At 42.0% G+C, this 144,179-nt stretch overlaps 6 protein-coding genes across 7 annotated transcripts; 2 read left to right on the top strand and 4 right to left on the bottom strand.

Moving 5' to 3' along the window:
* Positions 1–2,394: 2,394 nt before the first annotated feature.
* On the bottom strand, positions 2,395–5,052 carry gpr18 (G protein-coupled receptor 18). The gene is made up of 3 exons (XM_034110654.2): positions 4,924–5,052; positions 3,998–4,049; positions 2,395–3,746 (listed from the first exon to the last, which is right to left on the bottom strand). The coding sequence occupies exon 3, from the start codon at positions 3,737–3,739 to the stop codon at positions 2,732–2,734; it is 1,008 nt and encodes a 335-aa protein (XP_033966545.1). The 5' UTR covers positions 3,740–3,746; positions 3,998–4,049; positions 4,924–5,052; the 3' UTR covers positions 2,395–2,731.
* A 10,438-nt stretch (positions 5,053–15,490) lies between these two features.
* gpr183a (G protein-coupled receptor 183a) lies at positions 15,491–19,438 on the bottom strand. Its single transcript, XM_034110683.1, has 2 exons — positions 19,262–19,438; positions 15,491–17,585 (listed from the first exon to the last, which is right to left on the bottom strand). The coding sequence occupies exon 2, from the start codon at positions 17,560–17,562 to the stop codon at positions 16,426–16,428; it is 1,137 nt and encodes a 378-aa protein (XP_033966574.1). The 5' UTR covers positions 17,563–17,585; positions 19,262–19,438; the 3' UTR covers positions 15,491–16,425.
* A 5,333-nt stretch (positions 19,439–24,771) lies between these two features.
* LOC117466927 (G-protein coupled receptor 183) lies at positions 24,772–27,054 on the bottom strand. 2 transcript variants are annotated; one of them, XM_034110439.1, is made up of 4 exons: positions 27,024–27,054; positions 26,561–26,914; positions 25,527–26,041; positions 24,772–25,451 (listed from the first exon to the last, which is right to left on the bottom strand). In XM_034110439.1, the coding sequence occupies exons 2-4, from the start codon at positions 26,907–26,909 to the stop codon at positions 25,287–25,289; spliced, it is 1,029 nt and encodes a 342-aa protein (XP_033966330.1). In that variant the 5' UTR covers positions 26,910–26,914; positions 27,024–27,054; the 3' UTR covers positions 24,772–25,286. The 2 variants fall into 2 exon arrangements, with proteins under 2 accessions (XP_033966330.1, XP_033966329.1); XM_034110438.1 differs by lacking the exon at positions 27,024–27,054 and having other exon boundaries at positions 26,561–26,921.
* Positions 27,055–54,776: 27,722 nt separating this feature from the next.
* Positions 54,777–113,387, top strand: clybl (citrate lyase beta like). The gene is made up of 8 exons (XM_034110433.2): positions 54,777–54,862; positions 89,624–89,834; positions 100,677–100,865; positions 105,499–105,600; positions 106,674–106,767; positions 106,858–107,025; positions 111,498–111,622; positions 113,102–113,387. The coding sequence occupies exons 1-8, from the start codon at positions 54,819–54,821 to the stop codon at positions 113,195–113,197; spliced, it is 1,029 nt and encodes a 342-aa protein (XP_033966324.1). The 5' UTR covers positions 54,777–54,818; the 3' UTR covers positions 113,198–113,387.
* Positions 113,388–127,338: 13,951 nt separating this feature from the next.
* zic5 (zic family member 5 (odd-paired homolog, Drosophila)) lies at positions 127,339–131,572 on the bottom strand. Its single transcript, XM_034109371.2, has 2 exons — positions 130,380–131,572; positions 127,339–129,066 (listed from the first exon to the last, which is right to left on the bottom strand). Exons 1-2 carry the CDS (start codon positions 131,422–131,424, stop codon positions 128,630–128,632), a joined length of 1,482 nt encoding a protein of 493 aa, XP_033965262.1. The 5' UTR covers positions 131,425–131,572; the 3' UTR covers positions 127,339–128,629.
* A 4,644-nt stretch (positions 131,573–136,216) lies between these two features.
* On the top strand, positions 136,217–140,109 carry zic2a (zic family member 2 (odd-paired homolog, Drosophila), a). Its single transcript, XM_034109364.2, has 3 exons — positions 136,217–137,645; positions 138,766–138,929; positions 139,104–140,109. Exons 1-3 carry the CDS (start codon positions 136,673–136,675, stop codon positions 139,302–139,304), a joined length of 1,338 nt encoding a protein of 445 aa, XP_033965255.1. The 5' UTR covers positions 136,217–136,672; the 3' UTR covers positions 139,305–140,109.
* The last annotated feature ends 4,070 nt before the right edge of the window (positions 140,110–144,179 follow it).

Raw genomic sequence — 144,179 nt, 5'->3', positions numbered from 1 at the left:
ATATATACAATATTACCTGCATTTCCATTCTTTCAAAACAGTATTTACGCATAGCTCCTGGCAAAGTGCAGAATTACCCCTGGTGAAGGCAGTTGGCACTGATGTACCATTTTTCTTTTTTTATATTCACAGGGGTCATTTGTCTGAAATCTGCTTCCACATTCAATTGCATTGAACCAAAACAAACTTGTAAGACACAAACTCTTGTGCAACACTTTAATTGTAACAAAGATAAGTAATTAAACCAAGCGCTCTATAGAAAAACAAATACAGCAACACTGTCTCTGATCATCATTTGATGGTGTGCTGACACGCAAACTCTATTAAGCTGTCTTCAAATATGCAAAAATGATATGATTTTACAATGATTACATATTCACTTCCCCAGCTGGCTGGCTCCAAGCGTCTCCATTTGTCATCGACTATTGTGTCCAATTATATGATTAGCTTTGAACACTCCAGCACTTCGAGAGCTCTCGTGTGTTCTGCCGCGCAGAGTGATTCACAAACAAAGTCATTACAACATGTATTCACACATATCAAATAACAAAACAGATGGCCACTGCGCTCGCCGCCTGATTTGTTTTCCACACGAGTGGTAGAAGAAAAAAAAAGTATATTGTGCGAGCTGTGTTTAATGCTGACTGTTTTTATTCCCAAAGAAGAGCAGCTGGCTGTCGCGCTGTTAGATCAGCTCCTATGAAAGACAATCTTGTTTTCATTAATTTCTCTACAACAAAGGCACTTGTTGGGAAGATTTAGAATTACAGCGGGTAAAGCTTCCGGATAATTCATCACAGGGACTTGACAGGAAACTTAATTGTTTTAAATGCCAGTTGCTGTGAGCAGCGTGACTGGTTTTCCTTTGATGTCTAACAGGTGGGACAGATAGACGACCCTCTGATGTTTCATTTGACCTTTGACCTCTTGGTTATAAATTCACTTGTAGTCCACCGGCCAATAAATCTATCATCATGTGATGAACTGCAGTTCCCAGAATTCCATGTGAGATGGAAATCTTGTAACCTGCCTCCTCTTGTTAAGCACAGTGTAAATCTAGTCCATCTTTATCCCACTGTACAAACCAACCGAGGACCACATGGACTCTGAGTGCGGTTTTTTCGCTTACCACCGTATTATATTTACTTACCTAAATTAAACGGGGCTTGAAAAAGTAAACACAATCTCAATTTGACAGTATATCACAATGTATTTAGTTTGTTGGCAATCGATCAGCAATACACTACTATGCTATGGTACATGTGGTCACACCGCAGGACGCCCAGACTGTCTAATTGTATGAGACACTACATAGTTACTCAGCCACACTGACTCACTGTCTAATCCAGTTAGGGCTGTGCTGGTGTGACACACACACTAACTAGATTATTCTAACAATTGGCAACACCAAATCAATTATTTGCTGTTTGTGCAGGACACCTATCAAACCATCTTACTCAAGATGAGTGTTTCCTTCATTTAAATGATACAGTCTTTCCATAGAGATACACACATTTAGTATCTTTTAAAATCCTCACTTTTCCGTCATTTTAGGTATACATCGTGGACACAATGCATGTTCTACATCGTTTTGCTTACAGCAGAGACCTGACATAAAGACCCTACTGTATGTGCAGAAAATATGTTCTCTTTTTAAGGTTAAGGTTGCTTTAAATCTGCTAAATAGCCTAGCTGACATCTCGTGAGGATGTTACTGTAAATGCACTTCAAGTGGCTGAATCATTTAACATCTAATCAATACGATCCCTATTGCACCATAAACACACTTTAGTCTGACTCCCGGTTGAGGAAGCTGTCACGAGTTAACAACTTCTCTTCTGATGAAGAGGAATGGTTATTTTATAAAGCCAATTGAGATTTTAAAAAATACAGACACAAAACAGTTCAAGTTCAAAGATATCTTTACAAGTATAAATAACTCTATAGCAGAGAATCAAGAACCTTACACTTTTCAATTTAAAAGTAAAGAAAGCAGTGTTTCCTTCTCTTTCAGGCAGATAGGGTCTAGCTGTGCCATGCTGCCCTCACCTGGTCGATATATTAACAGCATCTTCCAGGACGATTGTGGTTTGTGTTAAAACGATGTCTTGTATCAAATGGTAACTCAGACTCCACAAATATGAAACAATGAAGTGACACTGGTTAAGAAAACGTATTTGAATGCAGCATTGATGGTTATATTTAAACCACGATGCAACACTGAGAGGCAACGTTCCAAAAATGGTGCAGCCACCACAAACAAAAAGCAGCAACCTTTAGCAACCCACTATTGTTTCCTGTTAGTTTCCCCCCGTGGAGGCAGTCAGGTCATTCATAGTTCTTGATTCACATGGCTGAGAATAGTTGATGCAAAATAACAACCAAACACTGTGATACTGTGGGCTATGTTTTAATGATTATGAGCTTTATTTTCACCTGCATGTATAACACCTGAGCCACAGACACTCGTGCTTTGTCTGCCAGAGCAAAGACTCACAAAAAAAAACGTCTCATGGGTGAGTCAATCAGCTCTGAACACAGATGTTTTTTGCCACAACAGCAGCACTCGCTCCCATACTGTGAGTGTAAATTACACTTTGGAAATTAATTGCAAGTTCTGATCCTCTCGATAATGAACTATGTACAGATTGAAGCATTCAGTGTTACATTGCGCCGAAGCAAGCACAGTAGATAACAGTTTGTTTTTTGACATGAAAGTGCGATGCTCTCGTCAAATCATTGCGCTGGTCAAGTTGCTCATTGATCGGATGCTGCCCGTGTGCCTGCTTTTCCGTCTCACACTCCGCAGATAGTTCCTGTACAGAATCACGCTGATCACCCTGTCCTGGAACTGCTTGGAGACAATGTAGAACAAAATGATGTCTAACACTGTGCTCATGTTCATCAGGAATGTGGTGAAGACAGCCCATGTGCTAAACCCGCCATCTTGGCCCGTCCCCACTAAACGGAGCACCAAACACACATGGAAGGGCACAAAGCACACCAACACTTGGACAATGAGTGTGATGATAATCCGGATTGACTTCTGCTTGACTTTAGGTTTGAGTTTAGAGGTGCGGCCGTGCTTCAGATTATCCACAATGACAATATAGCAGACAATCATTATACATATGGGAACCAGGAAGAAGAACAGGAGTCGTACGAAGTTGACGGGGTTGTCGCGCCGCATGTAGATGATGTCTTGCATTTTGATGCAGGTGGTGTAGTTGGAGACGCTGTCTGGATCGTCCTCGGAGAAGATCAGGGGGATGGTGCTGCCCAGAGTCATGAGCCACACCCCAAGACTCCCCACCACGGCCTTTGGGATGTTCCTCAGCTCTTTGCTGTGCTTCGGCTGAATAATGGCCATGTAGCGGTCAGAACTGATCAGAGCAAAGAGCCACAGAGCCATGCAGGGGTAGAAGATGGTCAGAGCGGCACTGATTCTGCAGAAAACGTCTCCAAAGGGCCAATAGTCGTAATAGTGGTAGACTATTCTGAAGGGTAGCAGCAGGATGAAGGTGAGGTCCACCAGCGCCACGTTTATCATGTAGACAGTGACGGAGGTCTTCTTCTTGGTGGTGAGAGAAAACACCCATAAAGCAGTGATATTCACTGTGAATCCTATGATGAAGACGATGCAGTAGAAGACCAGGCCTGCCACGCGGTACTCCACCGGTCCCTGCTCCGGCCGAACAGACTCCACGGACATGTTGGAGGAGTTTAGATCCAGCTCCATCCTGAAACTTGCACAAAACAGCAATAAATTGGTGTTTATTTCTATTGAGTAATCCATTCATCATATTCTTTTGCTCTTTAAAGCCAATTTGTTTTCATGATTGGAGCTGAAGTCCTGTTAATTCACTTCTGTTGAAAGGTCATGTGCTTCTAGCGAGGTCTTCAGGAGGTAAAAGTGATATATTGGCTATACGTGGTGTCTTTACATAAAGTAATACACCTAGTTTAAAAGATCAGAGGGGCAAATAGTGCAACTTACTTTTGAACATATTGTAGAAGTTATCCCTCACAAGTCCACTTGAGTTGGAAATCTATGAAAAAAACAACCAATAAAAAATAAAACACAAATTCCATAAAAGAGTGATTTCCCTTTCAACATGAGTACAGGGAAACAATCTATATAAGAGAAAAAACGATGTTTCCGGAAGAAACTCTGCAGGTGAGTTAGCCAGAGGCGGCTTCTGTGCAGATCTGGGTTTTACAGCTTGTAGAACCTGCTGCTTGATCATTTAAATACTTATTTTTAGAAGCTGTACAGCTGCATTTTGAAAGAGAGAGGAAGAGAAACAGACCCTGTATGTCTAGATGTGTGGTTAATTAAAAAGTATATGAATAAACTAACACATAAACCAAATAAATATGTGAATACACAAGAATGGAGTAACTGCTATACATTATTGTGTTTTACACAACATGATGCTTGATAATTTAAATACGTATTTATTAAAAGCTGAGCAGCCGAACTGCGAGAGAGAGGAAGAGAAACAGACCGTGTATGTCTAGATGTGTGGTTAATAAAAAAATGAATAGAGAAACAAATATTTAAAAGCCAATAAATAACGAAATACACATTATACTGTATAAAGAATTGATTTACTATAATCTGTGTTCAGGGGAAGAAAGTGAAAGTAAATACTGTTTCTTGATTTAAAATGTGTACAGTTAACCATTGTTTACTATACCTTATTATCTATCTGCGAATTGTGTGATATCATTTTAAATAAGGAAACAATTCTTATTAAGACATGAATAAAACGAATAGAGTAATTCAAATACGTTTGTCCCTTTACTCAGCACCAAAGCACTCACACACACAAACAGAAAGTGACTGTCAAACATGTGTGTCCATTTTAAAGGTCAAACAGATCAGGTAGCCTTGCCTGAACAATAAAAGACTGCACTTACCGCAGAAATCACACAAACATCTTGACAAGCTTGCGCCAACAGGTTTATGAAGCGGCACAGCGATTTATCTGAGCACTCAGCCAAAACAGGGAAGTGAATGCTTTCTCAAAGGGTAATGTGATGGAAATGGTGGCGAGACTGAGCACAGTGTAAAGCCCCCATCACTTCCTGTGTGCTGTAGTTTCTGTACTTTAGATTCCTTTACAGTATCTGCGTAGTTGGAACACGAAGGGCTACAGCTTTCCACAGTCTGCAATTACACCCCCTTAAAGAAAATGATGTGCCATTAGAAGTGGGAGTGTGTTTGGCAGGCAGAGAGATGGCAGATTTAGGGCGAGTTATTGATTGGAAAAGTGGGGTCTGTCACAGCACATTAGTTCTCAGGGGAGTAATCCACAGCAGGTTGCTGTGAGAAGCATCTGCTGCTGGAGAGAAGTAATTAAAAACAGGATGTTGAGGCAGTTGCCATATAAACAGGAAATAAGACGGTGGTAATAGACACTTCACGCTGATGCTGTGAGATGGTTTTACACCACCTCGACTTAATGGATGCAAAGCGCATACCTAAGGTGAAAAGCTCAAGGTCAGTCTGGACCTGGATTGAATACAGATTCATGTGTGTGATTAATGTGTGTGTGAGCTGGTAACAACTATGAATTAGGACATTTGGCTCAAAGAACGTTGTGCAATGAAAACTTCTTCCCCTTATCTCCTAACTGGTACTTTCCATTCTTGTATGAAACAAAAAGTAAATCACACAATCCCACGACTTAGATCATTTCCTCCTTCGTTTCATTTGACTGCCCTACGCTTTCCTTCCACAAAAGGTTATATCGATTTGTTACACATTTTATTTGAATGATGCAGTTTGTTGCTGAACTTCTTTCCACATCCACTACATTATTTTTGATAATATGAAATCTGCTCATTCAGCCTAATTCCTATTCGCTGGAAATAATGATCTATCGGCTTGTCCTCTCGATGTGTCTTAACAATCTCATAGCAGATGGTACTTTGTGTTCATTGCAATATGTTGTTATGACAACAGTCTGTGTGATGTTTTCCTCTCTTTGATATTTGTCATCTGGTTGCCTCTGTAAACCGTACATTATAAATCATTGGTCTTTATTACTCACCTTTTGCACAGTACATACATTAATACGTGCATTTGTCTTACAGGAATCTATCTTCACTTTTGTTGTACTTCCCCTAAATCATTTTATTACTCTGCCATTCTTGTTTATCAAACAAACAAAGATGAACCCTTGTTACACCTGTCAATATTTGGATTTGGTATAAGGTGCCTGTGAGTTCCTGTTCAACTTCCCTAGCTGTCACTGCTTTACCCTGATTCACACTGTCCTCTAGAGGCCAACACAAATCACTACACAATTGTCAGACTTCAGGGTTTTGCGTGTCTGTGCCTAATCATTGATTGTGTCTAAAAAGAATCTGTTTTTCACACAACTAAAATAAACTTCTATAATATAACGTATTAGATAATATTTCAATTGTAGCAATCATCCAGAAGGGGATTTAGCAGAATCCAAATTCGTACTTGACATTTAAAAATCACTTTTCAGTTTTATAGTCTGAAATATTTAAATGTTATCCTATCACATTTTTGTTTTCCTGTTACAGTATGTCTCCTTTTCAACAACAATACCAATCTTGTCTTTTTCTATCTGTCCATGACTGAGTTGCTAAGGGAAGTTTAAGACTCTTTAAGACATTTTTTCAAAAGATAACAAAATACTTTTCCTTCAAGAATAGTATGTGTGTGATATAGCATTTCTACAACAAATGTTTAAGTAAGAAATACTTCTACATCTTCTCCCTCAGAATTGACTCTGTAAATATTGTTAATGTGGGAGAAACTTCTGTGTAGCAATGCAGTGGGAGTCACCGACTCAGGAAGGAGACACGGGGAGAGTTGGAGCTTTGATGTCAAACACTGATGGTTTATTTAGGAGCTTCGGCCGGAGGATTCACAAAACAAGTCCAAGAGTCAGAGGTTCTGACTTCACGGTAGAGTTGCCATGTCAATTCTGAAGAACTCTACCCCAGACCCGTGTATTTAGCTAGTTCAGAGAGAATAATCAACATTGTGCATAACAAGATAGAATTATAACACCTCTATCAGCTGACACCAGCAGGCAGGAACAGGGAGACAAAACACTGAGAGCACAGCAGCCAAGGTTACAGGTGCGTGTGCTCAGTCAGGACAGAATGAACTGATACACTGGGTCAAAGTTATGGGCCTTGGAAAATATTTCCCCAACAGTTAATAAAAAAATGGACACAAGACATCTCCTATTTCCCTGAAAAGTCAATTCTCAATATATGTTCGCTGAAAGCTAGTTTCACACATCACATTTACGTAAGATACATACAGTAATAATCAACTATTAAAGCATCTTAATGTATTTTTTAAGGTGAGCAGAGAAATTTCCCCTGCCGTCAAACTGAGAGAAGTACAAATCTGAAAAAGTGAATTTTAAGAGAGGAAGGACTTTACTAAGTTAAAATAAATGCAGAGTGGTATCAAAACTTCACTTCACAATCTTTACCTGATTTTCTGGCGATGTTTCAGATCTTTAGATACATTTAATTGTGTAACTGTAAATGATCTGATACTTCCAGCCCATCCCTTTAATCCTCGAAAGAATTCAGGCGATAGAAGAAAAGGGAGCCATGAAGCAGATGGCAATTATATGTGTGAAATACAGTGTTCATTGCAAGTGGATAGACTATCAGCAAGGGACACATTTCTGTAAAGTAAAATGAAGAAATGTGTATTAAAGCCTATATTTTTGTTTAGCTGCTCCTGGAATTGAGAACTACATTTGAGTAAAAACCCTCTTGTCATGACATTGTTATGAAAGAAAATCGACATTAGGACGAATTATTTAAATTTCAACTTTTACAAACACGAAGTACTGTATTCTATTTAGTTCATTATAAACACATTTGGATCAGTGATTTTGTTGGAGCCTTGGCAGTGACTGATGCGACTGATGCAGTTGTACCGTCAACATGATGAAATGCACTTTTCTCCAGTGCTCCTTGTTTTGTCACCTGTGATTTGTTTCCGTGCCATCTGCTGTCGAGGCCTTCCGAAAGCACCACACGTGATCACACATGAAGACATGAAGGTTGTGATGAATAAAGTTTCTATTTCGAATTGAGTGTGATCATCCACGAAAGTAATCTTTAAAATTAAATAGCTAAGACTAACCTCTTCCAAATTACTAATTTAACATACAAAGTATTAAAAGCATCAATATAATTCAACCATATAGAACTATATAATCTATTCAGGCAAAATCTAAGAATAATAACTATATGCACCCACATCTAAAGACAGAGGGAAACAAATATGAATCAGAAAGTAGATTGTAGGTAGAAACACTTACACATACTGTATCTCTAAGTGTTATATACACAGTACACAGTGGCAGCTGGTGGAAAATATTGTTGGTGGGGCTGTTGATATAGTGAGTAAAACAATTTTTTTTGGGAGAAATTACCCCTTAAATTAGGACTTCTGTTGATGTAATGGCGCGTTTCCATTGCAGCGCGGAGCTCGCTTTAAGCTTGCCGAGCCGTGCGGGGCCCGTTTTTGGTTGCATTTCCACTTGGCCTAGTACTGGCTGGCGTGTCCTAATTAACAGTGGTTCTAGGGCCAGGAACAACCAGGCTGAGTCGGGCTGAGTATGCTAAACTAGAGAGAGAATCGCTGGCAAGGGGGCTACAACTACAACAAGATGAACATATTTTACCGTGATTTAATTGTAATACACGTTTCAAAATGATGCCGAATTAACAACATACTGGTACCGGTTAGTAAAAACCATGAATTAACGCTTTGACAAGTCTGCAGACAGACGGCAGGCGAAAAACCCTTTTAAAATGCGTGTTTTCTAAATGGAGCTTGGAGTTATATATGCTCCGACCGTCCACACTCACAACAACGGCCTATACAGACATAAATAAACCAGCGTCTGTATTCTCTATGACACAGACAGTCTGTGGTTTGTACTTGTTTAACTTTTGTCTGTTTCTGAACAGATCGTATCTGTCCCCGGCTGTTTGAAGAGCAAGCATGGGAAAAAAAAGACAGCATTTACCTGTTTGCATCCAGCTAGCCATGCCTTTCTGGTGTACCAGCTACGTGAGAAGCCTCGTTGATACGTTTTGTCTTTTTCACGAGCTTGCTGCGATATATACAAATCGGGTTGGTCCGGTCCAAGGTCTTTAAGTATCAATTTATCTCCCAAACTTCTCCTTTTGAAAGGATTGGAGAGTAGCTCTTGCACGGAATTGGGTGCGGACCGAGGTCCAGCGACTCTACCTGCACATGAAGCCATTCTCATCCAACTACTGTGTCACCTTGGTCACTCACGAGTCTAAAAAACAACTCACGTCAACGCACGTAAGCAACGTGGGCGCCAACGTGAGCCAAAATATTTGACGGCGCTGATTGGCTGAAATTATGTTTCGGCAGCACAGTTTACTATTGAGACTTTTGCAACGTGCTGGTTGCTGCTGTTTGGCTCGGGGGCTCCTTGCACGGCGCCCGGTAATGATAAACTAATGCCACGGGCAAGGCCAGGCAGGAAACATGTGACTTAGACTTTAGACATCGTAACACAATTTTAAACGAGATTTTATTGTAGATTATACATTTTACTGATACCAATTGTATGATATTTACTTTGTTCATTAAAAATAAAAATATAAAATATATATATTTTTTAAATATTATTTTTTTTAATATATATTTTTTAATTTAATATTTTTTTTAATATATATTTTTGTATGTGGGAAGAGGTGGGGCGGCGCCCCTAGCGCCCCTATGGGCCGGCCGCCACTGACAGTACATTGACACAACTTATTAAGCACCCTATAAACTGTTGGTACACAGTGTCGAATGTGGAGTGGAGTGAGCGGAAGGAGGAACCTATTGCGGTGAGCACGTTGCAACTTCCGGTTGTTGTTGTTTTCATCTCCGGGTATCCCGTGTGCCTGTTCTGTTGCTGATAGCTTATTAACTTAAACTTAATCGATCGTTTTAAAACTCTTGATCACGGCAACTGCCTGACGTTGTAATCACACGTTACTACAGCTTAAGCACTCACAACTCTCCTTCTCTTAGCGACTGTAACTCCACAGTTGCCTACACTCTTTTCGGGTTTGCTAACGGTAGCTACTTTAGCTTGATAGCTAGCCATGGCTCTTTCCCCACCTTCTGGTGCTATTTCCTGCTCTTCCTGTCTCATGTTTGGTTACTTCCCGGCCTCCCTTACTGGTAAGGATACATGTGTTAAATGTAGTATAGTTGTTAGGTTGGAGGCGGGAATCATAGCCATAGAAGCCCGGCTCCGCATCTTAGAAAGTAACTCAGTTAAAGTAAAGCCCATGTTAGCATGTGCGGACCGGCAAAATGTAGCTCCTCTTAGCCGTCCCCCGGCAACTCCCGAGCAGCAGGGAGGCTGGGTGACTGTTCAGAAGGGGCATAACGCGAAACCCGCAGGTCCCCACCAACCCGTTCACGTATCTAACAGATATTCCCCACTCAGCGAGACACCCGCTGAGAAGCCAACTCTGGTTATTGGTAGCTCTATTATGAGACACGTGAATTTAGAGACCGAAGCCTCCACAGTCACATGCATTCCGGGGGCCAGAGCGGGCGACGTTGAGGCGCATCTTAAACTGCTGGCTAAAGATAAACGTAAATACAGTAGGATTGTTATTCACGTCGGTGGTAATGATGTTCGTTTACGCCAATCAGAATGCACAAAACTTAATGTGGAGTCGGTGTGTAGTTATGCTAAAACAATGTCTGACACCGTAATCTTCTCTGGTCCCCTCCCCAATCTGATCAATGATGACATGTATAGCCGCATGTCATCATTTCAGCGCTGGTTGTCTTGGTGGTGCCCAGCAAACAATGTGGGCTTCGTAAATAATTGGACAGCCTTCTGGGGAAAACCTGGTCTGATTAAGAGAGACGGCATTCACCCTACTTTGAAAGGTGCAGATCTCATTTCGGCAAACATTTCAGGGCTTTGTGGACGTGGACGCCATGACAAACTGGAGTTGAGACCAGGAGGCAGAGTCGCAGTCTTACACGCTTCTCTGCGCTCTCTCCTAGGCAGTCACCCATAGGAATCCCGAACCCAATAAAATACCCAATATTAGCGGTGTGTGTGTCTGCCCAAGGACAATTTAAGGTAAAACCTAATAGAGGTGTCATACATAATAACCTAATAAAAGTAAATGTAACAACTACTACAGTGCAACAAAACAGGAAGATTAAATGTGGTCTCTTAAACATAAGATCTCTAGCATCTAAAGCAATATTGGTAAATGATTTAATATCAGATTATAATATTGATATATGCTGTCTCACTGAAACTTGGTTGAGACATGAAGAATATGTCAGCATAAATGAGGCCACTCCACCCAGCCATGTCAACACTCATATTGCTCGAGGCACGGGCCGAGGAGGTGGAGTTGCAGCAATCTTTGACTCAAGTTTACTTATCAATACTAAACCAAAATGTAATTATACCTCTTTTGAAAGCCTCGTTTTTAGTCTTACGCATCCGACCTGGAAAACTTTGCAGCCAATCTTATTTGTTACAGTGTATCGTGCACCAGGTCCTTATTCAGAATTCTTATCAGAATTCTCTGAGTTTTTATCAACTTTGGTTCTTAAAACAGACAAAGTAATTATCGTAGGTGACTTTAATATTCATGTTGACGATGATAAAAATAGCCTTACTGTTGCATTTAACTCTATATTAGATTCTGTTGGTTTCTGTCAGAGTGTAAATAAACCAACCCACTGTTATAATCACACTCTCGACCTTGTTCTGACTTATGGTATTGAAATTGAGCAACTATTAGTCGAACCGCATAATCCTGCTTTATCCGACCATTTCTTAGTAACTTTTGAAGTACTGTTACTAGACTACAAAGCATTAGTCAAAAGCTCTTGCAGCAGAAACCTATCTGTTAGTGCTATAGCCACATTTAAGGAAGAGATTCAACCAATACTTAACTCGATAGCATGTCTGCATGTAGGGGAGGAAACTTATACAAAATGTACACCACCCCAAATTGATCATGTTGTTGATAGTGCTATAGATGCGCTGCGAATAAAATTAGATTCTGTTGCTCCTTTGAAAAAGAAGAAAATAAAACAACATAGATTAGCTCCATGGCATAATGCCGAAACCCGCAAAATAAAGCAAAAGTCTAGACAACTTGAAAGGATATGGCGTTCCACTAAACTTGAAGAATCTCGTTTAATTTGGCATATTACTCTCAATGAATATAAGAAAGCACTGCGTAAAGCGAGAGCAGCCTACTACTCTTCATTAATAGATGAGAATAAGAATAATGCAAGATTTCTTTTCAGCACTGTAGCCAGGCTGACAGAGAGCCACAGCTCGATTGAGCCTTCTATTCCCTTAGCACTCAGTAGTAATGATTTTATGTGCTTTTTTAACGATAAAATTGTTACTCTTAGAAACAAAATTAATGACCTCTTGCCTTCGACCAGTATAGTGTTATCAACAGCTCCCGGAATCGTAAGTTCTAATATTACACTAGATAGTAAACTAGCATGCTTTTCAGCCATTAACCTTGAACAATTACATTCAATGATTCTCTCTTCTAAACCATCAACGTGTATGTTAGACCCAATTCCAACTAAGCTGTTGAAGGAAGTTTTTCCATTAATTAGCACTTCTTTATTAAATATTATGAATATGTCTTTATTATCAGGCTATGTTCCACAATCATTCAAAGTAGCAGTGATAAAACCGCTTCTTAAAAAGCACAACCTCGATCCAGAGGTTTTAGCCAACTATAGACCTATTTCTAATCTTCCGTTCCTCTCAAAAATTCTTGAGAAAGCGGTCGCAAAACAGTTGTGTGATTACTTAAAAAACAATGATTTATTTGAAGATTTTCAGTCTGGCTTTAGAACACATCATAGCACAGAGACAGCTCTGGTTAAAGTCACAAATGATATTCTAATAGCCTCAGACAAGGGACTTGTCTCTATTCTTGTTTTGCTCGATCTTAGTGCTGCATTTGATACTATCGACCATGATATCCTATTGCAAAGACTAGAGCACTTAGTTGGCATACAGGGAACTGCTTTAGGCTGGTTTAGGTCCTATATATCTGAACGCTCTCAGTTTGTACGTGTTAACGATGAATCTTCCACGCAAACCAAAGTTAGCCATGGAGTGCCACAGGGCTCAGTGCTCGGACCTATTTTGTTCACATTATATATGCTTCCGTTAGGCAATATTATAAGGAATCATTCTGTAAACTTTCATTGTTATGCGGATGATACTCAACTATATTTATCAATCAAGCCTGATGAAATTAATCATCTAAATAAAATTCAAGACTGCCTTAAGGACTTAAAAACGTGGATGACCTTAAACGTTTTGATGTTAAACACGACCAAAACTGAAGTTATTGTACTTGGCCCGAAGAATCTACGAAACAAATTATCTAAAGACATACTAACTATGGATGGCATTCATTTGGCCTCCAGTGAGACTGTAAGGAATCTTGGTGTTATATTTGATCAGGATTTATCCTTTAACGCCCACATAAAATCAATTTCAAGGACCGCCTACTTCCATCTACGTAACATTGCAAAAATCAGGCATATCTTGCCTCAAAACGATGCAGAGAAACTAGTCCATGCATTTGTTACTTCTAGGCTGGATTATTGTAACTCTTTATTATCAGGGAGTACCAAGAAGTCAATCAAGTCGCTTCAGCTGATTCAAAATGCTGCGGCTCGTGTACTAACCAGCGTTAGGAAAAGGGACCACATTACTCCTGTTCTGGCTGCCTTACACTGGCTCCCTATAGAACACAGGATAGAATTTAAAATTCTTCTTCTCGCCTACAAAGCCCTTAATGGGCAGGCGCCATCTTACCTTAAAGAACTCATTATACCCTACTGTCCTACTAGGGCATTGCGTTCCAAGAATGCAGGGTTGTTGGTTGTTCCTAGAATCTTTAAAAGTACAATGGGAGCCAGAGCCTTTTCTTATCAAGCTCCACATTTGTGGAATCAGCTTCCAGTTTGTGTTCGGGCGGCAGACACCCTATCCGTTTTTAAGAGTGCGCTTAAGACCTTCCTTTTTGATAAAGCTTATAGTTAGGGCTGATTAGATTCAGCCCCTAGTTTTGCTGATATAGGCTTAGTTTGTCGGGGGACATCTTACTTCTTCCTTCTCTCTGTCTATACCCGTGTACTCTCATGTTCCGATTAACCCAGCTTCCCCAAATGTCTTTCTTTTTGGTGTCTATATACGCTGGGATCCGGAGTCATGGATGATCCTGCGGTCCTGTGTCCTGGATCGCGAGCGCTGGATCTTGAGTCGTGGCTGTGGTCCTGGATCATAGGTCCTGGATGGATATCCTCGTGGATTCATCTTCCTATTATACACCATAGTTATACACACATGCATTTCCAAACATTTGGACTACCTATGTTGCAAATGTATTATCTTTTCAATTTACACACGGCATCTATTGCACGTCTGTCCGTCCTGGGAGAGGGATCCCTCCTCTGTTGCTCTCCCTGAGGTTTCTCCCATTTTTCCCTTTAAACTGGGTTTTCTTTGGAAGTTTTTCCTTGTACGATGTGAGGGTCTAAGGACAGAGGGTGTCGTATTGTCATACTGATATTCTGTACACACTGTGAAGACCACTGAGACAAATGTAACATTTGTGATATTGGGCTATATAAATAAACATTGATTGATTGATTGATTGGTACTGTAATTACGTTGCTATGCTACACCAACACGCTTTTTCTGCATGAATTCATACTCTTATTCATTGGCTGACTGAAGTGCATTATTTATATCTCATGAATCATGATACACTTCAGTAACAGTACAGGAAGCAGTGTAGCCTTTGCATAATGTTTAAGTAATGTAGTTGGGGTGTTGAAACAACTTGTAACATATAATTTGTGCTTCAATAAAACCATTACCACATACTGCTGTCAACAACAAACCAACTGTTTTAGTATCCTAACCTGAACCATAGATGTGTGCCATCAACATGGTCTACCGCCTAATCTTAACAGCAGATTGCCCATACTATAGTTGCCCAGTTGTATTGAAGAGAGAAATAAGCAATTGTTGTCGAAAAATGTTGGCAGAAACATCCTATCTCAGGTTGTCTTTGGACAATTACTTTGTTTCTACTGCTTATAGGCTTTGCATAGCATAGTAGGTTTCAAACAAGAGTTTGTATGACTTAAAGTTAGACATATAAGTTATCTTTTTAACTCACAGCCGCCATGGTAAACAAATGTTAATAGAGTATTGGGAACAGTCAATGTTTCACTATTAGCATGTTGATTTGGTCTTCTTAAGCAATGATATGAAAACATATTTCGTCCTATACACGTAAGACAGGAGTTACATCAGATCAAACAAAGACAAGCAGGTTCCTTCTTAACAAAGTGCAGCTGATTGTAAACAATGCTGGATTGAGAATACAGAAAAAATGGCTTTGCAAATGTTTAATGAGGAATGAAATGCACTCAAAACATTTGTTAGACCTAAATGAAACACACATTGCAGGGAATACACTGGAAGTAAACACATCTTCTGTAGAAGCAAAACCTCACAGGGCACCTTTGAATTAAATGACAATATATACTACACACACTTGTACAACTATGGTCATGTTAAAACTGAAAAATATGTGGTGCACATGTACATGTACATTCCTTTGCAAGACATTTGCACAATGTATCATTTCCTGAAACATTACAATAGTTTGCAGAAATGAAGCTTGAGGCAAATAACCTGAGATTTTGATTTCATTTGGGAATGAAAACTACTTCTACCTTTACATCTCAGTTCATTAAAGTAACACAATGAGGATGTGATCAGACGTGAGGTCACTTTCCGGTTGCAAATATGACTTTCTTTTCTTTCAAAAAGTAATTTTCAGATGAGTATCCTGCTTTACTCTTCACATACCGTACATGAGGCTAGCTTTGACAACATTTTTCAGTCAATAGACATTTGAATAAGGCTATGACTGTATCGGATCGACTGTCCACTTCCAACATGTTCTTCCTCATGAACGCCCAGTCTACGGGCAGGAGAGAAGCATGCTTAATTAAATATTTCCTTCGCTGCAGTTTGTTATCTTTGCTTTTCTGATAAATTCACAAATACAGGAAGTGATGAATTTCCGTTCAAAAAATGTTGATTCATTTGGTCCATGTTCCTTTATAAACCTTTTCTGATGGACACAAGTCTCATCCAAAAGAGCTTTGTTTTGTAGGGTTCCAGGTGCTAAGTATAGCTGCTTGGAGTCCCTGAAGGCAGTCCATTTCAATGTTCAAACTCTATTAGACTGGTTCGGATTAAAGCAGGCCCATGCGTAAACAGTCCTTTCATCTTGAGTAACTGGTGCCAGTTTTCTCATTTACTCTTCCCGGCGGAATCTCCTCTCTGTGAGTCTTTCACTGGTTGAACCTACTATAGAGCTGTTGAGTGGGATCTTGTTGCCATCAACAATGTCCTTGGAGGAGCCTTCAGGCGACGTCCTCACTGCACTGGAGAAGGACATGCTGACCTGAAGCCTCAGCAGCTTACGAAGTTTCCTCTTGTAGCCCTTACAGGCAAAGAAGTAGATAAACGGATCTAAACAGCAGTTGAGGTTCATCAGACACACAGTGATGTGCAGCGATATCTGAAAGGCTGTGAGATCGGCACAATCAGGGCTAGACACTAGTTTGCGGATCATGTACTGCAGGATGTCGATGTGGTAGGGGCTGTAACAAATAATAAACACTACGGAAACGCAGCAGATCACACCAATGGCCTTTTGGCTCCGGCCAGACTTTCCCGTCAAATGGTTGGACTTGGCTGAAAAGTGGAGTTTGGAGCACAACACAGAGTAACATATGAGAATGGTCGACACAGGCAGGACAAAACCAAGGAAGACAGCACCAAGCAGGATAGTTGCGATGTGGTCGACCTTCTCAAAGTTGGGGTATTCCATACAGGTGATGAAGCCTTCAGGTTCTTTGTTGGTCATAGGCATGCCCACCAGGGGGAGGGTCTGTGCCAGGACCAGCAGCCACACCCCAACACAGATGTAGCGCACATTACTGACCTTCCTGAGTCGTGCGAAACGCAGAGGCAGGACCACAGCGATGAACCGGTCCACACTGAGACAGGTCATGAAGTTGACCCCGGCGTAGGTGTTGATGTAGAAGATGATTCCGGAGATCTTGCACAGCGCCTCGCCCAAAGGCCAGTGGAAGCCCATGGCGTAGTAGATAATCCTCAAAGGCAGAGAGAGGGTAAAGAGGATGTCCGAGACGACCAGGTTGAAGGAGTACAGGGTGGTGGAGTTGATCTTCTTCAAATTGGGACGGATGACATGCAGGGCGAGGCAGTTACCAAGCAGCCCCACGACAAACACAATGAAATAGAAAAGAGGCATGAGGACCCTGGCGTAGTCCCGGTGGGCGTAGAGGGTGTTGCAGGTCGTTTTATTAGAGTCATTGTTGGTGGTTGAGACCGTAAATATCACCGGGGCAGCTGTAGAACCCATCTTGATATTTAAGGAACCAGTAACTGCAAACAGAGAAATTCAAAATGTTAAGACAGGTTTTTATTTCCCTTTCTTTTCCTATTTTACAGTAAATGTGTATTAAGAGGAAACAAAGTCAGAAGTGAAAAAGCACTGATACACTGCGTATATGCCTTGGTTGAAATTCAACTCTTGCTTAATAAACAATAGCAAGACTTTCCTTTCAAAAGGGATGAAACATATAATACTTCATATTAATTACAATAGTTTTCTTTAAACTTGGCACTTTTTGGCAGTTTAATTATAGAAAATGTAAAGAAAAACATAACCTGTAAATGTCTGCCTCTAATAATAAATATCTGTTTTGTTATGGAATTTTGATGACTTCATCATATATTAAGGCTTTAATGAAGAAATAATGACTGCACGGATAAAATGACTTCCTTTTACCAATATCTAACGGTTTAGGTTGCAAACAGTTTCATTGAACTTCTTTGAGTTTCCTGTGAAATAGAAATGTTTACTTTCTGCGGTGTGTAATGCCACCTTGTGGTTATTTTGGAGCAAAGCCCAGCAGACACCACACTTCACTTTTGCCTCAGTTTTACTAACCATGAATTTGCACAATCAAGCCTTCACATTTCTTAAAACAAAAGTTGAAAGTTCAAATAAGACATCGTCTGTTCTAGTTTTGATGATCAACTGATGCTGTAAAGCACTTTTTTTAAACGTATTGATGAATTTAGCAATGATTGGGCAATATGTTTGCAGTTTAACATACCATAGGAAGACAGAGCATGAAAGAGAACATTCTGGGTACATTTCCATCCTGTTTACGCATGAAGAAGGCAAGAAAGGGTTCAGACAAACAGTAACTGTCCTTGTCTTACAAATTAGCCCATTCAGCCAGTCATGCGTGTAATTGACTCACAGGACATAGCTGGGGGTTTGTCATGCCTTGTGTAGCTAAAAGTGACATGAAGGAAGTCTGGGAACAATACCACAACTTAACTGTGATTACTGAATACAGCTGCAGCACTCGCACTTACACTCCAAAAACACAAAAACAAAAAAGGGTGTTGAAAGATGGGCTTGTCTATCAGGAAGTCAGCTCCCCAGGGTGCTCTGCCTGAGAATGGAAGGCATTTTGGAAAGTCATATTGTTGGAGCCAAAATGATAACCCGTTCAGACTGTGGCTATCTGCTCGAGCACATGGTGCGAGACACTCGTTTCCTGGCGTATTAACTAAAGTCATAGGGTATTGCGGAAACATTTTTTTTTTGCAAAATGCCTTTCATATAAAATGTATCTATGTTTTGAAGTTTTACAAATCAATCAGTGTTTTATGTCATGAATATACTTTTTTACACCTGAACTTTTGTGAATGTGGTTCACTTCTAACTGTTGGTGTTGTGACTGTGTTTGATTGCGGTATTTTGAACAGTAAATGTGCCTCATAGAAGACCACAGTTTCTCATAATTCAATATTTATTATATTTAAATGATAGAGGACATCGTTTATACATTGATTTGTAATTAGATTTAAGACTTTCGCACATGTTTTTGTGGAATTACACCACATTTCAACAACATCAATTACAAGCTAAACTGCAAACTGATACAGTTATGTGTGTAAATTACACACATTTTGAATGTTAGTTTAAGTTACCATGAATGATTCAACTTGACCCTAAGGAAAGTTTGAAAAAGTAAACTTACCTCACAGATTGAATATATTTCACGGCAGGTATGATGAAGTCACATTGATCCAGAAGACACCCAATAATTATAAGGACTGTCCTGACAACACTACAACCGATCTGTCCTAAATGAGAGCGGCATGACACACAGAAATCAAGATCCGTATCTGCTGCCAGTAACCATAGTGACAAAATATCCTGTTGTAGCTCTCTCTCTCTCTCTCTCTCTCTCTCTCTCTCTCTCTCTCTCTCTCTCTCTCTCTCTCTGTGTCTCTCTCTCTCTGCCAATGTGTGTGTGCCTCTCTTACTTTTGCAAAACCTTTTCTCAGTACACACTTTTGAAACAACAACAGTGTGCTCTCAAAATGACATGTGACTACAAACATCCTTAAGGACAGAAACCATTGGTCGATGTGATTGCTCTTATATCCCATAATCGAAGTCGTTTTAAATTGCCAGTTTTTAATGTTTTATAATAGTTTCTTTTATTTTCATATTGACTGGATAATGTGCCATTTCATTTGTGTTTTACCACCGCTGTATTCGTCTGACTGTTTTGTTTTGTGTTCATGTGTTGTAACTCTCTCTCTCTCTCTCTCTGCCAATGTGTGTGTGCCTCTCTTACTTTTGCAAAACTTCTTCCCAGTACACACTTTGGAAACAACAACAGTGTGCTCTCAAAATGACATGTGACACTACAATGAGGTGTTTTTAGTTTCATATTGGTCTTTGTGATTGATTAAGCTGTGGAGTTTGTGCCATCTGTGGCCTATTTTATGAAAGTACCCATCATCCAATCTGTTAATCGCTTGGAGGATGTGGCTTCTCAGATCTGATCGTCAGAGTTGTTTTTGTAAGACACTTTGCTTTTTGATAGAAAGAGCAATTCTCTGTGATAACATTTCAAATGTAGAATCTTTCTCACGTAAATGTGTGACAGCGAAATGAAGAACTTCCCCTTATGTCTAGACGCACCTTTCTTTGTTTTGATGTTGTTTAGCTCAGAATGACTTTCAGAAAAGAAGACCTACGACTCGTATTGCGTCAAATAATAGTTTCTTTTGAAAATTGTAAAATAATTGAAGAAATGCTTTCAAGTAAAAGTGTCATGTATCAGGACTGATTGCAGGTGTGAGGAGATCTTCCTGCTCAGAATCACCAGGGACTTCCTGTGGTGAAAGCACATCGATGCCTCAGAGTCAGAAAGCCTCAGCAAACAAGCAAAGACTTTTGTAGGAGGAGGTGTAGGAGTAAGAGCACACGATCGAAACACAAATATGCTTTTGAGTGAGAGATCATAGACCATTTCAAATGTTAGATGTGGTCAAGCTGAAAAGAAGTGAAGAGAATAAGCAATTTATAATAAAATATGTTATTTAGTGTAACTCTGCCCTAAAAGAAGCCTAAGCGCTCACTTGAATCACACTTGTGGTTTCACATCTTTGAATTACACCCGCCCTTCTGTGTACCGCTCTCTACCATTGCACAGCTGTTTTATTCAACCACGGATTTGCTCTATTATGTCACATGCCTTTTGCTTTGTACTTTATATCACCTGCACAGAAAAAGTACTAGTGCAAAATACAAAAAAGCTAAACTAGTTTTGGTTTGACTTCTATATGGGGTATGTAAATAATTAAGCTCATAGTTAAATGCTGCTGGATAGCGTATATCCAGAGATGTTTTACTTAATTAAAAGTAGAAGTGCCAGAGTGTAGGTAGACTATGTTAAAAATAAAAGTTGTAAAATAATTGAAGACAGGCTTTCAACCAAGAAGTCCTACAAAGTCCTACAATCAAATGTTACTCAAGTAAAAGTACAAAAGTATTAGCATCAAACTTTAAGTCCCAAAAGTAAAATGACTCATTATTCGGATTGGCCCATTTCAGAATAATGTATTATATATTTAGACTATAAATATTGACGCGTTAGTGTGTTTATCAAAGCTGGTAAAGATGCAGCTAGTTTTCATTTCTTTGTATACTTAAGGGTAGCTTGTTAATTTACTCCAGGCGTAACTAAAGTCTAATTTAAGTGTTGTTTATATTTCACATCATTAATCCAAATCTGAAAGCTATTACATGATGTAGTGGAGTAACAGTACACGAGCTACCTCTGAATTGTAGTGGAGTAGAAGATTAAAAAAGTTGAAATACTCAAGTAAGTCCCTTAAAGGTGTACTTAAGTACAGTACTTGAGTAAATCTACTTAGTGACTTTACACTACTGCCCATCTACAAGAATCTTATTCAGTTCGTATTGACCACAACCTTCCTTTGTTCAAAACAAGTCCGGCGGCGAGGCAGAGGAAACAGTTAAACTTCCTCATGGCCCAGCCTTGTGGGTCTGACTCACCGGGCATCAGACGGCCGTGCACACCCGTCGCTGACAGACAACGCACACCATGCTCCGCCGTGGCTATTAATAGAGAACAATGGAACTGAATCCCAGAAGAAAAGCCACTTTTACAGTGGTTTTTACAAGTTAACTGTTAGTTTATTTATTAGGACCTTACTTTCAAATGGAGACATGAAGCAATGATTTGGGCCATGATTAAATGCAGAAAAACGTAGTTCAGAAAAGGTCAGACTGGCATTTGATAAGAATCAGTGTTGTGAACATCCTGCGCACAATTAAGGAAGTTTTCAGACAGACACTTCTAAAAGGATTTCCTATGAAGCTGTATCTGTCGAAATAAACCGTTATCTCTCATGGATGCTCCCATTTATATGTTGCTCTGCAGGGGTTTATACAGGAGAAGGATGTCATGTTATCGTTAAAGCATTCCCCTATCGTAATGTTTCTTTTTTCTGTGTGTTAACAGATTATTTTATATAATGTTACAGCCATGTTAGATCGCTGTGTGATACTGTTTGGCCAGAGTGAATACATCTCAGAAATGCCTTTGTTCTGTGCTATCAAGATAACAATACGTGTATTTAACAGCTAACAATCTAAATTGAAGACTCCACACCTAAAAAGATTATGAGTAATAGTACCCTTTAATGTTTTAAAATAGCACATGTCTAACTGTTTAAAGACTACTGTGTTCACACTGCACCATTGCTTGTATACATGGGGCACACTTGCATTCATTCTGATGATGTTGAAGTGTGTACGGTGTGATAGAACGCCTCTCCGCTGTTGTTCAACACGTGGTTGAGATGAGATTGCATCATGTTTCTACAGGAAACTGCTTTTGCTGTTCTTTTTCATCAGGAAAAAAAAATGACATGGCCAACTGATGACATTTCACATCACTAGTGTGATATTTTATTCATAATATTTAAATGTACCAGTCAATGAATCCTAAAACATATATTTGTTGGTTGTTTTCACCCCTCAAAGTTAGTTACATCTTTAACACATCTACTGGAGTGCTTCTGCAATTTTCTTTTTCTTTGTTTATATAATACTGTTTGTATTTGACTGTGTTTTCACTTCTGCAACAAAGGTTGTTCAACATTTTGACCAATGCATGTGGCAATGGTAAAGCATGTGTGTGCAACATATAGAAAGGTCAAAGTTAATAGGACAGTGACACATTTTGTGGTGTTGGCTCTACTACTCTACTTTGTTTTGACCACCCAAAACACCTTCAAAAGTATTTAAAATGTAGAGTACATTAGCCCTATGGACACAGTTTAATAGGAAATCACATGTGCTGTAGTAGAGTTCTAAAAACGCTTTTAAAAACGTCTGTATCTGAATTATAGGCGTCATGTGACTGCAGTGACCTTTCCACTGTGGATCAGTTACAAACAGAGCCTGTTACAGCAGAGGACGTGTTGTAATGCTCATGTTGTGGCTTTATACTTTGCGTACTCAAGAGGCCATTACTTCTGCTGTGCCACAAGAACTTGTTCAAAACAGTTTATCAAATCAAAAATGTCTTTGAAAATTCAGAAAAACTGCAATTTTGAAGAGCATATTTCTTTGAGTTGATGAAAAATGCCACATGTCCAAAATTGTCCACACAACACAAAACTGTTAAAGTCATTTTCTAAAACAAGGCCCTTCTTCTTGGACTAATGCTGCTCTCTTCTGGCAGGGAAAGAGTACTGCAGATGTTGAGGTTCAGCTTATAAACAGTGGGTTTAAGGAGCAGTGGGTCTAGGTCAAAGGTTTACACTTGTCCTCTGAGTACTGTGGATTTAATTCAGTAAATCACACCAATGTATTTACTACTCTTTACATTGTTGCAGACATTTTTGTAATCCTAATTGACGTTATTTGACTGCTACCCGGCTTCAAATGCAGTTAAACACATTACATTCAAACAGATTCTACAGAATACAAGTCTAAGGCTATCATCTGAAATAAAATGCGACTATAAATCAAAACGACAGCACCAAACAAATAGCAAAACAGAATCACTTTTCTTAGAGGTCTTACTTTCAAGCAGGTTTACTATATGATGGGGTAGGGTGTGTGGTCCAATTGAACATCTTTAATGTGAAATATTGCACTGTCCCAAATTAAAAACATTATTCCTACCTTTCTGGTTTGGCGATCAGGTGTAAATCAGGTTTAAGTACTAGTAATACTGTAGAGCAATGAAAGAAGTAGTTTGTAAATCATTTGCAAAACATTTTTTGAACCACAGATAATCTCTTGAACTGAAGGTTAGTGTGCATTTGTGAAAACCCAACCCCACGTCAAACCTTGTACGATTGCTTCTGCTTTTTCGCTCTTTATCTATCCATAAAAAACAAAACAAAAGTGGTAATAAAACTACAGTATGACGTTTTAATCACTGCTAATGTCTGGCTTAGTTCCTACTGATTCATTACAGCGTTTCTGGAATATTAAATACAACAACAACAAAAAACTGCTCTATCCTATACGTTGACATTAACAACATGAAATTAGTAAATGCAATACAGGGGTCACTTTCTCCCAGTGGTGACACCTTTCTTTTCTAATGCACATTTGATCTCTTACTGACTTAATATCTGACTTTCAGAGACTCCTAATGAATGTTTTGTATATCTTGTTGTGTTTTACAACAATAATGAAACACATCAGGAATCATTCAAACTAGTTGAACAATCCCTCTTGAGGATACTTGTGCACATTGCTGTCTATGCAAAACCATAGGGCAGCTTTTCCAAAAACACAGGAAATGTTAAAGGTTATATTTAAATACGGCACTGCACTCTAAACAAGCAGCGTGCACCTGCTCAAATGTGTAAGACACACACACACACACACAGTTTGTGGGACCCAGCTGTAATGTAAAGGGGAGGGGGAGTCATGTGAGGGGGAGCAGGAAAGGTGGGTGAGGAAGTGGTGACAAGTTTATCTACGCACTCCCACACAAAACTCAGATGTGGGTATGTGGGATAAAGAGAGATATGCGACATGTTCTCATTTTGGCCTAACCAAAATGCTTGCATATCATATACTATGGAGAATATGTGAAACACACTTTGATCGCACACATCACAGTTTCACAATTTTCATCATTCCAACCAATCACACACACTACTAGATTATATTGTTTTTTTTTATTTTTTTTGCCACATGACTTGGTCCATTTCTCCCTACATGAAGGAAGTGAGAGTTTCCGTTGTGCTATATTAATCACCACAAAAGGTTTTCTGCAGAGATGAGTAAAAGGCATAGCTTATTTGTCTAGTTTACGACATTTCTTTCACGCTGTACACATACATAATCAGAAAAAGTACACAACAAATACATGTTTACATTACTAATACTGAAGGGCACACACATATTAAGAAGAAAGGCAATGATAAACATGAGATATCATCATGTTATAAAAATAATATGTATAAAGAACACATAATTTAATGCAGTTGTCTCAAATATACATGACTGTGATCAGCCCTTTAACAATTCAGAAGGGTTAACAAGTATTTGTTTTCACTGCAAACTGTATTTCTTCTGCATTATATCGCACCTTTACTCCACATGCACAATAACCCACATAAAGACTTGTTAGTCAAAGTGAGAGACTAAAATAGGCTCATCTAAACTAGGTCTTCTCTGTGGCTCTGGTTGTATGCCTCCTGTGGTTTCTCTCAGGTGTTACTACTGCTGTTCTCAGCTGTCATTTTGGTGGAGGCACCGGAAGTATACAGATAGTCCTTAAACAGGCTTAGCACTCGCTTCTTGTAGGACTTAATGGCAAAGAAGTAGATGATTGGGTCCAAACAGCAGTTGAAGTTCATGAGCGAAACTGTGATCTGCAGGGAGAAGATGGATTATGAAAAGGAACATTGATATTTGAATTCAAACGAACTAACAACCACAGTTCCTACCTGTAAGGACACCTTAAAGGCCCTCAGCTCCTCGCAGGTCGCCTGGTGGTGTATCTTTCGAGACATGAACTGCATAACGTTGAGGTGGTAAGGGCTGAAGCATATGATGAAGGTGAGGAGGATGAGGAGGATAATGGTGTTGGCCCTGTGATTCCTCTTCGATCGACTGGTTACAGAGTTGTGCTTTGCTGCAGCTCGTAGCTTCAGGTTGATCTTAGCGTAGCAGGCCATGATGATGATGAGGGGACAGCAGAAGGAAATGGTGCAGGCCAGGATCAGGAGGTACGGGGTGAAGCGGGAGCCCTCGAAGTTGAAGTACTCCATACAGGTTTGTCTTCCTTGGTGCTCACGAAGCATACTGCGGAACATCAGAGGAGCTACTTCCAGGAACACCAGAGCCCAGACCAGACAGGAGACCCTGCGAACAACCTTCACACTCCGCAGACACGGCAGCCGCTGGGGGTGCACCATGGCCAGGTATCGATCCAGACTGATGCAGGTCATGAAGCCAATACCTGGTGGAAAACAATGGATGTAAAATACAGTTGCAAAACACATGCTGACAGAGCGGCAAAACAAAGGAACACTTTCACAGATTATAAACAAGGGTGGAGATCATGTATTTGGGTCAAATAATGTATTTTATTTTATTTACTTGCGCTATTATCTGTTTTATTGTGTTGCACTGTTGGAGGAGTCTGTGAGCTAAGATTTTCATTGTCATAACTACACTGTAGATATGCACAAATGACAATAAAAGCCTTGAATCTTGGAATGGGTCACTCACTCACATTTTGATACTTTTAGTCAACAATATCTTTATACTTCATATTCTTGGAGTGTATGAGGGTTGGAAGCCAGCATAATTGGCCTCTTGAGACTGTTTTCTTGAAAATACACATTTTTCACACAGAAAGTTTAGAATAATAAAGTTATCTGAACCTGAACATAATGTTATGGTTGCATACATGTACATATGTAAAATCATACTAATGTATATAGTGGTGTATTGTCAACAGAAGCACTAATATTACCTGCATACGTATTTGCGAAGAAGAGTAGTGTGGTCAGTCTGCAGAGAAGGTCACCGAAGGGCCAGTCAAAATGGCGGATGTAGTAAATAATTCTACCGGGCAGCGCCAGTGTGAACAGGGTGTCAGATAGTGCAAGGTTGACCAGATAGATTGACGTAGAGTTAAACTTCTGCTTCCTCTGGCAGATCACGTAGAGAACCAAGCTGTTGCCACACGCACTGACAATGAAAACCACAGAGTAGAAAATAGGGAAGAGGACCACAGCAGCTCTCTGGTAGATGAAAACATCGCAGCTGCTCTCGTTTGGAGAGTTTTCGGCCGAGTTCAGGGTGATATTTCCAACTGCCATCTTACCTGTCATTTTGAGAAAAGAATAAATTATTATAGGCCGAAAAACAAGATGCATTAGCAGAGGAAAGCAATACCACTGAGCTATAGATGAAAATCAGCATTGTATACTTACAACAAGAGATAGGGTTCCAAACTTGTGCTGTTTTTACTCCTAAGTGTTGTGGTTATGAATTGAGCTTCAAGACTTTATATACCTTTTGAAAATGTTCAATGCGTGTTCAAATCCCACCTCTTCTTTCTGACATCACATGTCTTTATACAAAAAGTTGCTCATCCTGAACCCCAGCAGTAAGTTGATGCACTGCATAGTAGACTAGCTGTTCATTGATAAATATACCCTTCAGTTGTTAAAGCACGTAGCACTGCAGGTTAACTAAATAAATAGAATACAATATCAGAAAATGCAGTTTGCATACAGTATCTCAAAGAACAGTATGTATTATTGTGTCTTCCTATGCATGTCTTCATGCCATTTTATTGTTTTCATTATTTATTCTTAACAATTTAACACATTTACACACATTAGATTTTAGTATCAAATCAAAATAAAGTTTAAACGAGGCATTCACTTATCTAAACTATCTTCATGTAGCCTACATGATGACATTTAATGTTTAGCATATAATACTGTTTCATCTAAGCCAGGGGTGGGGAACCTCCGGCCTCGAGGTAATTTATAAACACAAGCAATTAAAAAAAAAAAAAAAGTCTAGACCACAATTGAATTAAACACGCGACTGCCTGTTTTTCCTGGCCAAGGACAGGTTCCATGAACACAACACCATATCTCTGACTACCACGGCGCCCCAACGCGATCCGGAGCCACCAGGATGACTGACAGACGTTCTCCCCAGGAGAGGGAGAATGAGACACTACGGTGGAAAGGCGTAGAGCAGCTTTCTTGGCCATGGCATCCACCCCCAAGGGCAGGTCGTCGCTCAGAGCCATGGAGAACCACAGGGCACAGTGGCTGTTGCGCCGAGTGGCGAACAGATCCACCTCTGCTCTCCCGAACTGGGCCCAGACCTGCTTCACCACCTCCAGGTGAAGCACCCACTCGCCTGCAGGGGGCCGCCCCTCGACATGAGGTCGGCCCCCCTGTTCTCCAGTCCCGGGATGTGGAGGGCTCCCAGAGATAACGCCATCTCTGAAGCCCACAACCCCAGTTCCTCCGCTGTGGTCAACAAGGCGGCGGAGCGGACTCCGCCCTGCCTGTTGATGTAGGCCTATGCCACTGTGGTGCTGTTGTCGCTTTTGCACCAGGGCCTGAATCTCTGCCGAGAGGAAACCCATATCCTCCTGGGATGATAGATTTAACTCTCGCATGCCTTTGAATGACCAGATGTCTCCCCTGAATTAGGGGCTTGAAATGCTGGAGGTCCAACACTACTGGGAGGTTGCTGTGCCGTGTTTCTGCAGTAGGGTCTGGCTCATTTCGTGGCATCTGCAGGCAGTGGCAAGTTCTTCCGGCATATGCCACAGAGGCCGCTACTCTGTGGTAGCTGTGGCAAGTACTTCCGGCATATGCCACAGGTGCCACAATTTGCCGAGGCATCTGCCGCTGCTCAACGGGAGTTGCCACAATATGCCAGAGTAAGAGAACGTTTACGGTAGCTGCCACTCACCTTCCGTGGCAAATGCTGCTATTTAAACCCGTATTTATCGTGTAAAATGTCGCTGTTTTGGCATGACTTTATCGAACTGATCTGTACACAGGACTGATGATCTGTACACAGGGTTGGGTTGTAACGGAATACATGTAACGGCGTTACGTAATCAGAATACAAATACCAAGTAGCCTAACTGTATTCAGCTCGCGTTACATTTGAAAAACAACTAATCCGAATACAGTTACTTTCGTAACCTGAATTGAATACATTTTGGAATACTTATTGGAATTATTGGTGGAAACGTTTCCTCACAAAATGTATCCTAATATTCATTACCGGCAGAACTGTGTGCACAGCGCAGCAGCATGTCTGTGAGGCCCCCGCACGCAGATTTAAATATTGAAAGTTAGAAACGGAGATGGTTCGATAAAACATGCAAGATAACGTTTATGTAGCATTTCTTTATTGTCGAAATGATGACATTTCATAACTGGATCAAATCAAAGTGAATGGCCTGCTGCTGCTGAAGGCATGGGGCAAATATAAGTCCTTTGCCTAATGGAAATATATCAAGGACCTCCTTCATACTCCTTCATACTAACCTTAGCATCTCACTAGCAGTGGCAACTGCAATCAGTTACAGCTGCCCTAAGTCTAACACCAGTGTACAAGTTGCTGTGTCCATACAGATATTTATTTGTTAATTATTTGTCTTTACTAATCATATACCTGGTTTATTGTAGCAAGCAGTGGAAACTCCCCTCAAGAAGCGACAATTGCCAAGGGCGTTGCAACCCTCACTCGCCAATATTTCATCATAAATATAGCACGTTTGTTTATTTTAGCAAACCATGCTTCAAGTAAAATTGAATAGAAATGATGAAAATCTTTTTGAAAAATAGAGATCGCACATCAGTCCTGTGTACAGATCAGTTCGATAAAGTCATGCCTAAACAGCGACATTTTACACGATAAATACGGGTTTAAATAGCTGCATTTTCCACGGAAGGTGAGTGGCAGCTACAGTAAACCTTCTCTTACTCTGGCATCTTGTGGCAACTCCCGTTGAGCAGCGGCAGATGCCTCGGCAAGTTGTGGCATCTGTGGCATATGCCGGAAGGACTTGCCACAGCTACCACAGAGTAGCGGCCTCTGTGGCATATGCCGGAAGGACTTGCCACTGCCTGCAGATGCCACGAAATGCGCTTGCTGTCTCTCTGTTTCTGTTAGAGACCAGCGCCCACCTATAGCCCTCTTCAGGCAGGTCCCTCCCCATCCTGTTCTCCGTGAACACTGTGATGTAGGAGGTCACCTGTCCCAGTGGAGTCCCCCTCCGGAGGTGATCCGGGGACCCCCGGAACCGGAGGTTGTCCTCCACCGAGGGGGGGATGGTCACCAGACGTCGTTTGTGCCTCTTGGGATCTAAACGCAGGCTGGAGAACCACCTCTGCCACAACGTGAGCAGCCGCATGAGACCAGAGTCTGCATGACAGTTAAAGCTGTCACTGTTGCCCCCTGTCGCAGCCTGCGAACCACCCGAAGCAGGGACGCACGTCTGCTCCCTGACATGGTGGCACACAGCCACCATGTCATAATAATTAGGTGTAGGATCAATTGTGTGCAAAACATTGCCTGTTCCCTGGACCTGGCCATGACTATGAGGTCGCCCAGGTAAAAGAAAACTCTCATGCCATGGACGCGCAGCGGCTGGAGCGCAGTGGCCACACATTTGCTGAACGTGCGAGTGGATAGGGAGTAGCCGAACGGTAATCTGTTGTACTCGTAGGCTATCCCCTGGAAGGCAACACGCAGATACTTTCTGTGATCTCTGGAGCAATTTCCACATGAAAGTACGTGTCTTTCAGGTCGATGGTGGTGAACCAATCGCCCAATTTCCTGCAGGAAATGTGGCGATTCAGGTTGCGGAGATCTAGAATAGGTCTGAATTCCCCTGTCTTCCTGAGAACCAGGAAGTGCATATAAAGACCCTTTTCTCTGTGCTGAGGGTGCACAACGGACACCGACTGTTTTTGCACCAGGGCCTGAATCTCTGCAGAGAGGAAACCCATCTCCTCCTGGGATGATAGATTTACCTCTCGCATGCCTTTGAAAGGAGGTGGGATGCTGCAAAACTGGAGTGAATAACCCCGTTTCAGCGTCCTGTCCATCCACTTTGTTACACACAGCTGAGTTCCCATTCCAAATAACATTGTGTTAGGGGACAAGCCCTCAGCTGCGGGGCCCCAGCTATGAAGCGGTGGTACTCCCTGGTGACCCGTTCCGCCGCGAAACTCCCCGTGAAGGGAAGTTCTACCCATGGTGGGTCGACACAGAAAGGGCCGCTGTTTTATTGAGGTCCCTGAACGCACCGCCGCGCGCTCTTGTGTGAGCGTGCGCTCCGTCATAATGTCTCCTTTACCACCACGGTAAACTGCATTAATCGGAGTCTTTACTCTAGGCGTAGTGTGTTCCCTGACAGTAATACGCCGGCCATAATGCCCCTGTACCCGCATAGCGCTTTGATAGCACTTCATGCGGTTTATCACTCGCATCTGCGCATGCCCTCTACCTACCTCCTCTACAGGAGCTATAACTGGGGCAGCGAGTGGGCAATTTCCTCCTGGCAGCCGGACCCGAAAGTACCGGACAACGAAGCGTCCTCGTGGTCGTCCTCCTCCGGGAACGCGGCCCCCTGGCCCCTCGGGAGGGTGAACATGAATGGCACCTCGTCATCCTGTTCCCCCATCTCCACTGCACCACCTCGAGGTCCTGATCCTTCGGCTCCTCCTGCGGGCCGAACCTCAACCGAAATTGATCCCCGCGATGTCGGCGGCTTAGCTGAGGGATCATTCAGCAGGCGTTGCAGGCCGGCGACGGGTTTAGGCCGTCTTCGGCGTGGTCCGGCCCCAGGCACTGGAAGCACAGGCAGTGCGGATCAGCCCCCGCGATCAGGCCAGGGCATGTCGGGCAGGTCCGGTGCACCTTTCTCTTTCTCTTTTTACGGGCCCTTCTCACTTCGGTTAAATGGATTCCTTGCGTCCCTCACTTGCGTCGTTTCCCTGCGACTAGTCCCTCCCACCAGGGAAGCATGGAGGGACGAAAGGAAACCACAAGAAGCAGGGAAATGAGTTGTAAGAGCAATAGGACGTCCTTTCCTCCGGAGCGTCACGTGAAGCGACGTCCGTTTGTGATGACGCTGCACAGCTGATCGTCTGACAGCAGCTCTGTCCCCGTTATTTTCACACACACCTGCCTCTGTTAGTACACATTCACTGACACAAACATTTGTATCATCTGTTGTAGACCCAAATACATTAAATAAAATAAGAACTCATTCTCAAAAAAGATAAACGCCATTCTTAAAATGTATTGACGAAAAAAGCGATCATGAAAATGTTTCCAATAATTGAAGAAAATGATTTTTGACCACTTTGTTGTTCAGATATATCACATATTTGTAACTAAATGATACATTAATTGAAACAAAACACAGTATAAACTGAGGAGTGACTCCCGTGAGGTTCATGTATTTTCACTCCGCTGGGAAACTGCTCTCATGTCAAGAAGCATGAGATCAGCACTGGATCGTCGAATCAGATAGCGATACACAGTAAGGGGGCGGGGAGAGTGTCTGAGGATTTCATCGAAGGATGGTCTGGTGGTTCCTCGGTTATATCTCCTCTATTGTCGATCCTCGGTCTTCCGGCAAAAATAAGGCCATTGGGACGCTACTCAAGATGGCGCAGACAAATTAACTTCCGGTGAGACCGAGACCGAGGAGCAAGGAAATGAAAAATAAGAGAAGTGAGAAGGGCCCTGAGTCTCTTGCTCAGTGTTTCAGGCGAGGCCTCGTTTTATACGGTGAGATGCGCGGGCATTCAGGTAGGCCCACCCCGGGGCCGGCTACGTCTATAGAAATCTCTGTAGGTGAATGCTTGCATGATAAGGTAGTACCCATAGCGTCCAGTAGCGGGTGGAGCCTGTGAGAGATATAACCTCAGCTCAGTGAGGTAGAGGCACACCTTGATCATTATAGTTATATAAAAACAAGAGAATAAATGAAAAACTGGTATAAAATACTATAAAGTAAAAAAAAAGTGTACAGTATTAATAAACAAGAATACAGTTTAAAAGGGGAGTGATTTTTAGGAAATCTGTTTACAGTTCTGTTTCATATGGGTGTTGAGAGATGTATCAATAGATCTCACAGATTGATGCTTTTAACTTCAATATTAAAAATGTTGGTCCTTGTGCCTTTTACACACTCTCTCCAAAGCATAACGTAAAAACTTTGAAAATAAAACAGAAAGATATCTGGATTAAGAGGTTGATTTTTCTTTGCACAGCAGGAAAGAAAGGTGAAATTAATGGGCTGTGATTTTAGTTTTTTTTTAGCAGAGGTTGAGTTCAATAATTTGTACGGCCCTCGAAGGATGTTGTAAAAATTGAAATGGCCCTTGAGAGGAAAAAGGTTCCCCACCCCTGATCTAAGCCATTAGTCACAATGTAAAAAAGCGCTCTTCATGATATCTTTCACACAAACATGCGTTTGTGACTTAGAGGACATTAGAGGACACAAACAATAACTATAGGTTACTTACGTAACCCCAGTCCTCAAAGTAACATGAAGTGAGATGTCTCACTATGGGATGCGCCTCATCGCGGAGCAAACAGAAGCATCAATCTCATTACGCCAATCCTGATTGGCCGGTGATTCTTGACGTCAACGTCAGGGGAAATCACCCCCTATAAGTAGCCTGCGCCACGACGCATGCGTCATTCAAAATAAGCACCTCTTCTCGCTTCACCATAGCAAGGAGGGCCGTCTGGTGAGACATCTCACTTCATGTCACTCTGAGTCTGGGGTTACGTAAGTAACCTATAGTTCTCATTCATAACACTCCGTTCGATGTCTCACTATGGGATATTGTAGCTCCCGTATTGCCAGACGAGCTTATCTCGAAGATCACCGATCAACCAGAATTTAACAGGTGGATTCCCGACTCAACAAGGTGCCCAGCACTGCTCGGGCCACGCTTGGAGCGGAGACGTCCAGCCTGTAAAAGCGGACAAAAGTGAGCGGCGAAGACCAGCTTGCCGCTGCACAGATATCCTGGATGGAAACACCCTTGAACAAAGCCCAGGATGTAGCCAGGCCCCGAGTCGAGTGAGCCCGCAGACCCGAAGGTGCTTGCAGATTCTGACTCGTATAGGCCAAAGCAATCGCCTCCACGATCCAGTGGGATAGTCGTTGCTTAGTAACAGGCTTACCCTTGTGAGGTTTAGCCCAGGACACGAAGAGTTGGTCATTAAGACGAAGCTCTTTTGATCTGTCCATATTTGTAAAGCCCGGACTGGACACAATAGATCCTGCTGCTGCTCCCCGGAGGAAACCAGCTGCGGAGGAAATGCCTCAATGTCAATCGGGGTACACGAACCAACCACCTTTGGTGTAAAGGCAGGGTTGGGTTTCAACAACACTCTCGTTTGCCCTGGGGCGAACTGAGTGCATGAGGGATGTACAGACAGTGCATGGATATCACTGACCCGTTTAGCGGATGCCAGGGCCAGTGACAGCACTGTCTTGAGTGACAGATGTTTCATGTCAGCTCCTTCCAGGGGTTCAAATGGGGTCATTTTGAGCCCATTTAAAATCACTGCCAGGTCCCATAAGGGCACCAGCGACCTGGAGACAGGGAGGAGCCTGCGAGTTCCCTTCATAAAACGGCAAACCAAAGGATGTTGGCTAGCCGTCTTACCCTCAAAGCCCACATGGCATGCAGCAATAGCAGCCAGGTACACCTTGATCGTGGAAAAAGCTCTGTGTTTATCGATCAAGTCCTGTAGGAATGATAAAATCACCCCGACAGGACATTGAAAAGAGATGTGTCCTTCTTGAAGGCACCACTCCTCAAACACCCTCCACTTACAGTCGTAAAGAGACCTGGTGGAGGAAGCTCTCGCACTCTGAATAGTGTTTATCACCTTCTGAGGGAGTCCCACTGTATTCAGATTGTACCACTCACGGGTCAGGCCCATAGTGCTCTGGGCGTGGGTGAAGGATCGCCCCCCCGCCTGAGACAATCTGTCCCTGCGTGGTGGGGGCTGCCAGGCTGCCCGCACAACAGCTGATATATCCCCGCCAGCCCGTATATTGCGGGCTAGGGTGGAAACATCAGAGTAAGTGTGTGGCGTTGCTCTTTCACTCTGGCCGGAGTTAAGGGGAACAGAACCAGGGGTGGGAACGTGTACAGAGGACCCGGAGGTCAATCGTGTACGAGTGCGTCCCCGCCTAACAGTGCGTTTAAATCGTGCATTAAAGAGAACAGCTGTCATTGAGCATTTTCTCCTTTTGCGAACAGACTTAACGCGGCTCCGCCGTAACGCACCCACAGCGGACTCTCGATCCTTGGATGAGGAGTCCAGTCTGCATAGAGTGGTGCACCCTTTGACAGTAATTCTGTCCCTAGGTGCATAACTCTCGGTACCTGTGTCGTTCTCAGAGAGAGGAGACGTCTGCCGCTCCAAGGGATCAGTTTGTGTGCCAATGTGTGTGACTGGAGACAACGCAATCTCCCCTGGCGGTTCCTACACGATATTGTGTTGTCTATCCTCACGGGGACATGGTGTCCTCTGAGAGAAGGCAGGAAGCATTTTTGGGTGGGGAACACCGCTAAAAGCTCCGGGTAATTTACGCGTGCCCGCTGGAAGTCTAGAGACCTCTCACCGGGCGACCTTCGTAAGTCCCCTGTCAGCCCGTCTGATCTGCGTCCGTGGTGACCACCTTCCGTGAAAGGACTGCACCCGTAGGCGCGTTCCGCACTGGAAAAGTCGGGTGTAGTGCCACTACGCATTTCATAATCACCAAAACTCTCCGTAAGCCGTGGCGTTCGGGGTTTAGTTTTATTATGAGGCCCATGTTGAGCGGGTGCTTTACGAGGACATTTTCCTCCGTAATCTGACTCCGCTCGGTGGGCATTATAGATAAAACCCTTCTTTCTAGGAGAGAGAGAACCTTTCTCTCCAGAATATGGGTTGACTCTCTCTGGGTTTGTGAAAACAGATAAATTATAACTGTTTTGAGAAGCCCAGGCAGACATCGTGAGTATCTCCTGCTGTATGCTCCTTACGGAGCGTCCACACTACAGCTCCAAAAATAGCTTGGAGCTGGGCGTGTCTGGAGCTTGGGGATTTTATTCAAGCAACACGACCAACAACCAATCACATGAATCTCCCGCCCCCGACATACAAAGCAAAAACCCCCGGGGATTTTATGCGAGCAATATATATATAGGCAAGGCAAGGCAAGTTTATTTATATAGCACTTTTCAACGCAATGTAATTCAAAGTGCTTTACAAAAAAAATGAAAGACATTAAGCATTAAAAAAGAAAAGCTAATAAAATAAACATTAAGGAAAAATACATGGATAAAAGTTACAGTGCAGTCTAAAATATGAATAGTTCAATTAAACATTACAAGAAAAAGTACATGGATAAAAGTTACAGTGCAGTTTAAGATATGAATAGTTCAATTAAAAGCAGCGACAAAAAGAAAAGTCTTCAGCCTGGATTTAAAAGTAGTCAGAGTTGCAGCGGACCTGCAGGTTTCTGGGAGTTTGTTCCAGATATTTGGAGCATAATAACTGAACGCTGCTTTACCATGTTTAGTTCTGACTCTGGGGACAGAAAGCTGACCAGTCCCTGAAGACCTGAGAGATCTGGATGGTTCATAGTTTAGCAGGAGGTCAGTAATGTATTTTGGGCCTAAACCATTCAGTGCTTTATAAACCAGCAGCAATATTTTGAAATCTATTCTTTGACACACAGGAAGCCAGTGTAAAGACTTCAGAACAGGAGTGATGTGATCCACTTTCTTAGTGTTAGTGAGGACTCCCTAAACAGGCGAAAACCTACCAGTTTCCCCCACTGTCTCTGCCACCTCCCTCCATGCCTGGTTCCTCCGGTTTGTATCCTGGTAGGTGAAGAGGGTCTGGTCATACAAAACCGGGTGATTCGCTACGGCGATAGTTAGTTTCTCCTCCGACTTTTTTGGAAATATAGAAATGAACGGCGGGATATCTCTCCCAGCTTAGACGCGGTTTGATTGGCTACGGCTTCAGCTGTCAGATTTTGGGAAACGGGATTTGATTGGCTGGCGCTGGCTACTCCGGCGTCTCAGGCGACAGAAGTTGAACATTGTTCAACTTCTGTCGCCTGAGACGCCTGAGACGCCTCCCTCTGCTACCCACAATTCAGTTCGGCGAAAAAGCGCGGCTACGTGACGTCACCCCATTGAAAGTGAATGGGCAGATTGGAGCAGATTGGAGCAGATTGGAGCTTTCGACGCTGTCGACGCTGTAGTGTAGACGGGCCGTTACGCAGCGTCCACACTACAGCTCCAAAAATAGCTTGGAGCTGGGCGTGTCTGGAGCTTGGGGATTTTATTCAAGCAACACGACCAACAACCAATCACATGAATCTCCCGCCCCCGACATACAAAGCAAAAACCCCCGGGGATTTTATGCGAGCAATATATATATAAACTCCCCAAACAGGCGAAAACCTACCAGTTCCCCCCACTGCCTCTGCCACCTCCCTCCATGCTGGTTCCTCCGGTTTGTGTCCCGGTAGGTGAAGAGGGTCTGGTCATACAAAACCGGGTGATTGCTACGGTGATAGTTAGTTTCTCCTCCGACTTTTTTTGAAATATAGAAATGAACGGCGGGATATCTCTCCCAGCTTAGACGCGGTTTGATTGGCTGGCGCTTCAGCTGTCAGATTTTGGGAAACGGGATTTGATTGGCTGGCGCTGGCTACTCCGGCGTCCAGGCGACCAGAAGTTGAACATTGTTCAACTTCTGGTCGCCTGGGTCGCCTGAGACGCCTCGCTCTGCTACCCACAATTCAGTTCGGCGAAAAAGCGCGGCTACGTGACGTCACCCCATTGAAAGTGAATGGGCAGCTTGGAGCTGCTTGGAGCTTTCGACGCTGTAGTGTAGACGGGCCGTTAGAGCCAGCTGGGATGTCACTCTTATGGCTCCGACCGGCACTGCGCATGTGCGTGACGGAGGTGCCTTTACAGCTCCAGCCGATACTGCGCATGTGTGTGCTGGTGGTGCCCTCACGGCTCCAGTCGGCACTGCGCCTGCGCGTGCCGGTGGTGCCCTTAACACTAGAACCGCCAGAGGTCGCTGTATACCTATATCCGCCAACGGGTAAAGTTTACCCGCTATTGATTTCCAAGGTACAATGTACCATACAGAACGGTGAGTTTTGATCGCACAGGGATGACATGTATACCAATATAATCTGTGGACTCTCAGCTTTTCATATTATGTGACCCGCTCTATCAAAATCAGTCGGAAGTCGCAACGGCTCATTTCAGAGTAAACGTGGATTTACGTAAACAACTATTTTTGTTCAGGGTTCGGGTGTTTGGTTTGATTTTAAACAAACAAAGTCTTGGCTTTCAGAATATGAAACTTTTATTTCCAAAATCACACGATAAATACATGTTTGAAGCTTGTAAAGGGACGAAGACAGGCACCTCTCACTCGCAATCTGCTCTTCCAGCAGCGCCGCCCCCCCTCCCTCCGGCTGAAATTATGAACGTAAGAGTAAAGTAATCATAGATAACACGGCAGGGTCCGTTACAGTTTGTTTTCATCTGATTTAAATTAAACAAAGTCTTGGCTTTCAGAATATTAAACTTGTTTCGGCAAATTCAGATGATAAATATAACTTTGAAGCTTCGGCATAATTACAAGCGGAGAACGGAGTAACTTGACAGCAGGCAGCAGCAGGCACAACAACAGCCGGTGTTTCTCGTGAGGGTTTTCTCTGGGAAACAAACACAATACACACAAACCCAAAAATACGCAAAAATACACAAACACACACACGTATACACACACACACTCGCGAGTTTCCCCTCCAAATGAAAATATCTTCCCTCCGTAGTATTTTGATCATTTTGATCGCAAAATCAATAGCGCGAGGAGCGCTGCATTTCTATGAGGTAAATATTACCCGCTGGCGGAAATAGGTATAAATATCAATTTTTTTGGCGATTTTTTCAATCTGACTTCATATTGACCATTTTTAACAACACAGGGTAACACACTTTCAGGAAAAATCACGGACTGGGAGACGTTAATATTTTATTGAAAAAAAGTTACATACAATAAAAAAACAGCTGCGGGTAAAATGTACCCGTTGGCGGTTCTAGTGTTAAAGCCCCGGCCGGCACTGCTCATGTGTGTGGCGGTGGCTTCACGGACCCGTCAATAATCCGTCCTTTGAGAGATGCCGTAGCTGCTCTTGAAAGGGGAAGGATTGACGGGCCGTTCTTTACAGCTCAAGCTGGCACTGCGTACGCACGTGGCGGTAGTGCCCTTAAAGCCCCAACCGGCACTGCGCATGCACGTGGCGGTGGTGCCTTCACAGACCCGTTTATTATCTGCCTTTTGAGAGAGACCGTAGCTGCTCTCAGAAGGGGATTTATGGTTAACGGACTGTTTATTGTCTTTCTTTTCATTTTTTTGAGCTGCGCCCTTGGCCGGAGCCTGGATGCGTCAGCGGAAAATGGTTTATTCAGACAATAACGATGTGACATGTGTTTTGTGCGGACTTGAGGATGGCGTTGAGGCATCTCTCGAGGCGGTGGGGACACATTTAGAGCCGGGGAAGGAACTTCCAGCTCCGTCACGGAGGGGAGAAGGAGGGGCTGTCAGGCCGCTCGCTTCTTCTTCCTCGCCTGCTGGCCGAAATTCTGGGTTGGCTGCGCCTGGGCTACAGCCGGAACCGGAGATTTTCTAGACCAACTCGCCCTCGTCTCCTGCCTGGGCTGGGGACTCGGGCGGGCTGCGACCTCTGCTGATCTGGTACTTTGAACCCAGCAGAGCGCGGTGTAGCGTGGGCGAAGGGCCGCCGTTGCAAAGGCCGCGGCTGGACCCTTCGAGGGAGACAAAGGTGGAGGGCCTCGTCTTCCTTCTTTTTCGACTCGCACTTCCTCTGCATGGAAGCGAGAGCGGAGCCGAAAATCCCCTCGGGAACGATGGGCATGTCAAGCACATCTTCCTTTTCCCGGTCTGGGAGGTTGGTGAGGTTGAGCCATCTAGCTCTTTCCTGCACCACCATGATCCCCATTATCTTGCCCGTGGCCTGGACGGCGCAGCGTTGGACACGGAGACAAATGTCTGTGACCGCGGCTATCTCGTCCAGAGTGGCCGGTCCAGGATTGCTCGACATATCCTCACAGAGCTCCGCTTGGTATGCGGTTAGCATCGAGGAAACGTTCAGAGCCCTGGCGGACAATGCTGCAGCTCTGTAGGCCCGTTCCGTCATGGTAGACTGGAATCGGTCCGTTTTTGCTGGCAGCGTGGGGTTCCTGCTTGGCGGCTGGCCCATCCTCGGTAGGAGGTGGGCTGCCATCAGCGGTTCCATAGGTGGTATGTGGAGCAGGCCGAGCCTCTCCATACCGTCACAGTCAAGGGAGTGGGCACCCTGGATTGGGGCCTTGTTGCTAAAGGGCCGGTCTCTCCACGAGACCGACACCTCATCCAACATCTCCGGGAAGACCGGGAGGAGTTGCCTCTTTGCCCTCGTTGTTTGGGAAAAAAGTTTTCGGGACCTGGAGGTCTCCTTGGCCACTTCGGGCCATGGGATGTCTAGTTTGGCCGCAGCGTGCTGACACACGGCTTGTAGGTCCATACTGAGACAGGGCGAAGCTGGTGTGCTGTCGCCCGGGGGAGCAGCCATCGCTCCCGGCTTTGCAGCCTGAGTCGATGACATGAAGATGTCGTCTTCCTGCTCATCCGAGTCAGACAGGAGGAACTCAGAGGTATACTCTTCGTCCTTCATGTAGTCTAACTCCAGGACATCTTCCGCGGGTGAAACCATGGTGAGGTCCAGCCGGGAGCCCCAGCTTGGTATAGCGTGGGGCCCCGTTCCCGCGTTTCTTGCCGCCACCGGATCTCGGCCTGATATGGCGCGGGATTCCGGTTCTGCGGGTGCCGCTGTCGGTGAGCCCCAGACCGCAGTGAGGGGCTCCATCTCTGCGGCAGACGTCCCCGTGACTTGATTGCCGGTCGGCAGATCAGTGGACATGAGGGGGTCCCGTCCCGACAGGTTAACTTGTTGCGCTAACCTTCGGTGGAGGCTCTTCACGGTGAGGCGGGCACAATGTCCGCACGAGCCGGGGTTGTCGATGGCCTCCTGGGCGTGTTCCAGCACGAGGCAGGACGAACAGATCTGGTGTGAGTCTGTGCCTGACACTTTCAACCCGCAACCGCAGCGCCGAGCCTCCGAATTCCTGACTCCTCTGGTGTGAGGGGGAGAGGCATCCATCTTGTTCGCTCATGACAGGTACGTTCGAGAAAAAAGTGTTTACCGATCTGTCTTTAATCCGGGGGAAAAAAGGACAGCGTGGGTCTTTTTCTCTCAAGGATATTACCTGGTATGGTAATATTCCTGTAATCCTTTTCTCCTCCGTGGAAGAGAGAAGAAAAAAGTGTCCTCGCTACCGTGGTGTCGGTAGTGAGGGAAAAAACACAAGTTAGCGACTGGTGTGTTGCTAACTTGAAGTCAAAACCTTACCTTACTCCAGAGGAAGAACGGCGAGGTTGACTATAATACTCCTCTGTGAGAGAATAGGGTAGCCGGCTAACGCCCGTCGACCGAAAATTAGCTTTGGGTTCAGTCTGTGGACTGTTAAGCTAGCCCGGCTACCGTTCGAGATGTGCTCTGAAGCGAGAAGAGGTGTTTGAATGACGCATGCGTCGTGGCGCAGGCTACTTATAGGGGGTGATTTCCCCTGACGTTGACGTCAAGATCACCAGCCAATCAGGATTGGCGTAATGAGATTGATGCTTCTGTTTGCTCCGCGATGAGGCGCATCCCATAGTGAGACATCGCACGGAGTGTTATGAATGAGAACTCTAAAGGTCACTCAGTATCAACTTTTTTTGTAATGGTTAACATTGTGGATACCCATTTAATATTCCCAAATGTTGAGTCCCTATTATAGGATTGTGAACATTGGCTTGCCAGTGCCCAAAATGTGGTTAAAACCAGTATGTGTGTGAGTGTGTGTGTATGTTAGAGAGATTGTGATAGATTAAACAAGTTCTGCTTTTCTAAATGTTTCTCTGCATGCATAAAAGCATCTGTTGCAATGTTGCTGTCTAACATCTCTGTGAGATGCATTGGTCAAAGCCTCTGTAATGTGATATTTACAGTGGCTGGGGTTAATTAAAACCATGCACATGATTTCAGTGGGTGCAGCATATTTTTGAGAAAGGTTAGATGAAGTGATAGTGTGTGAGGTTTTACAATGTTCCTGCTTCTGAGGTTTCTCAAGTTTGTAAGCTGAGGTGAAGGCAGGCAGGCCTGAGGTGGAGCTGATGGGAGATACAGAAGGAAGCTGAAGTAATGCTGGTGCTCGTAAAAAAGAAACCGTCACATTCCTGTGATGTGTGGATGATTCACTAAGAGTTTGAAGATTTCACATCTCGAACATCTCAACCACCAACCCCCTGAAAAGATTAAAAACATGAACAAATTGAGGAAAAAACACATTTCTGAGAATAGTTATGGTGGTAAAAACCGGGCAAAGTAAGATTGCTTTAGCAAAAGTGCAGCATCTCCACTTTAGCAATCAAAGCCTAGTGTGAAAATTCTACTTCAAACCTTCATAAATAAAGTCCATACTCCAAACACATTCATTTGTGTTTCAGTCATAGCCACTGATGGAAAAAGGAAATACTCATCATCTGACATTTTATAGGGATGATCATTTGCTCTGAATGTGTACCACCTTCCAAACATATTACAGAAAATAAGAGCTCAACATTGTAACCATTCTTATTACAAAAAACGTCACTCATATCACACATAAGATAACAGTGTGCTGAATTACATTAATGTCTTTTAAGATGAAGTGTCCACACTAGCTAAAGAGGTACAGTAAAGCCACACTGGCTCCAGTTTCTCTTCTTGCTCGCCCACTAAAGCTCTCCAGGTTGGTGTAATTGAAATGGATGGCTGCTGGAAAGGCAAAAGGTCACTAATTGTCACCAGTCAAAGGCGGTTATAATACAGCTCACTTAGGTCACAATAAGAGCTTCATGCAGACAATGTCACCTGCAGGTTAGGAGCCTGCTGCACTTCAGGCCTACATTTCATGCTCCATTAATTCTGTGCGAGGAGTTAAACATCTCGTACCATCCGAACGGTGAGCTGGATAAAGGAAAAGACAAGTCGTATGTTCAGCGCTTGCTAGGTGTCCTGAGGGTCTCTCAGTGTTACACACATCAGGAGCACGAGAGGACATGGAAAGAAGGAGATGATCACTTCTGCTCATGTATGACCTTTCTACTTTCACCACTCAAAATAAGCATTGTAAACCCATACTGATGTTATTAAGAGCCACATCAATACATTTTCTATAACCTTAAACGTAATAAATATATGTCCAAACCTGTTCCTGGTGATGGTTTAAGGTTAAAGTGAAAGCTTGAAACTGCAATATTGCCTTTTTATTTATAAGCAATTTAATATTTAAAAGTAATCCAGTAGAAAGTACTACTAAGGACATATTTCATTTAGTTTCACAGTCATACACAATCTTACTAAACCTATGATAAGTGTGCAAATAAAAGAGTGCATTAGTGCATTTTCAGTTTTCTTGGTCAATGGGTGTGTGACGTGAAAGGTCTTAGGAAATTGAAAGTGACGACCCAGCATGGAACATGCATGGAAGTCACTTCTCAGAAATGTGACCTTTTTCTGGTTGTTAAGTCAGGGGTGGGCTTAAAAAGGGGGGGAGGAGGGGGGAACAAACTGATTTGAAGAGAATTATACAATAGTCAATGGTGCAACTACAGCCCATAAAAGAACACCCCAGAAGGCATATCGTTTTAAAGGCACCCTCATGGTGGAGGGGGACCAGTGGTGTGTTGGTGAGGCAAACTGGGAATGACTTCTGGTGTCCACAACATGTGTGGAATAACCAGCGTGGTTCCACAAACGATGCCTAACCAAATTTGGGATGTTATTTGCTGCCAAAATGAATTGTGTATGAAACTTCCCCCACACAGTTTAAATTTAAGTCTATCAAAGCAGCTTCACCGTGCTGCTGTCCACCCAGTCACCAGAGAAATAAAAGCAAAGTTGGTGAGTACTGGTGAAGAACGACTTAAGTAAAAGATGATTTTTACATTTTGACATACACATGTAAAGAAAAAAACACTGTTTATATGTGTATACAGTTTCAATGCAGTTTTCCTGCTTCGAAACTGCTATAAAACATGACACCACTAGAGGGGGTGCAATCATTACGAATCACAAAAACAATACTGAGCGGTTCATAGCGAAGAACAAAATGTATTTGAACAAAATGTTTCATAAATGTATAATTTGTTTCATTTACGTGTCACACTTTTTCTTAATATTTTTAGTACACAAAGTCAGCGTAGTCGTGTTAAAATTGCGTGCTTGTGTGTATTTATGCATCAGTGTGTGGGTGTAAGTAGACTGCTGGACATACCGCAGGGGACTCCTGCATTGTCAGGGGGCCTCATGTGGCTCGTGTCTGTTCTCATCATCACCATACCCCCACACCCCCCCCCCCCCCCTCATGCCTCAGCCGCTGCCTGCCCTGCTCAGGCCCTGCTCCACCATGCTCGCGTGAAGATACTACGTTCACACTTTCCTTCACGCTTGTCACCTTTACCACTGATTAGCTATTTGTTGTTTTACCAGCTAACACTTTTAAACCCGTTGCCTCACAGATATAAGTACACTGCTTCACTCTGCATGTCTTATTTGGTGTAGGAGTAAAGCCCTAGCAACACAATATGAGGAGTAAAGTGTTCTTGTACTGATAGGATGTGTGCGTGTGAAGGAGCATGCTGTCACAGGTGTCTATACAGCTTCTTAGAGAATCCCTTTCATTCATAGTATGTCTTTCCTAATCTAATATGTCACAGTGTTGACACTATTGTAGCTGGTTGTGAAAAACACACACCAGCTCATTGTGCCTGCTGTCCGTTTGAACTGCTCATGACTTCACACCCGTGAACGTGCTGTGAATTCCGCCTTTTGCCCACATTTAGGAACGTCTCATGGTACACACGCTCATCAGTTTAATGGGCTCATCACACACATACAACACTCACAAGAGCACCCACAGATGGTAGGCTCTGATTGGCCTGCTCACATTGAGGGATTCTTGATTGTTAAAACTTGAAAAAGGATTAAGTTCAATGACTTTTAGTGGTCTGATCCTCGGTGCCAGAGGCATCTTTTGTAGTACCTCAGAAGTTGCTCCTGGGTTTTGGGCATTTTATCAAAAACATTGTGACAGTGAAAAGCTTTGTTGGAGCTTCAGATAAAAAACGATGCAGCACAATGAAACACACGTCAAGATTTAAAGACTCCGTTTTTAACAGAAAGCATTTAAGTCACTCTACTGCTCGGAACCAAAGCATGGTATTTCTATTTAATGATTTTGCACTGCAGTAAAAAACTACAACAAATGGAGCAGTGGATAGTTATTGCCTTTGTTTTTACTAATCATGCCACTTACTTTCTGTGCGCAGTGTCCATAAAAACATGTATTACTTCTGCTTTCTGAGCACTGAATACAAAAAACATTGCTGCAATGAAACACACCATTGACAAAACCACGAGACATTTGTTGTTTGCATTTTAGTAGAGTCAGTTGTTTGCTCAGCCTTTTAACCTGATTTACAAAACATCCATAGAACTAAAGCTACTGGGAATATTTAGTTTGAAAAAAGCAAATATTGATGTCAGAAAACAATAAAAAAAGTAATCCCCATAAACATGTCATGTACAGTGTCGATGAATACTGAAAAATGAATACAGGGCTGATACTGTAGACAGCACAAACAATTCCTAGTCTTTATTATACTGACAACTCAAATATATATTGCAGACACAGATACTTTTATTTGGTAGTTTGATTGGCATAAAACGTTTAAGATACATTTGTCATTAAAAGGACATTGACCCTCATGCCAATTAGCCCATTCCCTTCCATCGGTGAATCAGAGGTCAGAGGTCAGCCTCAGTACAGCTCCCCTGCGGCTGGGTAGGATTTGGTGACGGACTTTTAAGAAAAACTGATACTTGGCTGACACACGATCTGAAACCAGCAGACAGGAGACCTCACTTAACTGTCTAGTGTATACTTCTGCTAAAATTATTTTCATAAGGATAAGTTGAGAAATGCAGCTAAGCAGCACCATCTTCAGGATCTGCAGTAAAACAATCCTTCCAAGCTCCGACCTTTGGCCTCCTTTACTTCTCTAGTTGTTTTTATTTTTTGTATATTCTTATATATTTTTTACATTTCACTGTACATACTGTATATGACCTGTATTTATATTATACTATCTCTGATTAGATTTGGTGTTAAAGGTAATGTTTAAATCTTTGAAAAGTGATATGGTAAATCACAACACCAAGTAAAATTCCTCGTTTGGGTTAACCTACATGGCAACAAACCTGTTTCTGATTCTGATTCTGATGGTAAAACAGCAAATCTAATGAAGCCTGAAACGCAAACTTACACTACAGCAGATTCTTATCAAATACCTTCATAACTGCATAGAGGCAGTGTTCATAGATCAAAACCCATGAGCCAAACAATTGCTGCATTTTTTCTCAAGGTTTTGCTCACTAATGTGTATGAAACTTCCCCCACACATGTACATGTACATGTATCACTTAAACAAAGCCTGTATTCATCGGTGGCCAGCGGCTGACTGTTTGAAGATGTGGCCTTTTTCCACGATCCGTGCCATGGCAGGTTTTCAGGTCATCTGAGGCAATGTGCATATTTTGGATGTCATCTCGTCTGTTGTATTATTGTTTTATTCACAGGGCATGGACTAATTATTTCAACAGCTCTCTTCATTCGCGAGCAGACTGACAGTTGCCGTCATTGGAGTGATCAGTCTGTTTCTTGGACTCGGCTGCGGCTATTTGATGTATATTAACAATAATTGGTGCCACCGCCACAATGATGTTTAGTAAACCTTTGTGCTATTTTCCAGGAGGATGCCCATGAGGAATTTTGGAGTAGCTGCTCGGTCTACACAGACGCCTTCAGAGTCAGGACAGATGGGAGGACCGCTGTCTTCTGCAGATCAGAGACCTAATGATCATCACATACAGGACATACAGTCTTTCTCCTTGTCTTGTTGTCTCTTCTGATCAACACAAAGGCCAATATCATCCACATGCACTCCAATTTCATTATTGTTACATTTAATCTGCAGAATAATATATATATATATATTCGGCGAGTCAAGAACAATGCAGCATTTGTTATCATAAAGATACCTATGGGGTATAGTATGAGAGACAATGCACCCGTCATGTAATTGTGAGTCATACTCAAAAATAATTTCAGTTATTTGAGTCATAAAAATAAGAGAAAAATATATAATTTGCTACCACACAAATATTATTAAATTAAAATAAAAGTGTTAAGTCCAGACACCATTTGAATACATTAGGGATAGCGGTTTGAAAAGTGTTCTTAGCAAGACATACACTGTATTTATTAAGTTACATTTTTATATTTAAACAAAAAATCTTTAGAGCAAGTCAATATAACTTTTTTGCTGCTTTTAAACTTAGACAATTCTTGTCATGTCTGTGTGGCATGTCAGGCGTAAGATATGTGTGTGTTGTTGTTATGTTTGATTCTGTGGTACCAGCACAAGTTATTTTGTTAGGTTTCTTGAAATCTGGCATGAGGGTTGCTGCAGTAAGGTGTCGGTGTCTTGAGTTCCAGCATCGAGCAGTGACTCCAGCAGGTTTGGAGTCTGCCAGATTCTACAAGTGAATGCGAGGCAGATGTGTGGTGACAGCGCTACGCTCATTAGGCTGAATCAGTGTCACACTGTGACAAGTGGCCAACTTGAGGCTTCTCTCGTCACTCAGTACTTACTCCACTCAGCAAGGACCAGCTCTGACTCCCCAAGACCTCTTTTCTAAACTTTAAGCGTTCTGGCTTCTCTCTTTTACCTTAAACATCATCTTTTAGGATAAGTGTCTACATTGATTAACTAGTTTTCTTGCTGTCTTTGAATGCACAATCTCCAGCCATAGGAAATCTTGAACCAACTGTTCCTCCACACCTGTCCCTGCCTCTGACCACTGGTCCACCCCTGCTCCACAGCTGTGTGGTCAGCTCTGGGGTGAAGTTGTGATATCTATTTCAGTCCACTAGAGACCAGACAGCCGCCACCGTGGCTCCAGAGAATTCCCTGTCCAGCGATTACTGATGGTTGCACTTCGCTCATATGCTTTAGCATCTCCTGTGTCCAAACTGCTTAGCATCTGATGGGTCGCTCTAAGCCATTAAGGCCAGTTTGCAATTATAGATGTGTGGCTGCTGGACACAGAAACAGATGTGCTTTGATCTATTTACGGTAGGGTGGATTGAAGGGGGGGGGGGGTCATAACAGCTTACTACCATGCGTGGGTCAGCTCACGCACCTCTGACATCCCTTGTCTTTCAGTTCACTTGACATGCACTTGTTTTTTTGAATCACCAAAAACTTTAGTGATGAATGGGCATTAAGCGAGAACAGCAATAGCAGCTGCTGCGTGTGTATTTGTGTCTGCACATATAATCAGGCATGTGTGAATGTACTGCGTGCGTGTTTATGCCTTTAGTCTGCGTGTGCCAACCACAACTAAGCATGTGTGGAGGTGAGAGCTTGTTGAATGGAAATCCGGACAACCCTGTTGCACTAACTAAAAGGGAACCAATTCGAGCCCCATCTGTTTAAGCACCCAAATTCACCAAGGGGCAAAATAGTTAGTGTTGCGGTACATTTTTAACGCCTTGTCTCCTTTTTTCCCCCTCAGCTTGAAGTGCTTTGGGTGGTGAAAAATGGAAAACAAATGTTCTGTTGACAGCTTTCTTATGCCCAGGGTGTGTGAGTATTTATATCATAAAGGTGCCAACACATCCTGGTTTTACAGGCTGACCATCGCTAGGGGGAGAAAAGAGGGGGACAAAGGGGGGTTATCCTAGCTCATTCTGGTAATTACTAGATCGGTGATGAATAGGCCTTGATAAGCCTGTGACAAATTAGCTTACAACTAAGTCTGCTGTGGTGTGAAATTCTTATTGACTTTAAAATAATTTGCCTTTATAATCAAAGTAGGACATCTACAAATGGAGCCACCTGATTGCATGTTGGGTCCCAGTGTGAATACAGTACACTCTAGACTGCATTAACATGGAGGGCATGGTTGAATGTACTGTTGCTCTGCTCAGGGCGCCGTAATAATAAGATTGGCCTGGAGTTTTAAGCAGAGCATGCCTCAGTAATATTCAGTTCCACAGTCATTTCTCCTCCTTGTCACTTGTCTTATTGTCACCACTTTGCTTGTATTAAAAATTCACGGGTCACTTGTATGGCATTTAGTGCTTGTCTCCAGTGTACTGCATGCCCGTGCTAACTAGTCAGTTGTGACCACTTTTCACAGCAGCAGCAACGCCTTGGGCGAACTGTGATTTCATAATGTTTATGGTGTCAGTGGCATGCCTGATGGGGAAAATGGTAATAACGGCACAAATATGAATAATGAATGAACTCATATCATTTCATAAATCAGATGGGATGTACAGCATATGGAAATAAGCTGGCCTATCCGTGGCACTAGGTCTCACTGTTAAATAGGAGCACCACATTCGAAACAATTTGTACTGCTATAATGCTGTTTCCTGTAGGATAAAGCCTGCAGCATGCTATGGGAACCCTCTACTACTGTACCATCACAGAGTTGCATTCAACAGAGTGCACAGAGGGAGTCCAACATTGACATTGTGCTGTAAGCAGGTCTGTCCTGAGGTGAACCATGTGTACACAGCTTTACGTCCTCTCTGATGTAGGTGTTTCTCAGTCCGCCAGTGTCGTGTTGCGAGGCCACCTTCACACTGTGCTTCTTCCATGTCAGTGTGCTGACAGTAGTACTACGGGAATATTCATTCATAAGCTTACAAGCCACTGCCCACACTAGAATATGTAGATCGTGAAAGAAAGTGTTATGATTTCGTTTTTTCTTTGTCATTTTTGCATCTTTCACTTTGTTAGCTCGTATTTCATCTACCAAAACACCTCACAGTGGCATCTATTTCAAGATAACCACAGTAAACATGTTTAATTATTGCAGAATTACCACCTAAATACTGAACAACAAAAGCTCAATCCCTCAACAAAATAGCGTGTGCCCAATAAGTTAATATTCTGAAGACTCTGGCTGGACCTGCTCATTAAATCAGTTAAATGAAGTGAGAGAGGGGGAATCAGAGTGAACCAAACGGAAAAAAGCCCTTAAAACCATTTCCTGTGATTTGGGTAACATGTAGGAAAGTCAGAGGCACACTATTTGTATTTGTTGCTCCTGTTCTCTGCCTGTATCTCTCAACTGGAATACGTATTCATCTTTATTTTTCATTTTGGTTAGCCCGAACATTTTTCTTTACTTTATAGCTTTGCTCCTTCCAGTTTCTCTCATGATTGCTGGGTCAGTAACTTGGCGGTGGACTGGGTCAGGGGGCGCAGTCGGGTTTTGTCCACCAGCTTTGGGTTGTGAAGGCTAATGCCTCCTGACACTCTCAGCTCCATCAGTCTCGGCCGCATCATTCTAGTAATGCAGAAGTCATCAGGGCCTGGGATTGCGTGAGGGCTTTCATCTGGAAACCTAAACAACCTTAACCTCATTGAATTCCTGTTGAAGAATGAAAAGATTAATGAATGGATTAATTGCTTCTTTGTCTGATTGGATTACATAATTTAGTTTGGGATTGATTTGTTTTGGGATAAATATCTCCAAGATGTTCCCATATAATGATCTGAAAATATGAAATATTCACTTGTATTTGCTCATGTTTAAGTCCATAAACATACACCACCTAAAGTGCACAGGAGATGTTGTAAATGATGTTCAAAGGCCAAAGTTGAATCTGGATAGTGTGGCCTCTTTAGCTGGTGTGCTGGTCTTTTCCAACCATACTCCACTTCCTTTACAGGCACTCAACTGAATTGTTGCTTAACCTGCGCAGTGACCCTGCCACATGCTATCTGCATCCCTCTATCCCAGATCCACCACTACACCATTCCCGTCGTGGGCAAGGGTTTGGCTATGCGTCAACCAGAGACACAGACTCGCAAAGGGAAATCCATAAACCCTGTGTTAGGGCAGAGAAAAAAAAGTCAGCACCAGTGCTTACTCATCTGTTAAAAACGGAGTGATCTGCAAAGTTTGTATGAGAGGGGTTTTGACGGTGCCCTGCTGCTTTGTCAGTGCAGCACATGCTGCAGGCACTGGCATCCCCTATTGCCTTCCAGGTCATTGGCCAGGCGCAGCAGGCGGTGGGCTTCCAGCCCCATGACACGTCCCTGATTCACAGCTGGATCCGTAACAAGGTATCATAGCAAATGAGTCGGTAAAACATCACTGGTTCGAAAAGCGTGAACAATTGTCATGATATCATTTGTAATTCCCGATCTGGACTGCTGTTGGCAGGAGAAAAAGAGACCGAGAGTGAGAGAGAGAGAGCACTGGTAATGAAGGGGTATTATTCCTCTTCACCATCTCAACCAGTCTCAGCCCCTCTCATCCACAGCACCCCACAGCCTGACCCCCAAACCGATGCCTGAGGTGGGATATCCAAGCTAATGTAAGGAGGCAATAATTAAACATCTCGTGATTCTCAGCCAAGTGGCTTAAAGGTGTTGGACTCTTAACATGAGAGCTTTATGACACATTGTCCGGTTCTTGAATGTGAATTTTTTCCTCATTACACATGACTTAAGAGTGGTTGTAATGTGTCAGATTGGGCCTCCCCTGGTGTGTTGCGGTGATAGTCATGATGTTTGGGAAGATTGGGTAAATTAGAAGTTGCTCTTGGAAATGTCACAGCTGCTGACAATGATTCATGGACCTTTCTGGAAAAAATAACTGGAAGAAAATATCAACATTATAGGTGGGGTAGGTAAGTTTGAGAAACCGGCTCGAGATACACTTTTTGTTATATTCCATGGAATGCTCTTAACATCCCGATAGCAATGAATATCTTAAGTGCTTTGACAAAAAATCTAGAAAAAAATGTCATCTGTGGAACCCGTAGTACTGTAAAAAGCACGACCAATCATCTGAGCCGGCCCGGCTAAAATAACTGGATGGCCTACCTGCCTGTCAGCCTTTCATCTGTGCACAAACTTATCTCGTGCCCTCATTGGTCATGTGCGCGTTCGTGTGTGTTGGAGGGGCTCTGTAAGGAAGTGGCAGATTTTTTCCGGCTGTGTATTTTCAAATTCTAGCGCACTCGAGCTGGTTTCTCCAAAATGACCTACCCCACCTTTAAATACAGTGTAACTTATATGTAATTGTTTTTAAAGGTAGACAGACATCATTTATATATATATTATATATTATTTCAAAAATATGTAATCATCTCTTCCCTTTTCTTTAATAAAAGGTAATACTTCAAAAAAAGTACTTATTATATTTGAAGATGTCCATTGTTTCATTGCAAACCTGTGTCATTGCCATTAAACACAATCTTATTATTGAACAGTTAATTGGTCAAACTTGATATTAAAAAGAGGAGAGGAATATCCAAAGAGGAAATCAATGTGAGATCATAAAAATTACATAAACCATGCCATGTATTATGCAATAAAATTAGATACATAAGCCCTTATGATCTTTAACCTTTGTGTGTTAAGAGTGCAGTTGGCTGTGAGGCTGTGTGCGGGTTTGATGGATGCAAAGAATGGACAAACATCAGCTCCCTCTAAAACCACAATGGAGACCTTGGATCTAAATGTCATAACGGATACACTGACATTTGTGTGATGGGATTTAGCCATGGGTTAATATAGCCATTCCTGGCACACCGCATTGATGTCCATCTCACTCGGGCTGTGCAGTCTATCTCACTATTTTTTTTTGTTGGTGCCCTCACTGAAGTTACTTTCAAAGGGATGCATTGGATTCTATGCTGGTTAAAGCCAATTATTTAATCAGAAAAAAACTGTTTGATATGTAGGTTTGTTTTATATGATGTTAATGTGCCAGGAGCGGTTCGGATCATTCTTTTTTGTTGAATGTTGGGCTCGGGTGGGGGCTGCTGGGGAAGGCAGGCGATCAGCATTAAAATCAGAGCCATGTAAATCTAATCAATTATACAGTTTTTCAGATAAAATGTTGGTAAATCAAAACACATTTTCCAAAAGTCACAGTATAATGAGAAATTTAAATTGGAAACAGAAACCATTTGTTTATTATAAATGCCAGGGTGAGGTGGTGACTTGCCATCCATAAATTTCGTTATCCTTTCATATTCCTTTTATCTATGACTACAGCTTTGGCACTCATTCAAGATTTTAATGAACCCAGACTTCTGAGGCATCCAGGCCTAGTGATGCATTGTCCATTTGGATCAGGGAGTACAGAGGGGGGACAAAGGCGAAAAGCTCTTGCCTTTGACATAATATTTTATATTCTATTGCCTTACAGGGGGGTCATTAGGTGATTGCAACATTTAACAACATAACAGATTGACAAGAATAAACACATATTCAGCATACATTTTAAATTAACAACCAGATTGATGAATGTGTGTGTCTGTCTGTGCATGTGGCAAGGGGTGACTTGAATCAAAACATAATTTTCTGTGCTTTATGAGGATACAGAGAACCCCCCTGCTCTGGCGCGACCTGGTGTCGGCTGCTTTCTTGGGCTCAGAGGTTCCTAGGGGAGACCAGAATGGAAGTTGAGCATCCTACTGTGATCCAAAGAAAGTGTGCCAAATGCTATCAAAACTGGATTAGTAGACAACAATTGTGTTCGATGAACTGAAGGGGGAGGGAAATAAGTAGTTTCTAAGTAACCCATGGATGGAATTTTCCAACTCCATTGCATTTTTTATCCCATGTAGGAATGGATGCCCGAATAAGCTCCCTTTGTTTGGGGATCAAATATATATTCAAAAAGAAAACATCCAGGTTTCCATGTTTCTGTCATTTACGTACCTTTCTTTTTTAGGTGTATTGGGCCTTTGCATTAGAGGAAAAAAACGTATATTAAGAATATATTTTATCTGTTAAATGACCTGGGGAGTGTATAATGTCAAATATTCACATTCAATTGGTGGTTCATGGCTTTCTTTAAAATGAAAGTGCAATGCAAACCCATTAAAACATGTTCCAACTCATGTCTCATGTAAATTCAATCATTTGGGAAAGAAAAAAAGGAAGTATAGTATTTTTTTTTGTTAAGGTTGTTTGACCACTCATTTTTATTCAGTGACCTTTTGGGTGGTTCCAGACCAAGAAATACAAGCCACTTGTGAGTTCAAATAATTTACAAATAAATCAGATTTCTGGTCTCTGGAAAAATTGGAAAACTACAGTTGCTTTTATAAATTAAAAAAACTTTTTATTTAGCTTTGTCATGATCTCTAAAGCCAAGGAAGGCCATTTCCCAAAAAAAATGCAAGACAAAGAAAGGGTCATCGTGGACTTTTTCCTCTTTTTTTTCGATTCCAAAGTGTACCACCATATAAATGTGTCTCTACAACCTACATCAAGTAAGTTTAGAAGCACATTTACATTTGAAAACACCCAAAGCCCAATGGCTGTCCCCTGAATGCTGACATTTGGAGCAAATCCCCTGCTGACTTAATCGTGGAAAATATTGCGTGTCATTTGTGCACAACACTCGGACCTTGCTGATGTTAGTAGTAGTAATTCACCACTGCTGTGAGGGAGAACTCCTGGGGTGACGTGACTTGTGCTCAAAATATCCCTTTCCCTTTATTCCTCTCTCCTATTTCTCTATGTCTCAAGCTTGTCTCTGTCTTTTCTGTCTAGCAGGAACCAGTGTTTTTGTATAACTATAATTTTCATTCAGTCATTTTTTATTATTTATTTTAAATTATCTTGCAATTTTTTTTATAGTTTTATTTTATTTAAACTAATCTGATAAGTTCCCTCTGAACATAAATACCATCCTCTGCCCTTCCTCTCCTTCTCCTCCCAAAAGGACCATCCCACTATGGTCGCTGTTTACCTTCCCATGTGCGATGAGTCCTCCATGACCCCGCCCCTCTTCATGCTTTGACCAATCACAAAGCTCGATCCCAGAGCCCTCAAGGGCTCTGCTCCATCCGAACGAGGCAAATATTTGTGCAGCCAATTGCTGCTTGCTCTGTTAACGCGTCACCGAAAGAAACATGGCGGCGCGCATTACCAGTGCTGTGAAACGACTTCTTCCAAAGTAAGTCAGCTATGTTCTTTAATATCTCTTTCTGCTAAATGTGCTACGTCTCTTGAGGTAAAACTCACACCGGAAATGTAACGCTGCTTATTTTGGTCGATGAAATGTCCTCGTTGTTACGGTAGAAGCTGTCGGTTAAATGCCACTTGTTTTGTTGGCTGTTAGCTAACTTATGTGTTTGCTAAGAGCTTAGAAAAGCTGGACATGTGCACACAGACTGTGTTTACAACCTTTGCTTACGAAGATAAAACTACTAGGATACATGTCTGTGTAATGTGATGAAATGGCGATGAATACATAGAAGCGTTAAGGTAATTGAAGCCAAAAACACACAGGGCTATACACAGTGCCAGTGTATGAGTTTGGCATTAAAACGGTTAAATGTAGCTTTTCATTCTTTGGATGTCAACTTGTAGTTTGCTGTTTTGCGTGTGGGAATGTCTCGCTGTTGCTCTGCTGTTGTGTACTTTGATGTTGAAGTAGGCGCTTTGTTTTGTGTTCTGTTGTGTCTCCATCTTGATTTAAGTGTAATTGTTTGATGGAAAAAGTTTGAGACTTTCTGTTGTCTCAATGTCATGTTCAAGTGTCAAACGTTTGTCTGCTAGTGCTACAGTAACACATCTGTGAGTGCTAATCAATAGGGTAGCCTGTACTAAACAGGCCTCTACACTGGTGGTTAAGAGAGGTCACCTCGGCACAATTTTAAAGGAATAGTTTTGAGAAATGTGCTTATTTGTTTACTCTTAATAATAAGGAAAGCACTGGCCTGTCTGTGCAAGGTGCTTAGCTTAGCTTTGTTTATTTAGAACAGGAAGCATGGGGGAACAGTCAGCCTGATTCTCTCCTAGGTTTATAAATAACCTTCCAGCAGCTCTTAAAGCTTATTCATTCACACATTGTATCTAGTGTGTTTATTACACACTGTCAGAAAATACAACTATTCGTAGTTTTAGTTGGACTTCTGTTCTGGAAATCTCTCTTTTCCACCCAGCCAGTACTTCTGTGCAGGGCATCTTCAGCTTTCCTCTGGTTGACTGCAACGGCAACCTTACTGCAATGACAAGGCAGTCCCTGCACCTAACTGCCCTTTTAATGTCTGACTGCATGATTATTAGGGCTGTGCATCTTCACTGGTCTCACGATTCGATTCGATTACGATTATCCTGTCAATGATTCGATTCAATTCGATATCACGATGCATCACGATTCATACCAATGCGTTGCATCCTCAATTTTCTATATTACTGCACATAATAATAATAATAATGCATTACATTTTTTTATTAGAGTGATCTTACAGGTGCTCAAAGCGCTTTACAAGTACACATTACACATATTAGACATGTAAGAGTCATTACTGCGGACATTACCCACAGGAGCAAATGCGGGTAAAGTGTCTTGCCCAAGGACACAACGGCCTGACGCAGTGGCGGCCGAGGCGGGATTCGAACTGGAGTTCACCAACGCCCCTTGATCTGATGACCAACCACTGCGCCAAAACCGCCCCAAACATGGCTTATTTTTCATCAATGCATACATGCAGTAAATACATATGAACTCTCTTTTTATTATTTAGAAAGTGCTTCAGAAATCAATAACATAAATGTCTTGACATTAATTTATAAACCAAAATAAATGAATTGTATAGGTCTAGCCTCCCTATATCTGTGTGTGAAGTTGTTCCATCCTCAAAAACAAAAAAAATAATGCTTCTGCAGTCTAGCTGCAGCTTCTAGCAATGGTCTTCTGTTAAAAAAAGGACACTGAATGTCCTGAATGTGGCATCACACACAGGACTTGAGTCTGAACCAAGCGGCAAACTCTGAGGAAGAGCCGGGACACCAATGCGGAAGTGCCACACACTGCAGTTCATATAGTGGCCAGTAGGAGCAGGCTGCAGAAGGGAGCAATTTCCATAGACCCCCATGTTAAAATGTCCAACTTTACAGCAGAAATAAACATGTTTACATCGTGGTTCAAAAAACCATATTCTCTGTATAGTTAGATTCCCCCTTCATGACTACTCTGTGGGGGGTGAATTTTTTCTCAACTCATCTGTTTAATTAATATTAAGCCTTAAAGTTCTGCATATATTAGAGCGTGGTCACATTGAGTGACAGCTCTGTCAAGTGACTGCTGTTGCTAGCTTCTTGTCTCTCTGCTACCTGCTCCGTGAAGCTAGCTACAGGGACTCTGCCTGCTCAGTTCATCCAGGAAACACAACTTGAAGCCGGCCGTGGTTGTTTGTTCTTCATGCTTATTATCGGACTATTGTGACTCGCTCTGCGTTTGAAACAGACGGTGCATGAATGCGGTTTTTGCGGTAAGTGATATTTGAGTACTTATTGATGTTTAGGATTTGAATCAGCTACGTAATGAATGTTAAGGCTTGGGTTAGCGTGTAAGTGAGTGGTAGCTACATCGGTGCTAACGATGCTAATCGTAGTCTCCAAGTTAAAACCACAGACTGTATATATAAAGGTTAAAACGAAATAGACAAGTGTTGAGCGTTAAGTGGGATAATACTGTAGAACAAACGGCTTCTGTTTGAGGTTATAAAATAAGGTCATTCTTGTAACTTGGAGAGATATTTTATTATACGTAGGAACTGTATGCATTGCTAAGGTTAATTTAAATTGGCTATGCTCAAGTATGTAGACAAGTTAATTTCAAAGTAGTGTATGTGAAATCCACCTCACAATAAGATGTGTGTATATTACAATTATTAATGTCATATTTCAAGATGATTACTTAGATATTACAATATGGTTGATTGAGCTGGAGTTCATTATTGAGCATACACGTTAAAGTCAGTCATCTGAAGAATGAACCCAAACCTTGTTGTTTTTATTAATTGCATTACCAAATTGGTATCAAATAAACAGTAAGCATTGGTAACACAACTTCCAAAGTTACAGTAAAATAAAAAGGACCCTGACTCGGACAATACACAATCCAACATGTTCAACAGAAGATAATCATTTATATTGTTTGTACACATGGTACTTTACATATATATCTGTTTGTTTAAGGTGTCCAGGTGATGCAGACAGGCTGGACCAGAGAGTGAGAGACAGAACTGGACTCCTCACAGCAGTGAACTTCAGCATAGGTACTAAGACTCTATTTTTCATACTGTACAAAGAATCAAGAAAGACATTTGTTTAAATAAATGAAGTATTGACTTGAATACACTGATATACATTCCATTAAACAATACTAAATACTAGATCACCTACACATCAGTTAAGTTGAGGGGTTTTTCCATGCAAAAGGTTACATTTAGCTGTTAACAAGCAATATGATTGTGTGAACATGAGACCTAGTGTCTCAATGAGATCTACACCTGTATAAATAAAGGCTAAAGAAATATGGTTTTGTCAGCTTTCTAATTTAATGTATTGAAGGCAAAGATATTTAACACATAGTGAGAACTGCTACTATTTATCTCTCAATATTGTCTGAAAAAAACGTGGTAAAAGTTCTTCTTTCAGTGAGACAACAGAGCAAGCTTCTACAGTTGCACTACGTTTTGATAACAGTTAAATATTATTTTGATAATAACATACATTTCAATGTTGATGAGCTTCATACTGTTCATTCATAATCTGATTGTCTTTGTAGCTCACTGTTGAAATAAAAAAAATCATTACAATTACAAAATAATTATATCTACAGCCCCTAAACACACAAACACACCGCTTTAATAAATAACACACTTGTTCTGCAATAATATGTTTTATGTTTCCTGTCATTTTTGTTAGGAAAGGACATGCCCGAAAGACACGACATGTTCTCCTTCTCTGAGGGTCAAGAAGAACATCCAAGAGGAACATTAAAAGCTGATGTTATGAGATTTTAAGACCAGTACAGGACATTCACTAAGAAACTACTTTTAGTGTGAAAACACAGTCAGCTGATCAAATGCACCTATTTCCACATCTACACTCCATCAGCTGATTATTTCTATGTGCCTCACTTTATGAGTTTCACATCACCTGTGCCTTGTACCTTTGCAAAGTCACAAATAAATGGGGCCAATCTTCAGTGAGATGTGAATGTGTAATCTAACATTTTCAGTAAGAATAATGGACAAAAGGAGTACAAATACAATTTATTGAAATGTGAACCAAAACTACATCAAACATGTTTTAAATAAAAAGCACATATGGACAGAAGGTGTAAACCTATTAAATGTATAAATAAACACATTTAGTCAAATAAACTGACAGACTAGGCCTGTGCAGTTGGTATCGGCTATGCCCAGCATGGGCTCCTCCATCAGGCCTGGTCCTCCTCGCTGAGGAAAGAACCTCAGTCCTCTCCAAACCAACAGACAGGACGTCCATCACACAGAGGTTTCTCCCTGAAGTCTCTGCAGCTCTCTGGACACCAGTCTGTCTCAATCCGTCCACACTGAATATGAGAGGGGAAAAATGAAAATAATAAATGCTTTGGACAATAAGAAATATAAAGTTGACTGTTGAGTTGCTCAGTTTTTTTTAGATTGTCAATACTATTACTGTATAACTAATATCTCAGTTTAAGAGGCACAATCTTTGAATTGTTTGTCTAAAGTCAAGGATCTAGAACTGGTACTTAGTTTTAATGATACAGTCTGGTTATTATGCTGTTTGGAGGAGGCATCACAGGTAAGAGCACTAACTAGCTACCATCACATGTACCTTAGCTTGAATGTATTAAACGTGTAATTAAGTGATATCAAAATATAAATAACTAATGTCATGCAAACATATTACTATTTGCTTGATTCCAGTGTTGAATTTAGCACAATTGTATACAAACGTTAAGGGGTTTTAAGATTCTGAAGTATTATGCTAAAAACTCAATAACTTAGATTATTATTTATAGTTTTGCTGAATAGTTTCATGTCCGCTTACCTTAGAAACGTAAAATGTCACGGCAGTGTGCAGATGGGGAGCATGTTAGCTTAGCTTGGTAGCTTCAGCTAGCTCTGGAACTTCCAGCTCGGTGGCAGCAGGTCCCGCCTCGGCTCCGCCTCTTTGCCCTTATTTGGAGCAGTCTCTGAGCCGCAGCGACACGGAGTGATTTCAGAGCGGGTCCTTCTGCTGTTGGTTCTGGACTGGTGTTCTTGTGTTGGTGGATAAAGCAGACTGCTCCGTGTTTGGTGTTGCTGTGCCGCTGTCACGTCTGTTTCCTGATATCTGCGTCACCGACCGATTTGATATTAAAGTGACAGAAAAAAAACGTTATAGTAAAGCCGCGGCCGGAAAATCAGGAAGCAACGTTACTACGCTATAATCAATTATCTTCCGTCACTGCATCGATACCGAATCGTCCACGTCCGCATCGCAATGCATCGTAGAAACGATTATTTTCAACACCCCTAATGATTATGATATCACTAAAGTCATTGGTTAAACCTTATCTTATAAAGCCTCTGAGGCAAACATTTCTGTACTTTCTTTTTAACTCCACATGCGTTTTCAACTTGCTGAAAAGGTATTTTGCCTGTGTTTTATATATATACACAGTTGACATGCATAGTTAAAACTAAGGCAGGTAATTGATTAGTCCAGCAATACATCCACTATTAATAATGCAATGAATCCATCATGCTGATCACAAGTGGACATAGTGTCAGTCTCTCATGGCAGTCACCCAGTTTGCTGGTTACTTCTAAACATCTTCACATCCCTCGTTGAAACTTAGTAAAGTGCTCAAGAGTTGGTCAAGCAATCGTTGTTGTTCCAATATAGAAAACCGTCTTATCTCTTGGCACACTCAGGCATTTCCAGCCATCTGAACTGGTAACATTAGCCGCGTTCACACTGCGGTACTTTTCCCACAAAGGTTCATGCGAACTAAGTACAGATCGCGTTCACACCAGAAAAAGTCCCTGGGGGTGGATTAGGCAAATGAAGCCGCTGACGTCACTTCTTCTTCTTCTGCTTTGGGTTTACTGGCAGGCCGCAAACCACTTCACGGCGTATACTGCCGCCCAAAGTCCCCGGCCGGAAGTCCCCGGAACTGGCTTCAGTAGAAGCTGCTGGGAGTCCCAGCAGCTTCTACTGAAGCCTTCCGAGTAAATCGCCAGAACGCCGACACCTCCTCATCTCCACCGCTCCCATGTTTTATTTTGTGTTGCCATAAGTTAGTCTCTCTGCGTTTCTGCGCTGGACTAATGCTAATGCTAATAATGCTAATGCGAGGATAATAAAATGGCGGCTTCACAAAACTTTTTGGGAGTTTTACGGGGCGTGGTTTGCAATTCGCCCAGCCAATCAGGAATATAGCTCTTTTCTCAAAAAAGAGCCGCTCGAAAGTCCCTGCTCTCTAGCAGGGACTTTCGAGGGGGTAAAAAGGTTCGCATGAACTACTTTTAGTACCGGCTCTTTTTGGTGTGAACGCGATCATGAACTAAGTTCGCATGAACCTTTTGTGGGAAAAGTACCGCAGTGTGAACGCGGCTAATGTTGACACAATCTTTCCTGTTGACAGTATCTATTTTTTGCTTTGCGTAATTTAATTTAGATAAATCCACGCAGCTGGATTGGCAAAACTAATCCAGTATGACATACACAATGGTCTAATACATCTCAGTTGTTGGGGAATAGTCAGTATAAACACTATTGCAAACTCAGAAAGGAAACAAAGGAATAGATGCTCACAGTCATAGCCAAATAATATTTTCAAAAGTAGAATCCAGGGTTTTGTTAATTAAACTTGTATTAAGGATTATAAATCAGGATGTAGCCTTTCAATGGTTCAAAGTTGGCCATATTTTTCTGTAAGGCCCACACTTTATTGAAGTGCAATATTAATGAACTGGTCTACTCCTTAAAGAATACAGTAATGACATAATAGTCTTACATAATGGAATTCAGTGACAGATGGTTAGCAGTCAAAGCTGCCCAATGCTCCTCTATTTTTTTTGGAAGTGTCACTGAAGTCCCATAGAAGCTATAATGGGAAACTTCTGACCGTTTGAATGTCAGTCACAAAAAACTTAATGTGAGTTTATCAGTCTAGTAATGTGTCTGTCTATACAGGTCAACTGTATTGTGACATGTGGCTCTAATTCAAGACACATGCATTTCCAGAGGCATAAACCTGATGATCCTGCTTAATCAGAGTGTGAAGTGACTGTCACGCCAGTCTGTATGTGTGTCTTTATCTATTAGTGCCTATGGTGATGGCCTTAATTAGAAATGAATACATCTTTGGTGTTTCCTTTTTACTTAACATCTGGCATTTTTCTTGTAGGGTTTTAAATCATTCTATTAAAGTGCACCTATCATGCTATTTTTAGGCAATAGCATAGGTCTCAGATATACAATTACAAATATAAAAAACATGTCTATGAAGTGTTTTGCTCAAAATACCAAACAGATCACCCATTCTTGCCATGCCTCATATCCCTCTATTTCACTTCCTGTTTCAAAAGTGCTGATTTGGGGTATTAAGAAAGAAATGTGATTATTTTTTTTAAAAGGAGGGGGCTGAGCTCATGCGGGAGATGCTACCGACAGATATTGCCGTGATGAAACGCCATATCAAGGATTATTTCTGAAACAGTATGGAGCTCAAAGGCTTTCTCTCTTGCCGGTTATACCACAAGGTGAGTTCCTTTTTATTTCCTGCTTCTTCACACACATGCTCTGTGCAGTACAGGTTAGCTCTGAGTGTTAGCGATGCTAATGTAAACATGCACCGACCACATTACGTCCAAAACAGTCGGGCATTGTTTCTGATAGCAACGTTTCTGATAGGGCCGTGGGTGTAAAGCCAGCCTACATTTCCGATATTACGTCATATCGGACGCAAATCTGGATCAGCTCCGTTGTAGCACCGTTTTTAGAGATTTGGGTACGGAGGAAAAGAGAGGGTTTTATTTTTTGACGCTGCGTGAGTTCCCTGACACACCGGGGACACATCTTTATGTATAAAAGACATCAAAAAAGTGCATTTTGCATGACAGCTCCCCTTAAAGTATCTTTCTGTTTTTTGAGAATGTGTTTATGATATGTCTAGACTTGCATAAGCATATAAAAAGTTGTAATCGTTTTATATGGTATTTATATTTAATTCTGGCTGGTGTTTCTGGGAGGCAGTCTCTATATGGTTAAAGGCTGGGAGTAGGAGAGGAATGTGTGCTTGTTTTATGGACAGCCTAGAGCCCTCACGCTGGCATTGGCGGCAGACTGCTCTTTGTCACAAACACCCTCGTGTCAAAGATGCAACAGCATCCTGGAGGAAGCATTGGCTGCCGCTATGAAGTCGACAAGTGATGAAAGTAGCCTAGAGGTTGTCAATTAAGAGAGCCAAGGCCTGGACCTTATAAGTTAATGGGCAGTTTCCCCTCCCAGGGCCTGCTAGGGCTTTATAGCACAGCTTATAAAAACCCCGAGTGTAATGCACCCCTATAACGTTTTCAATTAAGAGAAAGGGCATAAAGCAGTGCAGACACTTGGCAGGCATGCTAGAATGTTTATAAAGTGGCATTTGGCATAAATTGCGATGAGAATTTTCAATTGCCGTAGTTGTTTTAAAGCAGCAGCTACTGTGCATAATTTTATTTTGATGGCACTTCATGCTGACTGGAAGCATTACAGACTTCCTGGTGTCTTCCCATTACCAGCTCATTCAGCTCGGTCATATGGATGCACAGCCTGAAGTTGCAAAGCTATGTCTTCTCAGCTGTAAAAGAGATTGGAAGCAGGGCAAAATGTTGCTATATGTTACACACTTTTTATTTTATTGTCATTAAATATAATGTTATTTTAAACTCAATTTAAATTGCATGTAAAACTACATACAATGTGTCAGATTTATTATTTGTTAACATAATTGGCTCACCAAATCCCTTGTTTGTAATGTTAATAAAAAATAAGCAATCATTTGAAATCCCTTCACTCATCTGGTGTCTTCTGTGGTCGAGCTATAGCCTCGGCTTCCGGTAGATAAATAAATGAGTGTTGAATAAACACCAGTGTGTTGACACCTCATTTCCTCATTGATTGGTGGTGGAAGCCGAGCTCGAGGTGTGTGTGGCCATAATCCAATCAAGCAGGAAAACAACCATGGGGACTGTGTAACCAAATTCTTCAGCGAGGGAGGGCGAGCAGGTTGGCCAAGTAACCCCAAAGCCTATGCTCTTTGCCTTTCTTGAACTGTGTAATGGTTTACGTAATCGTTTTACAGACACATTCTTGGCCATTGCTTAATGGTACCGAAGTCTGAGATATCTTTAGAGAAATATGAGCTCCCTTTATTTTCCCCGTAGCCTTTTTATGTACACTATTCTTTACAAGCCAAATTAAACATTAGAATAATACATGATGGGGTTTAAGTAAACAAGATAGACAACCGGATATCACTGCCTGTGTATTCCTCATCGGTTTCCGCAGAGGTATTCTTTTTACTTTTTGGAGCCAATGAATTAATAAATCGCCCTATTACCTGTTGTTGACCCAGCTAGTCTTGCCTTTGAAATCTGTTACAGAGTATTAAGTTAGCACATGTTGCTGTGTGAAAACAAAGCTCTGGCGGCCAGCTGAGTAAACGTGTGTGAGGCAGAGAAGAGAGGCCTACACTTGTCCCAGCGCTCACCAAAGGTGGATCCATACGGCCAACAGATGGATATGTTACCCTCTATCCCCATAGTAAAAAAAAAAACAACCAAAACAAGTGTCTCCGCTCTGGCACTGAAGCCTTTGATCAGCAGCACATCTTTGGCTTCAGAGTAGGACTTCTTCTGGACCCCAAGACACACATGGAATCGCATCTGTATAAACACGGCCGGGGAGGAATGTGTGAACAATGCAACAAAATAATTTTGTTCTCGAAAACGTGGGGTGGACTTGGCTCACGAGTGGTTTATGTGGTTAAGCGTTTAAGCATGGTGGTAGTATTGAATTAGAATCTGGGGAAATGTTCTCTGTTTTTAGTGATAACATGAATGGGAAACTTGTGTTTTTAACAAATGTGAGCCAATACAGTGCTTTGATGAAACAATCCTATTTAAGACTATCGTGTGTTGTCGAAGATGTTCACGGCAATATAAGTATGTATAGAATAATATTTTATGCAGTTTAATCAAATGGACAATGTTTATTTTTTGTCCAAGCTTCTTTTTCTTCTTAATACATTTGGTCAACCACCAAATTATTTTAGATGTTACACATGGACGTCTTTATAAAGACCACCCAATTTCCTCCTGATTCCCATGACAAGCTGTAGCCGCCTGTGTTGATCCATTTATTGAACGGTATTAAATCATTTACTGTAGGCATGACTAACAATTTCTAATAAAGAGTGCGTTGGGCTGGTACAGTTTAGTCCATGTAGCATTAATGGGGTAGCCGTTAGAGTTGTGTGTGGGCAGGATATTGCTTCCAGATTTGGAGTCAGCATCACTGTCAAAAAGCCAAAGGGGTTCTTTTGGCTATTAAATAGACACAGATTCAGGTTCAGTTTACACCTCGGAAGCCCGTAGGAGTACATTTGCATCACTGACATTAGATCATTGTTATCTGGGTGAAACCATGTCTTCCCAGTCCTCGTCTGCCAGGAGGACGGTGTTTTGGTCTTCTCACGGCACTGAGGTTGGCTCATTGCCATGGTGATGGTCGGGTAGTTCCAGGGCGATGAGGTGTAATTTACCCAGCATTTCCTGTCTGATACACAGCACCCTAATGAGTAAGAGGCCTGCTTTTATAGCGAAGTGTTTGTTAACCATGCACAGCAGGAGGGTTGTGTGTGTGTTTTTGAGTTAGCGTGTGTGTGGTTTTCTATGGCATTCTGCCTTGTTTGTTTAAGCGTAGTACACCTATAGGTGGGTCTATCTGTTATAGTACAGGGGTTAATGCTGTGGCCTCATGACTGCAGTTCTTTGTCTAACCCCTCGGTGTCAGTATTGACAGTATGCTTGGTGATGAGGTCTTTGAGAGCAGCTTGTGATGTTCTGTTCTATTACCAAGTGAAGTTTTAGCTCGTGATTTTCCCTCATTAAATATATTCACAATACTACAACTGAGTGACTATCCAGGAAACTTCATTGGGAATATCAACTGTTCCAGTGTTATATTGTTTTTTTCTCTTGAAAGGTATCTTAACACCAGGAAAATAAGCACTGATAGTTAGGTGAAAATTAAGTATTGTTACAGTAACAAAAAGGAACTAAAGTGAAGTGGTTTGTACTAAATTACATGTAATGGATACAGATTAAGATCTAATTACATTTAATGGATAAAGATTAGCCAAATCATTGATGAGCTGTTTGACAGAAATGTAATGGGGTATACATTTGACCAAATCAGTTTGTCGGTACATTATTAAAACGTTCTCTTTTTCTTGACTGCTTAGGAACACATTGCATAGGCAGATGAGCAGCTGAGGACATTTCCCAGAGTTGAGAATCAATGGGTTAGTTGTTCATTAGCTGCAGCTCTTATTGTCTTGTTCTTAATTCAATAAATGATGCATAACAAAGTGTCTGTTGTAATTGTTCAATTACTTCTGTCACAACCGGGTTGAGATGATCATGTAACGCAAATAATAAGGCTAGATTGCCCATGGTGAGAGGCGAGCAGGCGGGTTGTTTGTACTACAAACAAACCCACATTTTGTGTTGTGTTTTTTGTCATTCGCCCAGCACTAAAGAGAACTCACTATAATATTCCTATCTTTTTGCAATTGTCCCATGACTGCCATGCCTCAGCAGTGTATCACAAATGCACCGTAAAAGTCAATTCATTGATTAATATGTATTGCTATATGATTACACACATGACACTTTCCACTGAGAACAGGACAACTGTGTCACTTTCTCTCTGAATTAATACAAAAACAATCAAGAAATCCTATCTCTTATTTATCTGGGCATGCAGAGAAGAGTTGGCTGGGTTCTTTTGGTATTTTGCCGTATTTGGAACTGGCTTCTAACTTCTCATCGCATCACTGGCACCATTTGCAGACAGGCAGCCTCCTGTTAGCGCTACACTTCATTAGAACCAGGTTTCAGTGGTACCACACACATTCAAACAGCAGGGCCATCTCCCTAGCATCAAAAGAGATTTGATACAAAGGGTTGTCTCTGTCTGTCTTCCCATCAGTGTCTGCTAATGATGCATGCTGCACACGTTTTTAACATTGACACCCTCCGCTCCCTATCACTCATTCACACACTCAATCTTTGCTTCAATTTTCCCTGGCTCTCTCTTTCCCTCTTCCATTCGTGGTGTTTGTTTGGCTGCTGGGTTTTGTTTGTTTATTGTTTCCAGATGGCAGACGCAGACTTCATTTGTGTGGCTTTCAAGTTTCCAGAGAGCTTTTTACTGCCTTGGCTCAAGCGCTTATCCTGTTTCCTCTAGCCGGGCCTTATGATGGGCCCTTTATACGTAGCAACTGGAAACAACTGTCACTACAAGTCTGCGTCGAGTAGAGCAGAAGAAAGCCCGAAAAGTGTCTCTTTTTCTATGCACTCACCATATGACCATCTTCATTAGTGACAGTGCAGTCGTTCCACAGATGAGGACGATGTTTCTCCTCCCACTGGGTGCATTTTACTGCCTTCATACAAAAGAGAGAATACCCTTGACTGTGTGCTCTACTCCAGACTTGGACTGCATCATCAGCAGTTCTCCAGAGTAATAGGATGTGCTATACTAATTCTTTGTCGACATGACGGTTAGGCAGCGTGCTCACAGTAGTGATGAAGCTGGGAGTGTGTTTCTTTAGGACTTTGCAGTCTGGGCATCATTAAGCGCTGTGACATCACTTATTTACAGGAACACAGGAGGTCGACTTGTCTAGTAAATGTGGGGGAGGACCAGTGCATGTCTTTACTCATCGGATGCGGTTTAAAGACGAAGCTGTAATCAAAGCTCTCAGCTATATAAAACCCACCCCTTCTCCTTAAGGAGGTCTTTCCCCCTGGCTGCTGCTGAATGAGTGATTACCCTAGCATTCCAACATGGCTAATCCCATTTTTAGTAGTGATTTAACACAGAGTAGTGGTCGCCAAGCCGCTGCGTTTAGTGACCTAGCCCAAACAAAATTAAGGAAATGTCAACCTGTGTGACTTCATATTTCTGTAACAAATGAGTTGGTGTAGCAGACGCATTGGGGAGGTCAAAGGCATCATGTGGGGGATTCCAAGAAGCTAGCTGTGTTTTTGTATGCGTTGAGTCATACAGTAGCACATGTCTCAAATGAAGTTAATTCTAATCACTATGTGCTCTCAGGGTCAACAGTGTATGCAAAGACAGACGGGCAGTATTGACATATTTGTTGTGAATGGCGGCACAGTCACCGTACTACTAACCTGCTGCTGACCCTGAACAAGGGATCCGATCTGAAGTGTGAGGGGATCGGACTTTAATGTTCACCTAATCACTGGTGTTTCTGTTTTACCACCACTGAGCGCCTGGCTGGCCGGCTAATCCCATCAGGGTTTGGGCTCTTGTGCTGGGGTGAGGGAGAGGACAGCCTAGCATGACCCATATCTCTGTGCCAGGACGGCTACAACACTGAACACTGCAGCTCCATCAGGGTTTACTATGAGGCTCTTTGCTAGGGTGTTTACTACACAACTGTCTGCCACAACAAGATAATGTCTGCACTAATGTCCTCTAAGGACACAGCCACTCTCACTAAGGAGGCCCTGCTCGTTTTCATCATGCCAGAAACTTTGCAACGATATAATTACACCGTGTTTACAGATTTACTAGCTAGTAATGTCTAATAGTGGACAAAAAGTGCTGATGGAAGAAAATAGACAAGAGTGAGATAGAAGCAGGGTTAGACTGATTAATTGAAGCTTGAGTATCTTGTGGTTTGTTTTAGAAAAACAGTGTCCTTAGTTACCTCATGAGGCAGGGGTGTCAAACTCAATTTCATCGCGGGCCACATTCGCATAAAGGTTGCACTCAAAGGGCCGGTTGTAACTATATAATATATATATAAAATAATGTATTACATTATTGCCTCTGAATTGGATTATTATCGGATAGGATAATAACTTATTAATTAACTACCTCTGAAAGCAGAAGTCCAGGGCAAATAATTGCAAGTCTCTTCAGTGGCATGTCACAAAACGAGATGCATTGTGGGACATGTAGTTTATGGGCAACTTGCTTCTGTAAAGTGGCATGTGACCGACCGTATAATAAACGTATTATATTCTCTTGCGGGCCACATAAAATGAAGTTGCGGGCCGGATTTGGTTGCGGGCCGTATTTGGCCCCCGGGCCTTGAGTTTGAGACCCCTGCTCTAAGGGAACCTTAGTTCATGCATCTCTTCTTTTTGGCCTTCAGCAGCATACAACAAATCAGCATGAGCTGTTTTTGTTCTGTCGGTTATACCACAGCTTTTTAACCTGACTCGTGACTCTAAAGAAAAAGGTATGACACATTTGCATACCCTTTTGTATCAATTCAGTCCAGTTCAATGTCAGCTTTTTGAATTCATAGTTTACATGTAAGGATGACAGTCAATACTTTTTTGAGGTCACTTCCCTCTCAAAGTAATGTTCTGATGTTGAATGGTGCAGGGACTGTGATTGAAGTAAATGCAGACCCCACTGTTCCGATTGAAATGAACACAACTTACTAAGATTGTATGCATTTGGGGGGGGGGGGTTAAAGCATAACAATTGTAATATATCACCTTGCTATTATTGAAATATATTGAATCCTAACCCTTTTTATCATGATGCATATTTTATCAGCAGATCCTCACACTATCAACATCAGGCGACATGACTTTAAGTGTAGTTCAGGCTGACTTGATATCGTTACAAACGGCTAAGTTCATTTATTGTTAGCAGGTGTTATTAAAGCACAAACTCTGTTACACACTTTGTTGTTTTAGTGAACTGACACCATTCTACTCACTCTGCTGCGCCCAAGGGAGGTCAGAAACCTGCTCAGTCCACTCCCTCAACTCACCATCTACACACACACACACACACACACACACACACACACACACACACACACACACACACACACACACACACACACACACACACACACACACACACACACACACACACACACACACACACACACACACACACACACACACACACACACACACACACACACACACACACACACACACACACACACACACACACACACACACACACACAGGAAACAAATCAGCAGCTGGCTGTTTGATGGTCTAATTTAAACCAGTGGATATTTTTGAGCCGTTTCAATCCCCTGACGTGTGTGTTGACACAGGGGCATAATAAAGGAAGTTCCTTTATGCGAGAAATGGATAGTTTTCCTATTTTACTGTGAAGATGTATTGCACATATTTATTTTTCCATTTTAAAACATCATGCAATGGATGCCAGGAACGACTGCACCACCCTTCTTGTCCTGGGTTAACATTTTCTGACGTTTCATCAGCCTCAGCTCCAAGTAAAGCACTAAGTCCATGTCTATTCACGTCAAAGCTCAGATACAGTCATGAAATCATTAAAGAAATTTGACCTCTATTATATAAATGATCACAAATCATATTTTGTTGTGAAACATGCAGTGCCATTTGTGTTCAGTTGTTGGTGAAGAGACTGCTCATTAAACCATCTGATCCAGTTTAGCACAGGCGTGATGGGCCTTTAATTTGCAATAATAATTAATACACGATTCTCCATCTGGGAACACGCGCATAGATCAAACAAACTATTAAAAGAGTTGAAATTCACGCCTAGTGCTAATTATCACCCAATAGTGGATGTGGCAACAAACAAGTAATTATGATCTGTTTTGCTTCTAATTGCCCAGCCAATACATGGAGACACCTCTAGGTATTATGAAAACTGGCCGAGGGACCTAAACACTTTTAGATTTAATTAGTTTTCTAAGTAAATTCTTAAACTTCAGAATTTTGGTCTAGTATTTACCAAATCTGCGTTTTCTCTCATATTTACTGCATGTCTGCTGTACGTGCTTTCATGATAGAACATATTAGAAATTATTATACCCATGTTTATTAAAAATCTTTATTTTAGTGCACTGATGAGTTGGATGTCCTCTACTGTAAATTCTTTTAACTATTCTTCAAACATGATGAATATCACACCAGGGTTTAAGACTGAAGATGTGGTTCATTAGTTTCGCCAACAGCCATCTCCCCAAGTTTATTAAATCAATAGATTAAAAACACGCCTTGCTGTGATGTTAAAGACTGAAATACAGACGTGCACACATAGACACACAAACACAAGCAGCATGGTGAGCTGGTGGATCTTTGATGTACGCCGATTGACAAAGAGACTCCCTCCTATCAAAGGATTACAAATAAACTCCAATGAAAAGACTGATGCACAAAAGGTGGCCTATGTTCTTTCTGTTTGTTTGAAACATAGTATGTTAGGAATTAGTAGTTTGTGTTTCAGCTTTTGATCTGAGAATACCACATGATGGCTAGTCCTTTTTTTTCTTAAATATATAATGGGATTTGTTTAAAGATGTCCCCCAAGCTTGCATTATAAGAGTAGTGTTTGCTAATGTGCCGTTTTCACCATGAAGACTGGACTATGCAGTGAATCAGACAGCAGTATAGGCCAGACCACAAGCAAATTGTCATGCCTTTTAGTCCCATCTTCGATGATGCGGTACTTCCTCAGGCTTTTGTCTCCGGTTTGGGGCGCAGCTGTCAGGCTAGGTGCTATCCACGCTCCCCTCCCAAAAACCTCAGGCCACGCGCCGCTGCACCCCAAACACTAAATAGGAGCATTAGACACACCATGTTAAGGGCTGCTGGTGTTTGAGCTGTGGCTGTGGGTGCGTGTCTTGTTTGGGCATTATCACAAACACACATTCGCAGCTGCACACCACACTGCAAAAGTACTACTCTTCTCCTTCTGACACAATTGACATATTCTTTTGTGTCAAATGTCCCATTGTCCTATCACTGACTTCTTTTTTTGTCTGTTGCCCGTTGACCCATCTTTCTGCCTTTAGTTCCCCCCGCCCAGCTACAGATCTGCACTGTGAAAATACCCACAATGCCTATCTACCCATATGTAGTGTTGCAGACTTTGATTTTGCGCCACCGGCATCACACCTCAGCAGGGTATATCCAAACATGAAAATTAATTCACAGCTAAATGCTGCTATATGCAGTCCGAAGGGTAGCGGAGAGAAGAAATCAAACACAAGTTTACACTGGTGAACAGCCCAAGCATGAGGAAAAGAGAGCCTAAAGGCAGGCAGAGGAGGCAGTGTTCATTAATGTGCAAATGGAACAGTTACATCCCCACGCACGCACGCACACACGCACACAATGGTCATTTCAATAGAGGGAAAAGACCTTTTGATTGCAGTGCATTTCAATGGGCATAACTAATTGACCTAAATAAAATAGATGGAAAATATTCCTGTAGCTGCTTAAAAATCAAGTTATTGAAAAACAGAGAATAAAATCAGCATAATGAGGTGTAATTGTAAACAGAGCTAGCACTCACAGGAGAGCTACATTGATTAGTCTGAAATGAGGAGAAAGTTTGGTTCAAGCTGCTCGCTGTGTTTACTAAGCACACTTGTTTACCTTAAAGCTTCGGCAGGTCCTCCAACTTACCTCAGCACTTTCAGATTTTCAAGTTCTCTCAAGTCTTCATTTCTGGCCTTTTAGAGAGTTTTGAGAATTGTAAAGAATAAGAAATGTTTGAGTATGATATGTTTTGACTCTGAAAGTGTTGAGGACTTTGTAGCTATAGCGTCTTTTTAGACTGCCTGTTATGAACTTTAGCTTGAAAGTACTTGGACATGACTTTGTCTCAGAGCAATGCAAATGGAATTGCCCCCTGATGGTTTGGAATGCACCCAGCTGGCCTTTAAAAGGTGATAATTGGAAAATACAGGATGAAGCCACAGTCAAGTGGGGACCTTGTGTTAGACGGAGTTAGCCATAGCAAGGATGGAGGACAGAAAACCGGAGAGATGTAGGAAGAAAAAGGAGAGGAAGAATGAAAGACATGCATTTTATTCTATGTTTCTCTTTGTATTTTGATTCTATTGTGAGATAAATACAAACATAATCCAGGCTATAAACCTTCATTTGGAGTTTTTTTGTCCAGTAGTAAAAGTATGAGCGTGTCACGTTTAGAATATAGATCATAAACATTTGTAGTACATCTATTTTACAGGTTTTAATTGGCTTACTTTGCATTATGTACATTCAATAAAATGTAAACGATTTAGTGTAAGCAGTTCTGCATGATGTACTGGTGCAGCCATAACACAATAGTTTTATTCTAAGTTTCATTTAAGTTTTGAAAGAATTTGGTGACACCTTTGATTAGTGGCCTTTGTGTGTTTTGTTTTTTTTAAATATCATTTTTCTAAACAAAACACTGCTCTTTAAAATACCCATGTATTGACCACTGGGGGCAGCAGAGGGGCAGTGACAGATCTTATATACATTGGATTTGCTTTAACATTGCCCAGGATACAAAGGCATTGAAGAAATGCTCTTTTGCATTCACTGCGGGAGCTATTGTGGGAATACTAAAATGCACGTCCCTACTAATTTCTAAAACCTGAAACAGCATTCCTTTTCTTCTCAGGGGAAGGAAGTGTAGTTATAGGTCAGGAAGCATATACAGGAGCTCTTCCCTTTTTTAAAAGGCAACATTCAAAGCATTTTTTCATTCCTCTCCTTATGTTAGCCTAACCTAGTTTAAGCTTGTGCATCCGGTCTCCATTACCGTGCTCTCTTGTGAGAGAATGAGGCTCTTTTGAAGTCCAGCTTTACTACAGGACCTCTCGAGAGCGACACATTCAGCTGCAAAACTGGAGAGAAACTCACTCCGTTATCTTCTCTTTTTAATCCTCCACATTGAGTTTTAGTCAACATTTCTAATTCGATATTTGTTTTACTTAAACATATGATTCAGACAATCAACTTTTATTTGGTTAAAAATCCAAAGTGTTAAGGAAAAATGTATGCCTTGATTGAAAAGTCTTCATTATGACAATTGATAACATTGATGGTCATTAGGCTGCATTCCAGTCCAAACAGTATGCAGCATGTCAACTGTCATGCCCCGTGTCAATCAGCAGACATTTCCAGCAACAATATGCCAACACCCATTCTGCACTCTGTTCAGGAAACCTTTTACCTACTCCAAATGGAATATTCTTAATGACTTCCTGTACCCGATGCCTATACTGTTGCTATCTGGACTCCAGCAATGGACCAGTTTGAGTGACCTTGACATTGCGTTTCTGTTGTGTTTCAGAATCCCCATTGGGAATAATGTTAGTGCCTACATTCTGGTCAGCCCAGTGCCTTTTTATAATATGGTATAGTGCACACACATAAACACTCCTTTAACACAAGCAATGATTTATGAAGTATTTAGCTTTATGTGGAAAGCTTGAGGAGGTTCGCCGAGCATTTGTTGATTTGCCAATTATTTGACGGACAATCAAAAACATACTTTAGCTAGAGATTTACAAGCAATGGGGGGAAAAGGGGTTTATCAGTTCCAGCATGAACATGATGATTGTTAGTAAATATGTGTTAATAGATGGAATTCCATTGTGGACCTAATCCCAATGAATTCCCATAGAAAGGTGTTATTGAAACAGTGTATTCAGGTTTATCGTCTTTTTTTTACTTTTATTGTCATTACATAGTACAGGTACTAATAACAAAACGGTTTCTCTGCATTTGACCCATCCTAGTGTTAGGAGCAGTGGGCTGCCATTATTATGTACATAATGGTGCCTTGCTCAGGGACACCTCGGTAGCACTCGGTCTTGCCGAGACTTGAACTGGTGACCTTCCAGTTGCCAAGCCAAGTCCCTATGGACTTCGCCACCACTGCCCTAATATATTATCTTTAAGTGTGGATAAAGTGTGGTGCCTTTTTAAATGTTATAGGCCTAGTGGGAACAAGATACACATGAAGCATGAATATACCTTCTTGAGAAACCTGTCTTTGACAAAGTGCAATGTTTTTGTGATAGCTTTACTTATGGAGCTTACAAAGGTAGGATTACTTGTGTAAATGAGACTGAACATGTATACATGCAACTGTTGTATAATCTGTAGTAACAAATCTTCTAAAAGCCACAACATATTGGAGGCTTAAATACAGTATGGTCCTGGATTTCGTAGGTGGCAAACAAGTTGACACGTATGACATTGAATTTCCATGGTCCTCCCAGTAGGGAAGGAAGGGGCACGGGTCAATGTCCAACACCACCCACACCACACCCTTAATGGAGAAATAGGGCTGAGTAGGGTCCTGCTCTTTCGTTGTCACTTTCCACATAGTGGTGCCGTCTGTGTTTATGTTTCGGAATGTTTCATCTACTAACACGTGATTTAGATTTGACGTCAGCTGTTACAGAAAGTACAACATTATCACACACTAGATTCATCATTACATCAACCATCTGTAAACCTTTGGCCCTTTTAAAACTAACACACTGTAACCCATGAAATGGACTCTTTGTTTGTAGTGTGGAAAACAAAAGTTTAGCTATCTCTTAAGAATATACACACAAAACCCAATACTGGATTAAATCAACATTTCTCTGCTGTTAACATACTGGTTAAGAGGCCCAGAGGACAGTGCACATACCTAGCCTAGTGTTATTCCAGTAATTATATGTTTGGTTTGGATCATGTATCCAGTGACATTGGCTGCAAAACGTTTTTGTTATTTTCCCAGAAAATAAATACATTTCTGTCGCTGTGAATAGTTTGGCACACCTTATCTGGCCCAGGTCTAAAGCCCAAGGCAGCATGGTTTGGTATATTTCAAATGCAGCATTAACTGAATGGCTTCTTGATTGCATTATATTGTGTCGGTGTTGTGTAGCTCTGTCTCAATGCGAAGACTCAGGTCAGTAGATATTACATTTGACTTGGGGTTTTGACAATTTCATAAAAATAATCTGACTCAAATATGCGGGTGCCTAAGAATCAGAAACAGGTTTATTACCAGGTGAGTTTACACATATGAAGAATTTGACTAGGTGTCGTGGTGCATACATAAAAGTAAAACAACAATTAAAACACAGATAGAGAACTAGAACATTGAAAAAATGTTTTTTATAAATATAACAGTATTTACATTGCAATGGAATACAATTTTTTTTTTTGTGGCAGGAATAAGAAAAGTAGACGGATATTGTTGTACATTGTGTGCATTTAATGTAATGCATAGTCTATGATGTGGCTGAGGTAAAGTGTCAGTGGGGGGGGGGGGGCGGGCCTTATTGATGAGGCCTGTAGCGGAGGGGAAGAAACTGTTCAGGTGACGAGGTTCCCTTATTCAAAGTTGTGTATGTCTTCGACTAAACCTTAAACTCACATATTGTCCGGCAATATTTTTGTCAGCTAAACTAAAAGGTCTTACATGTTGATATTTAGTTTACATATGCTTTACTATATTTGTAGCATTATCACAGGACTCAACCCTGTGGAGTACTGGAACACCATGAAATGAAGGCGGTGTTTGTGGAGCGCTTGCACTTTCATGGGGCTCTCTGACATCAGTGGCTGTGTTGCGGTTAAAGCCTGTACAAGAATTCTCTCCATGTGGTGCACAACACCCGCAGCACACTGAGCTCCGACGCTCTGACAATCCCAGTTTCCTATTTGCATCACAGCTTTAGCTACAGGAAATGTGTTGTTGATTTAATGATGTGGCTGTGTGTAGGCCTGTTGTGGAGATGTATTGCTGTACTTCTTTTTCTCTCGTATTTAATTAATAAAGCCATAACAAGTTAATAGTGAGGAACCAAGTTTACACGACTTAATAGTTAAATTACTGTTGTAAAGCAATTTCGTGGTTTAACATTTGATATGGGTGGGTGAAAGAAGGGGATAGGAAATAGGTGAGTAATCCCCTACCTGCTTATTCCTTATAATGTGCGTATAACTGCCAACTAAACCATGTTGATGCTGGTGTAGTTGAGAGTTAATTCATGTGTCGGCATACCTCATAATGTAAGATCTCTTGGACTGACTGGAAGGGCTTTCAGCTTACAATCTTGTTTTATGTGGGGTGTGGGGAGGGGCTGTGGGCTGCAATGGGGGGTTGTGGCCTATATAATACTTCCATGGTTTTGGCAGTCAGATTTTCAAGAAACTTCCTGGTGTGTCAGGATCAATCGGGCCTAAGCCAGTCTTAATTAAAAGCTTGGGGCTGGGCAGAAGTCGAGGGCAAAAGGCATCCCCGTTGGTTAAAAGAATGAAGCGTCTGTCATTACAACACTATAGGGAGCATCAGCTTTATTACTTAAAATCGCTCTTTAAAAAGTCTTACCGTTCAATAACGACTCATTCAAACATGGTTTCAATGAGTCTTTGTTTTCCCCCAATAGAAAATATTGGGAAAAAGCAGTGCTATGGTTGAAAGCCATTCTACTTTGATTGTTTTGGGGTTATTTTATTAACCTCAAGAACATGACAAAACTATGTGTTAAAGCCAAGTCATTCTTTGTTACTTTATTCGCCATCTTGGATATTACTCTGCCATCTTGATACTCACAAAATCAGCAGTTGTAACACATTTGTATGCATTCAGGAACACTTCTATTAACAAGTTGTGAAGAGGCAGAGTTGATCTCAACATTCAAACATGAAAGACGGCTAATGCTTATTCTTTTTGAGAAATATTCATCCAGCCAGAATTAAAATATTTGTTTTACTTGAGTTTTGTAAAAAAAACATGTTGCAGTACATCATCTTGCAGCCATTTGTAATGCATCTGGTCCCTTCCTTTCACTGCTTGTTGACTATTATATTGAAACAAGAGTTTTAGAAGTTTACTGAGCTATTTTGATGTTTGATTAAAGGAGTGTTATACTTGTCTTGGTTACTGAGGCAGCGCACAAGTTTAAAACGGATGCAGTTGCATTAAAAGAGAAGCAGTTATCATTTTCAACCACTTGGGGGCACAGGCAACTAACAGGGAAGAGTAGCTATGAGCTGGGGTGTGAATGTTGTGTTTGAGTTCATTAATTAAATGGAATATGATCCAAAGGACTGTACTCACTTTTGACACATCGTGTACCACAAGAGAGGAAATAAGACAAATATCACAGATGTCCCTTTTTTCTCTGTCCTGTTTTTCTCTGGTCGTTTCCCTCCAAATCCAAACGTCAGACAGACAGCGCCTTAGTATGTTTTGGTCTCCCGAGTGGATCTTTCCAGCACACCCATCTGTCAGTTTTTTTCTGGGGTCCGAGGAGGGGTACAGGGGCGTGTTTGTGTCTGGGCCCTGTTGGGTGGATAGGTGGGGGCAGGAGATCAGACGCAGCACATATCACATCACAGGCCAAATATCCTAATAGTCTGATGTACCATCTGATCTGGTCCCTGTCATATCCTTATCCAGGGCTCACACAGGCACTCCCCAGCCCAGATTCTCCCATAGTGCGATTTGAAAGACCATTTTTCAGCTTGCCCATGCAACCAAGCATGCCCATTTCTTGTTTTCTCTCCCTCTACTTCAGACTTAATCAATGCAATTGCTTTGACCTTTAGCAATCCCCCTTCACTGAATGCACCCACTCTTCCCAATTTTTTTCTTACCCCCCCCCCCCTACCCAGAGGACCCTTGGCACCTGTAGAGTAAACCAGGGCATGTTTAAAATCTAAAACATAGTTGAGTTGATTTACGCAAGGGAAGCATCCTCAAAATGGACTAATACTTTGTATTGCCTCCAGTTTAGTTGCTCTCCCATGAATGTAGTGTGTAACAGCAGTTGTTTTCTCTTGGATAATAAGCCTAATGGGAGTGGTTTTCCATCCAGAAGCAACATTAAACATTGTGTAAATGCGAGGTGGCACCATTTGTGAATACGCTTGTTCTCACCTGCAGTACTAATACTGTTAATGCATTCATATCATGGAGGGTTATGTAACCGTGCTAGCTGAGATGGAAAGCACAGCCACCTTGCCAGTCTCAATGCATTCAGGCTCTACAGTGTCAGATGGCCCCGGGGATCCAGGGGGCTCAAGATGGCAATGCTGTTTTACAGTCCGGATGTGTGTGTCTGTGTGCAGGCCAGAATATGTGTGTATGTGCTGCAGTGTTTGTGAGATTAGGCAGGGATGTGTGTATCCATATGGTTATGTGGCAACACATTAGAATTGTTCTGGCGGTGAGCCAATTGAATGTAATAGCCATGATTCTGTGTGTGTGTGTCTTTTTATATGAACCCTTTCTGACCTTGTGTGTGTTTTTTTGTATATGGAGTTCACAGGATGCCTATTTAGGTCATATAACCAGTGGTTGGTCTTGTGACAATGTGGTCAGTCTGTATCAAGCAGCCAAAGGTGTGTGTTGGAATATTTTGTGTCAGGAGTAGATGGGTCTAGTTTATGTGTTGCTCTTTGCTTTGCCATTGGTTGAGAGTCAGCTCAAAAGTAAACACAGATCAACCCTCCTGGCTCCCTGTCCCTCCTGCTCTCTTCCTCCCTCGGCTTCCACTTTAAACCAACTCGGTGACATGAGTTGTGGAGAAAGCTCCCCACCTCTCCTCCTCCTCTTTTCTTCCATGCACTGTAATCCTGACACCCAAAACCGCCCCTCAGAGAACAAGTGTCAGCATCAGAATAGAGCGTGTGTGAATAGTGCGTCAGCTGCCCTTTTTTTCCCCCTCTGGTTAGCATGTAAGAGAGTGCTAATGTTGATGGAGGTGACTATTAACTACACAATGATCACAGTGATGGTGTTTGTACCGCCGCCTTGCTAAAGAGATAAGTGACTGATCTCTACTCGACTGGGACTCTGCAGATGACAGATAAGCACATAAAGGGACAGATACTTTTGCTGAACACACTGTAAGCTTGCCTACCAGATGTTCTGCAAGCGTTATGCTTTGATTTGACTTGCTAATATCAGCAGCCTATTTATAGTTCTCTAATCCCTAATAGAGGCCACATCTTATAAATTCAAGGTGATGATGTGAACATAAGTTGATCTGTCAAATGTTGCTTTTTGAAATTAGATTACAACTGTTGTGCCACTGTAGGGCTGCATTTCCATTTGAAACAAGTCAAGTGATATGTGCCACGGTAAGCACTGAAGTGCACACATTCGCTGCCTCTGCTGCCGTCTTCTTTGCCAGGCACCCGTGGCTGACTGTCAAAAGAGAAAACAGGGGAACTGTTTTTGAGACTCAACCTGAGATATTGACCACCTCCCCCATTGTCAAGTTGTGAAACAGCCCAAAGATATTTGCATGAAATAAATGAGGATCTCTCTCACGTCCAGCCCTGCCACGGCCAAAGGTTTACTGTCGCAGATGCATGCTCCATCTGGCCCCTCATCTCTTCACACACACCATTCTTCCTGCTTGATTTACAGATGGTCTTGTTTCAGGTTCCAAATGATGATCTTGTGGTGTTAAACAAAGAACAAAAAACATTAAGATGAATTGTTTTTCATGATGCCAGATTTGAGCTGTCCTAGCATCAACAAAGTCATTCATACCTCTTTGTTTGTCCTGATTTGGATTTCAGGGAGCACAGGGTTGAAGGGGTCAAGTGGTCCTCTATCCTGAGCAAACATGGACATGGCGACAGCCATTGGGACAACAAACCTCCACGAGAACCAGGCTGTCCTGCCAACATTCTCCCCGCCTCCCCACTACCAGCACCACCCCCCTCAGCCCAGGACTGTGATCCTACATAGGCAGCATAATGAAGCCATATAAGCCTGTTATTTGATGCTTTACGGCTTGTTTTATGAAGGTGAGCTGACAAGCAGCTCCCAGAATGGTTCCTGTCACTTTAACAGACGGCATTACCAAGAGAAAAGGAGCGCTGGGGAGGGAGGGCAGGGCCAGCTTGAGAATGGGCCAGGGACTTTATGTTAGCCCTGCCAGGGCTTTGATGGGTAGAGGTCTGGCTGCAGGCTATCACTGTTACATTTTACGTCTTCCACCTTTTGTGAGGGGGACATTATTGACGTTTGACCTATGTTCTTATTCCCACCTCCTCTTCACTAATCAATTACCACATCGATCCATTAATCAGACAGGGTGATGGCCAGTGAAAGGCCCCTGGGTATGTGTGAAGAATTGTGGGATAGGCCTCAGGCTATCTTGGAGGAGGGCCTTCACCTGTGGAGCGCACTGTTCAGCATTTGGCTTACAACAAGTAGTCATGGTTGTTACTTTAGAAGCATCTAGGTTCTTTATTTAAGAGGAATATGTTCTTCTCTATATGCAATGAGTAAGATGTAATTGTGTGACCTATTATTTATCAATGTAAGGGAAATAAAGCTGACTATCTTCCATTCTTCTCCTTGGTGCAAACAACATGATGGATGGATTTTAATTAGTTGAGCCTTGCATCCAACAAACATTTAAAATATATATTTATTTCCTTTTAACACAAAATAGTAAAGTGTAAATCCGCAGGAAGTCATCTTATTAACGGAGCATTATTTAAAAACGTCTTGTGATTTATTGGCACAAATATCAGCGGCCATAGCACTGTCACAAAAAACAAGCTGTTTGAATGAGAGCAAACATGTTTTTGTCCGTCTGACTGTTTCCATGGAGGTTAGGCAGTGGCATAATTGTGTTTAGGGCAGAAAACAGAAACAGATCAGACACACAGACGGCCAACAAATCAAAACGGAAGCTGCGGGAGCGGAACCCACCATGCTTTGATTAGGTTTGGTTTGGGTTTGGTGTTTCAGACTAAAGCCATCACCCCAGTCTGTCTCTGCCCTTGCCAAGTTGCTTGCCAAAATGGTGAAAGATTTTGGAAAGAAAGTTTGAGAGAGAAAAGCTGTGGGCTGTTTTAGTCCACCCCCCATCAGACTGACCAGGGTCTAGCCGACAGTCACCCAGCCCTTGTGGGTTTAGTGAATTGAGAAGACACTTCTTGTGTGGATTTTTCAATTCTTCAACATGTCATTTGGCCGGGAGTGCTATTGTCCCCTGGCCCTTTTTCCCCTGCTCCTTCTGCCGAGACGAGTCGTGTCATCCCCTCGTGATCAGCACTTTTGTTGCCTTTGTTTTTGGCCCTACCTCAGAAGTCCATCTTGTCTTTTATGTCCCTGCCTTTCATGCATAAGGGAACAGTTGTGGCCTGTTGTGGGGCTGTTCCACTGCATTTCCACCAGTGGGGTTTCCTTTCATTCTCTTCAAAGTACTACAATGGGGCTCTGAAGGCCTGAATGGCCAATGCAGAGTGCACAATCCTACAGAGCCCGCTCATTTTGTTTTGCCAGAGTCAATAAAAATGCTAAGTTAAAAGCTAGCCCCCTTATGCCCTCCTCAAATGGAGCAACTTGTTTGACCTCCCCTCTCAATTAACTTTTAATGATAAATTCATTGATTTTCTTTTGTTTTTTTTGTTTTACGTTCAACTAAGGTGAATTGTTCTGCACACATTTAGTGTTATATTCTATTAATCATTAGTTTATTTCTGTATTACACTTTGTGTGTATATATGCAGCATGAACTACTTAATTATCAATGCTCACTTGAATTCATTTATCGATTGGTATATGACACACAGACAAGGAAATGGAGAGAGCTGGACAGATGGCTAACATACAAAATAGTACTATATATCTTTTACATTCGGACTTTTCCCTGTCCTGAGACCTAGATAAAGACATCTCAGTTCTTCTGTAAGAGTGGGATTTAACTAGTTCTATGTTGAGGGATGAGAAAAGAAAGTCTGCAGACGTCTCTTGGCATTACGGCAGAGGCCTTGCATAAAAGCATTGTGTGCCGATTTGTGAGCTTGGAGAAAGCCGGGGACTTTGAGAAGGATTACAGGTAGGCAGACATTGGCTGCTGAAGATAACCGCCATGACTTCATCCTCATTGTGTAGATTAAGGCATAAAACCCAAACTAATGAGACCGGAAAGGGGAAGAAGACATGGAAGGGAGGAGGAGTAAGGGCTATTGTCGAATGTCGATGCTAAGGGACATCCTTGTCACTTGAATTAAAGCGAGAAAAGGAAGATGTGGGTCCAAAGGTGATGGTATGTGAGGAAGTGACATTACAAGAAATGGATGCTCCAATCGCTGCCAAAATGAAATGCTTAATTTAATTAAATAGCATACAACTTTGGTAATTATCTCTCCCACTATGTAGGAGCATCGTATTTTGTATCATGTTGCTTTCATAACTGCTCAGGGCAAATTGAATATCTGGTGTTGTTTTTAAATCAGTAGTTTTATTGTTTGCACAATACATTATATTTAGAAATAAAGCAAGCAGGTCCAGTATACTTTTGTCTGAGATACCAGCCCCCCATCTGATCTGGAGGGGGACGGATTGCTCATCCCGCGCTCCAACTTGCTGCAGGGCAATCAAAGAAAGCAGGGGGCAGAGAAGAGAAAAAGTAGAACAAAAGACTTTCTTTCCTTCCCCTGTCTTGGGTGTCTCTGGTTAATTTTTCAGCATCTGTCTGCCTTCCAATTGTGTCCTCATACCTGAGGCAGTGTGGAGAAAAAGCCTCCACACATACAGCATCATGCTGAGAGCAGGGCCGTGCTCGGGGAGTGTTTCAGCTCTCTTTTTCATTCTAAAAAACACAAACATGTCAGACAGGCAGGTGGACATGAAGCTAGGTAAATATTGATGACTTTTTGACCATTTTATTTCCCACCTGTAGACAGCTTTCTGCAGAAGGACGGCTTGTTTATCCTTCAGGAACATCGATTTCCTCCCTACTCTTTATTCATCTTCATTTTCACCAAATTTAATCTGGAATCTTAATCACCACATACCACAGAATGTAGTATCCATATTAAGGAGTAGCTGATTATTGTGGGGTGGAAACAGAGTTTTGTATTTTGTGCATTTTAGACACAGCTTCTGCCCGCACCACCATGCTGGAGATAATTGTGGAAATCTACATATTGAGAGGGAGGCTGTCGTCGGGGTCTGTTTTGGAGTGGGGCTCTTGTTATCTTCTATAATTCATATGGTAAGATGAATATTACCACCTGAATTAGGCTATTATGCTGCCAGACGGCCAGTAGAGTTACAGGAAATAGTGATCATCATGTCATCAAAATGAAGCAATTACTACAGGCTATTCATAATACAATATTGAGAACCAGACTGCAATCAGCAGTGGCTAGATATTATGACATAGATCTTGTGTCGAGGTGAATATTTATTATCATCTAATATGCCCTAACCCTTCCTGTTACTTTCCATCAGAAATAATGCTGTACAATGCTGCCAAAGTGTGTAGTTTTTAGTACGTGATGTTTTTTTTTTTAATCATGCCCGTACAAGTGCCCTGCCTTGAACTTAAGAAACCAAAGCTATCTCTGCAATATTGATAAGATTTGTCAGGCAAGAATACAACATCTTGTATTTTACATTGCAAACTGCATCAAAATCCACCACAAAAAGGCTCCCATCCTAGAACTCCTTAGAAAACGACATTTTGTGAAATATTTTAGCCGCACATAGCATATAATGTGCAAGATGAAAATCTTCAATCCCACTGTAATCGAATAATAAACAATCTTTTTTCTTCTTCAGCGAAATCATTCAACTAAAAGCATTTTTTCCCCCCTAACTGATGATATGAAATTAAAGTGCACCTATCATGCTATTTTTAGGCAATAGCATAGGTCTCAGATATATACAAATATATAAAAAACATGTCTATGAAGTGTTTTGCTCAAAATATCAAACAGATCACCCATTCTAGCCATGCCTCATATCCCTCTATTTCACTTCCTGTTTCAAAAGTGCTGATTTGGGGTATAAAGCTTTAAAAAAAAAAGAGAAGAAAATAGATATTTTTTTAAAAGGAGGGGGCTGAGCTCATGCGGGAGATGCTCCCGGCAGAAACTGCCGTGATGAAACGCCATATCATGGATTATCAAGGATTATTTCTGAAACGGTATGGAGCTCAAAGGCTTTCTCTCTTGCCGGTTATACCATGGATGTATAATAAGAACTGGATACAGCGTGGGAGGCGGGGCCTCATTCATTCCTATGAGAGTTGCTCATTAGCGCATGATGATAAAATGGCCCAACTTTTGAGAGAGCGAAACGTCACAGATTACCCGGCATGCCTGAGAAGTACCCGTATGTGCGCTCATACCGCATGCGCAACTTTAACCAAAATGCTCGTTCACATCAAGCACGTCAATTTGCGTACACGTAACGGCACCGCACGTTCATGACAGCATGGTAATGATTTGTTATGATGGATTTGATATTAACGAGGCGGCAGTTAGCCGCTAGCGGCTAGCTAGTAATTATGCTAATGTACACATAAATCGTTATGTACTTATATTACGCTGTAACAGGATCTAGTGATATCCAAGCAACAGAGCTTCATTTAGAAAGAATGATTGCACTGTATATATATAATAATATATACTTATAATAATAAGCAATATTAACTTTATTTAAAACAACATTTACGGTACAAGATTTAATCATACAGCCCATGTAGTATGATAATGAATTACAGTATAGCAATATATCCATTATTACAGCTCCGTGGGATGGCAGTAAGACGATATGGGTCCGTTCTTATTGTGCACCCATGGGTAAAGATAAACGCAACTCACATTGGTTTCTCAAACAGCATCTCTGTAAACTACGTGTATTCACTGAATTTCACTCTCTGCCTTTAACGGCTCGTTGTAGCTCCAATAGCTCCAGCCCCCACCCTCCCTGTGAGCACAGTGTGCTCTGATTGGTCGGGACACGTAACATGAACGTGCCGGGCGGCGCGGTCCCGTGGGTTAGATGCGCGTTCATAATGCAGAGGGAAATAACTCTCAGAATAACGTTATTAGCACATTATTACAACTTGAGGAACGAATGTTTTTAATAAGGGCTATACAAGTGTTCATACTGGGTAGTTTATTTAGTTTAAAAATAATTATCCAACGATTTACAGACCACTCTTTCCCCATGTAAGTCAATGGGAAAAAGTGTTTCCGGACCTGGCAACCAAACGGAAGTGTAGTACCACCGTTTGGCCAGCACGAATATTTTCATCTGAGTCCGGCGCACTTCCTGGGGGCTTGGGTTATACCACAAGGTGAGTTCCTTTTTATTTGCTGCTTCTTCACACACATGCTCTGTGCAGTACAGGTTAGCTCTGAGTGTTAACGATGCTAATGTAAACATGCAACGACGACATTACCTCCAAAACAGTCGGGCATTGTTTCTGATAGCAACGTTTCTGATAGGGCCGTGGGTGTAAAGCCAGCCTACATTTCCGATATTACGTCAAAAATTACATAAAGTGCATTTTGCATGATAGGTCCCCTTTTAATGTAAGATCAATTTATTTTTGGTTACATTCTGATTCCCTTGAGGCTCTGTACTCTACTGTACAGGGTTTCATCACTACACCAATTTTGTGCTTATGTGTTTTCTAAAATGACTGATACTGAATTGCTGAAAATGTTCACAGACCCCCCACATGCCAGAAGCATGTGTAGACGTTAAAATGCCAGATACATACACAGTATGCCATTTCTTAGGACTAGGAAATAGCATAGTCACTGTTACCTTGAGGAATATTAGTGCACCTGTCTGGATTACATGCCAGGGGATTTCAGAGATAACAAGATGAAACTTGGAACCTGAATGTGGAAAACGTACAACAGTGACTGTGTGAGAGCGGTGAAGATAAGATATGTAGTTCGAGGATGTGTGGTTCAAGGTGGATTTGCTGTAGTTGGACACTACAGAGAATCGTACGGTGAGAGTCAGATCATCAGACGGTATTCTGTTGGATTGAAGATCAGTCGATTTTAAACCAGTTAACTTCTTTGTTAAGATACACTCAGATGTTGGAAGATGACGGTACATAAATCTGCTCGGCTAGATTGGAGAAGTTTGCTGTTTATGATAATAACTTGCTAATAAAGCAGCTTCAACACTGTACTGTTGGCTTTGCAATAATCATGACCCATGTTGAGGCTAACAAAATGCTTACTACACTCCACCTCCTGTCCTTAGCTTCCTCCTTCTAATGCCATTGGGCCTTGTCTACTGCAGCCTCTCTACTAATGAGAACCAGTCCTATCCAGCACCATATAAACCCACTAACACACACTTACCTCTGATCTCAGACCAGTAAACATAGCCGCTGTGGCCATGTCTCACCACTTTACAGCTGCTAATTTAACCACACAACCCTGTGTTATCATAACCTTTCATGTAAAAGAAGGAAGGTAGAGGGAACAACATGGGTGCATATGGTACTTTGGGGACTGTTAAATATATAGAACACAAGAATCTAGTGATCTAACAATGATGATATGTCAACCATATGTAGGATGGTGTGTGTGTGTGTGTGTGTGTGTGTGTGTGTGTGTGTGTGTGTGTGTGTGTGTGTGTGTGTGTGTGTGTGTGTGTGTGTGTGTGTGTGTGTGTGTGTGTGTGTGTGTGTGTGTGTGTGTGTGTGTGTGTGTGTGTGTGTGTGTGTGTGTGTGTGTGTGTGTGTGTGTGTGTGTGTGTGTGTGTGTGTGTGTGTGTGTGTGTGTGTGTGTGTGTGTGTGTGTGTGTGTGTGTGTGTGTGTGTGTGTGTGTGTGTGTGTGTGTGTGTGTGTGTGTGTGTGTGTGTGGTTTATTTATTTACAAGCAACTCCTTTTAGGGTCTAAGTGTGGACAAAGGAAATGTTTAATTTAGCCACCACTGCTGCCATTTAATTGTGAAACCCTAATGCTAAAATAACACAAGATTAAAGTAAATAAACTGATGTGGTTACATTTGGTTTGGAAAATGACAGTTGTTTTGAGTTATTATGGCTATGTTTCAGCATCTCACAATTGTGTCTCTAATGATGGTTAACTCGAAATTTGGATTTTATACTGTTTCTTGAAGGAGAATAAAGTGTTTTGTTATACCTTTGGCATTCATTTGAAAACTCAGAATGAGCTGAATTGTTAGATTTTACTGCCAGTTTATTTTAGGATGAGACCTCCTGTCTGCTACACAAGAAAAGTAGAAAGCACAGTCAAATTATGGGGAACATTTTTCATCCCTGTTATCAAGCTTTTGCTTTTGACTCCAGCCAACATCAAGGCACTTCCACTCGACTACTTAATTTCTCATATATTTGTCTCGAAGCTGGTCAGAATAGTTCTTTTTTAGAATTATTTTTTGAGTGATTTGCACAGAATAGACTAATATAATGTAAGTCTTAACACCCCCCTTGTCCCCTACCACTCAACCCTTCCATCTCCATCCTATTACCCTTTTTGTAATGGTTTACAATATGCCCTATAGTATTAGAGCCCAACCGTTGCAATATTTTCTCCCTAAAGCTTTTGTGAGTCTGTCTCCAGTCTCTGTAGGCTCTTTGTACCTGGAAGCACTAAAGTGCTGGAAGCAACCTGGATTGGTTTGAACTGCCTGCAACAACCGCTCCATCTCAGCACAGATTAGGCCTGATTGGGACTGGAGGGCATGTGGAAGCGGAGTTGACAGGATTAAGTGGTCATTGAAGTGACTTTTGCTCCTTTATCGAGTGCAGAAGAGAATAATTCAGCCCCCCTTTTCAGCAGAAAGAGTAGCCCCCTTCTTCCTTAGGCTAAGAAGGACACTAATTACAAATATGATCCCTCGAAGGGCTTCTGATACCCAGTGAGAGTTGGTGGTGGGAGAAGCTGATTCTCGCTGTAATTTGATAATTCTGATCCCAACATTTAGCCATTTATAAGGGCAAGTTGTTTCAGAAGCTTGATTAACGGAGCAAATAATTAAAACTGGTGTGCAGTAATTGTGATTATTATAGGTCGGCGATTTGATGATGAGCATGGCAACAACTTGTCAGCCTGGTATTTCACTGTGTGGCAATCCAAGTAAATATTGTTCATGCTGTTAAGCTGGAAAACATGAATTTAATTCACGTTTTGCTGCGGCACACAGTAGCTCAGTCAGTGCATCGAGACACTTTGTTGCCACATTTTTTAACTAATATTTCACAATCAAATAAAAAAACAAAAAACAATATATATAATTACCTTGGAAATGAGAATTATGTATATAAACGGTCTTTGATACTAATATATTTAGATTTTATTTTACGTGGCTAAGTTGTACATGGCTTATTTACCTCCTATTGCAAGATTTTTGTGAAGCATATTACACTTTTATTTTATTTTATTATTGAAATAGCCAACATGTTCCTTTTTAGCACAGTCTCTGTTTTCCCTAAACTTAAATGTTTCCATGACTCAGCTCCAACCACCCCTACTCTTTCACTTCCTGCCTGCCCAGATATTCAGCAGTCTGGCAACATTAGCATATGAGTGGCTCAGTGTTTGGGTGAGTTTGTTCTCAACAAAGGGAGCCAAAGCACAGGTCAACGTGTCTCATTCACTTCAATAGACAGCTGAAGGGCAAACAGAACTCCCAAAATGAAACGTTTCCAGACTTTCACTCCAGTGTTGAGGAAGAGACCTCCTTTTGCATCCTCGCGTATAATATAAACACTGTAGATATTATGAAGATGAATGTAGCAACAACCTTTAATTATTCATTGCCCTTAGCGCTGTATTGATACCCCAGGTTGTTATGAGTAATGTATGCACCAAAGACATGCATTTTTTGCGAGAACTAAAATGGAAGCACTCTGTTGTGTGGATGAGTGGTTCTGGAGAAAGTCAGTACTGAGGGCCAATAAATCAGCCTGTTCCGAACAGTCACAGTTTAAACAGACACTGCACTATAGTCTTTATGAAATTGACTCAAACTCATGTGTCCGCTCCATCCTGTGCCACTGTGCTTATGTATGTTTTATATTTGTGTTGACAGGGAGAGGGGTTGGCTCCTTCCCACAGCCTGGCAGAATACCGAGGCCGGGCGTTATCACCACCACTCGGCAGGCTCCTCACTGCGCTACATACCCCGCAGGGCGGTTCTCTACTGCCCCGGCAATGATGAGCGGAAATTGAGGAAACTAGCTTCGCTGGATGTCGACTGTGCCGTCTTGGACTGTGAGGATGGCGTAGCCCTCAGCAAAAAGGTACACAAATGCACAGGTGCACATGTATAAATGAAATGCGGCTTCATAAGAACAGGTCAGCAAGGAGCACAAAAACACACACACACACACACACACACTCACACACACAGCTGTGAGATCCGGAATTATTTTAATTACCTTTGCCTCCTTCAGACAGGTGCTTGGTCTTAATCACTGAAAGGAAAACTACCTAAGTGAGATGTTTAAAACAAGCACATTTCACCCTATTATGATAGTATAAAGGCAGTGGTGCCCCCCTATCAGGGTCCTTTAATACAAGGTGACCATGTCCCACTGGGTTAGCAGCGGGAAAGCACCAGATGCAGCAGGTTAAAAGCATTCTCCCCCCACCCACTCAGCCTCCCCATTGGCCCTGCTGAACTGCCCATGAAATTGTGATTGGAGAGTGGGATAAAGAAGGGGCCCGGGTAAAAAGTTAACAAACAAAGGTTTTTAAGTCATGATAATAAAGATGATTGATATAGCTGCAGGCTGTTCCTGTAGTAGACAATAAGATGATGGCCTGTGTGACTGACAGGCTAAACTGTGACCCTGCGATGGAGTTGGTGGATGTCAGAGCTTCTGTCTTTATTATGTGTTAGAGGGGGAGATGTAGAGAGGAATGCAGCCATTCAGGCTCGAGGAGAATTCAGACAGTGGATGTCAGCCTGTCAGCATGTGAGCAGCTTTATCTCTATTTTTATTTCCTTAAAAGTATCATGCTTTTACACACTCATTTCGTAAAGCAGTATTCACGCCTTAAGGTTACAAGTCTAAGTTTGATGGCAACAAATGGGAATCTTGAATTTGATCTGATTTACTTTTCTCATTTCTAGAAGACCTTTTGTGATCTGGTGTGATGTACCTTTTTTTAGGCCCTGGTAAAAGTTTATTTATATAGCACATTTCAACACAAGGCAAACAAAACACACATTAAAAGCATTCAGATAAAGTAAAGCGCAACAGAAACACATACATAGAATGGCTAAAATAGAATAAGAAAGGTATAAAATATAAGTTACAGTGCAATGTAAGACATGCATAGTAATTTGATGTAATGGAATAGGCTAACCTCTCTGTCTTCCACTAGTAGAACTCTAACAATACCAACAATACATTCTCTAACAATAGCATTTCACCGTAATGTTCCCTGCCCAACAATCCTATTACTTTTCCTTCCTCTGATCTGGCTGCATCAGAAATATAAATTACAAAGCATTGCATCACATTCTTTGACACCATAAATCCATATTACAGTCAGCCACAGTGGGCCAAAATCCAGTTACCCAATATGTATTTGCCAGGTCATACTGTGTGATATAAACATGTATTATTTACTCAATAACATAATGCACCTTTCCTACTGGCCTTTCTTCACTTCCCACACTCTCAGCTTCTTACTCCACTGTGGCGATTGAAAATCCATGGGGGTTGTTGTGTCGTTTTCCGTTCCCTTTACGCTGGTGTTTTTCTTGTTGGATGAACAAAGTCCTCTTGCGTGTTCCGGTCTGTGTCAACGACATTTGTTTTGGATATTAGTTTCTTTGTTTGGAATCACTTTTGCGAATTAGTTCTCGTACAAAAACTCAACAATATTTGATTGACACCATGAGTTACTAGCCCGAAGTATATTTTATTTGTTTGGAGTCATGCAAAAATATTTACATACATAGGATTTTTTCAATTAAGAGATGATAAATATATGCAGTGTTGGAATTACATTTGGTACAAATGGCAGCAGCACCCGATTGAATTATTGTCTGGTACATTCAGCATCAATTGGCGCATTCACACTGCGGTACTTTTCCCACAAAGGGTCATGCGAACTTAGTTCACGCGAACTCTTTAGTTCGCGTGAACTAAGTACAGATCGCGTTCACACCGGAAAAAGTCCCTGGGGGTGGATTAGGCAAATGAAGCCGCTGACGTCACTTCTTCTTCTACTGCTTTGGGTTTACTGGCAGGCCGCAAACCACTTCACGGCGTATACTGCCGCCCAAAGTCCCCGACCGGAAGTCCCCGGAGTTGGGGACTGGCTTCAGTAGAAAATCCGAGTAAAAATCTGAGTAAATCTCCAGAACGCCGACACCTCATCTCCACCGCTCCCATGTTTTATTTTGTGTTTCCATAAGTTAGTCTCTCTGCGTTTCTGCGCTGGGCTAATGCTAATGCGAGGATAATAAAATAGCGGCTTCACAAAACTTTTTGGGAGTTTTACGGGGCGTGGTTTGCAATCCGCCCAGCCAATCAGAGATATAGCTCTTTTCTCACAAAAGAGCCGCGATCAAAGAGTTCTCATGAACTAAGTTCGCATGAACCTTTGTGGGAAAAGTACCGCAGTGTGAATGCGCCTATAGTAATGACATGTGGTGTTTCTGCTATGTTGGGAAGTTGTCCTTCTAACGCAAATCCGATTGCGCTTCTCAAATGCTTAAAACATTTCAGGGAACACTAAATCATCACGGGTTAAATCTCAGTCCATTCAACTTCTGGGATGGAACCGGTCCAGTTTAGACGCATAAATGATCTGTGAATCAAATTCCCCTGTATTTGTGACAAATTAGGCAACAGCAAGACCAGCCCAAAAAGGGGAATGGTTCTGCTGCTGGTGGCCAAAGACCGGTTCTCTGCTCATCCTCATTCCTTTCTACTTTTGACTAGTGCTCTTGTCACTCCTGGAGCACGAGGACGTACCTGCAGCACATTCAGGTTGCACAACTGGCCACCTCGTTGCCGTCACAAGAATGTTTGCTGTATGCATGTATGCAGCACAGTCTCCAGAGTATGAAGTAGATGCCAGGAACTGGGCCATTACACACGGAGAGCTGGACAGCGCTGTAAAAGGGCAACAACCCAGCAGCAGGACTTGCTCCTATGCGCGAGGAGGAACAGGAAGAGCACACATTGCTACTCATGTTCATGTTTCTGAGCAAACTGTCAGAAAGGAGCCACCGCATTTCCGTTATAGGTCCTTGAGCTGAGAAAGCACTGCATGCTAGCTCTTCCAAGCCATATAATTATTTTTAAAAGCTCTGAACACTTACAACATATGGTAAATGGACTGTACTTATATAGCGCTTTATCCAGTCTTAACGACCCCTCAAAGTGCTTTACATACTACGTCATTCACACAGAGCAGTGTACCTAACTCTAGGAACTAACATTCATACACATTCACACACCGTTGGCCATGCCATCGGGAGCAACTCAGGGTTAAGTATCTTGCCCAAGGATACATGACATGTTGTCTGCCCATAGGTTTCTAAAAACCGAATGTTATTTTTTACTTTGTAATCCGACAGGGCTAAACGTTATGATCCACTCTGCTCTTAGACCAGTTGAATTGGAAATGAAAAATGTTTGACTGACAAATGCTATGGTGTATACTATAGCTGCGATTATATTCACCATGACAACCTCTCAGTTGGCACTGTGCATTTGCCAAGAGATCCCAGGCCTCAACAATGGTCTTAATGCATGACTGTTTTTTTTTTCTTCTGGAGAGAGATAATAGGAGCAAAGCAAGTCAAGGCCTTCTTAATGCCATCCGAACCTCTGTTTTAATAAAGCCAACACTGCGTTAGGTGAAGTGTGAGGTTAGTTACTGAGTATGCATGGATAGGCCTTAAATGGGGCTTCTGCCCAGAACCACCCTCCTATTATGTGTTCATTAATGTATTCTTTTCATTATCTGTCACCTTCACCTTAAAACAGAGAAGGATATTCATGACAAAAAGGTACGCCATTGAAGGTCAGTCCACCCCCTCCCTTTGGAAATTGAAATCCGGCAGTGCCCGCTTTAATTGCCTGCCGCTTTGACTCCAAAAATGTCTACGCTCCATCTTGGCAGTGATGCTAGCTGCTTACGAGGCAGGGAGATGAGAAGAGGAGTAAAGGGTAGGAGCCACCCAGAGCTTGCTAACTGTCACCACAGACCCAGAGGGGAGAAAAGGGGGGAGGAGAGAGGGGAGGGAAGACAAGGCTGACTGCTCTAACACTCTTACACATATCATCATATCTGTATGATCAGTGGGGTGGAGGAAGAGGGAGGGCAGGTTGAAGCCCCGGAGCGGAACTGACGGCTACACCTGTCCTCTCTCCTCCTCTCTCCCTCGCTGTCTTGTTCTTTCATTGTCCCTCCCTCTCACTCCTCTATCCCTCGCCAGGGTCCTAAGGGTTAAGATTGTTTATCTCTCGCTACCGTGTTCCCTCTCTGTCTCTTAGTGCCCTGTGGTCCAGTATTCCTCCTGGCCTTTCTCTCCCTCTCCCTCTCTTTTCCCCACATGGGTCCCTCCATCCTCCCTGACTCCCCCCTGCCTCCCTGCCGTAGAGATTCACTCCTAATCCCTGGAAGTTTGGAACTAATGAACTAACTGCTGAGCCGCTGCCACGGAGCTTGGTCCCAAACTATACTGTACTTCACACTCGATTTCCTCTCCAGATGGCATGGTGGCGCGGTCGACACAACGGGGAGCACCTCTCACACGCCAGCACGCGCCTGCGAATGCGCACGAGTACACACACGACATGCAGAACGCAAACATGCACACACAGGCACGCGTGCACACGTAGACACATACGAGCAACAATGCACATGCGCAGCGGCACATACACATATTGGTACAGCCTGCAGCTCACTGTTGAACGGTCCAGTATGACGCAGGACCAGTGTCTGCATTCACCCTCAGTACATTTAAGTATCAGCGTAACTTTCAGGCGTATAAAATCTAAAATAAACAATAATGATCAACACCCCCCCGTAGCTAGCTTTTATTGGGCCCATGTGGAAGCCAGACACCTGGGTCTCATGTTGAATTGTTTTAAATTGTTACTATTTTAATGGTTCTTGTTAGCAAATGTACAGAACTTAGATCTTCGAGGAGATATTAGAGTATGGTTGTACTGTATATTTTTAGTTTTTTTCATAACGCAAATATAAACTTGGCAATAAACGCATCACCATAGATGGCTATATTGTACTCTTGAGTCAGGACTCTTCCTTAAACCTGGGCGAAAGGGTGGAGCATGGGCCAATGAAAACATTTTGGACCACATACCGTTTGATGAGACGGATATACAAACTATTTTTTCACTTTCGTTAACATCGCAAGATAGGGATTTGACCTTGATGGGGGTTTGTGCCCTTCTAGCTTCCAACAATCGTCATGCATAATGTCAAAACCCTAACCCTAAGACACAGAATATGATAGAATATAATACAAACCTACTCGTCAAGACCAAATACAGCTTGAGCAGTTAGTTGGGAGTTAAATCAGCACCTTAGTGCATTTATTGTAGGCCTATTGTATAATAAGGTACAGTTAAACTACTAACAATAATATGTTATTACACTGTAAAGTGAGGTTTTGAACTTCAAGTTTGACCATGTTTCCTTCCGTTTAAGACACTTTCTTCTTCCCCTGTTAAAACTACTGGCCACGGGTCAATAGACTAAACCTCTGGTTGCAGTGAGAGCAGCTGAGGGAACACATTATTACAGTCAAACTTTCTTTTCAGTCAATAGATAGGTCTATGCATGAACTGTGTCTGACACCAGAGCTTTTAAACTTAACATAAATTATACAGCCAACTGTCAAGTGAAACATGACCTCAGTTCAATGCTCACTGTGTTATTCCAGAGGACACTGAAAGATCTGCTCTCCATTTAAGCGGATTCAAGTGACTAAACTCTTGACAGGAGCTCCTGGGAAATGATGTTAGCCAGTTGATTTATGAATACTGAGCATTTGTGTGTCAGTGTGTATTTACATCCGTGTATATGCATGTTCTTGTGTGTATGTGTTTGTATACTTGTGCGCTCAACACCTCTGAGGACCCAGGAGACTCGAGAAACTCCCAGTCAGGCTGCCAAGACTCTCAAACGGGATGCGAGTCGCTCAGCCAGAAAATAGACCCTGTCTCCCGCCGTATCAGAAAAACCTTCAAATCCAAACCTCACTGACTGTCGCTGCATTTGTGTGTCAGGCGCCATGTGTCAGGTATCGATTGGAGACCTCAGGGAGGGAATGATAGGCGAACGAGAGGTCAGGGTGCGTAGGAGAGTGATGACAGCGCTGTGATTAGCATTCGTTGCTCAGAAGTGGTGAGAGCTGGTACGGCGTCGGAGCAAATGGAAAGCGGAAGGATTTAAAGGAGTAAAACCACTTTCTCACGTGTATCTTTTTAGATGCCAACATAAGTCATGGATTACATTTGAGCTCTTCGTTTCTTTTGAGTATCTTTTTGAAACGCGCTCATGCTGCTGATCCAGGTACCGTGGGTTCAAGGCGAGGATTGAAGCCGAGTGAGGGATTGGAAAATTCTGAGACATGGAGAACAGAGAGGCCCTCTCTTATTATCCTGTTACACTCTCGTGTTTTCACTGGCAGAGGCGAAGCCCTCAACGCTCTGTGCTACGTGGGCTGCACAACGCAATACTTGAAGAGTAACCCCAGAAGGAGGAGTGATGATGGAGAAGGCGACAAGGAGACGAAAACATGAAAGAATGGGTGGTGGAGGGAAGGGATGGAGCAGATGTTTGCGCAGGGGAAGAAGAAAGCAAGGCTGTACCTCTTATTTTGCAAAAAATGGACAAGAGTTTAAGTTTTCTGAGTTAGTCAGGTTTTGTACTCGCATTCCCGCTAGCTACATTCTTATACTGCTAAAACAAATAAACACCAAATAGGTTTGAAAAAAAGGAACATGTCTTTGTTTATATTAAATCAATGATACACTCAACCTTTTTTTTTTTACCAAAAAGAAGCACGCCATGAAGGATTGCCTAGAAACGGTGTGTTGCAGGCCTCCGCACAAAGCTTGGCACAGTCTGTTTCTCTCTGTAGACTCAATACACTGCCATCGGCCATTTGTGGTCATCATTCAATTAGTTGCATTTTCTTTTCACATGTGCCCTCAAGACACACGTTTACTCGTTGTCTTTTCACACCTTCTTTTCCTTATTGGCACCTTGATCACATTAACTGATCATGACACCAAGTTGAGAAAAAATCCCTTCCTTTCAAGGACCCACATTTTAAAGATTCAGTTTGATTTGCAATCAAGACCACTATAGCAGATTCATTTAGTTACACTTTTTGTACACGTGTTAAGTTGTACAGACAAAAAGCATCGAGGTAAAACTTCACTCCTGCTAAAAAATGATGTTGCGTATTTCTTTCACAAACCGGCATTTACTGATGAAAGCTAATAGATATCACGTTACGCGTAGTTATTATGGGGTTATAAAGTGTTGTGAGGCAAATGGCAAATTGGACAGACTAGGTTGGAGACAGCTGTACTGGGAGTTGCAAATGAGACATAATTGCAAACTGATGCTTAATCACTTGTGAACAAAACTCCAAATAATTGTAATTATGCAGAGAGGAGATGTATGTAAAGATACTGAATGATGAGCCCTACCATCATTTTTTCCTACAAAATGGATACATAATTAATTTCCAGAATTAAATTCCAGAATAACATTGCAATGCAGCTTGTAATGAACTGTAACCAAAGAGCTATAATGAGATCCTTTCATGGCTAATTAAAGTGAATACATAGTTAGCTGTTCTTCCACCTCAGGCTGTCAGTTTTTACCAAAGAAGACGAGCAGGTTTCACGATGTACAAACCCCCCCTTCTCTTTCCTGCTCGTAATGTCTTGTTGTCTGCCCTGACAGGATAACTGATAACTCGGTGTGCCTCCAACTGACAGAGTGAAGGCCCGAGTCTCCTTTCGCTGCGTCTCAGTTATCAACGTAGCCTGAATTAGTCAGTCATCTCACTCCAGCTTTCCGGAGTGTCGCGTGCCACTTGTCAAAACCCATCCGCAATGACTTGAAGCCTGCGAACACGTACACACTCGCACGTCAGACAGGCAGCCTTCACCTGCGATATTCTGCAGCTCGTTTTAAATGGCATCGCAAGTAGCACAGCAGGACGCAAAACGCCAGCTCTCGCAAGGTAGAAAAAAAGCAAATGGAAAAACAAGTACACTCATTGTGACTCATGAATTCCCACTCTTTTCACACAAAATCAAATGTATACGCTTGGCGAATAAAAGACACAGCAGTCCACTGTTTTAAGGCATTTTGTCTGTGATAAATGGTGCGATCTGCATATTGATTTTGAAAATGAATATGTACAGCCTTTTTTACTCGCTTAATGCTGTTAATGATCATCATTTATATAGTAGTCTATTATGCTGTTTATCAGCCTAGTGATGACAAATCCCCGTAGTCATTTTTCAAATTGAATAAAGGGACAGGGAGTCTGTCCGGGGTTGATGTTTGACGTCGCATGGCGGCAGGGCTGGACATCCATGGTCTGATGCTGGAAAGGAAGTCCGTCCCGCTGTGGACTGTATACATGAGTTTAGACGCTCTGGTCTGATGTGTCTACAAGGCTGTAGCCATGCTGTGTCACGTATACACATCACTCTGTAGGATCCTGGGCGTCGAGGCTCAGGCTGTGTGTTAAGGAGCTGACCTCGCTCTTTGGAAGGTCAGCCTCTCTGCACTTGAAAAGCTTCTCGTGTGCATCTATGCATTCGACAACCCTGCCTGCCTGGCCAACTGCTCGCCCGCCCGCCTGCCTGTGTGTCAGCTTCTTCTAATGATGAGGATGATGGAGGGAATCAAAGAGGAGACGGAGCTGACGTTGGGGCGAGCGCTCCATGGGACACCAGGTGATTGGGGAGGGAGCTTTGAAGCAACTTGTTGGATGGCTGTCCATTAATGTAAAATATCTCCTTTTCAAAGGGCTTTATTCAAGCTCGGAGTAGCGGCGCCCATAGGGGTCAAGGTGTATGGCGGAATTATATCTCTTTCTTTACAGAGAAAGCAAGATAAAAGAAAGGATAGTGCGCAGTGACCTGGCCTTCTCCTGCCTTCCTGGCGACCTTCCCGGCGTCATGGTTTCAGAAATACCGTCGCAAAGGAAGAAAAGTGCAGGAGACAATCCTTGCAATGAGTGGTCTCTGGTTACATTAGGAGTTTCTTTACATGCAGGCTGCTTGTATCGGGCCGAGTTCAGAGCGGGAGGCTCCAGTCTATTTGATCTGTGAATGTTATGAACCCGGCTTTTTGATCCTTTCTGGATCTCTATTTATTTAGTTTGGTCAGGGATCAATGCGACTCCTGGCATTATGAGGCAGCCAGCGGTTCTCACAGATCAATTCTCTCCAGTCACCATGAACTAAGGAAGGACAGACAGAATTTAATCTACCAAGTAGCAGGTTTATGAACAGTGAATTATGGCTGCGTAAATCCCTCCATCCGTTTTAAGTTACCGCGGTACAGTTACAGGCCGATCCTGGCTCATGAGAGCGACAGTAGGGAAGAGTAACAGAGAGGTTACAGCAAAGATCACAGCCCTCTCATCGTATGCTGTGACAATCCCTCTCGTCTCATTCAATGAGGCTACAGGCAGACGTCGATGACACACGGCAGTCCATCCCGCTCATGACCCCTTTTAAATCCCAGCAAATCTTTGATATGTACTTTGATACTATATTTTATTGATACTGGAGGGGTGTTGGCAATATCAAGAACAGTTCTGCATTCCAGCAGATCAGAGCGAGGGCGGTTTCGTCTCTGAAGCAGTCTCGTGAACTTTGAGGGGTCCCCGTCATCTCGTACAACTGAACTGGCTGTAGTCCACTTTACTTTTTACAAGCGATTGTGATGTATGGGCTCTCCATGTTGTATTTGTCTACAGTTTCTCTTTCATGGACACACTTCATTTTATTACTTCGGTTATCTGTCCACTAATGATCACCCTGTGTTTATGTTCAACTCGGATCCGTTTGAAGTCATACGAAACATTTGCCTCACCTTTACCACCAACTTTCAGTGCCGTAATCAAATGACCTCCATTGTGTTTCGTGAATAAGCATCTCCAAAACGTGGTTTATTCAGTACTTCTGAGAGAATAATGTGGTGGTGTAAAGGGGAAAACCGGAAAGAAATCTCAATCTAAGCATCACCACTACATACACACAAGCACTCAAAGGCTGCTGCCTATGATCTGACCTGACAACTCCTAAGCTACCGTTTCCTCTTGCTGCTTAACTGGGACCACATTTCTCCCAGAGAGCCTCTCCCCTCTCACTGGCCGGACCTCTCTCCCCATTTCATCCCTCGCTCTCTCCATTCCTGTAGTCCAGCATCTGGTTTGAATATAGCGGTGTGTGCTGGTGTGTTACTGACAGAAGCTGGGACTGTAGGTTTCGCTTTGATTCTTTTTTTTTTCCCCATCCTCCGCATCTCTCTTCCTGCTCAGCTTATACAATGCTGGCATTGAGAGAGCAAAGTTGAGTGTGCAGCTTCTGTTTCGGTGATTTGAGGCTTACTGTGCGTATACATAGATGAATAGCAGCCCAGGGAGAGGGCAGGTGGTTATTTGGTGGTGTATTTTTTTTTATGTTAAATGTTCATCTTCATACTATTTATTCCAGATTGATGTATGCTTTGTCAATCACCCACGACAATGACACCTTATTTGTTTCGGCATTGTGTAGTTTATTTTTATGATTAGGCTTAATGTCCATTATAATCTATGTAGAAGCATTTTCTTGGCAGAAATGTGACTTTAATTTCATTCTTCAACCATGTATCCAGTAAATGCATCCATGCATTGTTTTTGAATGCTGATAGGAGCTTGGAACAAATGTTTTAAACCTTTTCTGCTCTGGTTGGTCTGTTTTTCATATATACACTGTGGTAGTCATAAGCGTCGTATCTTAAAACATTTCACATTAGTGACTCAATAGTGCATTCCAGACCAAATGCATGACGTGAAATAATGAGGCTCTCTGTGTGTGTGTTGTGTTCCTTTGCTGCAGACAGAGGCCAGGGAGACCATCCCCAGGATGTTGGCTGAACTGGACCTGGGCCGGACGGAGAAGTGTGTGAGGGTGAACTCTGTGTCCAGTGGCTTTGCTGAGGCTGACCTGCAGGTCATCCTGCAGGCTGAGGTTCTCCCTCCTGCCATCATGTTGCCTAAAGTGGAAGACACACAGGAAGTGCAGTGGGTAAGTTGGAAGTATTGGCCTGCCTTTTGAAGTGCTTCTGTCGTTTTCTAAAGTCAAAGAAGACTTACTGAAGTAACCGGAAAAATATTTATTTCAAAACCATGTGCAATGGATTCCTAAAGAAAAGAAAAAAGACACCCAAAGTTGCAATACATGCAAAAACTAAACAGGACTAGAACAAACATGATTTGTCTCTCTTTCTCCTCTGGGTGTCTCTTTAAGAAAACACAGCGGTGCTCTTACACAAACTCATGGAGTAAGAGGAAACCACGGGAATCTTGAAAGCAATCATAACAAACTTGTCTATTTCCCAGTAAAACTGGGAATCGATCCCTGTGGCAGAACTCGGGGACAGAGAGTGTTTTTCTTGGCCGCTGCTCAAGTGAAAGATGACATTTCTTCGGATTAGCTTCAAAAGCCTGATAGCTCTCTGAAACATCACAACGGGACCTTCTGCTACTGCTGAACCTTTCAAGGAAACATTTTAAGATAAGATAAGAAGTACTTTGTTGATTCCAATTTGGCAAAATGTTTGATTAATATTGTTGTTAAGGGTTTATCCAATCAAACTTAAGGCTCCAAACGGGTGCCGATAAATTCCATGCTGAAACATGCATTACATTCAGTTATTTATGGACACCTTTGAATATGTTTTGATATTAACTTGAAAGGCTATCTTGCCAGTTGTGCATGAGCAAGAAAACAAACTGATATCTTAAATTACAAAGTGAGAATGTAAATGGAGTTGCCTTTTGACTTGGTACTTGAAGGTCTCCCGTCACCTCTCTGATCAAAACTCTTCGAGATGTGCAACCACGAAATGATTGCCCACTGATATTATTCCCAATGTTCAGTATTATAAAATGTGTCCATACCAACTGCGTCCTAGTTAAGAGGTGCTCGTCTGGGCTTGGCCATCCCTCTGGCTTTCTATAAAGGGGCGCTGTACGGATGTCAGGTCCCCAAAGGTCAGGAGACAGTGACATCATTAATGCAGGCTTTTCTGATCAGCTCCATATGGTTCACTTCCCACAAGGAACCAGGTTACGGTCAGCCTCCTTCCCTGCGTGTGTGAATACAGTTCACAGGTTCAAGAACTTCTTGCTGAATACGGTTGACATTCTTTTCCTCTCTTTTCACACATTTTAATATGGACATGCTGTTTACCTAAGCATTTTTTAAGTGGCTGTTTTCCTCTTTAAATCTTTTATTATGTCAAGCTATATAACTGTTTGGTGATTACACAAGAAGAGACATTAAGAATTGTTTAGAAGTGAGGTCAAAGGAGGGTGTTTTGTTTGGCTTTCTCCCCATCTTTACGCCCACACACACACACACACACACACACACACACACACACACGTTTATGTACACTCATACAAGGTCTGGGGCAGGAAGTTTTTAACTAGTGCTTTTAATTAGAACACATCTATTTCCTGCTGGCCTTTTCTTTCTTCCAAGTATAATTGCTGACAGGTGTTCACTAATTCTCTCCCGAAGCTCAGCCGTTCCTCCCTTCGCTACTTTTCTTTCTCTTAAGTCAATTGTATTCTGCATTAATTTCCTTTTGTAAAGAAACAACAACAAAAATACATCCACTGTTGGGTATTATTACGCTGGAACGTCGGCCCATTGAGAGCTATAAAGTGATAGAATAATTGCCTGCTTATGTCCTTTTTTTTTCTAAAGCTTTGTTGCAGGAACACTGAGTGTACTGTAAATCTGTTTGCACGCTGGATTTACAGTGTGCTTGTCGGGGTGTTTCTGCATGAGCAGGTGCATGTGTGCTTCTGAAAAAGTCTGTTGCTTTGAATAGGTCCTTGATTTACTCATGTATGCTCATCTAATCTCTTCTATGTCCCTCAAACTTTCCCTGTGTCTTCTTTACTCAAGCTTCTCTGTGTGTGCATGTCTGATTCTCTCCACTCTTGTAAGGCTGCACAGTAAATCCCTTACTTGTTTATTTTTCTCTCTATTGGTATTAGCACAAGAACCTCCAGACTGATTTGTCGCTAAAAGATGGACTTGCTTGTTTCCCTTTGTGTGGAAACCTTTAGCTCTGCCTTCCTCCTCTCCCCCAGCCCTTGTGTGACTGACAGGCCTTATTGGGGTATAACAGGCGTAACTCCCTCCTTTGTCCGAGGACAATTCTCACACAGATTCGGAGCCATGTGCATTCTTTACCCACCACACTATTTGGTGTGCACTGAGACCGAAAGAATCGCACCCTGTCCCGCTCCTCCTCCTCTACTCCTCCTCCCGTCCCCTCCCCTCATCCCTTTCTCCGCTTCCCCTCTGTGAAATGAACACTTCAGCAGGCCGGAAACATTTAATCTGGCCCCCTTTTGAAGAAAATTAATTGAAACTTGTCCCACTATAGCCTCCTTTCTCTGGCTCCATCTCTCCCTCCTTCTCTTTTCATGATTGGGTGGTGAAATTGTCAGAGGGCTTGTTTGTAGCGTGGCTTTGAATGGTGATAAGAGGTGTTGTTTCTCCTTTTCTCTTTCCCTTACTTTTGCAATTCAGCATCTTAAAGGGTCCTAGTTTTGAGAGCCATTGACAGCTAATGGTTTCTGTATGCAACAGAGGAACAATGAACCGGCGCTATAGCACCTCTTACGCAGTGTAAATCAGGCCCTCAGAGTGTATAGTAGCTGAAGAGGAGAATACAGAAGGACAGAAACATGTAATCAGAGAGGCAAGGAGGCTCTTTAGCCAGCGCTGCCGCCGCATTGAGCTGTCATTTGTTTTCCTTCGGCAGAATCCAAACACACGGCTCGGCTCGTCGCGGCCTTGTTGGGGTGTGCGTGGCAGTGTCGCCGTGGTAATCTCTGTGTGTAACATCAGCCCACAACGGGCCGTATCTATCTAGTTTCCTCTGTCACAGAAATAGGTTTATCTACACCCTCTTTTCACACTCCCTCTCTGACCCCCCCACCCCTTCCTGTGTTTGCGAAGGTGGGGGGATATTATGCTAAGCCCCCAGCGTTAGTTTTTATGTTACCATAGCAGCCTTGCTCCCACAGGGTTGTGACCTCAGATGATTACAGTACAAAGCCTATTGGGTCTTGAAAACCTCTTTGAAGATGAAAAGTCTTTGATGGTTTGTATTTATGCAAATCTCTCAGATATGATTTATCCAACAGAGATTGAATAGAGAGATGATTAAAATTGCCCCTATTTTTTGAAATCCTTCAATGGAGGTCCTCTCTTTCAGTTTTCCTGGACAGGAGTGGTGAGTGCGAGCACAGGGTTGTTTTGCTCCTCATTTAGAAAAATAGCCGTGCTCTACCTGAGGTTATTTATATCTGTCTTTTTTCCTGGTGTGTCAAAGAGGGAGCGAGAGAAAGGAGAGGAAGGGGGGACATGGAGTTAGACATTTCTACTCTGAGCTTTTGCGCCCTCTCCTTTTCTCTTTTTTTTTTTTGACTGGCATTGAAAGGAAATATCTGACGGAGGGGGCTTTTGTGTGTTTCCAGATGATAGATTTTGGAATTTGGGCTACCCCACTGGCAGTCCAGGGCTAGCTGTGAACTGGTCTGTTGGAAAAAATTGAAATGCTTTGGTCTTCAAAGAATTAAACTTGGTTTTAAAGCCCTACTTAGGTGAGCTCGCATATTAGCAGGAGTTGTGCAGAATAAAGGCCTCGGCAAAGTGTCACATCACACTCTGATTGTTGCTCCAGTCTCCCTGTTCCCTGCCATGGAGGGGGGACGCAAAACAGAATAATGTAGGAGTGACACTCTCAAAGACATCCCAAATCTTGTTTCTTCTCCCCTTTTCGGTATTCATTTCTTCGTGTGTACGCATGTGCTCGTGCGTGCATGTGTGCATTGACATATGGGCACACTCTCTCAGGGGAACACATGCTGTAGTTCTGCAGAACCTGCGAAAGAAGCTGGAGCAGAAGACTTCAGACGAGGGGGGGAACCCTGGTGATAATGTAAAATATTTCATTTCCCCGCTTTTGTTGTTGCCCTCCTGTGCTCGCTCTCTTCGCTATTTGAACTCTCATAGATGTGTTTCTGCGTAAGGACTGAAATGGAAACAGTGCAGGTAATAAAGGTGTCGAGATTCATATCAGAAGTGAGTTTTTGCATGTTAAGAGTTCTCTTCCCCCCCCCCCCCCCCCCCCCCTCCGTCTGTCTCTTACCCCACAGTGGATTGTGAAAGATGTGTCAAATCATTTATGTATTTTTACTCCTGAGGTTTCTTTTACTACCGGTTTTAAATTCACTCGATAGCTCAATATGTAAGCGTTGGTTTCCTGTTTTTCTCATTTATATAACTAATAATGCATCATTAGTCCTACGAGGACTTCAGCTGCACTTAACACACATTCTACAGAGGAGCGCAACAATAGAGACCAGCCGAACATATCACTTCCTTGTAGATCTGTGCATATTAAATACAATATCACAAATCGAATCAGGCTTATCATGAAGTGTTTCCATAACAAAGGATATAGTGAATAGTCAGTGTGTGCTCCAGCAAAGCAACCAATAAAAGTGACGACTGTACAAAGTAGTGAGAACAAATTAATTCATTTTGATTGTTCGGTTTATTGTTTTCTATTTACAGAAACCCTGGGTGTTGTTAATGAGTCGTGCATGCGATTGCCCCGTGTGCTTAGTTTGTTGACAGGTTTCAGCACTACTTGAAAGGACGGGCACTGACAGAACCCGTCCGCCTGGTGACCTTTGTGGAAACAGCTGTGGGCCTGCTCAATTTTAAGGTAAATTACAAACAAACCCCCAAAACTGCCTGCGTAAGGCATTTTTCCGTTTGTCCATTGTTCACTTTAGATTAAAGACGGCGTCAGCGAGCACACTCCACATGTCCTAAATGAAAGGGTTTCAAAGCTTTCGGACAGTCTCTCAAAATGAGGCTTTTTTCTGTTTCCCTATTCTCTGTCTGTATGCCTGCGTCTCTCTCTACCCCTCTCCAGACACACTGAGTATTAATTAGAGCTGTTTGAATATCATCATAGTGGAAAAGTTCTTAATGATTTAGGCAGGCATCAAAGCGCTGTTATAGTACGACACGACCTTCAGCAACATGGGGAAAAGGGCATGGGTTTGAGCCTTTGGGGTTTGGTTTATTTGTCTTTTAGTTATCTACTCTGTGTGTGTGTGTGTGTGTGTGTGTGTGTGTGTGTGTGTGTGTGTGTGTGTGTGTGTGTGTGTGTGTGTGTGTGTGTGTGTGTGTGTGTGTGTGTGTGTGTGTGTGTGTGTGTGTGTGTGTGTGTGTGTGTGTGTGTGTGTGTGTGTGTGTGTGTGTGTGTGTGTGTGTGTGTGTGTGTGTGTGTGTGTGTGTGTGTGTGTGTGGGGAGACACACACACCCTGTATATTTGCAGACTGAACCCCAGGTTGCAGACATGAAAAACAGAAATCACTGTGGCACAGCTAGTGGTGAAATTAATTTGGGGGCTAACAAAGGCCAGGAGACGCATTCTTATTGTTTCACGCTCCTCACCACAGACAATCACATTCTTCCCCCTTATTCGGTAATAACTGTTGCCTGAAGTCGTGCCTTAGAAATGGGGCTTATAATTGTTGGACATGTTCAGTAGTCTTAGGTCTTAATACAAATAGCCATACAAAACGTTGCCTTACTATCATCCTGTAATTAAACATTTCTCAAAGAGAATTAAGTGTGATGACTTTTTCTGCCTGAAAAGGAAATTCCGAAATCCAGATTATCTAAACTTTTACATTATCAATAGGTCCAACTTTTTAATTCCTCTATCAATCTGTGACACTTGAGCGAGCCGGTTATAAATTAATACATTCATGCATTCTTTCCAGGCGGTTTGTGAGGAAGTCCGTCGACTTGCTTCGAAGGCCGGCCTCCACCATGACGGTGTGGTGTTTGGCTCTGATGACTTCTGTGCCAGCATAGGTAGTCATTACACCTCCTGCTTAACTTTCTGCTTGCTGTCTTGTACTTGTCTCCGTTACTTTTTCAATTACCCTTTCAACCACCCTGCAGGTGCCACACGGACCAAAGATGCCAGGGAGCTCCTTTACGCCAGGCAGAAGGTGGTCGTGACCAGCAAAGCGTTTGGGCTGCAGGCTATCGACCTGGTCTACATCGACTACAAAGATGTGGAGGGGCTGAGGCGACAGGCCAGGGAGGGCTCTCTCATGGGCTTTACAGGTAAAGCTCCTGCTAAATGGGTCTCTAATCTGCCCATGTCCCATTAAATAAGGTCACCTCAAGTCATGATCACAACATCTTGGGCCATCCCAGAAATTGCTGTTTTCTGCACATCATTCAGCAGTTGCCCTTTATTTTTATTCTTCACTTCTCCCTGTGGCTGCAAGCCCCCAGGAAGTGCGCCAGACTCTGAGGAAAATATTTGTTGTGGCCAAACGGTAGTACTACACTTCCGTATCAGTCGCTGGGCCCGGAAACACTTTTTCCCATTGACTAACATTGGGAAAGAGACGTCTGTAAATCGTTGGATAATTTTTTTTAAACTAAATAAACTACCCAGTATGAACATTTGTATATTATTAAAAACATTCGGTCCTCAAGTTGTAAAATGTGCTAATAACATTATTCTAAGAGTTATTTTCGTGTTCAGTACTACATGAGTTTTACCTTTACCCATGGATGCACAATAACAACGGATTATATGAATACTTTCGTGACGTTTCGCTCTCTCAAAAGTTGGGCCATTTTGTCATCATGCGCCAATGAGCAACTCTCATAGGAATGAACGAGGCCCCGCCTTCCACGCTGTATCCAGTTCTTATTATACATCCATGTGTGGCTGCATAACGGACTGTCCTCAACTTCCTATTGCCAGCAACATTCAGACAATCCAACCTGTTGTATCTGTTCCTCCTTGCCTCTTTAACCAGGTCTTTCTCTTTCTTTGTTCCAAGCGAGAATAGGATGTATATGTTATTTGAGTTAAAACGCAGTGGAAGGTTGCAGACCATCTGGCTTTTCATTTGAAATCCATATACTTTTATGATTCATTGTAATGAATGTCTCAAAATAACCATTGTGGCAGTGGTTTAAGAACTGGCTGCTTGCCTTTTTTTTGAGGTGCTGCTAAAGTGAATTGTGAAGGACACAGCTGTCCTTAAATGCTTTTCTGACATTTATTTTGTGTGTGTGTGTGTGTGTGTGTGTGTGTGTGTGTGTGTGTGTGTGTGTGTGTGTGTGTGTGTGTGTGTGTGTGTGTGTGTGTGTGTGTGTGTGTGTGTGTGTGTGTGTGTGTGTGTGTGTGTGTGTGTGTGTGTGTGTGTGTGTGTGTGTGTGTGTGTGTGTGTGTGTGTGTGTGTGTGTGTGTGTGTGTGTGTGTGTGTGTGTGTGTGTGTGTGTGTGTGTGTGTGTGTACTTGGGTGCTTACCTGCTTATGTGCAAATATGCATGTGTGTGTGCTAAAGTATGCTTTTAAAGGGAGTTAAAGTAGTGGTAGGGTCCACTTTAACAGCGCTCTCGGTGAGTCTGTAGCCAGGCAACGCTTGCAAAATGTGTGTGTGTGTGTGCCCCGCGGACTGCGTGTAACAGACCACAGAAGGCTGGACAGCCTGTTCCAAAGTGGATATTCCAGTCATTCTTCCTCTGCCGCAGCACATTTCTATATTCTGATATTGTTATGCTTTGCAGACTGATTATTTTAACATATGATATACTTCCTACTGTGATTTGTTTCCACATAAAGAATGAGGGTGTGAGTGAATCTCATTATATACTGTTTTATTTTACTATGTTATGTTTAGATTGTTATTCTTTGAATGTGAGATCATTGAACGAAGCAATTAGCCAGCATTCATTCAGGAATGAAATGGAGAAAAAGAAGCACTTAACACTTTTTGGGCTCTGAATAATTGTGAATGCTGAGCACACGCTCCATGTTGCCCTGGCCTAGAGACATGTCACCTACACTTCACATCATCAAATCATCTTGGAGCCGAGTTTCTTGCCGTCTCATCCAGCAAATTATTTTCCAGAAGACCTAATTTGCCACCTCTAGTGTGTGTGTGTGTGTGTGTGTGTGTGTGTGTGTGTGTGTGTGTGTGTGTGTGTGTGTGTGTGTGTGTGTGTGTGTGTGTGTGTGTGTGTGTGTGTGTGTGTGTGTGTGTGTGTGTGTGTGTGTACATTTATTTACACACTACTGTTAGTCGCATATTATGTTGAGGGGTGTCTTAACCCTATGCACATATGTTTAAATAATTTCCCTTTTTGAATCAAATGTTTTTTTTGTTTTTTTTTGCAGAAACAATACATGTTTGAGATGGTAGCAGCCGGTTGATGAAATAAATGGTCCGATTTGATATGGAACCGAACCATCAAAGCACTGGATTAGTGGTTTACAAGCCATGGGCACTCTGTATAATCTTAGTTAGTAGCTATTACTGGCCCGAGTGTGCTTAAGCAATAATACGGTGCAGCCAAAAGCGTCTACCTGTGCAGTAATTGACCTTGGCACTACCTAAGCTGCATCTAGCACCCATTAGCACTGAGCACAGAACACACTGGTGACACACACATCTAGACTTCTTACCAGTACATGGGACATGCAAGGCAAAATCCAGCAAAACCTTGACAAAGTAAATCTGTTTGGGAGGAAGGTCATTCATTTTTCGGTATAAAAGAGTGCAGTATCTTTACTTTATAAGCACCTTGTTTGATGTGCTTTATACTACATGTCGCTGCTTAGACGGAATGATCCTTCCAAAAGTGTTTGCCTCACTGACATAGAAATCGGTTCCACAAAGCTCTCTGCTTTCATGGAAGGCATTTCACTTCCATCCCCGGGACCCTGCCCATCATTCGCCTGAGAGCACTTTGCTAAATGGCAATCCTCCAATGAGATGCCAGCACCACATGGCAGGCCAGGATTGGCTGGAGGGCATGAGTGATGCATTTTGGGAGAACCAATGGGTTGTAACTGAGGGCACCTGAGTCACCCTGTCTGTTTCCTCTTCACTCTGTCATTCTCCTGTTGTCCTACACAGGCACGCACACACTCACACCGACATACCCTCAAAGAGACACACAATTTAAATATATTTAAACCAGCCAATTTCAGTGTGCAAACATGTTCCTTTCTCCAAAACAGAAGTAAAACAGGTGGCTCCTCTGGCCTAAATCCTCGCAATAATACAATATCTGTATAATATCCAAACTACAATTGATATTTTAGTACTGCAGAGGCACGGGCAGGCACAAATAAATATACACAAGATTGCGCACACACACTCCTACAAATCTCCAGCGTGGCCCTGGGGAGTCCTCAGGCTGTTAGTCCAACCGAAAATGTGCAGTTAGTGTCACCGCCTCACACAAACAAACACGCAGGCATTCATGAATTCGCAATGACCGGCTAACAGGTGCCACATTTTATGATGTGCATGATTCCCTCGAAGATATCTATTTGTCATAAGTTGCAAGTCAATGAATTGTGTTCTCTCATTAGTAATTGTGCAAGCCTTTAACTACAGTGTGCTCATTGTGTTGGTGCTCTGTGTCTTTTGGAGGTTAACTGGGGTGAGCGGAGCTGGATGCAGGGTGTGGGTTCTCTCCTCCCCTTTCCTCTTCCGTCTTATCCTCCTCTCCCCTTCTCATTTCTCCCGGGCAACATTTTTTCGCGCGTGCAGCCCGCCTGCCCGGCCACCTTGAAGGATTTGTTGTCAGCGACAGAGCTAAGCCCTAAAGTGTCGAGTTCCTGCTGGCTGCCGCTGAGCCGTCGTTCTCATCAGACGTTTCATAACCTTAACTTATCACTACAAGTTTGATCTGCAAATGTACACGGGATTATGTCTGCGGCGTTAGCCCACATTTAACTGAGACGGAGTGGGGGCGGGAGGGTGGGGGATGTCTCAGACAGAGCCTTAACTCCATGTTAGGCTCAGTTGGGTATAAGATGCCATTTCTGAAAGGTATGCAACCACTGAGGTTCTGAAATTGTATAAAATGTTATCATGGGAAAAGACATGCATTTCTTTTATTTTTACCAGTTGATAATAGAAAGTATTTGAATGAAGACGCTTGAACACATTTAACATGTTTGAATATGGTTATAAATATAATATTTGGTCTAAATGTATTTTTCTTAATTTGTTTTATTGGCATTTTTGAAGAGTTGCTGTGTATGTTTACTTTGGCTCTGTGTTACTCCCTCGTTCACATGCTGAAGTCTGAGGACAGTCAGACAGAAGGCCTGCGAGCAGAAGTGATGATGCACAGCCTCCTCTGGTCCCGTGCTGACCATCTGACTCACCTCAGTGTTGCCATGGGATACACTGACACATCATTGCTTTTCTGTGTTGTGGTTTCTCCCTCTCGTGAACAGTGCCGGCTACAATCCCTCAACAATCTCAAGGATTTCTTTTACCATCCATGCAGCCGTTTGCTCAACAGTTTTCATAATAAAATATCTTGTTTGTTATAATCAGGGAGTGTAATTGGCACAAACTGGGTTATTGAAAGCTCTGTGCCAACACGTAAAAACATTGTTTTTTAGCACAAATGTCTCTTTGATTTGAAGCCTAGCCTGCTGTTACCCCTCTCTCTCTCTCTCTCTCTCTCTCTCTCTCTTACTCTCTCTCTTTCTCTCTCTCTTACTCTCTCTCGCTCTCTCTCTCTCTCTCTCTCTCTCTCTCGTGCAGGTAAGCAGGTTATCCACCCGGGGCAGATCCAAGCTGTGCAGGAGGAGTTCTCCCCCAGTCTGGAGAGGGTCCAGTGGGCCAAAGAGCTCATTGCTGCTTTTGACCAACACCAAAAGGAGGGAAAGGTAATGTTACTATTCTCTTCCAAAAGTCATTATTTTACATTTAAAAATAAATAGCCAGCTATGGATGGTTATTTCTTAGACAATTCACAAATGTGTTATCTATCAATATAACTTGATAGATTGGGCAAAAGCAATATGAATAGATGACACAAAAAACCACTGCCCATTGCTCTTTAGTCGGTTTGTAGCATTCATCCTGATGGAGAAATGTGTTCAGTAAGTAACTTGGGTAACAACCTCATTAAAATGTGATTTCTTTCTTTCTTTCTTCGAAATTCAATTAAAACAAACGATGACCGCACACAACAACTTTATTTATTACAAATCCTTTCATCATTGAAAAGGGGAGATGTGTCCTATTAACCAGGGGATATTGCTACATGAGACTTTCTGTAATGCATGTGTCCTGCGTGACTCATTATCTGGGACTCTTCAGAGGAGCAGGGTGTTTTTCTGCTCCGAGACTCGGACTGATCCTTTTGTGTTCCCGCTCGCACACCTCTGTAGTCCCAGAGAATACATACTGTACACCCCTGGGTGACTCTCAGAGAAGTGTGAGGGGGTGGTTGGGCCAATTAAGTGTACAATATTATTGTTCCTAATTTAGTGCATGGTTGGATCCTGTGTGTTGCGCTCTGTGGGCTATCTGCTGAGGTAATGCACAATCTGCCCGCACCACTCTCCCTGCCAGGGCTGCTCCTACTAAGCATCGCCCGAGGGAGTGTGTGTGTGTGTGTGTGTGTGTGTGTGTGTGTGTGTGTGTGTGTGTGTGTGTGTGTGTGTGTGTGTGTGTGTGTGTGTGTGTGTGTGTGTGTGTGTGTGTGTGTGTGTGTGTGTGTGTGTGTGTGTGTGTGTGTGTGTGTGTGTGTGTGTGTGTGTGTGTGTGTGTGTGTGTGTGTGTGTGTGTGTGTGTGTGTGTGTGTGTGTGTGTGTGTGTGTGTGTGTGTGTGTGTGTGTGTGTGTGTGTGTGTGTGTGTGTGTGTGTGTGTGTGTGTGTGTGTGTGTGTGTGTGTGTGTGTGTGTGTGTGTGGCAGGGTCAGTCCCTTTGTCTCACCACACGACAGGTGCTTGTTTTCCATAAGTGTCACCCCCAGCTATTGACTGCATTTTTCTGACTTGGTGTTTCTTGGAGATCTTTCAAAGTTCACGTTATTCCTTATAATTTACACATTTCCATTCAATGTTTAGTCTGTGCGGTTTTTCCTGGCAGTTTGTAATGGCTCACTTGACTGCATGTCTACTTAGGTACACTTTCATCTGCAACTTCATTTTTTTTGCAATTATTTAGTATTAATTACTACAGGTTAAAAACAGCAACTACATTTTATGATACTTCTCTACTAATGCAAAATGCATAAAGGACGGCTCTCGTAATGTGGCATGTTCTGTTTTGGTACACTAATCTACTTGCTGTGTGTTCACTTTACACCTGGTCTAATTTCTGTCTTTCTGTTCTCACCTCTGTGTGAACCTGTTCAGGGTGCGTTCACCTTCCGCGGCAGCATGATTGACATGCCCTCTGTGAAGCAGGCGAAAAACATCGTAACGCTGTCCGTTGTGGTGCCAGAGAAATGACACAACTGGTGGGAAGAATCACGAGGAACCGCACAACTTGACCCTGATGGGAGACGTCAAAGGGAACAGGAACTCTTGCTGCTTCCAGGACAAAAATGGCACTTTGAAGTGTTATAAACTATATTGCTGGATGGTGGAAATTGTGGTTTTAATTTAAGTTTTAATAAATGTGGAAATTGTTTTTATTTAATTTGATTGTTATGGCAATTGCAATAAGTTTGACTTTTTCTTTGTTGGTCATTTTATTCGCTCGTGTCGTGTATTGACGATTACTGCCTTGTTTGGGCACTTGTTCTGGCACACTGTGTGCCATCATGTCATTCTTCATGTATGTGTGCCCATGCCTCCCATCTCTCCTAGGTCATGATGAATGCTCTCCCACCTCCACGATCCAAGCAGCTGGGTGAAAGGGTAAACAAACACAACAAGCCACTGTTGTGGATCTATTCATTAGGCCCCAGCGCTCCAGTCAGGCCTCAGCCCCCTGCCCAGGGCCCGACTCACAAACATCAAAGTCTCACTCGCTTAGAAAACACAAATGGAAGTGCGTAAACTTACGATTTCGCTTTTTTTGTGTCAGCCTCCTCAGTGAAGACATTCAGCTCGCCCTGTGGCAGCCGTGAGCCTGCGGTCTTGATGGAGAAGGCGTGTGGCGTCACACACACACACACACACACACACCATGACCTGTAAAACATGTAAAGAAACACTGCATACATGCACATGCTGCGACAGTATTTTTTACGTGAACGCTTATTTAACACAAAGATTTAAACTTGGATTATTGTTTCCAGACTGTCTTTTTGCTCCTCGACAAGTTCAGTAAAGTCGTTTGTTGTGTTGTAACAAATAAAAGCACAAAGGCGCTCTGTGGAGAGCTTGTGCATGTCTGACTTCCAGAGACAGTGAAGTGGGTGTGATGTTGGAGTGAGACAGATTAGTGGCCATGTTGCTCCAGCAGACCAGGACCGAGGCTTTGTCTCTCTGACTGTGGATGGGAGGATAATTGGGGGGGTGTTGAATGGTTAATAGTGCCATCGGTGACCATGGTAATGAAAGGCACCATACCCCACCTCATCCCCTCATCTCTCCCTCTCTCACTACTGTATGATCTATTGTGTCTGGGGCAGGACTGTGGTCTGTGCCAGGCCAGACAAAAAGATTGAAAGCACTCCTGCGCCCAGCCAAAGACCCCAACAGTAAGCCGTCTCTTTGGCATTTGGCCACATATTCCTCTCACCCCTGCTCACTTTTTTCCGCCATGAATTCACATTGTTTGTTTTCACTCAATGTTCCATTAAACCCTTAGGTTGGTAGACAAAACTGTTATTTATTACTTTAATTAAATAAATCTACAACGGTAAAGAGCCATTGTGCAGGCTCTGTGGATCTTTTAAACAGCCACATCTCACACTTGGTCATTCTGCAATGTGTTGCTTGTGAATAACCTGTGCTGATTGTATGAATCAAACGTTTTTCTTGATTTGAGGCTATGTCATTCAAATGGGCTTCACTGATTTGTATCAAACTCGAAACTCTGACTTTTTTTTAAACTTACAGAAATGTATCATTTGTTGCAGCTTAGTCTTTCCACAATCTGAAGTGAATGCTGAAAGAGTTCCTGGAGGAAGTCCACTTTGGTTTTGCATCAATTAGTCTAAGCTTCTGCATGTCTTTTAATTGTGAAATGATTAAATGCAATTAATAAGTTGAGTTTGGAGGCTAAGTATTGTCTCAAGTATTCACTGAATACATATTTGTGTATTTGTAAGGTTGATAATGAAAACATTTTTTTTGTTAAAGGTGGGGTAGGTAAGTTTGAGAAACCGGCTCGAGATCGCTAGAATTTGAAAATACACAACCGGAGAAAATCTGCCACTTCCTTATAGAGCCCCTCCTCCAACACACACGAACGCGCACATGACCAATGAGGGCACGAGATAAGTTTGTGCCCCGATGGAAGGCTGACAGGCAGGTAGGCCATCCAATCCGTTTAGCCGGCCCGGCGATTGGTTGTACTTTTTACAGTATTACGGCTTCTACAGATGACGTTTTTTTTATGGATTTTTTGTCAAAGCACTTAATATATTCATTGCTATCGGGATGTTAAGAGCATTCCATGAAATATAACAAAGTGTATCTCGAGCCGGTTTCTGAAACTTACCTACCGCACCTTTAAATGTTTACTTCCAAATGTTGAATACAACATCTATTTCCCTATTGAGTACAAACTGCATAATAGGCTCGATCAAGCCATTCTTGGACATATGTGCTGCACTCGGAGTTGAAAAGAGGCTCACCAGGTGACTTCAGTGGGGAAGGAGGCCGGTCTTACGGGACAACATGGCTTTTCGGAGCTACTCTGCACCAACAGGTGTCCCTCAGACAGGAAGGAAGGTCTCTAAGCAGAGGAAGCAGCTCAGGGCATCATGCAGGGACCAAGCAAAAAGGGCAGCTCTTCTGAGGATGATCAGGAAATAATTTGGCTAGTTTATATTACAACAAAACACAACATCCCCTTAGTGTTTGTTTACCACCTTTTTTTATTATCATTCTTTCTAGGTTGCCCTTGTTTCCACCACACTCTCTCAGCCTGTAGGTAAAACAAACGCTGTCTTTTGCTCTCGTTTTGCTTTTATTGCATCTGACGACTTTGCAATTCAATAACATTTTGGAATGAGAAAGCCAAAGATTTCAGTGACATCTCTGTAGATTAGAGGAATGCATCCCTGTCTGCCTCCGCTGTGTAATTCTACATGACATTTCTATTATGTGTGGAGCTGATATAATCTTCTCAGTCCTCTCGGTAGTTTTATTTAAATACATCTCTCTTGTATTCCCTGAGAGAGTAAATTACAATTAACACGATTATAACCTCACAAAATTGTGACGGGAATCAATTAGGCTGCGAGCAGTATTTCATAGCCCGGTAATGTGTTGGTCGAGATTGCTTTCATAAATTATGAGAGACAGCGCAGGCGGAGAAAATGCATGTATGCAAAACACTGTCAGAGGAAAATTAAAACGAAATGTTTTACATATTTTTCCATTAATCTAAATGGGACCCGTGTGGCAAAGATGGTTTTATTCTAATTCCCCGCCCGGGGATGCCCAAATAATGACTTGATGTTTTAATAGACTTCTAATGACGATATATGACAAAGTAATTGCAGCAAAAGATTATTCTAAAGCAATGAAATGCCTCGTTATTGTAACTGCAGCACAGTTTGAGAAGTGTAAACCTATTAGCAACAATGACTTAAAATATAACGTTATGAGCTGATCAACATAAAACATTTAGTTTAAGCTAATTAACTGCGTTGCGATATTTTGTTATATTGTTTGAATACATTAAAACCTTTTCCAAGTGGCTCCAAAAGGCCATGTCCTACAACTAGCCTATTAGTCGGTGCTAATTTTCAAGTGTCCAAGGCCTAGTGCAGAAAAACACAATGAAAAGTATTAAATATCGCTTTACAAATTCTAATAAAAATGCTTTTAGATTAAATAGAAACTATTTATTTTTACTTTGTGAGGATAAGCATGTGTTGTAATAGTGATGTAATTTGAAAATGCATTTAAGAAAATGCAGCCTCAAGTAAATTGATCATTTTAAAATAAAAACATAATTATAACGTAAAAGCAAATTGAATTCCGAAGCTTGTTAATAAAATATTGAAGCTATCTTGTTGGGTCATTGTATGGCAGGTAAGCGTTTCTTATTGCATTAATTAAGTATTCTGTCATTTTATTCTGAATGTTATCGCTTAGGATATTTTTTGATATTTTCTTCAGAAACCACCAAAAGCAGTCGGTCTTTTTATCAAGCGCCGAGCCTTTTATTTCCCCACCGATGACAGGCGCATGTCCAGCCTCCTTTTCTTTCCTTTTTTTCCCCAGTTCGTTTGCATGATATGAAATTCACCGTGGCCTGTCTGTCCTGCCTGAGTGATCTGGCACATGTGGACCATTACTAACTTAATTTGAGAAAACCTTTTGTCTGAGTATCAGCGACGCAGGCGCGAGGCAGGATGCAGGATCAGAGTTGTTAGATCCTTTTTATTTTTTTTATTTCACCTTGATATTTTAGAATAAATCTATGTTTATGCAAAGCCATAAAACACCCTTAATAGGCCTCATGTAAAGCTGAATAATATACATTTTCCAAACCAAATAAATGTAATCTACAATAAATTATGTTCATTTAGGTTGAATTGTTGTTGCCACTGCACGTCAAGTTTAATCAATATTTCATTTCCAGCACCAAACGGGTATAAACATAATAGTGCATAGCTTCATGCATCCCACCTGCATTAGGTCTATCATAAAGGTGATGTTGGAGGGGTCCTTATATATTTAATTGTACCCACCAAACTGGTCCAGGCCTCTGTTTGAAGGCCCTCCCTGCTTCTTGTCGTTTAGTTCTTGGAGGTCCGATTCTCTTAAAGTCCAGGCTCCTGGGTTTATTTACCTGGTGGATAAATATATATTTGCAGTTAGAAAAAAAGTCACAGAAATTAAACATACTTGCCAAGTTGGCAACATCTTACCCTCAGGTGTTGACTCATATGCAAATTAGGATGCATCTTGTCCCACATTGAAAAATCTAATGAAATTATGGATTGTACAATGTATAGGTAAACATATATTAGATGACTTTACCTTCCTCCTTTGCCCTGATTCCCCCAGACTCCCTTCTCCTTAACGGGCTCAGATCAAAGGCTGCCCGAAGACCACTAAAACCCGCGCGCTTTGTCTGCTGTTGCCAGGAGTGAGGAAGGGTGTCGGTGGGGAGGAGGGGGGAGGCATGGTAATGAGACTCGTTACAGAGCGACACAAAGTCCCTACAACTTTTTCATTTTTTTACCACAAGTGTCCATCTGTCGTCCTTTCTGACTCAAGTGTCCTCTTCACTGCAGCACAAGTTTCTTTTTTGTATTTCTTTTTCTAGGCATATACTTTATTTCCTGGGGATTACAGCCGTACATTTGCATGGTGAAGTAAAAGAAAAAGAAATGTCTGATTCACAACTTAAATGGGATGGATGCATGTCTGAAGGTGATTTTCACATTGTATATACAAAAACGCACATCTGTCACAGTCAATGCACTTGAATTAAATAATGAAACTCCACCTACTTGCTCTTGAGTCTTGTTTGTTTGTTGTTCTTTGTTGTCCCTAAACGCACCAGACAAGACAGACCAATAGAAAGTTTACGCGACCGACACAGACAGTTTAAGGGAGACAAAAAAAGGTAACAGCACCTCATGAAAACAACATGTCTGGTCTGTGGCCATACTGACATAAACGCACATCAGATCTCTCACCTGCCTCTAGCAGTAAATTAGGCAGTCACATGTTAAGCTAGTGCCAAACAATAATAGGTTCCATATTACTCATGTTGAAAAATGAAATGAAACCTTCTTGGAAACAATTTCTCATAAAGGCAAGTATTTTCGAATAGGAAAATAAATCATATATGAATTTCCAGGCAGGTATCTGTTGTGATCTCATGCTGCTGTCTTTCTGTTGCCCTGTTTACCTGCAGGTTATCATTATTTGACGTTTTATAATGAAAGCATCCACAGTGGCTCAATCCAACCTCTTTTTTTCGATTCCCAGATTTAGTTTTTTGACCAAAATATTGCGAAAGATTTTGTTGGGACATCCTAAACTTGTAATATGTATATACATAGTGTGTTAACATGATCTTTTACAGTTAAATGTTTATTACTGAAAATTAGATCTATAATTGTCCTCTTAAACTTTTATACCTAATTTAATTTACCTCGTTGGAAGTATTGCTAACTATTTTTCGGGTTTTTAAATGTTGATACAAACTGATATGTATAGTGATAATTTCCCTCTCTCTCTCTCTCTCTCTCTCTCTCTCTCTCTCTCTCTCTCTCTCTCTCTCTCTCTGTCTGTCTCTCTCTGGTTGAGCAGGTGGAGGCCGCGCACCTGCACACACAGCTGCGTGCACCTTGTTATTGCTGCCGCTGCTTGACGCACAGATGAGCGCAGCGCACAGCCAACAACACAATCCCGACGATATAAACCTCTCCAGTGCCACAGCCTCAGCGTGCTGCACTTCTTTTAATGGAGAGACATGAAATTATTTCTGGTAATTATTTTGAGGTAGTTATCAATTAAATTATATATAAACAAAATAGAAAAGAAAAAAATCACAAACAAAGTTCTTTATCTAGTGTTTTCCCAGCCGTCTACCTCTTGTTTGTCATGCTCCGGACTTCCAACATGACACCATCTAATCCAATTAAACACGATAACCCTGGACTAACGTATTATTCTCTTCCTTTTTCTTTCGAGTTGCTGACAAGCACTCTTGGTTTTGTGTGAAAGAGAGAGTCAAGAGCCCTCTCTTAATCCCGGGCACGACTAGGAGTGATTGAAAAGTGAAAGAAACCCCTCATTGGTCCTCGAGCTGGATGGTGTTTTCTTTGTCCAGTACTCTGGCTTTTTGTTTAGTGCGGTCATCATGCATAGCAGTCCTTTCTGTGGGCTCTTTAAAGGGAAATCACGTCCATTGAGCCGGTGACAGTTATTAGTTAGTATCATAGAAGTATACTTTATTGAAACAACATAAATAACCACAACTCTCTCATTATCTTGTTCAAATTTGTTGTAAAAATGATAATTGGGATTTGAAAAAAAACAATGAAACATGTTTTTTTGTTATGTAAAGTGTGCCATAATTTGTTGTCTTGTTAAAATGGTTTAAGGAGAATAAGCATAACAAAAATTCTTAATTGTAAACACCCTCCCCCAACCCCTACACAAACTTGAGTGCAAATTCTGAGATAAATGAAAGTGAAACAACGTGTAAAACTATATTTTCAAACAATTCAAACAAACCAAACACATTAAGGTATAAGAAGCTGAATTTTAAACTGGCATGTAAAATGTAATGTTATATGTTAAAAGTGTCTCAAATTCCTACTTTCAACGTGTTTTCTAGAGAAAAGGAGACGTGGTTCCATCCAGCCAGCCTCGAGCCCTGCACATAACATATTGTAGGTGTTGCAAAAGGACTGTAATTGACATTAATCCGCTCTCTCTGAGACTCAGGGGGGATCTAAAGTATGGATACGGTTAATGAAGCACCACTTGCCCTTTGGAGCTCGGTCACAGTGTGCAGCGGGGAAGTTTGCTGAAACTTTGGGCAAGCATCATAAAATATGATGAGATGTTGAGCGATGATTGAAGATTTAGAGGAGGAAATGTTGGATTGCTAGAGCAGATACGGATATAATTAAAAAAGAAGCCAGCCCAGAGGATTAGCACATGAATAATAACTTTTTAAGTGATGACTCAGGTTATTGCTCTCACTTTATTTGACATATCAGATGCGTTTTTAAAATTGATGCTTGCCAGGCTCTCATAATGCGCCAAAAACCCTTCCTGCATCCACAAGGTTGTTATTATGCTTATTATAATTCATATTGGGAGTCTTCCCTCTAGGAGCTGTGACAGACAGACAGAGGCCAGGTGTGAGAGGTACACTTTGAGCGTAAGGAGTCGCACCTCTCCTCGCCATGCGCACGTCGCTCGGTGCCACGGGGGCCTGCGTAATGAGGGCACCTATGGGGCCCTCCTGGATGGAGAGGTGTCCTAACCTCGCCACGGCCGGTCAGAACTGAAGCTCCGACACCTGCACGTCACCCTCACCCCCCTCCTCCAATCGGCTCCCCCCGGGCAGCGCCTGCCACAGCACACACCCCCCCAACTTTTGACAACGATAATGATGTGCATGGTGATGCTGAAAATGCTAAGGAGGGGCTGGAAATAAGGAAGCACTGGGGAGGGGCCGTTGCATTTCTCCTCAGGACCAACTCACTTGTGATAGAAAAGCACAACGCTGCAGCCTCCCACTGAACTGAGGAATGCATAATATGCTGCTTGGCTTTCTCACAATTCAGAAAACAGGTTATTTTTCAAATATGTGCTATACTATGTTAAACACTATCTAAACAACAACAAGTACTGTTATTAAAACTATGCAAATGATCTTATTATAAGATTTGACATTCATAATGATGTGATAAAAGCACCCCTCTTGAGACTCACATCCTATGTATTTAGGTTTTGGGTGAACTATCAGTCATGTTCACAAAATATCGCCTCATCTCAAGGTTTAGTGTCACTAAGATGGATCAGCTTTGATACTTTGTGAGATATACTGTCATTTACAATGGCAAGTGTCTAGGAAGGGCCAAAAGGTGACCATCCCCAACGGAGCTGGCCTAATTATACAATTAGTCTTGTGATTGGGGCAGTCCAGAGCGAAGCGTCCTGCGGGACAACCAAACATATTATGGCTGTCATCAGCATCTTCACAGCAAGTAAAAGAGCCCGGCGAATACGTGCGCTGCTTACTGTATGTCAATATGAGCTGGAGGGTTGTGATTTCTTTCACTCAACAAGTTTTACATTTCTGTTTCTTGAACAGAATTTCTTGAAGGCCAAACATCTTCTCTGCACTACAAAGCAAGGCGAGGGATGGAAAGTGGATGTGGAGCTGTTTCCTGCCACCATTAATACCATAGGTCATCTTTGTATTCAATCATTTATGTCTTAAGCCTCATCTGGGGCCTCAGTGCACCAACACAACATCCTTTTGAAGCCATTGGTCAGATGGAGACCCCCATTCCTCAATCTCATTGCCTATCCAGCCATATATCCTTTCTGGCTTATCCCTGGTCAGATGGAAACATCAAGACACCATTTCCTTCTGCCCATCCAGAGCCATATCTTTCATTTCCAAACCCAAGTCTGTGAAAGAGAATGGGTGTGAGGCTTGTGATGTTTGGCAACCACGCAGACAACTCCATGAAGTCAGAGGGAGGTCCTGGCTCTGCATGGTTGAGGAGGCAGTGGTGCCTCCACACTGGATACTTTACTGCTTGTGCACTGGCTTATCACATTGGATTAGAGCTCCTAGTGAGACGGGAAGCTGAGGATGATTGCTAACCAACTTCACCAGTTTGCCCATGATGAACATAACTATGTGAAGACGGTCAGATGTTTGGCCGAGCAGGAGTCAAACCCTTATCTGTTGTTGGCACAGACTACCGTTTGTCTTTTTTATTACAAAGACAGATTATTGTCTCCTGATGCTCCTTTTCTCCTTACCTACCCTGCTTCCCCTTCTTCTCTCTCATTTCCAAGGATGCCCCCTCTCCCCAGCTGCGATTTCCCCCACTCTCAATGTTGACCTTTCTGCAATAAAACCAGATGCATTATGGCCCACCATCTGATGTCGAAGGCGTGATGGTTCTGCACAAATCTGGCACTGATATGAATCTTCACCCACAATGGAGAAAGTGATGGTAAGAAAGTAGAAGCAAAGGAGTGGGGGTGGATTAAAATAGTGGACTGGCACTAAGCTTTTGAAATCATTTCGATCAATCGTAGATAGGTTTTCAAGATATGTTTGGTTCCGACTGAAGGGAGATACATGGATTTGAATTTGATTAGTGAAAGTGATCCTTTATATATATAAAAATAACCAGAGGCCTCAATCTGGTGTTTAAGTCAGGTCAATACAGCATGTGTTCCATAACATGTGAAGAGTAGACTAAATGGAGTACAATGCAGTATCCTATCCAATGTTATTGTTTTTATAAAATGCTTATTCCAAAATAAGTAAAACGGAGTCATACAGGATGTTCTCCGTGTGCCAGGGATGACAGTTTGTTTTCGCTCAGGTAACTTGTAAGCATCCCTGTGCACAAATCAAAGTATCCCACACTAAACAGTCCATCTGCTTCTCTTTGATAGAGTATATATTTCCATTTCCCTCCACCCTGTCAGCGCTAGTTTCCAGAACGCTGAAGCCTACATCCTGCATTTAGAGGCTCTTAGGAAAGCCCTGTCATTCAATGAGAGACTACTGGGGCAGCATGCTCGCGCTTATCTGCACTTTAGTTTCTATTTTCTAGCCGGTGGGCTATACAAGGGCCAGGTAGCGGGGCCTGGCTCATGCGGTTGTCCGTGGACGACCTTGCTCTCCTCACCTACTGCCTTGGAGTGGCTCCCAGTCCTGGGATGGGGCTTTGGACCGGCACCAAGTCTCTTCCCCCACAGATGTTACTGAGCCACCAGATATTATGTCAGTTTCTGATTGATGTATCATGCTCTTCTGAATAGCAGTGCACGAGTGTAAAGTAGCCGGAATACACGTGCCAACATTAAATATTGGTAGAGTAACCCCATCCCTAAAATATTTAGTGGGAATGGTTTAATTCTGACTCTGCATGGTGTTGCACTGATCTGTCGTATCAGCTTGTCAGCTCATTAGGACATTTTGTTTTTTTGAGAAGAAAATACTTCTACTTTCAATATAACAATTAAATAGTTGTTTAAAATAATCATATATATGCTTTATAGTAATTGTTCATGCATTTCATTATCCTTCATTGCAAAAATCTTAATTGCATAGTGCAATTACAGATAAACATCTAGACTTCAGTTATTACAAATAATTGTTCTCATTCTCTTTGGAATTAGTATTTTTTGGTATTCTGTTATTTGGTATGCTCCTCTGTTTTTCACTCTATTTTTGTCTTTTTTGTTAACACATTTAAAACACAAAGTAAACCAGGATGGTTAATTAGTGCTCATTGAAGATATTTGGGGAAAACACATTTCAGGTACTTTGTCTAACATGAAACATTCTGATAAGTGTTCTTTAATTAAGCTTTATAATTGAATTAAAGAACAGTATAAGGTCTCACAAACAGAGGAACAGTGCTGTTATGTCTGCTGTTTTCTATACCGTCATACCACTTAGCTTGAGATGGAAGGTGAGAAATAACAAAGTCTAAATGTCAGAGCAAGAATAAACCAATTTCCTTCTCAGCACACTGAGTTCTTAGCAGGTTATGATTATGTGTAATTGCGGAAACCACTAGAACAGCATAGATTGCTGCTTTAACTTGAAGGAAAACCATGTTGTTAAAAATCCAAAATGGATGATTGCTCGCTCGGTAATTAATTTAATGAAGTTCTTATGCAACTTAAACCAAGTATAGCTACAGGTCAGTTGAGTAACCCCCCGGCGCGCGCTTTGTCAGATGTTTAACTCCCGCACTCCTCTGGGAAAGACACCGGGGCTAATGGGTGAAACCAGCTGCTGTAGTGGGACTGGAAAGCAGTGACATTCCCCCTGCAGACCTCCGAGAATCCGAGGGTAAAACCGGACAAAGAATTTCCCATGCGCAATCAAAAATACCAGGATACCACTCCTTCCTAAAAAAACTAAAAAAAGACTAAACTCTTGAGTCGCTCCTTTAACTTGCTGTCGATTTGTCCCTGCAGGCAAGTTTACTGTAGCTACAACATACACTGAGTGTTCGCAGAGCAGAATAAAAGCGAGGGTGCTTCACTGGAAGGGAATGAAACTCGCTCTCCGAAGTTGAGGGTCTCCAGTTAACCGGGCAGAGGTGCAGCAGCAACTGCGATGTTTTCTGACTTGATCATGAAACTTAAGACAGTAGGCAGGCAGGTAGGGAGCTTGGAACAAGTTGGCAAAATGCCTGGATTGCAAATATGTGGCCGTTAAATGTGAAGAGAGAAGTGAACCTGAAACACGGAAACTTCACACTGCGTTAAAGTTAAGACTCGGGTAGACAAACAGGTGGCACCGAATCACTTCAATGTTAGTGACTGAACAATAATGTATTCCATGGTCATTTTGTATTTCTGTTCTGATCCTTAAACTTCACAGTGCACAGATACTATTGTGTAACTAAATCGAAACGTTCCTATCTTGGACATTGCAGTATATTTAGAGGGAGAGGTGAAAAGCGGTAATAAAGCTCTGACCAGAATTTACAAATTATCCAAATTAGGAAACAACACATTGTTAATTGTGACCTGGTCTATATTTCAACAGAGGAATCACTTATTGCTTTAACGAACGTAATATAATAAATATACAGTAGTTCATGTAATTAAGTCACACACTTATTTCCACGGGTCTTTTCCTAATTCATCACACATTTCTTATTAATTATTGTAATATTTAGGAACAAGAAATGTGTAGTTTAATTTTGTAACGGAACGAAAATCAGCCAAAGCTGTCACAAGGTGCTGCTGTTCTGCTATATTTGATATTTGAGTGGGGGTGTTGTTGTGCTGTTTCATCACACCTGCTTTCTTGCTCACAAAAATAAACCTTAAGTTTAAAAAATCCTATTTTTTTCCTTCAGAAAACGAGCGTGTTTCTGTTGCTGTCAGGTGATCCAAGCCCAGTGCGGTCTGCAGGCGCAGGTGCATGGATCAAATGACCTGCATCTATTTAACCAGAGCCTCTTAACTTTTGTGACTAAAATGATCACTTCACAAGCCATTTTCCTGCGCATTGTGCCAAAAACATTCAGGAGATGGATAATGCTTGTAAAGTCTGACAAGACAGCATTTGTTTTGGTTCTACGCTCGTCTGAGAAATTATCTTTCAATCCCTTTAAAGGGCACAATTGAGAAGCAGCGACGTTTTCACTGCGACTTCTTGCTTTGTCCTCTCCAAAGTGGCGTCTGCATGTCTGACTCTGCCAGTTACTGATTTGCAGGCAGTATGTAAAGGTGGCCCGTGTAAGTGATTTCCACGGGCATCCCACTAAAGGAGAACAAATCGCTGACAAAGGAGAGCCTTTCCCATTCAGCAGCGTCGTTAGGACAACCAAAAAGTATTTCTCAGATAATAAGTTCTACTTCAAAGCGTTTCTCACTGAAGGGTGACTGCTTCACTCCTTTTATTAAGTCTCCCTCCTTTTAATGCTGAAGGAACTGTCTCTGGTTATTTTTCATCGTGTTTATTTTGTAACATTCATTGAGCCCTTGTTTCCAAACAGGACCTACAAGAGCAGGCTACTCTTTAGGCCCTTAGCCTGTAAACGTCCGAGAGGAGGCCCACAAGGGCTTTGAATGAGGCAGCAGATAAAGTGCTTTTAGAAATGCTGAGAGGACAGCTATAAAATTGATAAAGCCCCATTACGACTAAACAAATCTGCTGTTGTGGCCTTTAAAAAAAAGGGGGTTGAGCGCTACTGAAGTGTTTCTTTTTCTTGAGCTTTATAAAAGATGCTCAATATTAGAGATGTGTTTTACTTCAGTGCTGATGAAATGTTTGCATTAAATCGCCACAGCCCCACCATCCTCCAGGAGTCAAGTGTGTTAATTGATGCAGTGTGGAAGCCCGGGATAATTTCCAGTATGTGTTGTTGTTTTTGTTTTTGTTGTTTATTACAATATATGCAATTTGTTTTCGTCTTGTCCAAAGCTTAACAGGCACATGTATAGCGTGTATGTAGCTGGTGTGTCATCTACCTGCCAACGGTGTATTTGTGCAAACACACATTTAGTTGGAGAAGGTGCATCCTTAGCTTTGATGATAGTTCATTTAGTGGCAGTTAGTGTTTTTCAACCAGACACATTCAAATGTGAGCGTCTCACTACCCAATTGCCATAGAAATCCTAACGCACCATGAAGACTGTCAAAGCGGCCAGCCTTCCTCTCAGAAGCTGCAGCCTTTGAAGTGGTGCAGGACTCGCGTTGGTCAATTGTAATTCTATGGGCTGGACAGGCAACTCTTTGAAAGTGAGATTGTGCGTTTTAATGGAGGAAATAAGAGGGGGAACTTGTTTTATACACTCTATACAAGGCCTTGCTTATTGTCAGATATCTTTTTATCTTTTTTTCCCATGAATGATTCATGCGTCGGCTGCTTTGTGCTGTCGCGCCTTTCAGAGGTAACGCCATCAGGGGGCTATAAGTTTTCCCATTAGCTCAGTGATTAGTTTATACCAGCCTCCTTGGCCCGTGAGATAGCAGTGGATATTTTTATAGAAATGTCTGGTAAGGAAATTAGCTCTTCTAATTGTTCATTCCAGGTGAGAAAGACATTATTGTTTTGTTGACTCTTATATATATATATTTCATATTAAAAGGGTCAATATTGACATTGCAAAGCTTCCTGAAATACATTTTTTTTAAAGTAACACTCACAGTCACCAATGTCATAACAATTCCATAATAACACAAAGTGATTTACTATTTTCCCAAACTCTTATTAATCAAAGACACTCATTGAATATAATAATTGACACTTGTTAATAACTTACTGTATATGTCCTGTTTTTTATTATTATTTTTTAGCATGAAATTTTATATTGTAAATTTAATTTTGAACATCAAGGATCTGCACACTCATAGCTGATTCATCTCCTTTTTTATCCATCATGTCCAACGGCACCATGCACCTCAGAGAGAAAGACAGATCACTACAAAAGGCATGCGAGAAAGGGACTTTTCACATTACACAGCCTATTCAAGTAAATGTTTCTTCTTTTACAGAACACAATTAAAAAATAAAAAAGTGAACAGAAAATGAACATTTAAAAAAAACATCAGCAGGGTACTATGCATCACCAAAACTGATATTATTATTCTTTGGTGTTCCTGTAATTCCAACATTGATACCAGCAAATAAATTACAATGTACAAAACAACATTTTTTTGTAATTAAAACTACACAACATTCACAAGCATCAGTACAATTACATATATACAAATCCTACAGGGTCAAAGCCTGTCAGTGTAGACATTTAGGGTCTCGAGGGACTTACTCTTTAACGAGCATAACACTTGTGTATTTTGCATAAAATATAGTCTTAAATAGTTCTTAAATATTACAAAATTCCATCCAAACACATGTATTGTAGAAATCTGAAAAGATAAATGAGAACCCTTAAGACATTCAGATGTTTGCTTCCTCTTTTCTTTTTTTTCTTATTGGTTTATCAAAGTTTGTACCACAACTAAAAGAAATCACACATTATTTATAACAAATCTTCTTCTAGATTCTGTCCGTTAACATTTGTTGCTATTTGAGGGGTTAAAGGCAGTACCATTTGTTTCCCTTAAATGTCTGGAATATGACAGTGATTGATAGCAGGCGAGTTATTAAACTGCAAGGGGTGATGGGAGGTCATATGAAATATGTCATCTCTGCACACCAGTTGAGTCTTAAGCCATGCAGTTAATTAAACCCTGCATATTGCTCTCGTACAAAGCTTATTCATTTGGAAAATGCCCTATTCAGATCTTTTTTTTGTCGTTTTAAATTAGATTTCAGTTCTAATGATAGTGTGGGATGTTTTGACAGATTTGATCTACATTTTTAAGAAAGGTCAGGGGTCACATACATTTCATTCTTGTTCATGTAGTAAGGCCTGCATTGCCTCCAAGATAATAATGAGTTATCTTTGTTGAGCACACTTGTTTAATAATACTACAGTGAAAATAGCTGATCAATGTCCCTAGCGCACAGGCCAGCATGGTTCTATACACACCTTTTAACGGGTCAACTAGATGGCAAGTTTGACAGTCAAGTGGTTGTAAACAGGGCATCAGAGCATTGTCCTTGGGTCTGAGTGTCTGAAAGAGTCCTCCTCTGAATCTGACGTTGGCACATCGCTGGAGGGGGTGTGGAGGTGGTTGGGTCCCCCGCTCCCCTGGCACACGTACCACTCGTTGAGGTTGGTGACCTGAGGGGAGAGGTTCGCTGAGCGGTTCCTGTGCGGCTCGGAGTTTGGAGAAAGAGAGTCTCCGAGAGGGTTTGTGGAGGAAATGTAGGGGACGTTAGTGGAAGGGGGTGGTGGGGACTTGCAGTGCACCTTCATGTGCTTCCGCAGAGAACTCGGGTGTGTGTAGGACTTGTCACAGCCTCTGACTTTGCAGTAGTAAGGCTTGTCGCTGGTGTGGACGTGAGAGTGCTTCTTCCGGTCGCTGCTGTTGGCGAATTTTCTGTCACAGCCTTCAAACTCGCACTTGAAAGGTTTCTCTCCTGGAAGAAATGAGAAACAGATGCTGTCAGTGTCGTGTGCAAAGAATGTTGATGCCTTTAAAAAACTGTCATGAAAAAGTCTCCCTGAGGGGTGTTTACATGTTTTACACACATCACAAGCTTAGAGCTGTTAATTAATTCTATCTCAGCATACCACCTTAAAAAATACACCACGAGGAAAATGTTTCCATTTTTGCTCTGTCTTGCAGCCTTTTTTATTTTATTTTTTACTAGGGCTTGATTTTCAGAGCGTTTTCACTAAACATCTCCCACAGCCACTTGTCCAAAGCGTTTTCCTGTTTGAACACGTGTAACATGCCTTTAGGCCTTCTGGCTGCATGCATGTGTGTATGTGGAAAGAGAGGGGGCACTCTGGAGACCACCGGCAGCCGTTTATGTACCGCGGTGGACTCAGGTTAACTCATCTTACACACTCACTCACCAACATACACCCACTGACTTTGTTAGATGGAGAACATACATATAAATAAAATAGGCTGCACCCTGCTGAGTGCATTCCATATCCATATAAAATATTGAGGGAAGGATGGTTGCATGAGTTAAAAGGATAAGCAATAAGACAGTGTAACTTGGACTTTCCTTACTTACATTTTGTATATGACTTGTTTATTCCCCTGGGGATTTTGCATAATTCAGTAAGGTGTAGAGGTCTGTACTGGCGACATCTATCAAAGCCAATGACCATTAAAACAGTTCTCAAAAAAGAAGACCTACAAATTAGATTTTTACGTTGTGGGAAGTTAGCCTCCTCAGACTCACTGTCTCTGCAACTCTGAGACGCTGTTGTTTTGGTAGGACAGATTTTCTTTTTCTACAGACTGCAATGTAGCCTATAGTTGTAGACTATAGCTTCCCCTCGCTTTGTTTAACAGTTAACCAAATCTTGAAACTAATATGGCACATGGTATGATTGCGTGTACCATACACGATATTTAAGTTAAGCTTTGGCGTAAACGTCCTACGCCTGACTATAATTACATATACGCGTGTTGTTGCGCTGTCCTGCATGTACGTAAGCACGTTTTACAAATCATATGCCCTTACCATCTCACGCCTACAGCAGTCATCTCAGCGAGTACAAAACTTTACATTTAAGAAAGGCAATGTAACACGTTTAACACTGTGCGAATGCGTCACTGAGTACAACTTTTTTGCTCGCTTGTGTGCGCAATTACGCACGGTCGCACTCTATTTAGGATGTGAAAAACAACACGAGGTCTCTTCGGATATATTATAATGCTCTACGATCAGGTGATATTTTTTCAAACTTCACAATTACAAGTACTACTGACCTGTGTGAGTCCTCTTGTGAATCTTTAAATTCTCCGATCGAGCGAACACTTTTCCACAGCCCGGGAAAGGACACGGGAAGGGCTTTTCTCCCGTATGAACTCGGATGTGATTGATCAGTTTGTACTTCGCTTTGAAAGCTTTTCCTTCCCGTGGACATTCCTCCCAAAAACAGACGTGGGAGCTCTGCTCCGGTCCCCCGACATGCTCCACCGTGACGTGGTTGACCAGCTCGTGCATGGTGCTGTAAGTTTTAGAGCAGGGCTTTTTTTGACTTTGCTCCTGGTCAATCCATTTGCAGATTAGCTCTTGCTTTATGGGCTGCCGCATGTATCTTAAAAACGCCCCCGCCGCTCCGTGAGGAGCTGAAGCGATGTTCACATTGAGGTTCATGGAGTTGTAGCTGTGGAGAGAAGAGGGTCCATAGTGATCTGGCCTGTGCCCGAAGTGCTCTGGCCTGCCGTAGATGTCCCCCGGTATGCCCAGGCGCATCTGCCCATTGAGGGCATGGTGGTGATGGGCACCTGGGGACCCTTGGTCGTGAAGTCCAGTAAAAAGTGAATGGGCCCCACTTTCTGCGTGCCCATAAGCACCTGTTGGAGAGATGAACATGCCATGGTGATGAGGGGAGGAGGCGGAACTATGCTGGTCGCCAAGTGCATGCATAGCAGAGGCTGAGAGTTCTCTCCTGAGGATGAAGTCCCTGCTGCTTGAGTAGCCTGAGTGGGGGTGAGCCACGGGGAAACCAACAGTGGTCTGAGCAGAAGTGAAAGATGCCGCGGTCTGGGCTTCGTGATGGCTCTGAATGTGTTGAGATGGGCTAAGTTTGAGAGCATTTGTCTGTGCCATGTGCTCTGGTCCAAATGGAGTGAGTGCCACTCCGGGGTCGTTGCCCAGCTCCCCAGGGTGGAGGTGGGCATGGTGGGAGAGAGGGTGATGCCCCCCTAGCCCCGGGAAGCCTGTCATATTCTGATGAGGATGGGGTTGAGTCGCTGCCAAATCCGCTAATCTTATCGCCGGATTCCTCTTGTTTAAAGGGGCTTCCATAACTACACTGACAAGTCCATCCGCACTCACCGCAATTGTTTTCACCCCACCACGCTCTCTAAAACATTAGAAAAATATGTATATAAGGGGTCTATAAGTTCTTTTGTCCGGCTTCTAACTCTGCTTGCTCCTTTTCCCACTCTGTCCTCAAGCGATTGGCAGAACATACAACAGTTGGAGGACACAGTGGGGAATACAGTTTAGAAATGGCACTGCGGGTATTGGACGGATTTCGGTGACTGGCAGTTAGGAGAACGAAGCGATTGGCTGTCGTTCAGCGCAGGGGCTCAGCAGGGTTCCGCCCCCTCACTCTCTTTATCGCTGTTGACTCCAAAAAGTTGTACTCACAAAGTTACCAGCAGATCTGTTTGTGCGGCTTTCTGTTTACTGCTGCTGGCGCATGTGGATGACCGAAATGTCAGGTTATATGGCCAATGCAGCCCAGTTTATCTTTGGTGAACTGTCTTGCTATTGATTTGAGGTCGCCATTGAAAAAAGAACACGCTGCTGGTGGATGTATGTTTGAATGTAAGTGAGTAAATGATGTGGCCAGTTTTTAGATGCGTAATTCATGGCAGTATAGTGAGTAAAGAGGCAAACAGTGATGGGGCGAAGTGTATTTCTTTTGCACGCTTGGTTCAGCATGTATTTATTATCAAGAAGGATTAAAAAACAACAACAGCATGATTTCTTAGGAAAATATATTAAGTAAGGAGCGCACCTGTGGAAAGTCATTGCGATACGTTATAAAAACTTTATTTGACTGAAGACTAAAATACCATAAAATTATGAGTAGATAAATTAAAGAAATATTCAGATGAACAGAGTTTAGTTTCGTTTGCTGTTCTGTTGATCCTACCCTTCACTCTAAATTATGATATAAATGTATATTTGTTTCACAAGTTGACCGAAATAATATGACTTCTACATTTAAATTAGGTTTTAATTGAGTTTTGGGGTGATGTAGGCTGTCACACCAATCATCCTTAAAACGTATTTAAAAAAAACTATAACAATTTCCTATGTTCTTGTTCATTGTATAATTTTTCATAATGCCTCAATACAATTATAATACAATAATGATGTTGGCCCAACAATATTTACAAGTTAAGGGTGCCTTAACTTTACTTCTAAACATCTAACAGTAGACTAAGACAAGGGGATCAAAGCGTATAGCCTACTATTTTATTTCAGTGCATTTTTTTTGACAGGACCTGCAAAGTGTGTAATGTGCTATCATTCTCAGCACCCGGGATGAGCGTTATTTACCATCATTTTGTAATGGTTATTATTGAAGTTGAAAGACATCTGTTAAACTGCATTAGAGCTCACTATGACGGATCTTGCCATTTGATTAGTCCCCGATGACAGCAGGACGTGTATCTGTCATTCATATGTCTTGATTCACACACCTTTCCAATCGATGTGTGATACTCAAACTACAAATCATCAACGTTTTTCTAACTTGAAAACAAGTTAAAAATATAAAACTTTAAATATAAAAATGAAAACCACATTTTCACACTCATCCATAATTGATTTCCAGAGGGAAGGGTTTACATGTTATGGCCCTGTTGCACGTGTTTCTCTGTTGAAACTGATTTATGATATTGACAATCTGCAAATGAAACACGAGTGGAGGTTTTATGTCATAACTTCAGCAATTGATTAATACCTTTTTGTAGTTTTGCAAAAATATTTTACATTTTTTTATCAATTTACAGTCAGTCATATTTGTTTCATTGGTTTTTACTGTTAGTAGTTTTACCTGCTCCTTTGATAAGGGCTTGGTTTTTTATTGTATGTGCACAATCTATCTTAATCTATTTTACAATTATTTGTCATACCTATTTTTCTTTCATTGTAATTTAAAAGTCACTAAACAATCTCCCATGGACACATGTGTTGTTTCGGGATTTAGTTAGCCAGCTCCAATGGGAGCTTCTGGGAACTCATAAACCACAGAAGAGCAGTGGGTGCACTGTTTATGATTTGTTTCAGGGCTCCTATTTCATACAGATTAAATTAAACATCACATTAAAAGAACATAATCAACACAAAATTAATAACAAGAATTACAATTTTGCTGATGAAGTAGTAACAGAAGTTACCCTCCCGTGTGCTTAACCGTGACAATTTGTGAATATCACGCATGTGCAATTTTGGGAATGCACCTCTTGGTCACAGTGCTGCAGACATCTCATCATTCATATTATTCTGCCATGTCAAATAAATTGATCTATAAAATGCATATTTTTTTATAAACAGAATGAGTTAAGCCTGGGTCCTTACTTTTTTTTTAAGGAATTGGCTATTTAATTTTTTTTTTTATTTATAGTTTCCATATAGCTGTTGATGCCATACAGAGGAGTGGGACCTCTTAAAGCTCTCTCTCTCCCTCCCTCTCTTTTCCTCTCTCCGTTTAAAACAAAGACGCTTTGTCATAAACAGGGTTATTTTACCAAAGGGAGTCAAGAGGGCAACATATGTGGTCTTAACGGTTCATAGGTCAAACATCCATGAAACACAAGGTCACGGAAGCCACACAAGTAACCTTCCAGTGTGTCAACATATTGATATTGTCAGATAACAGGCAGAAGAAATACGCCTTTGGCCCCCATTATGGCAAGCAGGCACAGTGCCCGTATGTGATCAAGACTTGTGACTTTATTGATCTTTGCGTAATACTTAGCCTACAATTTAAAGCTGTAACTTCAGATCACCTTCTAAAACATGTCATCTTATTTATATTTTAAATCTATGGGCTATGTAGCCTACTGCTGGTCCTTAAACCTGTTGAAATACTGGTATTTGGGTGATTTTCAATAGGCTAGAACCCCTTTCTTCTCCAAGCAGAAGGGTAAACCCGCAGCCCTGTGCCTCTCTAACTGATAGATTCCCCCCCCCCCCCCCCCCCCCCCCCCCTCTTCGCTTTCACCCTATCTGGGGAATGTTTTGTGGTTTTCCTGAGAAATAAAGAACTTCTTATAGGGGTCGGCAGACGTGACTTTGAACTTGGATCAGCTCCTGCGTTTCCTGTGGTGCGGGTTGAAATAGACTTGGAAGAATGGCACACAACGCTCAGCCTGTCCCACTCCGAGCTATGAGACTCACAAATTCAAAAAAGTTTTTAAACGCTTCCCTCACATTCTCCATTAATTGTCGCCTAGAGCACCGGAGAGCTGAGGCAGACTGAGATTGAGTTGTGTAATGGAACAGGAGAACTTGTGGGATTTTGATTTGGTGGAAATGTAAGTAAACTTCCTTTGACTTGTGAATGTGAATGAGCAGCTGTGGTTCTTCTCCTGTATATCCCCAACTAAACACAGATTCAGGGAATGCTTGTGATGAAAATTGCCAGTAAAAGAAGCCAATCCTTGTTTAAAAAAACGATTTCCATCTGTGAGTTATATTTTGCCTGTTTGTAAACCAAAAGGGAAATATCATTAGGAAAACAATATGGTTTTATTGAAGGCATCCTTTTTATGGCTAAAACAAAACAGTAGCTACACCTGAAAACTCAAAGAAATACAATTGCATTCTAATTCAATATAGCGTAAATTGTATTGTTCAAACTTTGTTATTGGGCGTTCAGGAAAGGCTCGACCTTACATGTCACTAATGGTTAACTTGGATCTAAGCGCAGTTCACCACCATAACATGTATTTTAATTGCTGTGGTGAATGTGAGAACCACCGAGGAAAAAGAACCAGCGACATATGGAACCAACAACAACATGCATAGTGGTTGCCAGTATGAGCGCTGGGGCACCGCTAAAGGCCCAGCTGTGGTTCTACAACCAGTGAAAAACCACTGGACTCCATACAGCCACACATGCTTTTTCAGCTGCGGAGAATTAAGCGACGAGATATTCGTCAGAATAAATGATTCTGCAGGAACTTTATCACTTCAATAGATTACTAAGATATTAAGATATATCACCATTTTAAATGTTATTGTGTTCTAGCAGTTTATTATAATTTGGTCGGATACTTTTTTAAGGGGGAGGGAAGCTGGGTGGAGTGGGGGAGGGGGGGTTGCAGCAGTAGCCTACATTCAGTGTATTTAAACAAGATATAATGCTCTGCATTAGTAGGCTGCATTATGTATTTGTTTGTTTTGTTGCTATCAGTTAATTCAGCTTTTGCAGTTCAATAAAATAGTGTAGTATTTCAATCAATGCATGATGCTTTATAAAGGTGCCTGAACATCACCGTTTTACACTCTTACCTTTTCTGCAGTCATACGGGCATGCGTTGCCTATAAACATTTACGCTATTTGTGTCATTTTAGATGTCATGGCGATACATTAATATACCATATACTAGGCTATATTACACGGTTCTGTGTAAACTGAAATAGGAGCGTGATACATTTCCTTTTACTTACCAAAAAAAAGATAGTGCCAGAGCTGTTGCTTTTATTTAGATTAAGTAAATAACCATGAACCACAAACCATCTGACTTACTTTCCCCCCGATCTGAATATTTGTACCTCCAATCTTTTTATTTCTCAGCAAATGCCACAATCGTATCTATTTATTTATTATAGGACTTGCTCCCACTGAATATAAACAACATGTCTCTCTCCTCTCTCTCGTCGTGATCCTTTCGCTTGTATATACCCCCAAACCTTCTCCTAAAAGTAGGCGGTAATTATTAGTGGAAAATGGCGTTGCGCTATTAAGTCGCCAAATCGCTACCTACCATTGGAGGGCCACCTGGGATTGATGAGGCGCAGTGGCCAATGAGACTGCGAGGAATGAATGAACGGGCTCCAGTTAAAGGGGGCGGTAGAAGAGGTAGAGCCAGTCCACGGAGAAACAGGGACCCTCCGCGATAAACACAGGCGAGCCATAGAAATAAATACACACCCAATCGGAACAGCGTTTTTTGAGATGCTCCACACCGAGGACACCTAGTAAGATAATTATTTAATTCTTCGAGTGCATTTTATCGCAGCCAACTGCCGCAGTCAAGAGAAGAGGACTCAAGGAAACTCTTCATTTCGTTGCATTTTGGATTTTTGCAGCACAAGTTAAGTAGAAGTAAATTCAGTGTTCGTTAAGCCGAGCTGGTTTTTTTTCTCATGAGCGGAGCAGCGTTTTGAATCACATCTGATATGGTGTTTCTAAGGTTGGAACTTGAATCGTTGCCTGCCAGCATTTGATTTTGTTCTTAAACTTATTCGCTGTAGCCGTGTGCTGATTTAAACAAACAGACTAAAACAAAATACGCTAACTGAAATCATGTTACTGGATGCTGGTCACCAGTTCCCCGGACTGGGAGTGGGGTCATTTGCCAGGCATCACTCAGCGAGCGAGATGCAGGAAAGAGACTTGAGTTTGTCACAAAATAGCTTCGTAGACTCCGCACACATGGGTGCGTTTAAGCTGAACCATGATCTCTCCCCGGGACAGAGCTCTGCCTTCTCCACACAGGCGCCCGGCTACCCTGCTGCGGCTATCGGGGCTCATGCCGCCCATGTCACGTCGTATGCAAGCTCTCCATTCAACTCAACCAGGGACTTTCTCTTTCGTAGTCGTGGCTTCGGAGAATCCTCTCCGGCGAGCAGCCAACACACTATTTTTGGCCCCTCGGCGGGATCCCTCCATCACTCCCATACAGACACTCAAGGCCACATTCTGTTCCCCGGCATCCACGAACAGCACGGGTCCCACGGATCCCCTAATGTCCTGAACGGGCAGATGAGACTCGGACTACCCGGGGAAGTTTTTGGACGCTCCGACCAGTATCACCAGGTCTCCAGCCCGAGGACCGACCATTACTCGGCAGCCCAGCTCCACAATCAGTACGGCTCTATGAATATGAACATGGGGATGAACATGGCAGCCCACCACCACCCCGGTGCCTTTTTCCGTTACATGAGGCAACAGTGTATCAAGCAGGAGCTCATCTGCAAGTGGATCGACCCCGAGCAGCTCAGCAACCCGAAGAAGGGTTGCAACAAAACTTTTAGCACCATGCACGAGTTGGTCACGCACGTCTCAGTGGAGCATGTCGGGGGACCGGAGCAGACAACCCACGTCTGTTTCTGGGAGGAATGCGCCCGGGAGAGCAAGCCGTTCAAGGCGAAATACAAACTGGTGAACCACATTCGGGTGCACACCGGGGAGAAGCCTTTTCCATGCCCCTTCCCCGGCTGTGGAAAGGTCTTCGCACGGTCAGAAAACTTGAAGATCCACAAGAGAACACATACAGGTAATTATCAAAACATTGACGTTGTTTTTATTGATTTATTTCAAATAATAAGATCGGTTTTATTGCTGGGAGTAAGCCGGCATGTGCATTTATTTCGCTGGTGTAAACATGTGCCTTGCCAAGCGCAAACACGAATTAAGATCTAATTATCAGTGGCTATTTTCGGCTGCTAAAGTCGATAGTATTCGTATAAACAGTCAAAGTAGATTTAGGACCACATCCGGGAGAGTGAGAAAATTAGTTTGGATAGTATAACATAATAATGCTTTGTTTTACTGCTACATTAGACATTTTAACAATTCGTTAGAATGTAAAACATTTACCAAACGTGTAAAAAACTGTTTAATCAGGCTTGTCCACGTTTTACTGTTTGGGGTAAACTTAAAATGGGTCAAAGGGGGAAGTGGGAGCGCGTTGCGTGCATCGTAAAGCAGACAGGGTGGTGTAGTAAATCCTATCAATTGATTTCATGTGGATAGTGCGCTTTTACCGCTAATATGTCCCCACTTTTTCCTTTAGATTTGGCCGTAGATAAATTATTCACACCCCATATCTAATCGATTTGAAATTCCTGTTTGTTTAGAAGTTGTGTGTTATGGTGTGGGTTTAGTCGAGGACAGCAGTAGGCCTACTGTTTAAGCGTGAGGAATGTCTTTTGTTTTCTCATGTGTCCCTTTTGATAAGTAGCTAAGGTGCTAGACAGGGCCATTACCAGCCTTTCACATTTTGACTTATTTTCTTGGAAATTTTATTATGGTGTCTTGCCATGAAATTGGTCAGGTGCTAATTAGATTTTTATTGTCTCCCAGCAAATGGTACGCCTTCTGTAGGCCTACTGAGGACGGCCTTATCCCTCTCTCTCCCACCCCCCCAAATCACCATGCGCATTATTTATGAACTCCCCCTCTCGTTTTAAGATAAGCCTTCAACTTTGAATACAACAATCAGGATCCTGCTATGCGTTGTTTTAAAAGTGTAATTGATTGCTGTGATTCAAGAGCATATCACTATAAACTCCAACGTTTGCATTTATATATTACGAATGAACTGCACAACTGCTACCCCGAGGCATTTCTCTGTGCAAAATATCTGAATACATTTATTCCTTTTTTTTCTGCAGGAGAGAAGCCGTTCCAGTGTGAGTTTGAGGGCTGCGACAGAAGGTTTGCAAACAGCAGCGACCGAAAGAAACACATGCACGTTCACACGTCGGACAAGCCATATCTCTGCAAAATGTGTGACAAGTCCTACACACATCCCAGCTCTCTACGAAAACACATGAAGGTAAATACATCGTGTCAATAAATGTGTGTGCTCATTATTAATGTGTGTGCCAGGCCTTTGTCATGTTGTTTTTTTATTTACACTTGTGATTATTGCAATTGTACAACAGTCAGTCTGATCTAAATTCAAATGCTTTTTTTGATGCTAATATTTATCTCTCTTATTTTCCTCCAGGTGCATGAAGCCTCCCCACCACCACCACCATCAGACTCTTCACCAGCAGCCAGCTCTGGTTATGAATCCTCCACACCTCCAGGCCTGGTATCTCCCACCACCGAGACCCACAGCAACACCACTATGTCCCCAGCCTCAGCTGTGCACCACAACACCAGCCACAATGGCCTATCCTCCAATTTCAGTGAATGGTATGTTTAGGACTAAGCTGAAATGAAGCAACACACACTAATTTCACAGCACTGGACCTTTCAGCAGGAGATTGTGCATACAAGAGGCACACAAACATTTGTTTATTTTATTATTTTTGATCTGCCAGGGAAGATGAAGATTACCAACAGAGGAAAATATGTATAATAGTCGAGGTGTATTTCATATTGTAAATAATTACTGAAAGCCCACTTTCCCATTGGTTGTGATAGTTTGTCCGTCTTTGGTGTATAGATGTTCCTTCAATGGTAGCTATTTCTCTAACTGGACTTTTAGTGCACATATTACGAAGAAATTGTACTATAATGTTGAATATTGTGATCCCAAGGCAAATTGATTGTACTATACTAAACATCTATAAACTGGAAAGAGTGCCAAAGTTAAAATTTAACTCGAACAGACCACAATATTATGCTTGTGAATGTATACTTTAGTTTGCTGGGCTTAACTTGTGATGTTTTGTGCTTTGCAAGTTTGAATTGTGAAATACTATCTGGAAGATTGTGAGGAAAATAAACGTTGTGCCGTTCGATTTTCTGTAACTACACCCTTCCTTTTGTAAATATCAACTGCCATATTTATCCATTTGTAATTAAATTATGGTATTTACTTGCTACAGATGAAACAGTATTTATAAAGAATGTTTCTTTACTATAAATATGTACAATTGTGAGCTAAACATGGGCAGTTGTTTCGTTATGTGCTTTTGTTCAAAGTTTTAAGAGGTGTTTTCTTCCTAATCGTGATAAGAATTTTACTGCATACAAATATAATAAAAGGTGTTGCAAGTGCTAAATATTTTTCTTTCATTTTTAATGCTTTCTGTTTTGATGGCTGCTGGTGCAGCTTAGTGAGTAGCATCTTTATCGGGAAAGATGTTGTCTGTTTTGGAAGTAACCATGGCACTTTATTAAGTCTCGGACATTATAACTTATAGCCTCTTGGACAATTCTTAATTGCACAATATTTGTCCTCAGGCTACAGGATAGGCTAAACCTCAGACTTTGCAAAGCCTGCTCAGGCCCTAACAATGGTGCTGTTGTTGTGCAGATTAAACAGGAGGTTTTGAAATAATTTAAACATGTACACAGACAGAATTTCCTGAAATACGGCCTACCCATAGGCACAAAGTTAATGTATCTAATTAAAATAATTTGTACCAGCGGTTTAAATATTTTAAATTAAGTCAAGAAAGCCAAGCAAACTAAGCATTTTCATTCTGCACTCTCAGCACTCACTGTGTGTTCCTGTGAGTCTATTAATTTAAAGAAATGTGGCAAAGCTTTCTCCATATCCTTCATATTCTTCTTGTCACTTTACATTTCCCCAGATACAGTCATTGAGTTTATTGGAAACACAGCCGCGAATGACCCCTCCCCCACAATGGACACTTGAGTGCACAGGAGCTGGTGAACTTGAACTTGACTCGGCTTAATCCAGTCTGTGAAAGCTTCTTCTTCTTGTGTAATAACCTGTGATGGGAGCTGGCCATATGTCTCTGTACCTCTGTTATTAATTTAGGTTTGAAGAACGCTTCAGGCGTGTTTGTTTTAATTTGACGCATTGTAGTGCTGTGAGCAAAGATAATGACAGTGAACTTGTATAGTTCATATACGGATCTGACTGAGGCTCTTTGAAGAATAAATAATTATGGCTATTTATGAATTAAATAGGCTAAAGAAAAAATAAGTGTTTTTCCGCTAGTTGTTGGTTGTATTGCTGGCCTCTGCTGACTGCGCATGCTTCTGTGTGGATATGTTACTGTCATGTTAGTATTATATTTGTCGTGCTTCATAGGCGTTATCATAGAAAACACATAGTGGGTCTTGTGATAGTGGATATCCGCCGCAGGCCGACTCTCCGCTGCTGCAGCAGCAGCAGCAAGTGACACTGTCTGGAGCTCCTCTAACTGCAGGCAAGGTTGTCTCATATTACAGGCATGCTCGCATTATTTGTCACAGAATCATGAGGTAAATAAAAGGGTGTTAGAATCTCCAAGAAAACAATGCTAAGTTAAAACTTGTAAATGGTATCAACTGAAATCAATTACTATAACTGTTTTTCTCGCGTAAAAATCCTACATCCTTTTTTTTGTTTATGTTTGGATCGTTTCTATTGGTAACATCTGTTGTGCTTCTTTTTTAGCAAAAGTGTAATAACTGAAATGAGTTTACCACACAGTCTAACTGTAAATATTGGTTTATGTGCATCTTATTTAGCACATGAAATCACCTCCTAATGGCCCCTTCGGTGGCTGACCTCTCCGGCGGAGGAAGGTATGACCTGTGGGGAGTGGAAAAGGTCAGCTCCACACAGTGTGTCGATGCCGGTTCCTGTTCGGCTCCAGCTGCGCTGATATTGATCCGCGGAGAAGGAAGAGCTTTTTTCCTTCACTCTGAGCATTGTTGTCTGTACTGTAAGGATAGTTCACTGTCAGAGCACTCCCTGTCTGCCTCACTGGGCCTAGGGCTTAAAGGTGCTGTTTTTCGGGAGTCACACTCGGACTCAGGCCAAAGTTCAGCAGTCAATCTTTAAGGTCACATAATAAGTTCACTGACCAATTTCAAGCGTTCTGTGTGAGCGTATTTAAAGTGGTGTCATTGCGCACATGCTGCAGGTGGATAGGAGAGAACAACATGCCAAACACTTTCTAATGCACATTTTTACTTTCAATAACTGTACGCTCATTAAGTATGTATAACTTTATATAACATCCTGATAACAGGTTGAGTCGATAATAAAAACATTACAAGGGAAGCAGCAGATTTTTGGACTCTTGACGAACGTCTCAGGAAACAATTAGCCGTTTAGAGCGAGACAGTGTGTATTCTTGGAATACAGCATGCACACAGGATTTGTTAATGACCAATATATATTTATTTATTTCGCACAACTTTATTTAGCCTAACACTACGTCAATGTAGATGAGTACTGCGCCCCCGCTGGTGTGTGTGTGTGTGTGTGTGTGTGTGTGTGTGTGTGTGTGTGTGTGTGTGTGTGTGTGTGTGTGTGTGTGTGTGTGTGTGTGTGTGTGTGTGTGTGTGTGTGTGTGTGTGTTTGTGTGTGAGAGTCAGAGAGAGATATTTCTTTATAGGGAATGAGTCCCCCTTGCATTCGAACATTTTTTGAATTAATCTTCACTGTAGTTGTAGTTCACTTATCTTGCTTATATATAATAGTTTCTGTAACTTTATGTGAGGGTGAGGTTTGAGTAAGGGCGAAGCAAGGAGCGCGTATAGCTGCAGGCCTCCAGGGAAGGAAATCAAATCAGTGCGTTCAAGTGATTCTGCACATGCTGCGCTCGTGTGCGCGCGTATCCTGTACTAACATGTCAGACCTGTCAGTCTCTCAGGTGAATATATCTGCTGTATTGGTTCAGTGTTCACATCAGCAGTGATTATTGTGTTTTTGGCAGATTTTATTGTAATATATTAATTATCTTCCACACTCTCTCTTTTTCTCTCTCCCACTTATTCCCTCTCTCACACACACATTTAGTGCAGCTATACTGGCACGATCTTGTTTTTCATTCTAAAGCAAGGAAATATATATCGTTGTGTTACTGTAAAACATTGCGTGTTTTTGCATACAAATCCCTAATTTCAACGATAATGGAGAGTAAAACAAAAGCAGGCCTGATACAGCATACATTATTGATCTTAGTACTTATGGTCATGGCAGCATAATTGTTTTCCCCTTATTGTTAACGGCAAATATATTGTTTTCTATGTTTTTAATTAAACTTGTAAACAAAACATTTATATTTCCGAGATATCCACTTGAGACTTGCTTTAAGATATGACGCGTTATAAAAGCACATGATGGTGGTTGTTATGCGCAGTAGTGGCCATGGCTATACTGGGGCGTGTTAACGCCAGACAACCTTTGTATTTCAAATAGTGTTGTAAACAAAACTATTATTGCACAATGTAGGAATCAAAACAATGTAAATACATATTTGTATTTTTAAATGAATGAATGACAAACATTGTATCATAGCTACTACGAACTGTTTGGAAGTTATTATTTGTAGTTTTTGCAAGCAAACACTTTTCTAAGCACAATTAGAAGATTTATAGCCAATTACACGTAAAAAACATAATATTTATTAAAACCGAGACAATATTGCTCATGAATGTTTACAATTATTCCAAACAAGTTTTGTTTTGATTGAAATGAATTTAAAATATATTTGAAGTACATTTTAGACGATTTTAAATCGACCTATTCACAGGCCTTTCTTTTTGTGAATAGCTGCGTCATTATAACATAACTGAAAGGCGTTTTAATTGTGGAGTTGTAAACACTTTTGCTTTGTTTGCACACTTTAAATTCGTATCTTTTCGTTTCTCAATGTGATACTTCCCAAATGGGCCTCCTTGGTAGAAATAACAGAGCCACTATGAAGAGTTTTGTCGGCCACAATGTTTTGAAAGAAAACTTTTTAAACAAACGCCATATCCTCTAATTGAATTTGAGCTTCTCTAATGAAATGATCGTGTCCGTTCGCCGGCCTTTGTTATTTATAGGCGCACAAGTATCACATCAAACAGCGGGCCTGCTCGCCAAAAAAAGCACTATTTTAATACGGTAAATACATTTTACTCAATGTTTCATAAAACTATTCAACTTTAAATTGAATTCAACAAATAATGTAAAATGTTTTATCTTGCAGTACCTTTACAAATATAACTTTTTTTGCATGATTGATATGAATTAAAATGCCTAGCAAAATAAATATGAATCTAAAGGCTATGCCAAGTGTTTATACTCTGCAGAGGAAGCTGCTTGTGGCCTTCATTATAATCTCTCTTGCTCTCTCTAGTCTCTCTGTCTATCTAACTGAACAATTTAGGGTCAGTTTAT

Source organism: Pseudochaenichthys georgianus, chromosome 21 (genome assembly GCF_902827115.2).
Source record: "Pseudochaenichthys georgianus chromosome 21, fPseGeo1.2, whole genome shotgun sequence".
NCBI classification, from domain to species: Eukaryota; Metazoa; Chordata; class Actinopteri; order Perciformes; family Channichthyidae; genus Pseudochaenichthys; species Pseudochaenichthys georgianus.
The sequence above is the reverse complement of the archived record's forward strand: the minus strand, read 5'-3'. Positions and strand labels throughout refer to the sequence as shown.

Coding starts and splice junctions, on each gene's coding strand:
- LOC117466927 (XM_034110438.1), bottom strand. CDS start 26,921: ATGACAGGTAAGATGGCAGTTGGAAATATCACCCTGAACTCGGCCGAA. Junction 26,042..26,560: donor CTTCGCAAATACGTATGCAG/GTAATATTAGTG, acceptor GTTTTCCACCAG/GTATTGGCTTCATGACCTGC. Junction 25,452..25,526: donor CCTTTAAGGTGTCCTTACAG/GTAGGAACTGTG, acceptor TTCTCCCTGCAG/ATCACAGTTTCGCTCATGAA.
- clybl (XM_034110433.2), top strand. CDS start 54,819: ATGGCGGCGCGCATTACCAGTGCTGTGAAACGACTTCTTCCAAA. Junction 89,835..100,676: donor GCGTAGCCCTCAGCAAAAAG/GTACACAAATGC, acceptor CCTTTGCTGCAG/ACAGAGGCCAGGGAGACCAT. Junction 111,623..113,101: donor AACACCAAAAGGAGGGAAAG/GTAATGTTACTA, acceptor GAACCTGTTCAG/GGTGCGTTCACCTTCCGCGG.
- gpr183a (XM_034110683.1), bottom strand. CDS start 17,562: ATGGGTTCTACAGCTGCCCCGGTGATATTTACGGTCTCAACCACCAAC.
- zic2a (XM_034109364.2), top strand. CDS start 136,673: ATGTTACTGGATGCTGGTCACCAGTTCCCCGGACTGGGAGTGGGGTCA. Junction 137,646..138,765: donor CCACAAGAGAACACATACAG/GTAATTATCAAA, acceptor TTTTTTCTGCAG/GAGAGAAGCCGTTCCAGTGT. Junction 138,930..139,103: donor CTCTACGAAAACACATGAAG/GTAAATACATCG, acceptor ATTTTCCTCCAG/GTGCATGAAGCCTCCCCACC.
- zic5 (XM_034109371.2), bottom strand. CDS start 131,424: ATGGAAGCCCCTTTAAACAAGAGGAATCCGGCGATAAGATTAGCGGAT. Junction 129,067..130,379: donor TCACAAGAGGACTCACACAG/GTCAGTAGTACT, acceptor CATTTCTTCCAG/GAGAGAAACCTTTCAAGTGC.
- gpr18 (XM_034110654.2), bottom strand. CDS start 3,739: ATGGAGCTGGATCTAAACTCCTCCAACATGTCCGTGGAGTCTGTTCGG.